General features: G+C 37.9%; 2 protein-coding genes across 7 annotated transcripts; both read right to left on the bottom strand.

Annotated features, from left to right (window-relative positions):
• Positions 1 to 6,341: 6,341 nt before the first annotated feature.
• Positions 6,342 to 78,534, bottom strand: LOC108714330 (zinc finger protein GLIS1-like). 3 transcript variants are annotated; one of them, XM_041590473.1, is made up of 10 exons: positions 77,833 to 78,534; positions 39,468 to 39,636; positions 34,668 to 35,613; positions 25,816 to 25,977; positions 19,226 to 19,336; positions 18,470 to 18,611; positions 16,890 to 17,016; positions 13,443 to 13,621; positions 8,352 to 8,431; positions 6,342 to 6,781 (listed from the first exon to the last, which is right to left on the bottom strand). In XM_041590473.1, exons 1-10 carry the CDS (start codon positions 77,837 to 77,839, stop codon positions 6,677 to 6,679), a joined length of 2,028 nt encoding a protein of 675 aa, XP_041446407.1. In that variant the 5' UTR covers positions 77,840 to 78,534; the 3' UTR covers positions 6,342 to 6,676. The 3 variants fall into 3 exon arrangements, with proteins under 3 accessions (XP_041446407.1, XP_018113939.1, XP_018113938.1); XM_018258450.2 differs by having other exon boundaries at positions 8,333 to 8,428; positions 77,833 to 78,533; XM_018258449.2 differs by having other exon boundaries at positions 8,333 to 8,431; positions 77,833 to 78,533.
• Positions 78,535 to 85,609: 7,075 nt separating this feature from the next.
• Positions 85,610 to 100,700, bottom strand: ndc1.L (NDC1 transmembrane nucleoporin L homeolog). 4 transcript variants are annotated; one of them, XM_018258452.2, is made up of 18 exons: positions 100,550 to 100,700; positions 100,129 to 100,249; positions 97,899 to 98,000; positions 94,779 to 94,953; positions 94,364 to 94,505; positions 93,899 to 94,007; positions 92,031 to 92,082; positions 91,764 to 91,896; positions 91,049 to 91,141; positions 90,866 to 90,947; positions 90,595 to 90,756; positions 89,954 to 90,196; positions 89,691 to 89,806; positions 89,463 to 89,513; positions 88,415 to 88,478; positions 88,179 to 88,279; positions 86,731 to 86,891; positions 85,610 to 86,603 (listed from the first exon to the last, which is right to left on the bottom strand). In XM_018258452.2, the coding sequence occupies exons 1-18, from the start codon at positions 100,571 to 100,573 to the stop codon at positions 86,540 to 86,542; spliced, it is 1,995 nt and encodes a 664-aa protein (XP_018113941.1). In that variant the 5' UTR covers positions 100,574 to 100,700; the 3' UTR covers positions 85,610 to 86,539. The 4 variants fall into 4 exon arrangements, 3 of the variants coding, with proteins under 3 accessions (XP_018113941.1, XP_041446408.1, XP_041446409.1); XM_041590474.1 differs by lacking the exon at positions 100,550 to 100,700 and adding an exon at positions 100,336 to 100,468; XM_041590475.1 differs by lacking the exons at positions 97,899 to 98,000; positions 100,129 to 100,249; positions 100,550 to 100,700 and adding an exon at positions 97,037 to 97,708.
• Between the last annotated feature and the right edge of the window lie 33,358 nt (positions 100,701 to 134,058).

The raw sequence follows: 134,058 nt of genomic DNA on the forward strand, positions 1-134,058 counted from the left end.
TGGGTTTTCTGGATAAGGGGTCTTTCTGTAATTTGGATATCCATACATTAAAGGGGATATATCGCGAAAATTAAACTGTAATTGTTACGCTAATCTGGGCTAACCAGACCACAGATTGTTAAGTGTCCAGCTAAAATAGAAACATGGGTTACATTGGACTCACACGTCAGGATCAGGGCCTTCGCTAAGTAGAAGCATTCCCAGACAGACGTTGTATAACTACAACTCCCAGACTACTGTGCATGCAAAATATACAAAAATGATTGGGCGCCAGGAGGTTCTTTTGATGCAAAGAAAGAAAAGGTTTATTAGTCCAAGACAATGTCCCCAGGTTTACTCACATTTGAATAGGTGTTAGCAGATGATATATAATTTAGAACAGGTAACACAGGAATCAGAACTCCATTAGGCAATGTAGTCAAGTAGTACAACAATCCCCAGCAACAACCCTTACAGTGATCCAAATTCACCTAGCGAAATGGTCAGGGAGAAAGAGTCTAGCCTGACACCCTATTCACTGTGATCCCTACATGTAAGGCAACATCAATAAGCCTTGGGAAGCTACTCCCTACTACAAATCCTCGTTGGAGCTTCAGCTGCTCTTTCTACATACACTCTCTACATACACTCTTTCTCTCCTAGAGAGACTATTACAGAGCTACCCTGTTCTAGCTAACCCTCATTCACGGGGTTCCCTGGTCCCCAACTCAATCAGTAAAGGTGCTGGTCCATTTAGGGCATGTGGCTTTACATGAATGGATGTGTGATGTGTACCCCAGCGGTTTCAGAACACTTCACACATCCATTCATGCGACTCTCACAAGTAACACCTCCTTCTAAGAGTTGCATGACACATTTGATAATCCTATCGCAGTAACTACACAGAATCTACACCGAGAATTTCACACACCAGTCAGTTGAATTGAAGAAGCTGCTCGGATGAGTAGTGAAACGTCTTCATTGATTACTCAGCAAGATTGATATAAAAAGCCTAATTTATCATGTTGCCTCTGTGAATTACTCCAGCATTTGGCCTCTATGTATTGTCTGCTGTAAAGGCCCGTAAACTGCTGACAGATGAAGTAGAGCTTATTGGGCAGTGTATGGGGCTCTCCGACGGACTTGCTTGCTCCAACTGCACATGCGCAGAAATACGATCTCTCAGTCAGCTTACAGATGAGCTGGAAGATGGACGCGTGGAACTTCGCTGGAAGTATCTGTGGCGAGGGGTAATTATGGAGTATGGGGCATCTCCCCGAGCGGGGTAGTTAGCCTGGGGGGAGGGGGGAGGGGGGAGGGCTACCTGAGGTGCGGGGTAGTGTTTTTTTCCCCACAGTTTGATTTCTCCTTTAAAAATTCCGTCACATTGAGGACCTCATAGGTTCATTGATGCGGCCCTTAATCAGACCACCCATATTCTCTTCATTGTGATCCGATCGTTGGGCCCTAGGGCCCATGTCAAATCAGCCACCTCAAGTTGGACATATCAGCAAGAGATCTGCTCTTATAACGAGGTTGCCAAACGAGCTGATCTAACTATGCATGGCCAGCTTAAGAAATGGAGGCTCAATGAATCTCACCTTCATTGTTGCTGGAAAATATAGGTTTGTTATAGTCTTACAATTATGAGGGACATTACCAAAGCAATTAAGACCTAACTAACATTATATTTTGACAGTTTAAATGATGCTGAAAGGAATTACAAACAGAAACTTTTCTTTTTAAGTGTTTCCTTAAAATATAGGTGCAATGTATGATAATTAAATATGGCTATAATTTAGACTTCAAAGCACTAATGACATTTTGGCAGCATCTAAATGTAACAGAGAGAAATACATAAACTTATATGTAACAGCTGGCGCACAGCCTAGTTAAAGTGGTACTGATACTATCCAGGTTTTAATATCAACACAGTTAATTTAAAAAGTTCCATGATACTAATGCGGTAAAACCTGTGCACCCTCTTTTATTTCTGTCAGCCAGTATTGGCCAACAACATCTCTTCTCCCAAGGCAGCAGATATGTTAAGCTGAGGATGGGGAAAAGATCCTGATAAAAAACAGGTCACAGTCAGGTCTTTTCCTCACCCTCAGGCAGGATTCCACTGCTGCAGCAGCCATAGGAGGTGTCACAGTCCAACAAATGTAATAATGCTTTATTGGTTTATTAAATGAAACTAAAAGACCTGTTAAACTAACCTTGGAAAAGAACAAACTCCCCCTGGGATAAACAAACTTAAACACAACTTCACCCCCATAATTAGTTTCCAAGGATCTAAGGACCATGAATAGTTGTCTTTTAACAACTGTGATAAATGGGGTGAAAATGTCACAATTTACCAGGATTTTTGAGCGGTAAGCTAGTGTCAAACTGCCTAGTTGTTGGTATATTAACTAGGGATGCACCGAATCTGGTTCAGGATTCGACCTTTTTCAGCAGTATTCGGCTGAATCCTTGTGCCTGGCTGAACCAAATCCTAATTTGCATATTAGGGGTCTGTAAGGGAAATCACATGACTTTTCGTCACAAAACAAGTAAAAAATTGTTTCCCTACCTTTCCTTTCCCTCCCTTAATTTGCATATGCAAATAAAGCTGGATCCCTTGGTGTTGTTGAACTGTTGCACATGCAGATGCATACAGCAGCCTTATGAAATAGGAATATAAGATAGAGAACAAATCTATTTGGCTTTTAGTTTTCCTGTAACATGGACTAGAGTCCTGCGGCGGGTACATTTTTTGGAACCCGTACCCGACCTGTACCCGCAACCCAGACCCTCAACCTGAATTCTTACACAATTGGACCCGACCCACAAGTACCTTATCCAAAAACCCGGACCCGCAACCCTCTGACCATCAAGAATCAGGAAGTGCTGTCATTGTAAACCGGAAGTAGGCATGATCAGAAAAAAGGAGTAAAAGTCGCTACTGGGAAGACCTGCGCTCGACTAGCGACCCGCAAAACCGCTGACCCGTGTCTGTACCCGCACCCGGAACTTCTACCGGCAACCTGCAGGGTACCGCAAGTTTGTGCAGGTAACCCGCAGGTACCTGACCTGCTGCAGGACTCTTAACATGTACTTCTTCAAAGAACTTCTCACTAAAATGTAAATATCCATAAACCGATCATAATTCCATTTTTTTGTCAAGATATATTTTGAAACAAAACCAAATACCATAGATATTATAGGAAATTGTAGACTAAATAAAGACAATAAAAATCATTCTAGGAAATCTATGAATATCTTGCACGTAGCAAATCTTTGCATGTGAAAAAGAAGCTTTACTTAGTCTTTCTGTAATGAGATCCATGTGTATAGCTAGCATGCTTTTATTTCATTTTAACGTTACTTTTAATTATTGACTCAATTATTCTCATTTGAATGCTATTGCTGCGTTAACAATAAGATTTATTGTTTGGCCCAAAGCAGTTTGGTTTGAAATCGCTTCACCATGTTATAGACTCCATAATTAAATACAGATTTAGTCAGATCAAAATGGATGAATGTTTGAATGTCTTTCAAGATGTTCGAGAGGAGATGAAAACTTGGTGAATGGTCGGGACTGTTGGAATAAAAAATGATGGTCTCTTAGCTGTGTGTGTTAGTGATAGAGGCATATTAGTTCCTTTCAGTGATGCTGATTTTGTCATCATAACAGTATTTCAAGAACAACAATGTGATTGTATGAAATTTGTGCATCCCCTCAAGTGTATTACTGTATCCCTTCTTATGTATGACATCCTCTCTTTTTCCATGCAGTAGGCAAAATGCCCTAAATCTCATGGATGTAGAAGGTGGTATTCTTAGACAATTTGCAATTGGTTTTCTTTTCTAATGATTTGTGGGTTTTATTCAGCAGCTCTCCAGTTTGCAGTTTCAGTAATCTGGTTGCTAGGGTCCAAATTACCATAGCATCCATGCACTGATTTGAATAAGAGACTGGAATATGAATAGAGGAGGACCTACATAGAAAGATGAATATAAAGTAGCAATAACAATACATTTGCAGCCTTACAGAGCATTTGTTTTTAGTTGGGGTCCGTGACCACCAATTGAAAGCTGGAAAGAGTCAGAAAAAGAAGGCAAATAATTCAAAAACTATAAAAATTAAGTGCAATTCAAAAGCTGCTTTGGCCATTCTGTAACATGCTAAACGTTAACTTAAAGGGAACAACCCCTTTAAATTCTGTGCCATTTTATTATTATCCTTTATGTATATAGCTTCGACATATACCACAGCACTGTGCGAAAATATACATCATTCGAATCATTGTGATATTCGACAAATCTTCTGATGTTGAGCGGCTAGAACTTCTTTGCTGGTGATATTTTTACAGTGATATAGTGCATCAGATTCAGCTCTGTTTAAGCTGGATATTTTTATATATGACATTTACTGGGTTGTACAAGGAGATAAAATAAGTTCCGGATATTCAATCAAATAGTATTAAGTCCATATGGCACAATTCACTGTATGGCAGAGGTTTCCAGAGTTAATGGTGCACTGTGGGTAAAAAAACATGGACATTTGCATGTGAATGTTGCTCTCTATGCACAATGGACTGAGTTGGTTAAATAAGCCCATGGAGTTTTGGTATAACCCAAAACATTTGTAAAAAAATGTTTCATGAAACCTTAAAGGGGTGGTTCACCTTTAAGTTAACTTTTAGTATCTTATAGAATGGAGAATTCTAAGCAACTTTTCAATCAGTCTTAATATTTGCTTTTTAATAGTTTTTGAATCATTTGCCTTCTTGTTTTGACTTTCAATTAGGGGTCACAAACCCCATCTAAAAAACAAATGCTCTGTAAGGCTACAAATTTATTGTTATTAATGCTTTTTATTACTCATCTTTCTATTCAGGCCCTCTAAGTTATTCAGTTATTCTAATCAATGCATGGTTGCTAGGGTAATTTGGACCCTAGCAACCTGATTGCTGATATTGCAAACTGGAGAGCTTCTGAATAATAAGCTAAATAACTCGAAAAACGCAAATAATAGAAAACGAAAACCATGCCATCTATAATTTTGCCATAAAGGTATTTACAGATGCTTTTACATTACCCATCTGATCCCCCATGTTCCTCTATGAGGGGGCTGCCATATTTGTGCAGCAGCAGTCCGTTAGCATTAGAAACTCTAACTGACATGTTGAGAATGGACAGTCAGGTTGGAAAAACAGTCAGGTTTAGGAGCAATTACTTACAAAACCAGAACTATCAATGCAAACTGATTGACATGAGCTATAGGTAACTTTTGATGTACATTAAAGGGATACTGTCATGGGAAAAAATGTTGTTTTCAAAATGAATCAGTTAATAGTGCTACTCCAGCAGAATTCTGCACTGAAATCAATTTCTCAAAAGAGCAAACAGATTTTTTTATATTTGAAATCTGACATGGGGCTAGACATTTTGTCAATTTCCCAGCTGCCCCTGGTCATGTGACTTGTGCCTGCACTTTAGAAGAGAAATGCTTTCTGGCAGGCTGCTGTTTTTCCTTCTCAATGTAACTGAATGTGTCTCAGTGGATAATGGGTTTTTACTATTGAGTGCTGTTCTTAGATCTACCAGGCAGCTGTTATCTTGTATTAGGGAGCTGTTATCTGGTTACCTTCCCATTGTTCTTTTGTTTGGCTGCTGGGGGGAAAAGGGAAGGGGTGATATCACTCCAACTTGCAGTACAGCAGTAAAGAGTGATTGAAGTTTATCAGAGCACAAGTCACATGACTTGGGGCAGCTGGGAAATTGACAATATGTCTAGCCCCATGTCAGATTTCAAAATGGAATATAAAAAAATCTGTTTGATCTTTTGAGAAATGGATTTCAGCGCAGAATTCTGCTGGAGCAGCACTATTAACGGAATCATTTTGAAAAAAATTTTTTTTCCCCATGACAGTATCCCTTTAATATTTTGAATAATCATTTTTTAGTCTCAGTATCATTTAATGTATTCCCCAAACCTATTTCCCCCTACTATAGAATAGGAAGTGGTCTGTGCTTAACATGTATGCAAATATCTGTATAACATGCAAACCTAAGTTTTTATGCGATTTATTCCTGCTGTTAATAAGCAGACAGTGACACAGTCTAGTTAATGCCAAAATATGTTGTGTCTCCAGAGTATTAGTGATCCAAAGTTATGACTATTCATGGTTTTTGTGCTTGTCAAAGGAAAATATGTTATTCATTTGTTTAAAAGGCAGATCCAAATTATACAAGAATAATAATATATCTTTAACCACTTCCATGTATTAAGATGTAGGTGGCATTAGGATTCACAAAGCTATGGTGAAATGTGATTATTTATTAATTGAGAGAAAAAGAAAAAGAATGCAGAGTGAACAACCAGAAAATATTTTATTATTGGCTTTTTCGTGGACTTTTGTATTTTTTTAAAAAAATGTGTTGAAACATAGATTACACAAGGTTCTTTATAAAAGTGACCGAATGCTGTAGAAGTATGGTGTATAGTTTATAAAACCCTCAACAATTACAGTCTTTATATTTTCATAATTTATATTAAACTTTTATGCTATATTTTAACAAGTGAAAGCAGCAGCTTATTGCAAAATAATGAAGTTATAAAAAGCATCTTTAATTGCATTCAGTTTGCAGGAAAACTCAGTTGTAACAACAAGAATCTATGCATCCGCATAAATGGAAGAAATCTGGCTTAAACAGTGATCAAAGGTGGCATTTGGGAAAAATCCTCTTTCTTCTGAACAGTTTTGTCTGGCTTCAGACAGAGAGTGAGCACTTGGAACTTGCATGTCGTAGGCTGTAGGAATAAACGCTGCATTAGAGAAATACATGGTTACAGAAACAGAGCTTTAGCTTCACAGTTTAAGTAATGTTTAAATACATTATTATATTTGTATACAACAAATCTACATTTAAATTCTGAATACATATATAGATCATATTTTGTAATCTGGACTATTCATATTAGATTTCTGTCAGTAACAGATAAATTCTCTTTGCTCGCATTTCCAGTACATATTCATTTGAACAAACATGTAAAAAGCCATATAGGTGCTTTTAGATTCTGCTGGATCAAATGGTTTCTTTATGGATGTTTTTTCATGCCGAAAAAACGATTTATTCAAAACTAGGTGCAATTTAAATTTACTTTTAAAAAAAAAAAACAGACCATATTCTTGCTATGACTGCTTCAGACTTAGGGGCAAATTTACTAAAGGGCGAAGTGACTAACGCGGGCGAAAATTTGCCAGCGTGACGTCATTTCGGTACTTTGTCAATTTACTAACGGTCGCTGGAGTAACTTAGCTAGCGAAGGAGCAGGGTCGGACTGGGCCCCTCTTGTGGGTCCCGCCAGTCCAGACCCGATCCCTGCAGAAACGATGTTCCTGTCCCCGAAAAAAACAAGTATGTGTGCGCACATGTGCAATTGCGGCGCTGAGCACGTCATCGCAGGGGTGGGTGGAGCAAGTGGCAGGGGGCTGGGAGGGGGGCCCTGAGAAGGCAGCCCCGGTGGGCCTCAGGCCCCCCAGTCCGACCCTGGAAGAAGATAGACTCTAGCGGTACTTCGCTCCCTAACGCCTGGCGAATTTGCCTTGTACCTCCTGGGCCCCCCTGCAGCCGCAGGGTCTGCTTCCTCTGTAGTTACGCCCTGAAAATAGTGTAAACTTTTTTTGAGGTAACCGGCTTCCCCCCTACATTTCCTAACATATGGCACATAAACTATACAGTGGGCTCATGTGTAGGGCAATATAACAGATTTATGTTATTTTATTAAAGGAACAGTTCAGTGTGAAAATAAAAACTGTGTAAATAGATAGGCTGTGCAAAATAAAAAATGTTTCTATTTACACAGTTTTTATTTTTACACTGAACAATTCCTTTAAGGTTTCCTGGGCTTGTGTAATGTAATGTACTTGCTGCAACATATACGTCCATTCAACTTTAACTTCCCACCGTATGCAAATTAGCCAACGCTACCGCAACTTTGCTTTGCCTGGCGCAGTAACGCTAGCGCAACTTCACCAGTGTTCGGCACCCTGGGCGCAACTTTGGATTTTAGTGAATTAGCGTTGTTCTGGCGAATCTACGCCTGGCGAAGTATTGCACTGTGAGCGATGCCGTCGCTGGCGAAATTTCAGAGGTTAGTGAATTTGCCCCATAATAAGCATTCATTCTTGATATGTCTGTCCTTTTGCCACATTTACATATGCTGCATTGGTTTGAAATGTCCATGGAAATGGCTAAGCACTTGGTTCTCAAGACAAGAGTAGGTTGCACTATGATAAGTGCCATAAGAACAACCATAATTAACTAGGCAGAAAGCTAATTTTTCAGAAAATGTCTTTACCTGCTGACTGCGTGCTCACCATGTTATATTGGTTCGGATTCTGACAATGTACTTCCCTAAAGTATTGTGGATACTGCACCATACTGTTCTGGAAACCTGCTTGAAAGAGCAGTAAGTTAGATGATACACACATGAAATATGTCCTAAACATATTTAGGACAAAAACATACTCAGGAACCTGAGCTAGGGGATCTAAAGGGGCAGCTTGCATTTATATGGGTACAAAGGAAATAAAAGTGTAGTTTTTTTAATGTTTTAATGCTAATAACCTTCTCTGTGTTTCTACTGTGATGTATAAGACAACGGCTGTGTGCTCAGGTGTGTTATTCTTTATGAGTGCATTGACCATTGTTTTCTGCACACAAGAGACAATATCAGAATCATTTATTGCAGTGTTATAGCTAACTGCACTAGTGCAAAATACCCAGACCATAAATGAGTCCTATACCTGTACTGGGACACTAAGGTGACACTCAGGTTACACCTACACATCACATTCAACCAGTAGGAAAGTGACGCCTGCATAATTTCTTCAAATGATGATACATGCAAGTGTGCTGTGAGTAAAGGGCATCCCTTCTTTTGTTTGCACAGATTGTCTGTTCTGTCAGTAGAAGTGCTAAACATTGGTTATAAAAGCTGAGTGGGAATGCAGTGATAGGTAGTGGACAATGCAAATATACCTGTTTGCATATATCTTAAAACAATTCAGTCAAAAGTCATGCACATAAATGCATAAAGAGCCTGTGCTTTGAATTACAGGAATGCCATCTCCCATACAGTCAATTTAAAAATGTTTTTCCAAAACCTCAGATCCAAGGCATTCCAGATAATAGATACTATAGTATCATCATCATGTGTTTATATAGCACCAGCAAGTTACACAAGGCTTGCATTATTATTTGAGGTATTGTGGCATTAAGGAAAAACTTTCTCACTGGTCAAAAAAACACCCTCAATCCTCAAGGACATATTGAGGGTAATGCAAAGTCAAACAAATAAATTGTATTTTAAGACCATTGTATTCAAAAAAGTATATAATTTATTTATCAAACAGAATTCTTAAAAGCTGGAAAACTATTTGTCCATTAACAAAAAGAATTGGGGAACATATGAGTAGTTATAGTTACATAGTTATATAGTTAAATTGGGTTGAAAAAAAGACAAAGTCCATCAAGTTCAACCCCTCAAAATGAAAACCCAGCATCCATACATACACCCCTCCCTACTTTCACATAAATTATATATACCCAGATATATATTAACTATAGAGTTTAGTATCACAACAGCCTTTGATATTATGTTTGTCTAAGAAATCATCCAAGCCATTCTTAAAGGCATTAACTGAATCAGCCATCACAACATCACCCGGCAGTGCATTCCACAACCTCACTGTCCTGACTGTGAAGAACCCCCTACGTTGCTTCAAATGAAAGTTCTTTTCTTCTAGTCTAAAGGGGTGGCCTCTGGTACGGTGATCCACTTTATGGGTAAAAAGGTCCCCTGTTATTTGTTCTATAATGTCCTCTAATGTACTTGTAAAGTGTAATCATGTCCCCTCGCAATAGCTTTTTTTCCAGAGAAAACAACCCCAACCTTGACAGTCTACCCTCATATATCAGGAGAAAGAAGGTTGGGGAAAAAGGAGAATCCGCCTATTTCTATGAACACTGTATGAATATGAATACTGTCCATGGGGGGAACCTAAAAGATCTTAAGTTTATGGCTATAGATGGAGTCCTCCACTTTGAGAGGAGGAGGAGGAGATAGATTAAGTTTTGAGATGTAAATAACAAAAATGTATATTTAACTTGAATACCATTTATCCAAAGGGGTTGAATAGTAGGTTTGCATTAGCACCTTTTCTATAGGGTAATGTGTTTGTTCTAAGCTGAATGTGACATTTTTCTGATGTAATATACTTTTTTAGTTTATGATGGATGTGATCTTTTTAAGATTAAGTGAGGTAAGACACCACTTCCGGTTTCTAACTGCTTGATAAAGTCCTATAGAGGCGAAACGCGTTGCAGCACCCAGGTGGGGTTACTCCTTAGGTTGGATCATTATTATTATTTTTATTATTTTTTAACCCAACGTCGAAAAAATTTTGAAAATCTGCAGTTTACAGCCACTTCGTGAACTGTTAAATCGTGAAGACCGTGACAGGGTAAAACAGTGAAAATCGTGAGGAGATTCGGAGAATTGCACTCTGCAGTGGAACGCACATGTTGAAGTGAACCAGGCGCAGTTTTGTATCTTCAGGAAAAAGGTACATGCAAAGTGGAGAAATTGTGAACAAGCTGGTTATCACGAAAAGTCTATGCCCAGCTGTGTCTTCGAGGAAAGACCGTAACGAAGGATCTGGTGAGATCAATCAAATTATTTTGGGGGGCATTTACAGCTGGAAAAAAAGAGGGAGTGGGGGGTTACCCCAACAAATTCCTTTGGAAACCCCTTTTTCATCTACAGCCTTATACAAATTAGCTTGATAATACACTGAGAGAAGTACTTTGTACCCTATACCGAATATACAGGCTCACTTAATAACTGCACGAATGGTTCAGCTCAATCTAGTCAGTGGCTGACTCAGGATATGATTCAAAAAGCTTTAATACAAATTAATGTAAACAAGGCTCCAGGGCCTGATGGCATACACCCCCGGGTCCTACGAGACCTTAGTTCAGCTTTAGACCAGCCCTTATTTCTGATTTTCTCAGATTCACTGTCATCTGGTATGGTGCCTATGGATTGGAGAAAAGCTGATGTTATTCCAATATTTAAAAAGGGATTACGATCTCAGCCTGGCAATTATAGGCCAGTAAGCTTGACATCTGTGGTGGGCAAATTATTTGAAGGCTTGTTAAGGGATCACATTCAAAATTTTGTCCTAATGAATGGCATTATGAGCAACAATCAGCATGGCTTTATGAAGGATAGGTCATGTCAGACGAATTTGATTGCATTTTATGATGTGGTAAGTAAGATTCTGGATAGTTGGGGGGCAGTAGATGTGATCTATTTGGATTTTGCTAAAGCATTTGATACTGTGCCCCACAAACGACTGCTTTCTAAACTAAGGTCTGTTGGGCTTAATGAAGTCGTTTGCACGTGGATAGGAAACTGGCTACAGGATCGGGTACAGAGGGTGGTTGTTAATGGGACATTCTCTACTTGGAGTAAGGTTCTTAGTGGGGTCCTCCAGGGCTCAGTATTGGGTCCACTTTTATTTAACTTGTTCATTAATGACTTAGGGGAGGGTGTTGTAAGTAATGTATCAGTGTTTGCAGATGACACAAAATTATCCAGCCCAATTAATTCCATCCAGGATGTGGCATCCTTGCAACATGATCTTGACAAACTGGCAATCTGGGCAGCTAAGAGGCAAATGAGATTCAATGTTGATAAATGTAAAGTCATGCACCTGGGATGTAAAAATATCCAAGCCACTTATACCCTTAATGGGACTGCACTAGGCAAATCCATTATGGAAAAGGACCTTGGAGTCCTTGTAGATGATAAACTTGGCTGTAGCAAGCAATGCCAGTCAGCAGCATCAAGGGCAAATAAGGTCTTGAGCTGTATTAAAAGGGGCATAGAGTCAAGGGAGGAGGGGGTCATTCTTCCACTGTATAGAGCACTTGTAAGGCCCCATCTAGAATATGCCGTACAGTTTTGGTCTCCATCACTCAAACAGGACATTATTGTATTAGAGAGGGTACAGAGAAGGGCAACTAAGCTGGTAAAAGGTATGGAAAATCTTAGCTATGAGGAAAGACTGGCCAAATTGGAGATGTTCACGATGGAGAAGAGGCGCTTAAGGGGTGATATGATGACTATGTATAAATATATAAGGGGATCATATAATAATCTCTCTAATGCTTTATTTACCAGTAGGTCTTTCCAGCTGACACAAGGTCACCCATTCCGATTAGAAGAAAAGAGGTTCCGCCTAAATATTCGGAAGGTGTTTTTTACAGTGAGAGCTGTGAAGATGTGGAATTCTCTCCCTGAATCAGTTGTACAGGCTGATACATTAGATAGCTTTAAGAAGGGGTTGGATGGGTTTTTAGCAAGTAAGGGAATACAGGGTTATGGGAAATAGCTCATAGTCCAAGTTGATCCAGGGACTAGTCCGATTGCCATTTTGGAGTCAGGAAGGAATTTTTCCCCCTCTGAGGCAAATTGGAGAGGCTTCAGATGGTTTTTTTTGCCTTCCTCTGGATCAACTGGCAGATAGGTAGTTAATTAAAAAAAAAAAAAAGGTTGAACTCGATGGACATGTGTCTTTTTTCAACCTTACTTACTATGTTACTATGTATGTTACTATGAATTGGAGAACTATAACTCACACCCTAAACACAAAATAACTTTTCTAAGTTGGAGAACTTTAACTCACAGCCTCCCTTGCTATTTCATAATTGGGGCAAGCACCTATCATAACCATGGAGTATATATTGTATTATTCAAATTTAAATGAGCGACTACCCACCTGGAGTAACTTGATAATTGTTTTTATGTAATTTTACTGATTATCTATTTATTGTGTTTCCTGGCCGGCCAGCTTTTAAAAAATTCTGTTTGATAAATAAATTATATACTTTTTTTGAATACATTGGTCTTAAAATACACCTTTCATTTATTTCTTTGACAAAGCTTGCATTACTTTATATTATAACAAACAAGGGTCTTACAGACAAGGATTACAGAATAGATATAGGTTCAGAGGGCCCTACTCGCAATTTGAAAACATAAGTAAGATGAAAACAAATGGTAATTGATGATAACTTGATTACTGATCAGATAGATGCATTCAAATTGCTTCTTGAAACAGGTGGGTGTTTGACAGTTTTGGAAAGAATGTAAGAATGAGATATAGGGAGGGGTTTTTATTAATGGCACCTGCAAGTAGCACAATGCAATAGTCAAGGCTGAAAAAATAAGAGAATGGCTAAGTGTTTTAGTTGTATGTAAGGTCATATGCCAGCAGTGTTGCAGATGATTGTCAGGATTTGGCAAGGGTTAGGATGTACAGTGTTAAAGACATATGGGATTTCCCTATTGTTTATTTTAACCATTCCCAGGGCTCAAAGGCGTGTTACAGAGTCAATACCTTGTGCATGTGTACCAGGTGGGCTGTGGAATGGAGGAAAAACTTTTCCTGTTGAACACTGCTCCTCAGAAGATGATTTGCTGTGGGAGTTGGGGGAGGATCCTCTGTGCAACATTATGAAGGGGGCTGGAGATCTCATGTGGCGACCATGATGTGAAATGATAAGTGATGACATTTTACTGTATAAATAGATAGACATGAATTAATAATAATAATTATAATAATGATATAATATAAGCGCTCACAATATGCAGATCTCCCATGCACAGTATGATTTTAAATGAGTATAGTTTGACTTCACAAGTAGATTTCTGAGGAATGTTGAGTAGATCCCATAATATCGGCCTGGCAAAAAGGGGGCAAAATCTTGAGTGGAAGCCTGAGATTTGGAAGGAAGGATTATTTATATACACTTGATATTTCTATAACTATAGTAAATCCTTATTGAAGGCACTGATGGTCCAATGCAAAGATCCTATTGGAGCAACCTCACATTTCTCATCTGTTTCTCACCCCCAAGAAATCTGGGGCAGTACTGGCCACTCTGTATTAACAAATGAGTGATGTGTGGGTTGACCCAAAGCCCATAGTGACCTACGAGCTGAACAGCAATAAAAATGTTATGAGGCGCCAGGGCCCCCCGTAAGTTAAAAAAAATGTTGGCGCCTAGGCCCCCCATAAAAGTTTTTTAAAAAAAAAAACATTGGCACCAGGGCGCCTCATAAAAGTTTTAAAAAAATCATTGGTGGTCAGGTTCCCCCATAAAATAAAAACGTTGGCGCCAGGCCCCCCATAAATTTTTTAAAAAATCATTGGTGGTCAGGGCTCCCCATAAGATAAAAAAACGGCACCAGGGCCCCCCATAAAAGTTTTTAAAAAATCATTGGTGGTAAGGGCCCCCATAAGTTAGAAAAACCGTTGGCGTCAGGGCCCCCCATAAAAGTTTTTTTTTTAAAAAAAAAAACATTGGCACCAGGGTCCCCCCTTACAAGTTAAAAAGAAACATTGGGGCCACAGAGAATATTTTTTAAAAAACTTTGGTGGCAGGGGCCTAAAGAGTATTAAAATAATACATTGGTGGCTAGGGGTTTGATAAAATTTTTTAAAAAAACACATTTGAATTCAGGAGAACTGATCTCATGACTTCAGCTTCGACTCTTTTTGCGGCTTCAGGACTTTAACTTCGGCTCCTTTCGAAGCTTCGGTCTTTTTGCAGCTTCAGGACTTCAGCTTCGGCTCCTTTTGTGGCTTCGGCTCTTTTCGAGTCTTTGGGACTTTGGCACTATCAAGGTGGGCCTGGCTATTTTGAAAAGTGCAGCACAGCCTATAGGGGGCCCGGTACAATAGTACCCCCCCCGATGGCGGCCCTGGAGACAGGTGTCTAGGGTGCAACGTTTGGGGGTGTGCTGGGCAGCTACCTCTTCTGCCTACCCCTAGATCGGACTCATCTGCCACTCAACTTGCCAGCACCAGTAACTGACCATGAAGTTGTCAAGGAGAAAAAAAAGGGCTGGTCTGATGTTCTTCTGGTTAGGAAAGATGTGAGGCTTCTAATGATTTTCCTAATCATTGTGAGGAATATCAGATCAACCCTCTTTCTTTATCCTGCATGCAAATTGTAGGGTTTCACGTTCTCCAAGTTATATTTTATTCTTATTTGCATTTCGAAGGGTTTTGTAAAGAACTGTTTCAATGTATGCAACCCAACCCTGCCTGCTTAGCAAGTAATGGCATTTATTAGGTGTCTCCATTCAAACACTTGGAACAGTCATGGTGAATAGCAGCACTATAGCATTGCAAAGCATTTTCTTCCTTGTATACTTTAAACATCTTAATATATCCGTAATGTATGAAAAAATGACCACTTTGCAAGAGTCAGGCCCCCCACTCTTCACCCATAAAAGTAAACACCATCTTAATGTAGTCATATCCTGTCGGAATATTTGCAAGTAAATTAGATAATTTGGGTAAAATATTTAAAGTGCTTTCAAATCACTAAGGGATGGGAAACATGTTCATTCTCATTTTGATTGCAGATACTATATATATATATATATATATTTTTTTTTTTTTTTTCCTGAAGACGGCTCCAGCGGTCGAGCCGAAACGTTGAATAAAAGGTTTTCTATTTTTGTATATATATATATATATATATATATACATATATATCTGAAATTCTAATCAAATATAGTGATCTGTGAATAGAGAGCGAGCAGATCAACCACCAGATGGTATTACACAGTTGTTGTCGTGCGCAAGGCATGACAGGAAATAATGCTTAATGATTATTATTATTATTATTATTAGAAGTATATTATAAGAACATGACCTACTGATCCATTACTTATTTGCAAGTTGTGATTAGATTTAATGGGTTCAAGTGCACATAAGAAGGAAATTCATACAAAAAATATCAGTTTAATAGCAATAACACTTGGCAGATTCCATTTAACCCATGCAAATCACAGTTACCTGGAACAATGCACATGAACACCACTTCTATAAGAGTTTAAACCTCACTTCTGCATTATAATACAGGTGAGTTCTGCAATGTGGAAACTCTTAAACAAAATAGGAAAAAGTAGGTTTCTGATGGCAGCCCTGTGAGCAACTGGGCTGTTTATTAACTGGGTGCAGCTCCATTCCACGTACTGTACATATTTGCTACTTCTTCAGACATTAAAGCTATATGACCACACTGTCAATAATCTTGCACTGAACGGTAAACTTAACCAAATAAATCATGCACATAGGGGCAAATTCACTAAAGGGCATATTTTCTCTGCTTCACTGCACTTCGCCAGGTGCAATTTCCTTACCACTACGCTTATTCACTAAAATGTGAAGTTGCGTCTCAGCAACCAAACACTGGCGATTTTTCCCTAGCGTTACTTCAGCAGTGCATGTCCTACACGAGCCCACCCTAAAACAAATGTGTCATGCCCCTCAAATGTATGGAAAAAAAACCACAGAAATCTTTAATAGTTCAGACTTTTGAAGGAAATCCCGCTTTAAAAAAGTAAAAGTCGCTTTTTATATATTTAATGAATTTCCGGCATACAGGATATGATGTCACTGACATTAGATTGAGAAAGATGTAGCTTTGTTTTCTCAGTTCGCCTGGTCTGAGGTGGCAAAGTAAACTCTGGTGAAAGAGGTAACGTTCAGTAAAATTAGAATCTTAGTGAATTTGCAGAGTAACGACCGTTCGTCAAATGATCAAAAAGTCGACTGGCGTTAGGGTGTGAACGACTGCTAGTTATGGTCTTGTTTGCTAGCGAATTGTCTCTACACCTGTTAATGAATTGACGATGTCCCTGCGGATGAGATTTCTGGCGAATTTTCGCTAGCGTCGGCCACTACGCCCTTTAGTGAATCTGCCCCTTAAATTACATTTTAAACAATTTTACATATGCTGTAGGAAAAAAATTGAACACTGATATTTACCCTTCTTGGGGCCCTTCCTTGTTTGACAACAAGCATGTGTTATGGTGTTCCAGTGGAGCACACTGTTTGGGAACTGCAGAAGCTTCGGTCATTAATCCAGTCCTCAGTATGCTATGACTCTGTAAATCTAAGGAATATATATATCGAGAGAAAGAGAGAGAAAAGTAAGTGGTTAAAACATTGGGTACATATACCAGAGAAAAACAGAATAGATGGATATATAGTTGATAGATAGATAAATCCCACCCTGTTCTGTGACTAACAAACCTATGAATAAGCATGCAAGAAAATTGCATTGTATTTTATTGCATTGTAGAAAAGACGGACTCCCTTCCGATCTGCATATACTCTCTTTCAAATGTTACTTTCATTTAGTAGATGTTTGAACACTGAATGTTGAGAGTAAAGCATTACACATTGGGTACATGTAGACTAGTTCATAGCATATTTACATTTATTAATACCTTGTCTTCAACTGCATTTTTTCACTTAGATGACACACTTTGACTGCTCTTCACACCTATTTATAAAGAACTCTTTAACTAAAATATCACTGACATTTTTATTTTACAAGCTTAAACCTGTAGGACTTCCATTATTTTCTCTGAAAGGATAAAAAACTTCTGTGTAAAATAATAGGTGGCGGATATTTTACTGTTTACAATTTTCTCAAGGTAATTCAAATGACTGCATATTGAAATAATGGGGTTTCTGTAATATTTTACTACTTCAGCTACATTCACATTAGCAACTGCTTTGACTTTCTCCCTTGCTGAAGCTTTGCTGCAACATCAACAGAAACCAGCAAAATGTGTAGAAGCAATAAAATATAATTATAGGACTGGTATTTTCAGAGTAATGTAATGTAAACTTAAAATAAATCAAAGAAACTAAAGATTGCAGTGATCTGGACCAATAAGAGATCTTGATCCTAATCAAGCTGGGGATTACCAGGTGTACATAACATTATATTAAAACTATGATACAGGTATGAGATCTATTAGCCAGAAAGCTTGGGACCTGGGGCTTGCTGGATAAGGAGTAGTGATGGGGGAATTTCCCGCAAAATGGAAAAAATTTGCGAAACGGCGCCGGTGTCTCGTTTTTGACGCCGGTGTCCGGCATCAAAAACGAGACGCCAGCGAATTGACATTTTTTTTTGCCGCAAATTTGCGACTGCGAATAAATTCGACCATCACTAATAAGGAGTATTTGGATCTCTAAACCTTGTCTACTAAAAATATGAATTAAACCAAATAGGAATATTTTGCCTAAAATAAGGATGAATTACATCTTAGTTGGGATCAAGTACAAGGTACTGCTTTATTATTACAGAGAGAAAGGAAATCCCTTTTAAGATTTTGAACATGAAGTCTATGGGAGAAGACTGTCCTGTAATTCGGATCTTTCTCTATAATGAGTTTCCAGATAATGGACCCCATACCTGCTTATCTCCTTTATGGAGACTATGGTCAGCTGCAGAGACAATAAAATACTTTGGGTGGCCACAAGCAACCAATTGGACAGCCCTAATATAGCAATAAAGACACTTGAAATATTTGTAATATACCGGTGCATACCTGTGATCAGTTCCTGTGATCTAGTGCAATTCAGAAGCTTGTGCCTGATGCTTCTACCCAATGTCCCATCAAACACCTGTGGCACCCTCAGGCACACATTATCACTGGTTGCATCCCTCCCTGGATCAGAGGCGGAAAGCAGCTGAGACACAGGACAAACATAGAGCAACAGAAATCACACCATATAAAACATTCTCCTATAAACAGTGTAAAAATAGCATCAGAAAACTTAATTTTAAGCCTCCTATAATATACATTACAGGTACATGGCATGAGAATTCAATAGGGCTGATCTATCAGTTTTTAAAATATAAATCTGTTTTCTTGGTATTTTTTTGTTTAATTCCATGAAATCGAGGGAATGTGCCCTGAGCCAGTTTGAAAGCTGCAGATTAACAAATGCACTGTGAATGTTTGAATACCAAGTCCCAACCATTTTTTAAATGGTAAGATTAGCTGATACATATCCATGATTATTGGTGCCTGTGTGTGCTCTCTTTAATGGTGTGCATTTATTTTGCTAGAGTCAAGTGTCAATACCCAGCAAACTTATTGTCTTTTAAAATTCATCAGAAATTTGCTGGCATGCACAAACCACGACACCAATTGCTGTATCAATAATGACTTTGCTTTGATCAACTAGCATCTTCTGGCCAGCTGGCATCAGGGTTTTCAACCCTACAGAGAGTAGAGGCTATAGGTAATAGTCTAGTGGCTACTAGATTTTCAATTGGAAATAAACTGTCAGATTCTTACCTTAGCGTGCAATTGCTGCTCCCGAGCTGTATGTGCTTTTACATGTTTTCGAAGTGAGCTTGGATCTGTATATCGTTTGCAGCAGCCCTGTATCTGACAGGCATATGGTTTCTGTGCAATTAAGAACCAAACACACAAATATCATTCTAGAGCTATAAATAAGACTGATAATAAACGTTTATAATATATGATTCTGCTCCAAAAAATATACATTAAACTGTAAAATGCTGTAGGCTTGTAAGTCTCTATTTATTATTTGGATATTGTTGTTAACATGATTGTCCCTTTAACAGGACACAGCCAAGCTATATACTATACTAAACTATAAAGTTATTAAAAGCTAAACATATCCTAGTAAATTCTACAATAATTTAGCTTGGGCACATAGCATTTCTTTTTTGTTTTTCTACAAAATGTAAATTTTAACAATCTATATAATTTGAGTTAGTCTTATTAACTTACACCTTTAGATTTTAAGCAGAACTCTCTTGAATTATATACAGACAGGCATTTAAAGGAACAGTTCAGTATAAAAATAAAACTTTATAGCTAGGCTGTGCAAAATAAAACATGTTTTCAAAACTACTGTCTCTTTTGCAGTTCTCTGACCTTAGTTAGTCAGTGATTGATTGAAGGGGGGCACATGGGGCACACCTGTTCCGTTTGCTTTTGATCCTCAGCACACAGGGCAGATTTAAAAGCAAACTAACTAAACTGAAGAAAAGTTTGAACACATTTGTGTGTTTTATTACAGTTTTGATAATGAAGGTGAATTTCTCTTTAAACTTCAAGTCACAGTTTCCCCAAGACCCCTGTTACAATTGCTTTTTTGCTTATCTAAATTGTTACAAAAGTATCTAAGTGCACTGCCACATATTCTGGGCTCTCAGCTGTCAAAATTGTAACTAACCTGCGCAGTCTATCTATTTACCAATAACTCTTCCTTTAAGAAGAGTTGGGAGCATGTGGGTGTATTGCACACAGAGCTGAGTGCAAGTGTGAACATTCCAAGATAGGTTTTCAATTTTTCAGCATTTCATTCAATCAAATTTGTTATATTTGTGTTTTTCAATAAAAAAGCAATCACTAATTGTCGCATCTCTAATTTTTTCCTTACTTCTGTAATACAAGTAATAAAAGATATGTACTTGGATGACCAGTACACAATATTTTCTTTAGTACTGTATCTACCTGGAAAGTTCATATAGCTGGTGCTAGGATTTGAAGGTGGCGGGCAGGGAGAGCAGTAGAAGAGCTCAACCCGCACCCGCCCACGAGGAGCAGTGCTAGGTCAACCCGAACCGCTGGTATCGGGTCGGCCCGCTCATCACTAGTGTACTTAATACAATGGGAGTGATTTATCAACATTTGAACTCCATTTTTTACACTGATTCGAATTTAAATCATGCTTTCAAAAAAATTTGAATGTACAACAGTTATTAAGAGCAAAAAAAAATTATAATGTAAAACTTTGGAATCTAAACGCTATAGAGTTCATGTAAAAGTCAATGGGAACTGTCCCATTGTAAGGCAATTTAAAGCATTTGTTCAATGCAAGCTTTTAAAATTTTTCAAAACATTGAAAAATTCAAGGTATTCAATTTTTCAGCATTTCATTCAATCAAATTTGTTATATTTGTGTTTTTCAATGAATAAGCAATCACTAATTGTCGCATCTCTAATTTTTTCCTTACTTCTGTAATACAAGTAATAAAAGACATGTACTTGGATGACCAGTACACAATATTTTCTTTAGTACTGTATCTACCTGGAAAGTTCATATAGCTGGTGCTAGGAGTTTCTGTACCTTAAAGGAATTGTTCAGTGTAAAAATAAAAACTGGGTAAATAGATAGGCTGTGCAAAATAAAAAATGTATCTAATATGGTTAGTTAGCCAAAAATGTAATGTATAAAGGCTGGAGTGATTTGATGTATAACATGTCTGTCAGAACTCTACTTCCTGCTTTTCAGCTCTCTTGGTTTACACTGACTGGTTACCCTGGCTACCAGACAGTAACCAATCAGAGACTTGAGGGGGGGGGCAGATGGGTCATATCTGTTGCTTTTGAATCTGAGCTGAATGCTGAGGATCAATTACAAACTCACTGAACAGAAATGTACCATGTGGCCCCCCTTCAAGTCGCTGACTAACTCAGAGTTATAGAGCTGAAAAGCAGGAAGTTGGATTCTGGCTGTTTTATTAGACATCTGTTCACTCCAGGCTTTACATATATTACATTTTTGCTAACTATATTAGAAACATTTTTTATTTTGCACAGTCTATCTATTTACCCAGTTTTTATTTTCACACTGAACTATTCCTTTATATCCTTTCAAATCAAAACCAGGACAGACTGCACAGTGGTATCACAACTCATCAAAAACGCTTCCTTTGCAACAAATTCTTTTAATGCACCATGGGCACTTTTGTCCTGTGTCTTTATTAAGGGGGTTATATACTAAACCTCAAGTTTTTTTGGGCAAAAACTTACATTTTAAGAGGAAAAAAAACTTTTTCGAGATTTATTATACCCCGAAGCTGCAAAAAGTCAAACCAGTCTCAAACCAGTCGAGGCCATGTATAAGTCAATGGGAGATGTCCCTTTTACAATTTGAAGATATCGTGATCTGCGCTGGGTTTCATCTGATAATCCAAAAAATTCTGGGTTTTTTGGCGATAACCTGAAAAAATTGAGTGATTCTGGCATCAAATACAAATTTTTTTTAGCGACTCGGGGTATACACTTGTTTTTATTGAGTTTTTTCCCAACCAAACTTTTTCGAATTATTTTATGGATAAATAAGATAAAATTGTGGATGGGCATTTGGTCGAGCTTGGATTTATAAAAATACGAGATAAATGAGATAAAGTTTTAGTAAATAACCCCATAAATGTTCCAAATTCAATTGATTCGGTTTGTAACTTGATTGCCTTGAAGTCTTGTTTGTCCAGGTTTTCATAACCCACTTCTCCAAGATGATTTTTTTTCAGAAAAGATGCCGTCGTTATTTAATCTCTGAATATTTTTGATGATTTATTTGTTGGTGTGCGAACAGCCTATTTTTGTTTTTTGAATATATATATGGTGTCTAATAAAAGGGCAGCCAAGTATGGGGGTTTACTTTGAAAGCAGCAAGTAAGTTGCAGGTAAAACCTAGTCCCTTTGTAAAATGTATAATGAAGCAACAGAATTCTTAATGAATCAGATAAAATTGAGCATAGGACTGGCCAGATATGGGATGACTTTGACGTAGTTGGCCAGCTTAAATATATTGCAATATATGGACAAACAATCCCTGTTTTGTTTAAAGGGTAAGGCATTTTTTAGTAGCAGTATGCACAAAATGTCGCTGTCTTAAATATATTGATAATGGGTTGAGTGCAGAGGACTCTTGTATTTGACTATATGTATTTTGTGGTCACAGCCTCATTGCACCCCCGCCTAATGGTTTTAAAAAATAGTGGTGAGCACAACTTTCCCTTATTTGTTTTATATATATATATATATATATATATATATATATATATATATATATATATATATATATATATATATATATATCTCTAGCGTTTAGATACTGAAGTTTTACATTCAAGCTATACAGATTTCTTGTGCTTCATAAATATCGTACATACAAGCTTTTGTGTTTGACTCTGGTTCTATGGTGGGTCCCTTCGTAATCTGTGTGCAGAATGCCTCACCATTCTCTGAATCATGGTTATAATATATACTGTAGTCCCAAGAAAGAGATATGTGAATTGGAACCTCCCCATGTGTCATCACTGCTTTTGGCAACGCATTTATATTCACTTTTTTTGTTTGTTTTTCTTTTGCTGTTTTTTGATCTGTTAGTTGTATAGATTGTGCATTGACACAACATTTCTTTTTAAATCTAAACATGTACACCAATATTTTGAAAACTTATATTTTGTAACTTTGCCTTTATGTTTGCATAAACCAAAAAACTCAATCATAACCAAATAAAAAAAATAGAAAAAATATACCGTATGCAAAATTTACAGTATTTAATCATGTTAGGTTGTAAAGTAAAGAAAGCAGGAGAAAGAAGATAATATATGCACATACTACCATAGACCAGTAATTAGGTGGGTCCAAAGGTTGTCAGTGGGTGATATCAAAGTGAGTGGGTAAAAATTATAAAGTGTAAATCACATTCAATATATTGCTGGGTGCAAATATATGGTGAAGCTTGGGGAGTTATTTATCAAACGTCAAGTTTGTGAGGTTTTTTATACCTCAAATAAATTTACAACTCGAATGTTTTCAAATTTATGAAAAAACTGGAATGTAAATAACTCAAATCAGTGTGATCGGGGTGCAAAACTCAAATACTCGAATTGATCGGGTTTTGGAGCGAAAACCACTGAAAAAAATTTGAACATCATGAAGGCTACATACATCTTCAAATGGTTCAAAGGACTTCTGCCATTGACTTCTACATGACCATGACAGGTTTTCGCTGCAGTACTTTGGGATTCGAGCTATTTCCAGCTTCGGGGTATTATAAATCTAGAAAAATTCATGTTTTTTTTGGAAAAAACTGAAAAATTCAAGTTTTTGTTAACCCAAAAAATTACAATTCACAAAGATTTACTGAAAACTACCCTTGAAAACTAAATTTTTTTGGCAAAAAAACACTCGACTTTTAATAAATAACCCCCAAATTGTCATATGTACATAAAAAGGAGTTTTTATTGTGCATTTTCCATTTTTAAGGCCGGCAGAAAGGTGGTTTATTTTTGTGATTCAAAAACAATGACTTATTCAGTGTATGTAGTCTTTATTTCACTGCCACCAGGGTTTGCTAAATATTTTTTGGATTCAAAAAAGGTAAAAGTTTGCACGAAGATAAAATTGTTTGCAGAATGCAATAATTTCTCACATTCATATTTTTTGATTAACAATTTTTACTGCTTAGTGCTATCCTGATATTCAAGCACTGTATTTATTAATGTATGGTAGAACTGTGTATTCAATAAAATAATTTAGGTGAGAAGTATTTTACATTACCTTACTGAAGTACAGTATACATATGTCAGAGGAAGAAAAAAAGAGAGGAAAACACAGGTACAAATTAGTATATAGTCAGAAAAAGTATACAAATGCACTGCATAGACAGGCATACTGTATAATACCTTTTAATTTTGTCAATTTCACCACAGAATGTCATAATACATGTCAGACTATAACAAGTGTTACAAGCCATGTTTACAAGTAGCAAGTTTTGAACCCAAATGAACCCTGCATGCTTTAATATCTCAGCCAGGATCACAACTCTGTGGAAGGATTATTTGCATATATAGGTATGGGACGCGTTATCCAGAATGTTTGGGACATGGGGCTTTCCAGGGGGTTATTTATCAAAGGTCGAATTTTAGAGCAATGTGAGCTTTTTTAGACCTTGAATGAACTCACAACTAGAATGATTTCTAATTTAAGAAGAAACTCGAAAAAAACTTGAATCAGTAAGTTTGGGGTTAACCACCTCTGCCATTGACTTCTACATGACCTTGACAGGTTTTAGATGGTGTATTTTCGGATTCAAGCTATTTCCAAGATTGGGGTTTAATAAATTTTCGAAAAATGTGAGGTTATTTTTTAACCTGAAAAATAGATTTTTGACTCAAAAATAACCCGATAAATAACTCGAACCATACTAAATCTCCCCCTAAGTGTTGAATAAACCTAGTAGGATTGTTTCCCCACCAATAAGGATTAATTATATCTTAGTTGGAGTCCAGTACAAGGTACTCTTTTGTTATTACAGAGAAAAAGGAATTATTTTGAATTATGTGATTATAATGTAGTGTTTGGTAGATGACCTTGCTGTAATTCAGAGTTTCTGGATAAAGGGTTTCTGGTAATACATCCTGTACCTGTATATCCAACAATAGATCATCTAGCTAGCATGTCATCAGTGACATCACTGTGCTTGGCTACATCAAGCTGATTTGCCCGCCTGTGGTGACAATACATTGAATTATGCTTATTTCTCACCAGGAGACAGAAAATAGTATTGCCTTGCAAGTTGATCACGGTGTTACAATGTGAGTTTCTTATTGCTGGAGCAATAGTGACTATACAGCAGCTGAGTAGCTGAGCCTAATAAAAACTACCTAGTTATTTATTGTGTCCTCTAGCAAAAACTAAATGAAGATTGAGTAAGCTCACTGAATTTTGCATATAAATTATATTGCAGTAAATCATACAGTTATCGTTTTTGGATTGACATTTTTTAAACAATATTTTATAACTTGCATAACATGAGGAATCTGCAATGTCTGTCTTTTTTTAACTGCAGCAGATTGTACATTTTATTTTCGCATCAGTAAGTTTAAAAGAATGCTGCTGTTTTAGCCCTAGCTGGTGTCCCTCCTATTGCAAATCACTGTAGCACTTGTTATTTTCAAGTACACTTATCCAACAGAATCCAATATAAATTTATCTTATTATTAAGGCTATGGAAAATATATTGGCCACTGACATTTTTTTGCTTCACTTGCTACATACTGTATAAGTTCATCTTTTATCCTCTATTTTAATTCCTCTCCAAATATTTCTCTTACTGTGTCCTGGTGGGTTCTTTGGTGCTTGGCTCTGTCACTGGAGTTACTGAAGGATTTCAGGCACCCTGGGTATTGACATAGATATGGCCTCTCCCCTGTGTGGCTCCGCAGATGAATCTTCAGGTTTTCAAGCCTAGAAAATGCCTTGTTGCAGCCTTCAAACTGGAATTAAATGAAAAATTAAATAATTTAAGCTTGTAACTTCCATATATTTGAGCAAAGCACTTAGAGACTCCCATGTCTAAGAAGTGCAGCATTAAAGGTGCAGTTCACCTTTCAGTATGACGTAGACATTTATTTATAGACTATTTGCAAATAATTTTCAAAAAAATGGGCACAATCTATTGTATTTCACAACCTAGGTGCAGGTCTTCTAGAACTGAAAGGCTTCTCCCTGAATCCAACATTACACTTGCTTTGAATGCCTAGGACCATACACTGTGCAACCAATCATGGTTCTTTAACAGATAATTGCTAAATTATTTGTAAAATGTGTCATCGTATTAATGTAATAGGAGACAGGCTGTCTCATTTTAAACTTTTGCTTACAGCCTTTCTTTAGTGATCACGAACAAACCAGTGTAGCTTGTTCATTTGCTCTGTACCACAGTATCACAGCATTTTTACATAAATCAGCTAAAGATGTTTCTATCCAACATATGTCTGGGATGTATTAGTCTTCTAGTTTTTCTTCCCAAAGGCTGCTACTCATTTTCCATTTCTGGCAAATCTTTTCGGTATTTCTTACTCTATTTTTGTGCCCTCTGGAAAAGAAACTATATCATTATTGTTCATGTAAATGGCTTTAGCAACATCCATTAGTAATGTTTCCACCTGCAATTCATACTGTTTTATAACAGGTGGCAGCATGACATGTAGGCTGGGAAGTAACAGTTAAACATAAGATATATATATATACTGTACAGCACAGTGCATGGCTCCATAGAGAAATTTTACAGGTGGATAAGGGCATCCAATGCCTTAATACCATTTGACCACAGGTTCTGAGTAATTTCAGTTGCAAAATATTTTGTCTCTATCCTGTGTTGTTTCAAGAAAATCTCACTCTTGCATATTGATATATCTAAGTTTGGTAAAAGTCAAAAGTCCTGGGCGCCGCCATCTTGGATTCTTCGCCGCCGGGAGCGGACGCGACTCCTCGCGCTCCCGGCGGTCTTGACACTTTGACAGTGTACCCTCATAGTTTAAATCATCCATCCCCTTTACTAGTTTAGTTGCACATCTCTGCACTCTCTCCAGCTCATTTATATCCCTCTTAAGGACTGGAGCCCAAAACTGCACTGCATACTCAAGGTGAGACCTTATCAGACCTATAAAGATGCAAAATTATGTTTTCATCCCTCTAGTTTATGCTGTTTTTTTTAGTGTCACATAATGAAACTGCCTGGAATTAGAAAAACAAAACTTGTATCTACAAAAATCCCTACATCCATCTCAGTTAACAAAACCCCCAACACCCTGCCATTAAAGGGCATATTTATTAAGGGTCAACTTGAAAATTCGAATTCGAATTTTCAGGGTTTTTTTTTACCTTTTTATCTTGTATCTTTTGAATTTCCTCCTGGGTGACCCATCTATCAAGTTACAAAAATCACATTTCAGACATACCTTTTTATGACTCCTGTTTTAAACTAAATATAACAATATTTAGATTGTAAACATATATCTTATAACAAATTATCATAGATTACCATTAATCAGAAATGCGGCTGATATAGTATTCATGCAAAACTGAAACAGGCCTAGCACACATTAAACACAAAAACATTAACAACAGACTGATGCAGGCAGCTTTATGTATTATTAGAATTTTAATTTGTGAATTTGAGAATTTGCCAATGAAGAAAAAATAATCCAAAAAAGGAAACATCTAAAGTAATTAGTATTACATTCTCTCAATACACTAGCAATGCACATGCTTTCTATATTAGGAACAATTCAGGGATTCAGCTATTCTGTGACTATAATCAACAAAATACCCTTCGCATATGATTGCACCCAAGTATATTTTGTTGTGTGTAGTTCAGATTTGTGTATATGTGGCACTGCTTTTCCCCTCCATAATTACAAAAGTGACAGACTGGCTGCAAGTTTGGTTATACGTCTTTGAATTATTAAACTGGATTCATAATTTGACACACAGACATTAAGGAGTCATTTGCATGTCTTTGCCCAGCATTTATCAAAGGTATTCTGTCATGATTTTTTTTTTTTGTGTTGTTTTTATTTCTAAATAACTATGTTTACATTACAAATTATTTACTCTACCATATAAAATGTTTTCCTTAACTAACAAATATATTTTTTAGCTGGAATATTGGTGTGTAGGCAGCCATCTCATCTCATTGTACCTGATCCTGTGATTACATAAAGAGCTAGCCCTTGACTTGGGTTAGCCGGACTTGGATTTTTACTGTTAAGTTCTGTTCTAATATCTCACACTAGGTTTGGCATGGGAGCATTTTTAGCAATGCGGGTGTCAGGGAGCTGTTATCTTCCTATTTTTCTGCTGATGGTCTAATGGGGGAAAGGTAGGGGTGATATAACTACAACTTGCAGTGCAGCAATAAAGAGAGACTGAAATTTATCAGAGCACAAGTCACATGGCCGAGGGCACCTGGGAAACTAACAACATGTCTAGCCCCATGTCAGATTTCATAATTAAACTTGTTTGCTCTTTTGAAAAAAGGATTTCATTGTAGGATTCTATTGGAGCAAACTATTACAGGGGTGGTTCACCTTTAAGGTAACTTTTATTATGTTATAGAACGGCCAATTCTAAGTAACTTTTCATTATTTATTTTTTATAGTTTTATAGTTATTTGTCTTTTTCTTCTGACTCTTTGCAGCTTTCAAATAGGCGTCGCAGACTCCCTTCTAAAAACCAAATGCCCTGTAAGGCTACAAATGTATTGTTATTTTTACTTTTTATTACTGACCCTTCTATTCAGGGCTCTCCTATTCTTATTCAAATCAATGGATGGCTGCTAGGGTCATTTGGACCCTAGTTACCAGATTGGTTAAGATGCAAATTGAAGAGCTGCTGAATAAAAAGCTAAATAAGTCAAAAACCTTAAATAATAAAAAATTGCAAATTGTCTCAGAATATCACTCTCTACATCATACTAAAAGTTAATTTAAAGGTGAACAACCCCTTTAACTGATGCATTTTGAAAGAAATGACAGAATGCCTTTAAGGTAAAGTAAAAGCCTTTTAATCTTTGGTTTTAAGGCAGTGCTATTTGTGTAGTATGTGGTATTTGAATACCTTCTGTATTAAAGGGGTTGTTCACCCTCCAAACATTTATTTTAGTACAGTTGTTTTCAGATTGTTCTCCAAAAATGCAGTAAATGTGTTTTTCAATTGATTTAGATTCTTTTTATTTTTTTACCGGTTTCCCAAAACTGGAGTTTAAAGTTTATGTTTCTGTTTTAGTCTGTTCCTGTTTCAGTCTGGAAGCCCCATAATCCAGGTACAGATTCTGAACGGTTACAATTTGCTACATTAGTTGATACATTTCTCACCAGCATCTGTGGGATTTGAGCAACTATTGTATTAATTATATTGGCTGTCTTTAATTAAACTCAGGAATTTCTGCTCAGCAAAGCCAAAAATAATAAATGTATTAAAGTTTATTTAGAACAATTTATAGTCAGTGACCCCCTTCCTAGAGCTGCTTTAGAAAGACATAAACTTTTTTAGATTTAAACGTCAATATTAGAAAAACGGCCACATATAAAAAAACAGAATGTAATTGAAAAAGGTATTTATTTCTGGTGAACTATCTGAAAATGACTGAACTGAAAAAGTGTTGGAAGGTGAACAATGCTTTCACTGTATGTGTTATATTGAGAAGAGCTCATCTGCATCTTTTATAGGATGATTTACTAAAACTCTAATTACTCTCAGTTTTTTATGAAAACAAAGTCGACCAAATTCCCTTCCACGAATTTAACTAATTTATCAATAATTCTTCTCTAAAAAATCAGAGCAGCAAAATCGAGTGTCAATTCATATTGTAGGATTGACACTCTGAAATCTCGATTTTATCGGATTCTCACTGTGAAAACTTGACTTTTTCCCCCTAAAAACATGGACCAGAAAAGATTGAGGTTTAATAATTGGGACCCTAAATGTGATGAATCCTTTGCTTTGTTGTCTGTAAATCCTACTAACAAAGAAGCCATGTTCCAATACCTTGCATGGATGAGATACTGGGAAATGTAAACAGAATTATTAGGCTGTATCTGTGCTATAGTTGACTACAGGGGTCACTTACCGGTACATGTCTCCACCCAGGGCCAGATTCTTGGATAACAAGAAAAAAAAAATCACCTACAAGAATGTTCTGGGTTCCGGACCCCCCTAACGTCGCAGGCCAGTCATGTCGCAACGCGCTGATATCACAGAGCAACATGCTGCATCGCGGCGCATGCGGTGCCATTGCATCACATGATGGAGGATCGCCAAAGCCAGCAACAAAAGCCTGGGTGTGCGCAGGGCGAGCTGCAGCTGACTGGCTTGTGAGGGGGGAGGAGGGGCAGTCAGGCCAGGTTGGCAGGCTATGCTGCAGTCATTTGAAAGTGATCTTGGGGACTGTTGAACTGTTGCAGGGAGTGAGGGGAGGGTGGACAGAACTGAGAAAAAAAACTACAAAAAAACTCACAAAAAACTACAAAAGAAACTACAAAAAAACTGTAATAACTGGAAAAAAAACACAGAATTATGTTCAAACTTTCATAACCTACCAAATTTTGTGGGGTGTGGCTATAACATGGGTGTGGTCAAAAATTTTTTTCTTTCTTTCTCTTAGAAAGAGGTGCAGGCAAATGTTTCTCCTGTTTTAACCAAACAGAATATTTGGCACTTAGGGACATTATTCAAGGCTTAGAATCAAAGAGGCAAAGAACATGGGCCACAAATATAAAACAGAGGATGGATACCAACACATAGTATATATGACTTTGTTGCTGATATTATGGGGAGCTTTGCCTTCACTGATTTCATTATGCATTCACAGATATCCTCTATACATATGATACAATCATGCAAGATAATTGGGATCTAGAGTGGGCCCTCTAAGGGCAATGGCACACCAGGAAATTAATTGCCAGCAATAAATCTCTGTTTCGGCGGGCAACTAATCTCCTATAAAAGCTTTCCCACAGGCAATAATGTCAATTACTGATGGTAAAACACGTGTCGCTTCGGGCTTCCAAAATCCCTTGAAGTTTCCACTTGAGGCAACTGCCTTAGAGCAGGTGATAAAGAAAGGGCCCCAATGTGGGCTGCACCTTCTCTGAATGATGTGCAAGGTATGGGGGCAGGTAAGGGGTGGGATGGAGGATGCCTACCTGTCTCCCTCCTCTTGCTATTTGCACAATGCCCCAAAGTGCCAAAGTGCAAAAAAAAAGTCAGAATGCTGCCATTTTTTGCACTTGTCAAGAAACATCTTCAAATTGTAAAAGGGACATCTGCTATTGACTTCTACATAACATTGACAGGTTTTAGATTGAGTATTTTTAGCATTTATTTTAGCAGCTTTTTGGTACAATAAATCTCTAAAAATTCTATTTTTTTGTCTAAAAATTCAAGTTTTCCCCCTAAAAAAAATTGAAGCTTCATAAATAGGCCACTATGTCTCTCTGGCTTTAGAACCCAAGGGATATGCTTTAGGGAAAGTTATCCAGCATATACTTTAATGAATATAGGCATAATATTTAACTAACACAACTCCTAATCAAGAAGCTAATTATGTCTCCTGCCATAAGTCTGTGCTTTGATTAAGTAGTGTGGCTTTGGATATTACAAATCCAAGATATAGAGCTAGAGTGTGTATATTACATCATTGGCAAACAAAGATCCTATTCAGTGCAACATCATTCCGAATTTGTTCAGTTTTATTTCTGTTCTTGACGTTTTAAGATTATTTTCCCTGTACTGTTCGCAGCCGGTCAACTCAGCTTTGGTGACATCTGGATCTGGAATTGAACAACATGGGCTTGCCACTATTGCCCTCAATAACTGACATCGAGTTTCCAAGAATGAGATCTTTATAGAATGACTGATTACACAATAGTTTCCAAAAAATTTGAGCTAACGAACCATCAGTCCAGTAATTGATTTATGAGTAGTTCAGATATAAATATTTATAAGATGGATGCCCTATTCATGCACTGCTATGATTTTTAACCCTCGCCTGAATATAACTTCTAAACATCCCAGTATATATTTGCTAGACTTGTCTGTCTATCTATCTATCTATCTATCTATCTATCTATCTATCTATCTATCATCTATCTATCTATCTATCTATCTATCTATCTATCTACCTATCTATCTACCTACCTACCTATCTATCTATCTATCTATCTATCATCTGTCTGTCTGTCTGTCTGTCTGTCTGTCTGTCTGTCTATCTATCTATCTATCTATCTATCTATCTATCTGCATGGAGGACTACATAAATTAAATCCTGCTTCTCTCAAGGTAGAGCATGGCTAAAAAGTGGCACTCTCTTTTAGCGGGGCCTTTACATATTAGGCTAAGATCTAAACTTTCAGAAAAATAATCTTGCCCACCAGCGGCTTTTAAACAGGAATACTAAAGAAGAACTAAACCCTAAAAATTAATGTGGAAAGAAATGCTGTATTTTATATACTGAACTTATTGCCCCATTATAATGTTTTAGTAGCACGATACAGTAATTATCCAGGCCTTCAAAGTTGTCACAGAAACTCCCCATTTTGTATTCTGTTCAGAGTGTCAGTGTCAATGCACATGCTCAGTGTGGACTGGGCAACTGTTGGGAAGCTAAGCTTACGGGTCATTATAAATCATAAAGCAGAAAATGATGTTCACATGTCATAGAAGCTGATACTACAGGGATGATTATTGAATTCAGATGTTCATTACACTGGTGAGCTGCCATGCAATGTGAATCTGAATGAATTACTAATTAGCCTTGTATTGTGAATATTATTTATATTTTATATACAGTATATTTTAAGTCAGTCCCTAAGCTTAGGTAACTGACGGCAGCCTAGAGGATCAGCAGAAAAGAATACAGGGAACTACTAGGAACATCTTCTAAGACACAGAAGTTGCCTTGGGCTGTTACAGAAGACCTTAACATAATGTGCAGCATTTCTGCCCAAGTACATTATAAAGCTTTAGTTCTCCTTTAAGGTAAAGACATATTTTACAGAGATATTTTTCAGCTGCAGAAATTCACAAAAAAAAGGTATTTTTCCTTTCAGAATCATGAGTTATTTTTCTGAAATACTTGACAAAACTAGGTTATGATGGCCAATTCCCTCAACACCTTCAGACAAAATATCCAATGTTGCAATATCTTAATTGTAAAGGACACAACAGCTTTATCCAGGGTAACCAAATCTGATTGCTGTTTTGGAGTCAGGATGAAACACCTGGCAAGAGTTACAGGGATGTTTTGCTTTGGTATCACCAGCGCCCAGAAGTTTTCTGAAGGGCTAAAATTAATGAACAAATGTATTTTATTTATATCCTCAATAACTATATAACAATGTAACTATGTATCTTTTTGGTAAATCAAAGACATTATACTGGAGTTTCTCTTTCCCTGGGTAGCAGTTTACATGTATCGATAATACACAGCTTATAGCTTCCATGCATTGGGAAACAGTTTGTTTTTCAACACAATTATGTATTGTTATTGCTATTTTCTCAAACTGACTCGTATCCCATAGTTCCTTGCTGATACACAAGTTCGCTGTGCTCTCCTATGGTTACTTGACTATTTGAAAGCTTAGTGAAACAGATGGCAGGCTAAACTTGTTTCTTCCCCATATCACAATATATTAAGTTTACTAATTTTTGTTGTCTCAGACAATCAAAATGCTAAATGTCTGGAACACTGAATCTCAGAATACTGGAAAAGTAATCTTCAAACATTAAAGGTCTTATAAGCATTGCATCACTACTTTGGCTGGATGTATTTCTGATTATAATGTAGATAAATCTCAAATGTAATAAAACTAAAATAACACAAACTAAGTATGAAACATAACAGGATATTGCAGTGAGATTAGGTGGTTTCCTCTTACTACTGGACAGTCCAAGTGAAAGGGGGTGAAAATGTAGACAGATGCTTTTTAATGATAATATTTAATAAATGAGTGAATTATGTTGTCAGCCCAAGACAAATAATGACAGTGATTGGAAGCAAATGGAAAAAATATCTATCATTATAGCTAGATTTTACTTCAAGATAACTAGATATAATTATCATAAAATGGTATTTTAAAAGGCTAATTTTAACCAATATGCCTTATCTATGACTGATTTTCTGAATTGGGTCCACGTTAATTTTATCTGTTCATTAATGCATCATTTGTATCATTGCAGGGAATCTTGACTGGTGAACTGGGTGGCAACGATGCAGATAATTTTCAGCTTTGATTTATGAATACATACACTTTAGATTCAAAAATATAGAGAGGCTAGTTTTACCCCCTCATAAAGGACTAGTAAGGCTCCATCCAGAACATGCAGTGTAGTTTTGGATTCCAGTAGTCAAGGGGACATTTGGAAACAGAGAAAGTCCAGAGAAAAACAGCTAAGCTGATAAAGTATTTAGAAGATTTCAGTTATGAAGAAAGTCATGGCAAGCTGAGGTTACACTGGAGGAGAGGAACTTAATACAGGATACAATCACTATGTATAAATATATGAAGACCAAATAATATGAAATGTTATGCACTGTTATGACACTTCTCAACAGAGGGTACAGTCAACTGTAGACCAGGGTACAGTGCTTGATATTAAACTTTCATGACTACTCACTTACCATACATTTGTTTGGCTTTTCTCCAGAGTGAACCCTCATGTGAATAAGCAATTTGTAACGAGCATTGAAAGGTTTATATCTTCGTGCACAACCAGCCCAGAAACAAGTAAAATCATCTCCGGTACGCTGGTCAATGTGTGTCTTCTCAATGTGCCTTACTAGCTCTTCTTGTTTATCATACAGAGCACTGCAGTCTATCCAGCGGCATATTTGCCTCCCATCTTTTGATACAATTTGAATCTGTTTGTCAGATTGTACTGTCTTTGGGGACATGGGTTGTTGAAGTGAATATGGTGAGTGCAGTTCCTGATAGTCATCCTTCGGTTCTTGTTTAAGAATGTTGAACTCCTTGCTTTCTATGGAAGCTGTGTTCAGGAAAAGAATGGTGTTTCTCTTTGCACAAGGAGTATCAAGCTGTTCTGGAAGTTCATTTTCTTGCTCATCATGATCAGGTGGGAGACATGAGATAGGAGAAGGCAAACCATAGATCCCTTCTGATTCGGATGGATTTGGGAGACTAGTGGTATGGCCTTTTTTTGTGTAAGTAGAAATTCCAGTGAGAGACAAGTGCTGGATTTTCGCACATGGTGATAGGGAAGTATGAGGGGAATTACCATTTCCAACAATTTCAGTTGCTTCTAAGGAAGATGAGCATCTCCTCAAGCTTTCAGCCTGGAGACAGACAGAGGTGTAAGTGCCAGATACAAGTGACCCCTGCATTGGGCTATCAGCTGACTCTAAAAAGTAAGCTGACAGAGAGCTAAGTCTTTTGTGTAATGAAGCTGCATCTGGAAGAAACGGTGTCCTTAACTCTTCTCTGCCTGAGCAGCTCAAGTGGAATGGTTCTGACTGGCCAGACAGTTCACAGGAATTCTCTTCTTTGATGAGATCTGGAGGGTGTGTTTTGTTCACATATAGAGAAAAACAGGGGTAAGACTGAGCAGACCTGTCGAATGAAAGAAATTGTGAAACAGTGTATAAATTAGAAGGCAAAAGGAGACATTTGTTTAAGAACAATAAATAATGTTGCTTTCTTGGTAACTTATTTTGTTCAGTGGATGGTACATTGCTTTTAATTGTACCAATTATGTACCAGTCAATGTTATGGTAATATAACACTTACAGTACTAAGTATCTTACAACTCTACTTCACATTGGCATTACTACATCTCGTTGGACTGCCTCTCAAAGAAAATCTTCTGAGGGGCCTGGTGTGCACAACAACCCCTACTCAGCCGGCCATACAGCAGACCCCATGGGCCCCCCCGAGATCATAGGGTTACTACCTCTATAGTTTCTTCACTGCCAGTTCAGTTGAGAGCACCTTACAAAGGTCATATCTTATCTTGTAGCCTTGGTGAATATTTAAATGGCCACTATACAGTAACTTTTTATATTCCCTGTGTATTTACCTAACAAATACATTATTAGCTGAATGCCTTCTGTCTTTTGGGCTTTATTTCCACAAGCAACTATGAAGGTACTTTGGATTAGCCTACATTCCATCCAAGCCCCTTCCAGACCATGGAAAAAGGTAGAATAATTTATTCTTCTGCATTAGCCCTTGCTTTATAACTGAGCATTTAGAACTGAGTATCTCCCACATACACAGGACACTCATCAATATTACTGTATCAGAGGGAACTTGATTCATTATGACTGACTTTCATGCAAGAATGGAATTACATTAGTGCTAATTGTTTTTAAAAATACATTTTACACATAATACACATACAACATTCCTATTTGTCAGTAATCCACTGAACCAATGCCAGCATGTCTGAATTGTTGGTTTAAAAAATTCACAGGCACCAATCTCTGTATAGTTTCACTCCAGTGCTGAATACTGAGTGGGACTGGCACCCACCTGGAATGAATAGAACCAACACCCGTGTTTTGTTGGTAACAGCATGCTGAGCTACAAATACAGTTCTAGTTGTGCCACTAGAGTTTAGTTGTAGTTTGTTTACAGTTCCTTGGGATAATTTTCAATTGTATTAAGACTTGGAAACAAGCAAAGAATGCAAATTGAGCATGTCGATAAGAGGTGGTATTTCTACCCAGGAAGAACAATAGAAACTAAGCATTGCAAGACATTGTGTCATTGCCTAACTAAGGACGAACTGGTGAATGTGTATATCTGGCCTTGCACAGTATTATGCTTGGTGTACATAATACAACAGCAGACAGTATCCAGTCCCGTGGTTGCATAAACGACAGTACTGCATCCTCTAGTGTCACATTCCATGGTATTGTGCCTGCCCGTGCCAAAGCCAAAAGCATGACATCCTCGCTATCCTTGTCCAATGTATCATGTAGCACAGTATCACAGATCAGATTATTGCACATCTTATTATAATAATCCTGTTTCACCCCTTACATGTAAAGTTTAAAGTACCCGAGTTTCAGTAAGGAGGATGGCAGAACCTTTGGAATAGGAAACCTGATAAGTCTTAACAGTATAATGTTATTAAGGAGCACTTGATTCTGTGCAATATTTGTCCATTGCCTGGGAAAAACATTTGGGATGAGGTAGAAAGAGGTCAAATTTCTGATGTAGGAAAATCTCTCATCCCCTCATTATGGGACTCATAATATGGTAACAGGTATCCAGGCTGACCCCTGCCCTCTACTTTGTTCATGTTTCCTAATTACCTTTGTTTTCTAATTGCTCTCACTGACACTGAGATAAAGCTCCATAATTACACTCATCACTTCTTACATCAGACAATTGTTTGATAAAACATCTCCAGTCCAGAAAAGTTCTAAAGTATCTGCATGTATTTGCAACCCCCATAACCCAGTCTTCTCCCTACATTCTTCATATGTCAGCTCCAAAAATGAGAGTTTGTATCCTACCTTTTATTGTTTTCCCCTGGAGATTTATTCATGGAAACAATTGCATACACACACATGCACATATGGTTTCTGAAAACCTTGTGGTCATTATAGCATATTTCTAGCTACAATAGTGCAAAAGCTTTAAAAAATAACATTTAAAAATCTGGATTACTAGTCAACCCTTGGGTTAAAAATATTAAGGGATACGTAAGTGCTAGAACTGTGCTAGAGTGTGCTCCACAGTGCTCATCTACGGAGAATTTGTGCTTCACTGTCTGCTGCTGTATGCAGCGAGCATCAAAATGGAGTGCAGAGACCAGCAATGTGCAGAGTGCAACATTGGTGCTCATTTATAAAGAATGGGCAAATCTACATCTAGGCAGTAACCCATAGCAACCAATCACTGGTTACTTTTTTTCAGCCATCTGAAAGTTGAACTCTGAAAGCAATAAACTGGTTGCTATGGGTAACTGCCGAGGTGCAAATTTGCTTTGTTCATAAATGACCCCCATTGTGGCAGATTGTGGCCCTGCATTGTAGATGAGCCCCCCTTCCTTTGTCTGTATTTTTCTTCACACCCTTATTACACCCCTGCCATATTGTTGGAAATTGTTCAGTGATGAGCACAACAATCCCTTTTGTTATAGTTTATACAGGAGCAGCGACCAGCTCCATGTTGAAGCTCCCATCATTGCCAACTTCCGTCTGGTGACCTGACTAACTGACCATTCCAATGTATGCGGTTCTAAATCTAACTAAGTCAAGAGAGTGCATTAGTAGACGAAATAGTAGAGGTAGAAGGAGACAGATATCAGGGCACAGTGTATGTATGTGTCCAAGTACAAAACACTAGTGCCTATATGTATATATATATATATATATATATATATATATATATATACATACATACATACATACATACATACATATATATATATATATATATATATATATACACCATGTTCTATGTAAGATAGATTGGACAGCAGTGAATACAGGGACAAAGGTAACACAACACAATGGGGCAAATTCACTAAAGGGTCAATTATCGCCAGCAAACGATCCACCACACTTCGTGCCACTTCGCCAGATGAAAATTTGTTACCACTATGCTAATTCACTAAATCATGGCAAATCTTTCGGTAGAGTTAATTTCTGCCTAGAGAAATGTTGTTAGTACTCTTAGGCTTAGGTCAATTTGAATATGGTGGGTACCTATAGGTCGTATGGACGTCTTTATTAGTGATGTTGGTGCAAATGCTTGAAGTGGCTTGGTCGGAAAACACAAAAATCTTTAATAGTTAGGACTTTTGAAGGCAATCTCACTTTAAAAAAATAACTTTTATGACTTTCCGGTATACAGGATATGATGTCACTGACATATAGTAAGATTGAAGAGGCTGTAGCTTAATTTTTTCAGTTTGCCTGGTCTAAGGTGGCAAAGGAAACTCTGGTGAAATAGATAATGGTCTGTAAAATTCGCACTTTAGTGAATTTGTGGAGAAACGATCATTAGCCTGAGCGAAAATTCATCACCCGATGGGGTGCGAAACTGCACTAGCGATGGTCTCTTTTGCTAGCAAATTGATGTCTACACCTGTTAGTAAATTGCAGATGTCCCTGTGGATGAGATTCTGGCAAATTTTTGCTAGCGACGGCCACTTCGCCCTTTAGTAAACCTGCCCCAATATCTATCGACAGATGATTTCAATAATATTACTATTACTGTGTCTTACACAGCTTCAATATGAACACCACTATTTGGGCTGTTTACCTACTTCAGTATGTTAGATCTTTCTCTAGAAATTCACATATGAAAGTGTTGGTTATCAGATGACTTGCAAACTGGGTCTTCAATTTAGACCTTTTTACTACATGTTTCTGTTATTTTGTCCACCCCTGTGGTATTTAGATAAATGTTCATGCATAATTTTGAATTGCACAGGGCATGGACTTTACCTTGTGTCTGTGTGTTCTGTGTTCAGAGACATCTCACATGTTCCACTCTGGTCTATAGGAGGAGAGCAATTTTCACTCTGGCAGGTAAAACTCTCATAGGCATTGCTTGTGAGCTCCTCATTTCCCATGATACTTTTCTTCAGGTTGCAAGGTGGGTACCCAGTGTTAACTAAAAATAAATATATGATTGTTAAAAATGTATTATACTGCAGCATATTGCCACCAGATTTCTACAGAAGAGCTAGAGCTACTTTACTTGTGTTTATATCTCCTTAAAATATTCCAGTTGTTAACAAAAAACTGCCTATATTGCCATCTAAAATAGACATGTGACATGCCAATAGGATCACCACACTGCCACTATTCTGTCCTTGGTAAAGCAGGGAGAATAGAAATATATAGAGAAGGTTGGAAACTTGGGAGGAATAACATGTAGACAGCAGACGAAATCCTTGGTTAGTGTGACTAGGAATTTAGGGATTCTTGAGTCATCAATAAGTGTGCTTTTAATATATTTGTATTCATTTCCTGTTTTTACCTGTATCCTCAACAGATGAGTCAGTTGGTGCAAATATCTAATTAAGATTTGTGATTTTATGATTCATTGAAAGTGCTTCAAATCATTTTAATTATTTTCTCATATATATCACTTTATACTGGGTTTTTAAGTTCCAGACCATGTAGGTCAGGGGTGCCCAAAAGGTAGATCTACCAGTAGACCTTTAGCTGGTGAGCAGTAGATCTCAAGATGCTGTCAACAAACAGTTTGTTTAAATCACCCTACAATGTAATGCTTTTCATTCAGATTTTTATTATGTTATGGTTATATAAGAAAAAGTTGTTTATTAAATATAGCCATATTTTTTTTTTCATAAATCAACATTTAAGTAATATTTTCCATGGAACAGAATGGTAACAATGCTTTTATGGATGTAGATCATAATGGGACAACCTCACTAAAAGTAGACCTTGCATTAGTAAAGTATGGGCACTCCTGATGTAGGTGTTTCTAACAGAATATGAAAATACAGGTAAATGGAGGGCACACCTAATTCAAAACTATAAAGGAGCAAACATGCAGTGAGAGGTGCAACATAACCTATAAGTCGCCCCTACCGAGCAACTAAATACAACATATACAGACAAATCAGGTCTGCACACTCAAACAAGAATCATTAGACTCAGGTGGTAAGATTGAAATATATTTTACTAGTTAAAAAGAACAGCCAAACAGAAACATAATGTTTACAAAAACAAAAAACATTTCACATAATAATGGTATACATACCACCCTTTAGGTACAAAAAAGGCAGACAAGAAACTACAAGTAGCGGATACACCTGCAAAAATGAGAATAACCCCAACGTTTCGGCAAATAGCCTTTTTAACTAGTAAAATATATTTCAATCTTACCACCTGAGTCTAATGATTCTTGTTTGAGTGTGCAGACCTGATTTGTCTGTATAGGTGTTTCTAACACCAGGTCCTTTGTTCTCCCAAGTGCACATAGTTGTGATTGAGCTAATAATTATCTGTAATTAGCATGGATATTATTGTAGGTCTACCCTTACACATCACACTCTAGAAGAATAAGCCAAATGTTGCTTTCACAAAATATATACTTATTTAGTTGTACAGTTTAATGTAAAATATTTTTTTTTTTTACAAAAGTCATTTGGTTATGCTTATTTGGCTTTGCTAATGCATTACACAGCATCACTCACACAGGACCAGTACTGCTGTTTTACTCAGCAAGAGAAACTATAAAAATTATTTAAAGTCCATTAGTGTTCAGAATGTTTTCCTTTCAAAGGATAATAACATGAGGTTTCCCAACTTATAAATATGGAATGCTAGTTGATTAAAGGTTTCTGCAAGAACCCTAGGGAATAAGAAATTTGCAGTATGCAGGGAATTCTCCTAGTTCATTTCAGGAAAACCATTCATGTAATCACTCCATGGTATAAGCACCACTGATGGGTAAACAATGCATTGCATAACACATTCATCCACAACATATAAAAGTGATATAACTAAACCCCATGGCATGAGAACTCATTGGCAGATCTTATTCTCCACTTTTTTAGCACTTAGATAATGTCTAACTTTCCACTAATTATCCAGTTAAGCAATTTAAATGCTTTAATTGCAGTAAAGGTTATTTTATTCCTGTTTAAAGGGTTTGTCATGAGTGCATCACTTCCAGTTGTCAATGATTCCTTTCCTTTTTTCTGGAGGTTTGTCTTCCTTAGGAGTGTGCAGTACATGGCCTCCAGGCGGGAACTCCTGATTGAAAATAAGCGATCTAGTCAAAGTGATTGAACATCTCTTTGTCACCACAGTATATAAGTGGTGTTAAAGCACAGGTAACACGTCATTGATGTGTGGCCCCAAGCACTGGGTTAAGAAATATTGCTTTAATGTATGCCCTTATGTGTTGCTTTTAAGTCAGTTCACGCACTCCTTAGCCCTGAAGAACATACATAATCATTTTGCTCCTGGACCTCTATTTGAGATTAAGATGTCTATGGTTGGATCTATTGGGTCGATCTTTGTCTTTTTACAAACTGTGTTACTATTTTAGTAAAAAAATTATCTGTTACCTTACCTGTGCCAACACCCACAAACAAAAAAGATTTAGTATTTTACTAACACTTCTTGTCTGTCATCATTCTATGCCTGTTCAACTCCAGATACAATCACAAAATTGACCTAAAAATCATGCCATTCTTCTGTTTACAAAACAAAATAGTTTGTTAAGAAACTTATTAAAAAGTCGTTTATCTGTGTAGTGCCTGTAATGTCCCTGTAATGTGTATGTTCATGTTCTTACTTCTCCTTTGCATAATATATTCTAAGACTATATGTTCAGTGCATATACCTCAATGCACCCCTATACAGGCATAAACTTCATTCCACCTGATTCTGGCTGAGAAAAAGCTGGTGCCTGCTGAGGTCTTTCTGAGTTTCATATGACTTGTGTGTGAAAGGAAGAGAGAGAGAGAGAGAGAGAGAGAGAGAGAGAGAGAGAGAGAGACACTCCAATCCCACTAATTACAGGGCTGCTAACCAGATGGCAAATAGTACAGCAGATAAAGACTTCTGCATGTACAAGTGACTGCCTAACAATCTCATCAAACCCTCTGCAGATTGCAATGCCACTTATACCACATTTATGTTTTTTTTGCTGATATTTATAGGCATATACTGTATATATACACAACGTTGGATTTGTGTCTGGAGTGCTGTCAATTACCAATTATATTTTTTATTATTATATCTAGTATTTTTTATTATTATATCTAGTATTGTTTATTATTATATCTAGTATTGTTTATTATTGTATCTAGTATTTTATTATTATATCTAGTATTTTTATTATTATATCTAGTAGTGTAAATACCAAGTGATGAAAAGGCAGTTCAGGAAATTCTCAGGCAAATACGCCTATACAAGTAAATTGTTGTGGGAGTATGTTTTCAGAGAATGTTTGGAAAGAATCTTTGATTCTACCTTGTATTCCCTTCTACCCCCCAAAACATTGTGATGCAATGATGGACCAAGCTTTATATCATTCAGTCTATGTAATTAGATATGTAGCAGCACGAGGCTACTAACTGTTAGGATGAGCCTAGGAGGAGTCATTACACTGACCTTTTACCTATCTATTACTAAAGCAAAGCATTGGTTTTAGTATCACTGGAAAGATTCAGTTCAAAAGTTTTAAATGCAATAGGGCACATAAGGGTAAAATTATTGACGTATATAATTTTAATCTATTATCAAGTATTGCACTGAGCTATTTTCATGCAAGCCACACAAACACGTGCTATGCACGCTGCTTCACAGAACTGTGTCCCCATTTGCTCCTATTTACAAAGTGTTATGTTGTCCCTTATGCATAAGTATTGGCTAGAGTGCAGTTTGGGCATTGTCACTCTTCTTGTGCTTACATATGATATATAGCTGTACATTTTAGAAATACATACGGGGGGGGGGGGGGTATTCACAAAAGAGGCATACTGGAGTTAAAGTTTAGTAAAAAGATCATTTATCCTATTAACGACAAAAAAATATTACAGTGATTCCTTAATAAAAGCAGTATACCCCAACGTATAACCTGGGACCAATGAGTACAGCTTGTGCTGAATATATTTTATTTTAATTGATAGTGACCTTCCTGATCTATTATCCAGAATGCTTAGGAGTTGGGGTTTTAAGAGATCTTTCCATAATTTAGATCCCCATGCCTAAAATGCTAAAAACATTTAAACATTAAATAAATCATATATGTATTAAATCAGGATAGTTAGGAACAATTTATTATTACAGAGGAAAAGGAAATCATTTGTAAAAATTATAATTATTTGCATATAATGGAATATATGGGAGATGGCCTACCTGTAATTCTGAGGTTTCTGTATAACGAGTTTACAGATAAGGGATTCCATACCCGTATAATTATATGTGACAAGTTCTAACCAAAAATCTTTCTTACTCCAATTTCACTTCAATTTCACTACCCTTTCATTGTAACAAGATTAATGTGTTGTCTTTTAGAAAAAGCTTTTTCTGGGCATAAAAACCATAGCAAGGGCTATAAAAAAGAAACCACTGTTGTGCCTCGCCGAGGCAATGATAATTCAATCCATTAGAAATGCTGATGACAGGAAAAATACTAGACATCACGTTGTTACCCTTCAACGCAACTTTTCCAAGCAGCTACACTGAGTACTTAGCTAAATCTACTTCATTATTTCAGCAGAAAATTAGAGTTGTCAATTCGCTCATTTACAGCTTGATACATACACAATCTACTTTCTTAGTGGCTAATTAGCAATTAATTTAGACACATGCTGCATTGCTACATGGAAACTTGTGCAAATTGGCTGTGAATTAAGCGGCAGATTTATCAAGGGTCGAATTTCGAAGTGGAAAAAACATCGAAATTCGACCATCGAATTGCAGACTTCGATATTCGAAGTAGAATTCGAAGGATTTTTAAAATCCTATGATCGTACTACGATAGTACGATGGTACTACGAACGTACTTCGGAACGATCAATTCGAATGATTTAATCGTACGATCGTATGATTATACTTCGACTTCTAAAAACTTGGCCAAATGCTGGCTATATGTTCTAGGAGGTCCCCATAGGCTAACATAGCAATTCGGCAGGTTTGAAGTGTCGAAGTTGAAGTTTTTTAAAGAGACAGTACTTTGATTATCGAATGGTCGAATAGTAGAAGCATTTTCACTTCGAGTCGAAGTCGAATTTGGGCCTATTTGAAGGTCGAGGTACCCAAAAAATAGTTTGAAATTCGAAGTATTTAACTTCGAAAATTCACTTCGACCCTTAGTAAATCTGCCCCTGAATGTCTGTGTCTGATTCTAAAAAGTAAAGTGCTTCACTGGAACGCGCATGATTTAAGGCAGCAATCACGCCCGGATTTGTGGAAAGGCCACCTAGGCCAGGGCCTAGGGCAGCAGGATTTTAGGGGGGCGGCATGCTGCCCAACCACACCCACACCTATGCGCCAATCCCCATTGATGATGAAAATTTGCACGGATAAAAGGGGGACAGGGGCGACGAACGGCAGTGGGCCTAGGGGCACCCACTATGTAAATCCGGTCCTGGCAGCAATTAGTAAAGACCAGAGAGGCAAGGTGACCCTATAATTTTTTATATAATACCCATAACTGGTGTGCCCTTAAATATATGCCGCTTTAAGCATCTGATATACATACATTAATGTGTCATTACTTCTTCATCTTTATGAGCAAAATCAAGACAAATCACAAGTTCAGCATGAAGCCCTCTACATAAACAAACCCCCTCCCTTCCCCGCAGCTGCAGTCTTTGTTACACTTTAAGATAAGGTGCAACTTCTTATACAGAAAATTTCTCAGTGGATATATTTGTATAAGAAACAGTATGTCCAACATGTTTAAATCCCCATGTAAGCCATTAAATAGCACATGAATAAAACCTGACCACCAAAGGAAAACTATTGGCTCACTATGCATTCAAATGTCATCATCTTTGTACAACAGCAAATTTCACACTAGTCACTAATATGCTCAAGTTTATAACCAAACAAAAAATGTTCTAAATATTTAATACATTTAATTACATATATTAAAACCGCAGTGGGATTTTCCTTTGTCTCATTAAGCTAGTGAGCAACATGCAGCTCACAACCCCTGGATTTTGCTTCCAGTGGCCTCAAAGCAGGTGCTTATTTTTTAATTCTTGGCTTGCACCTAGACCTTAGGTGAAGTACCTTGCATAGACCTGCCCTTCTCTGAGAGCTGAAGGAAGCACATAGATGCCTCCTATCTTGGGCATCATTTAGACACACAAGTTAGGAAGTGCTGGTCGGTACAAATATTAAGTGTGTGATGTTTATACAAATAGCCTGTAGATGTCACTGTGCTCAGACTTATGCTGTGCATACTTCCTGGCAGCTTAAAAGTGAAAGTTACTGTTGTAATGTTGTAATGGCTCATGAGTCTCTGCAAATAAAGCATTGTTATACTCTACTCATCCTCGGCTACCCAAAACATAACAAATGACGACGAGATGGCTCTTCTATATCTGCAGCAGCCTGCACCTTTTCTTCCAAACCCTGGTGAGCCTACCATACCTTTTACTGCTTGGATCCGTATGTTTGAAAATTACATTATTGCTGCTGACCAAGGGGAGATTTCTGCTGCTAGAAAGCGTGCTTTACTTATTCACTGCCTGGGAGCAGAGGGACAGCATATATTCTATACATTACCATCACCTGATGATACTTATGTAACTGCTCTTACGGCTATAAAGAACTTTTTCGTGCCAAGGGTAGAAGTGGTTGCTGAAAGATATAAATTCCGCCAACGTGGACAGCGTAATGGCGAAGCCACAGAACAATTTGTAGCAGCTTTGAGAGAGCTGGTTGTTACCTGTGAGTTTGGGAATCTAACAGATGAAATGCTAAGAGACCAAATAGTGGAAAAAACAAACTCAGATTGCATTAGAGAGAGACTGCTCCTAGACCAGGATTTAACTCTTGCAAAGGCTATTACATTTGCTAGCCAAATTGAAACAGCAGTGGCAGAGGCTAAAACTCTCAGTCAGGGAACTGCTGGGAATGTACAGATTGTGAATTCAACACTGTGGCCTAATAATGCATTCACAGGCAAAATACAGTGCTAAGGAAAGAGATTCACCTACACTGCAAAACTGTGCAGCAAATACAAATAGAAAATACTGCTTTCGCTGTGGTTCAACGCAACGCACTGCAAATCATGTTACATGTCCTGCAAAAGCTAAACGGTGCCGCAAATGCACAAAGGTAGGACATTTTGCTAAAATCTGCGATAGTTCTGCTAAAGATGTTCATGAAGTTACTACTTCAAATGTTATAGTATTAAGTGTGGATAAAGCTGGTACATTTATTCCAGACAAGTTTATAAGCACTGTCAGTGTCAGTACTGCTTCTGCTGACAAGGGACACTCCATTAACCTGATGCTTGATACAGGTTCAGCTGTTTCTATACTACCAAAGGATATTTTCTTGAAATACTTTGCAAAAGATCCGCTTGTTGCACCTGCCCTGAAACTGGTCAGTTACTTAAAGGATCCAATCCCTGTGCTTGGTTGCTTGCCAGGGACTGTACTATTTGAATCAAATACTGCAAAATGTGACTTTTACATTGTGAATAAGGGTACTGCTATACTTGGAAGGGATCTCTTTGCTGCATTAAACCTACAATTAGCTGATGGTCTCATTACTACAGCACCAGTGCCTGCCACACAGCCTGTGTCTAAAATTTCACCACAAAGCAACACTTCACTGGGCTGTGCAAAGAAAATTGTACACAAAGGTAAGTTGAGACCAGATGTAAAACCAGTACCATTCCCTGATTCAGCATGGGAAAAACTTGCTATTGATATTGTCGGTCCTTTTGCAGATGCTCCTATAGACTGTAGATTTGCTATAACCTTTATAGACTATTACAGTAAATGGACTGAAATTGCATCTGTTTCTCATATAACATCAGCTACAGTAATAACATTTCTGTCTACAGTTTTCAGCAGACAAGGTAATCCAAAGGCGTTAATATCAGACAATGGACCACAGTTTGTCTCATATGAGTTTGAATCCTTTCTGAGAGAGAGGAATATTGTAATTAGGAAATCTTCAGTGTATTACCCACAAGCAAATGGAGAAATCGAGCGATTCAACAGAAGTCTGAAAGAAGCAATACAGACAGCAAATCTTACTGGGAAATCTTGGAAAGTATTTACAACAGAGTTCCTACATAACTACAGACAGGGCCGCTTCTGCAATGAGGCAAGGTGAAACCCTTGCCTCAGGCGGCAGCGAGCGGCCAGTTACAAGGGGCGGCAAAAAGCTGCCTCTTGTAACTTTAAGAGCCGAACTTCCGGGTTTTAACCGGGAAATTCGGCTCCGCTAGTGCAAAGAGCACTATTGCGCTCAATGCACTAGCGATCCTGCCCCCTGAAACCCGCTCCGACGCTAATTTTTAAGCGCAGAGCGGGAGAGGAGGGGGACGGCATCTGGGCTGCTGCCTCAGGCGGCAGCAGCCCCAGAATCGGTGCTGACTACAGAGAAACGTGCCATGCAACAACTCAATCATCTCCTGCTGAATTATTACATGGCACACAGATGTGCACTAAGTTACATGTTGCAGACATCAAACTTCCACAAAATACTGTGCCTACAAAATCATCTACTGCAGACATTGTGAAACGTCAACAAGCCAAATGTAAGGCTTATAATGACAGAAAACGTGGTGCAAGAGAAGTATACTTTCAGCCTGGATCTTTAGACAGAATTAAGAAACCAGGAATACTGAAACAAGGACAATCTAAATTTACTACACCACTTGAAGTGAGACGCCAGCGAGGACCATACACATATGAACTGTCTGATGGACGCATATGGATTGCAAGTCATCTTGCTCCTGTTAGATATGACTTTGGAGAAGCTCCATTTGATGAAGGACATTTTCTTACTCCTGATGTCAACTGCAATAGGCCTGAAGAAAGTGTACTGAGAGAATCAGAAAACTACCTGCATGGACCCAGGACTATGTGATGTGAATAATGTATATTATTGCTTTAAGATGCATTGTTGTTGTTTATTACATTTGCCCAAATGCTTTCCTACTATAGGGGGAATATGTGGTGTTTATACAAATGGCCTGTAGATGTCACTGTGCCCAGACTTATACTGTGCAAACTTCCTGACAGCTTAAAAGTGAAAGTTACTGTTGTATAATGGCTGCATGAGTCTCTGCTAATAAAGCACTGTTATATTCTACTCATCCTCAGCTACCAAAAACATAACAGAGTCCAAGCATGCCTTGTACCTGACAGTTCTGAGCAGAGCCGGGCCACACTGGGCAGGCGCCCTAGGCAACCTGGGCTAACGAGGCGCCGGCTGAGTGTGCGCATGCGCAAGTTGACGCCAGCGCGCATATGCAAGATGACGCTGGCGCGCATGCGCGTGTTAACGCTGGCGCACATGCGCAGAAGCATCAAATTGCATGCAGGAAGACGGGGAGTGAGAGGACCGGACATGGGGTAGGCGACAGAGCAGGTACGTGCCTGGCGCCCCCCCAGCTTTGCGCCCTAGGCACGTGCCTACTCTGCCTACCCCTAGTTCCGGCCCTGGTGCTGAGATCTGCAAACAGGGTTGGACTGAGCAAGAGGGACACCAGGAAAAAACCCAGTGGGCCCTGCCAACCCAGACACAAAGATTGTGTGCACTCGCCATGCTCCCCATGACCTCCCCCGATCACAGCCACCAAGGACAGAAAATAAAGGTACACGCAGGGGGAGAGGGGGAGAGTTACGGCATTGGGTACTGCCTGGGGGGTCCCTGAGGTGGTGTGGTGGCTCCTGAAGTGGGAGCCCCCGTAGGACCCCCAATCTGACCCGGAATCCAGCAGCAATGTCATGGACACACGTTCTGTGTAAATGAACACTAAAAGCAAGTAGTGATGAGTTTTACTAAAAGTAAGGTTTTTGCCCCCGCTGTAGTAAAATGGACCTCTGCTCAGAAATGCTAATATGTGTGCCATAAGCCTAAACACTGGGTTTCAGGAAGGATCATATACAACTGACATCTTAATGCTCTGTTTAAACATGGCTAGAATTTCAGCAATAAAGCACAACTAAAATACACATCATAGTGTCTATACACAATGTACTGTACATTTACAAATCTGTTATATACATTGCCTCACTACTACTAGCACAGAACAACAGCCAATGAAGGCTCCCACTTGTATGTACAATTGGGTATTACAATGAGCTACAATTTGTGGACAGGGATTTCTTTTGGGCTGTAATAATGCAGTTCAGTAACATTTGAGCAATACCAAATAATTGTATGTAGCATTACTTGTTTGCTATGCTATATCTATTGAGTATTGGATGAAACCCTGGTAGTATAAGGGGGAACTGTAGCTAAGAACTGTCAACAAAATAAAAGATTATAAAGAAAACAACATAGATCCATTGGCTGTGATCTTAGGAATTGAAATATAACTATATTAACAATGTCATTATTTTATAACTTTGGTATAACATATACACAGAACTCACAATTTTTCTCTGTTACCAAAAAATATAGATTTTCTTTTCTTGCAGAGATAATGAATGACATATAATATTATTGGAAGATCCTAGGGCCATTATTTAGGCTGTGTGTGATCTTTCCAAAATCATTCTTTATATAAATCTATGAAAAATGTCCCTTCTCAAAAGAAAGTCTTAAATGAAAAGCAGATGTGTCAAAATGAACCATTTGCTACAAATTTGGTATTCAAAATGTGACATTACTAGATGTCAACCAGATGAACATGCTCTTCTATGGCTGCCAAACCACAAAACCAATGAAGTTTAAAATCTTCTCTGACACATTATCTGAAGACATTTTCAGGGTAAAAATCACACATGCTTTCAGACAGTGCTGGTAACAGTGGAAACAGGATTACAATGTATATTTTTATGATGAGCATAAGAAGTATCCCAAAAAAAGAAAACACAGACTAAGCATTAATACAATTGGAGCAAAGATATAACTCAAGAAAGATTATACCCCAATTTATAGACCATGCACTGATGCACAGCCATTCTACCCCAAAATACCAGCTAAGCTCAGAGATATAATGGTTCATTTAATATTATGAAGTTAGTGTGAAAAATGCAAAAAACAAGTACAATGCACACTCTTTTTGCACTTTACATACTACCTTTCTTATATGAAGAATTGCTGCAGGTCTATGTGCTCTGTTTCAGAGAACAGACACCTGCAGCTACTCCTCTGAATATATACATATACATCTGAACATATACATGAGGGTCAGGTGAAGGAGGTACATTGGCATACCCTTCCCATCCCCTAACATATGCATTAAAGGAGAAGGAAACCCCCTGGGAGCAAAAACCCTCCCCTGTGTTGCTTCCCCTCCCTCCTCCCCCCTGGCCTACTTTCCCGCTGGGCAAATGCCCCTAACTTGTTACTTACACCTCTGCGCAGGTCCAGCCCACGGAGTTCACAGACGCCATCTTCTTCCACGCGATCTTCTTCCTGCTTTGACCGGCGTTTTTGGCGCATGCGAAGTAGGAGCATTTCGCCGGTACGTATCTACTGTGCATGCGGCAAAAGTCCCAAAGTGAAATCGGAAAAGTTCGTGACTTTTGGCGCATGCACAGTAGATCCGTACCGGCGAAATGCTCCTACTGCGCATGCGCCAAAAACGCCGGTCAAAGCAGGAAGAAGATCGCTTGGAAGAAGATGGCGTCTGTGAACTCCGTGGACTGGACCTGCGCAGAGGGGTAAGTAACAAGTTAGGGGCATTTGCCCAGCGGGACAGGTAGGCCAGGGAGGAGGAGGGAGGGGGAGCAACACAGGGGAGGGGGGGGGGTTTGCGCCCAGGGGGTGTGCCTCTGTGCCAGGCCCTTGTTTATAGAAAGACCTGATGATGTACGATGGTTTGAGGTGGGTAGAGTACAATCACTAAAAACTTTAATAATATAATGCTGTTAGCTACTATTCTATAAGTAATACAGGCTTTTCCTCAAGGGTATAAAAAGAAAAAGCATGATTGGGCTATACATTATATTTTGAGCAGTCTATAATTTGTTTGTTTCTTGTTTGTTTCTCAAGCAATGTATTTAAATTCATAATTATACAATTGAAAATATAAAATTCTTGATAGCCAACACAAGCAAATATAGTCCGGTGCAATAACTCATTTAGCAACCAAGCAGACATCTGCTTTCACTAACTGTACAAGACCAGTCCAAGCTAATGTTAGTAAATGAGCTCTAGGATATTTTACACAAGTCTTAAAAAGTGGCTCCATCTGTCAGTAATTTTCCATGATGTATTTGGGAGCTGTACTGAGGTAGAAATGATCAAGTATAAGAGCTTATTTTCTAGCAATCATTTGGTAAGTGGCTGAGACAGACTCAGCTCTCGTTGTTACCCAATGTCCACAAAATCTGCCTTACAAATTCTGGGCTGTTCTTTTTACACATCTGTAGAAAAGGAAATTCAGTCTTATCATAAATAAGTGAAATTGTTACCATCTGGAGAGGCTGGATTCTACTTGCCTGTATTACACTTATAGAGAGAAGGGCATTTCCCTTACATGTACTGCTCATTTTCCTGCATCTGGCACACTGACTATTTCATGATGACCGTACATTTAGTTAATTCAAGAAAACTATGTTTGAGGAGACAAAGTGAGTATATTGTGTTGCCACCTGGTTGGTAAAATGATACTAAGAGGCATATTTATCAAGGAATGAATTTTTGAATTCATGTGTTTTAAAACGCCCTTAAATTCGAATTAATCCACATATGACTTGGGGAAATGTATTAATAAAATCAAATTTTTTAAACTGGGACTAATTTAAATGACCCGAAACCTTGAATCGAATTCTAAACGAATTTCAAACAAACTCGATTCAAGTTTTTTCTTCGAAAGAAAACTTGAATGTCAGGAAGGTTGCAAACATCTCCAAATTGATCCCTGGACCTATCCCTCTGACTTAAACAGTAATTTGGCTTGTTTTAGTTGGTGAATAATTCGAATTCTTAAAGGGTTAGAGTATGATAAATCTCAAAATTCAAATTCTTTAAAAAAAAACTCTAATCTAATTTGGATAATTCCCTAGTCGAATTTGAGAGTTTTGACCATAAAAAAAAAAATCAAAATGGCAGGCACTCTTACATCCCTCAAACAGGCTTGTAAAAAACTGAGAACTTTATTTAGGCCACAAAATAATTACATAGCCTTACGCGTTTCATGCCAGTGGGCACTTAATCATAGGCTGTACAAGAACACATACGGGTATACCAGATAGGGCCTAAACCCACCATTCACCAAAATACATTAATTAACAAATAGAGTAAAAACAAAATGCAAATGAGAGGACAGACATTCAAAGGCATCCAAGGGAACAAAGTAGATGATTCCCAATTAACAGCTTATTGTGAAGAAATAAGAAATGTTAGAGAAGAATGTTGGAGGAAAAAATGTATACATATATGAACACAATAGAGGAAAATACATACATATATAAATAATATTCCAAAAAGTCATTTAAAAAATGACAAAAATATCACTATAAAAAGACCCTCATTATAGTCACATAGATTATTCATAATAGCAAGACACGTTGAAGCCATAATTCAGACCCTGATGTTGTTTTGTTTTTAACATAAAGATCCATTTTACTTCTCTTTTATTCAAAAGCACAGATAGATTGCCTCCACTGGGAATTAAAGTAACTTTTTCAATGTCTATTACAGCTATCTTACTAAATCTGCCCCTTAATGGCAATGTTATTGGTAAAATATAGTAGAATAAAGAAACATAAAGCAGGATAATAGCATGGGATAGCAATAGATGGGATATCTTTCCAGGAAAGGTAGTAACTATATTATGATTCGGTGTATAATGTTGGTAGTATGCTGATTCATTTGTGGAATTATGTGATTAACTGTTGTGTTTACCTTTTGGAAGGGGACAATCGCAATTGTTCTCAAATTTGCACTTTGCTCACTGAAATTGCAGTTGTACCCTATAAGTAACAGAGTGAAATTTCCCTGTGGCAAACTTTGATGAGCTCTATTAGTACTTTTTAATAAATAAAGTCAAAAGAGCTCTGATTCATTTATAAATTACTCTTCTTGTTTTAGCTTTACCTTTAAATGAGACAAAAACCTTACTTTTGTAGTCTTTCAGGACAATGACTAGGTTTGAAATTGTGACCCTCTCCTGTTCATCTTTAATTCAGTCATTAAACCACTGCACGGTTGCTAGAGTAAGTGGGCCATAGCAACCAGATAAGAGATTACATGGCAAACTGGAGATCTGCAGGGCATAAATAATGCCAGTGTCTAAATCATAGAAAGACATCAAATGGGAGCACTCCTCCTCTCTCACCTGCACATTTGATTCAGAAGAGCTTTGTGCTTGCACGCAACAAGCCCCTGGTCCAGGCAAATATCACATGAACGCATAACAGCACTTGCGGAGCATTTCGGAAAACTGAATTCATGAAATCCTCATTTATTGGGTATAGTTAAAAACATGTACATCATAGCTGTGACATATAGCCCATGCTTGTTCGTTTTTAGGGCTTTAATTCAATAATATTGTGCAATGTCGATTATATATCTAAAATCGCACTATCACAGTGGATACATTAAATTTAGTTATAAAACATATTTGCACACTAAAGAAATGCATTAGTTGCAAAAGCAAGCAAGCTCCCACTCTCTGTTAAGTCCACCATCATTTTCAGTGGTTTTCAATTGATAGATCCAAAAAGCCTCAAGTTGACACAACTTTTGATCTACATCACCTTTCCTTACATCTCTCCGAGGTTTGTCTATAATTTGGAAAGTTACACATAATTCACATCAGATGCTTTGCTATGGCTAACTTCACGTCTAACCTTTCCACAGCTGACGTGTTCCAATACCCGGGTACTGGCCGTCCGGGTGGTTTTCCCAACCTATTGGGCTCCGCAGATACAAGTTGCCATATAGATAACCCTTTCGATGCGCAATTAAAATATTGCTTCTTTTTAATATTAACCTCGGTTACAGTGCTGTGGAAAGATTTAGATACTTTCATAAGTGGGCAGGTTTTACACCTGCTACGTCCACATCTATATGTGCCTTTGTACTTAAGCCATGCACTCTCCTCACTCTGTGTTTTGGTAGTATACAAACTTTTAGAAATATGTGCCGCCAAATTTTTTCCTCTCCTAAAAACAAAGGAAGGTATATCTTCCAAAATCCTACCTAAAATTGGGTCCTGAAGAAGAACGCCCCAATATTTTTTTACACTATTTTGGATACGGTAGGCATCCCGATTATGTGTTGTACAAAAACTAACATTGGATTGTCCCTGGCCCTTACTAGCTCTTGATCCTATACATCGTTCAGGTTTGGACTTCTGTTCTAAAAGTGTTCTACGGTCAGCTCTAACTGCCCTCTCATATGTTCTTATATCTTCCAGTCTGTATCCCCTTTCAACAAAGCGATCCCACAACAACATGGCTTGTTCTTTGAAGGCATCCCAGGAAGAACATATGCGACATAGCCGTAAAAATTGTCCCACTGGTGTCTAAATCATATCAAACATGTTTCAGGTCTGTAGCAAAAGTGAATTTCATAGATCAGCACTGGATTCTTGGCATTAGTATAGTACTCAGTTGGGTTTGTGATACAGGTAAGGCTGATGTACATAACATACCAGAGACATTAAGGCAACAATATAAGGATTGCTTGCAACAGTTTGTTAGGAGAACACAGAAACTCCTATACAATTGAATTGGAAGCAGTGTGGATCTCATTTGGTAAAATGCCTTTTCCCTTTTTTTTAATAAATATGCCTTATCATTTAGTGCTTAGGTCAAGTCATTCTTCAACTACAATAGGGAATGTTGGGAGTTGTAAAGAAACCAGAGTCAGAGCTTTGCAGCTATATCATTGATTTAAGTGGGGTCCTGGCCTTCCTGCATTGTGCCCTTTCTTCTCTGCTTCTGATCCTGCCAAGCAAATAAAGCCATGATTATCAAGAATTCCATGGGGTCGTGTTTTAATAACTAAGTACGGCTAGAAAGATTAAATGAAGGAAACATAGCTTGATTTGTTACATATAATTTGAGATGAAACTGATTAAAGCATCCCCAGAGCAGATTGTGCACAACAGTTTGGGTTTAAATGTTTATTAAGAGCATATTTTGCAGTGTAGATTTTTAGTGCAGTGCTGACAGATAGAGCACAGGGCCAGAGTATTCAGCATGGGTACGTCATTCATTGAGAGCACATACAAAATGCCGCTAATGTGGAAAGCTGAATTCTACAAGGAAAATCTGAGCTCATTTGGCAGACATAGAACTACTTTGGGAGATTTGCTCTGTGTTAAAGTGAGAAAAATAACTGGCTTAATTAGTGAGCTGTGAAGGAGCCTTGTGGCTCTGCCTTCTGATTTTAGCAAGATTTATTGTGAGCTTATTCTTGCCCTCAGCAGTGATGCCCTACTTTCTCCGGGAACTATAATTTTCAAGATGTGTCTGTCTGGAATAAAAGTTTAAAATTATATGAAATAAAACCTTTTCTGGGTGGGATGAACAGTTATGTATTCCATGTGCCGCTTGATAGCATTAATGGACAAGTTTAATCCTAAATGCAATGTATTTCTGAAATAGATATGGAAATGAACCATTCTCGGCATGATACATGTCACTACTTTGGTTTTAGCTTAAAAACTGTTTCATACTACAAAATCAACACAGATCTAAAGGGAAAGTAAGAATTATTTGTAAAATGCTGGTGTCTTATCTTAATAGTATGTACCTTCAACAAGTCTTGTGTGCTGATCAGATTTCTCCCCAGAAATAGAGCCTCAACAAGTATGCAATGAAAGTCCTCCTCTCAGGAAACTTCTAGAAGTAAATACATCATGTAAATGTTTTTGTCAGTGACTGAGTTCTGTGGATTGGAAAATAACTGCCCATAGGGCTTATTTACTATTGTCATGTGCAAGAGCACTAAGGGAGGCAAATTTACATGAGAGGAGAAATCATTGAAGGCTGCGCTCTGTACCTGTGCATCAAAAATCCAAACACAAGGCATCCTGGACTTCAGCATTGTATAGGAAACAATAGGTATAGGGCTATAAATCCTAGTTCTTCCTTGACTCTGCCTCTGAATTACAAGCAGTGTTGGACTGGGATGCCAGGGGCCCACCAGAAAACCTTAGACTGTGGGCCCACTCTCCAAACAATTTCTCCTTTTCCTCTACTCGCTCAACCTATTTATTCTGCAAGTCTCTTTTCTATATTTTCTAGAATCTATTGATGTGATCTATTTAGCCTTTTTGTTCCCATACAGAAATAGGGAATGACCATGAAATAGGCCAAATGGTTAGAAGCAAGAGGGCCCACCGGGAGTTTTTCTGGTATCCCAGTTGGCCAGTCCGACACTGATTACAGGCTACAGGGCACACCAAGGAATGCCCATGTCCTCCTCTCTCTCTGCCCACAAGTTAAAAACTGTCTCTGGAAAGTACAAAAGCTATTCATTAAGAGCATGAATTTTAATGAGTGAGCATCTGGGACATGTGACTGAATGGTATTATGGTCAGTGCTGTTGAAATATGGTGTAGAAATGTTTCCTCTGGAATTATAAATGTTATCAGTACAGAGCTTTGTTGCTGCACCCGCTGGTCCTAACTAAATGATGAAGAAATTAGGAGACAGGAGGAGGGAACCTATGTGCCTTACCTTCCCCTCTCTATATGAATACCTGTGTTTATTGGACAAATGCGAAATTGAGCACAGAGTCCTGCAGCAATTTTTCTTCATGCTCGAAAGGAGCAAGAAACATGGTGGCCCTTTGTTTGCAGTTTGCACCCTACCCTGCTAGGGTTTCCACCAATTCAGGCTGACCACACTGGCCAGGTAGGGGATGGTCTGTGGGTAAATGGTCTTGGTTGGCATTTCACTGGCTGAGCTGGTAAAGTACCAACCAGATGGTAACCCTATGCCCTGCACACACTAAGTGGGTTATTTATTAAAGGTCGAGATGTGAAATCTCAAAACTTTTTCACTAGAAAACCCACATTTTGAGAGAAAATAAAACCTTCACTTTTTTTAAATTAATGAAAGAAGCTAATAACTGGGATGGTATTTTGCTGCCACTTGCTTTATAGTTTTGAGTAGAAACTAAGGGGCAAATTCACTAACCTGCGGAGTTGCACTAGCGCAGCCTTCGCCGCACTTCGTCTGGCAAATGCTAGGCTATCCTCTTCGCTTGCGAATTTGCGCCAGGTTCCCTGATAGTAAATTTGTGAAGTGGCAAAATGACGTCACGCTGGCAAATTTTCGGCAGTGTTAGCCACTTCGCATTTTAGTAAATTTGCCCCTAAGAATATTTGAATGCTATGTTTAGCTCTTTGAAGAGAAATGTCTGACATGCACAGCTTAGGCAATGCAAAGTTAACATTTTATCCACTTTGTTCAGTGAGCTGATCTCTTGTTCAAGTACTGGTGAGATTCATCTGTTCATGGCTGTCACACCTGTAATTTGTTGGGCTCCACTAGCTATAAAAACATTGCTTGGTTCATTAGAATGCCAGCATTCCTGCCACATTTAGTCATCTTTCCATATTACAGAGAGCCCTGTAACTGTCACATCTTCTTGCCAACGGTATTATGAATAAAGATCAGTTTTTTGGCAGCTAAGGCACAAAATTCTCTTTTCAGAGGTAGAAATGATCTTTGACTTTGGCAGTAAAGTTTATGAAAAAAAAACATTTTAATTGATAGCTCTCAGCTGTGTATCTTTATGTATGTAGTAAATCTAAATAACTAGTGTGCTTTAGGTTTATGAGCCTATACGTTACATTTGTATAAAATGCAGTGTACTGGAAACTCCAGAAGCTTCTTGTTTGTACTGAAGTATGCTGAACAACCAAACTGGCATGTCAGCAGTTTAGTGATAATTGCTTCTGTAAGTAGGTAACTGCAACCTACCTCTTGCATATTTATAATTTATTGATATACAATTTATATAAAGAAAATATCTTTAATAATCATATCAGTGTCCAGTAAGACTCAGTAGTATTTTGTAGGAATGATAGAAAAAATGGTTTGCCAAACTGTGCAACCATGGTCATACTTTTTCCATTTTTGTAAAAGCTAATGAAACCTAAATTGTTTCATCACAGATTATTTATGTCATATACGTCTCTATAGCATTTTTCTGAGAGCACCTTAAACCCAAAAAATTAATGTGGCTAAAAATTGCATATTTTATATACTGAACTTATTGCACCAGCTTAAAGTTTCAGCTTGTCAATAGCAGCAATGATCTAGGACTTCTAACTTGTCACAGGGGGTCACCATCTTGGAAAGTGTCTGTGACACTCACATGCTCAGTGGGCTCTGAGCAGCTGTTGAGAAGCTAAGCTTAGGGGTCGTCACAAGTTATCCAGCAGAAAATGAGATTTGTCTGAAATATAAGCTGATGCTACAGGGCTGATTATTAAATTCTGATGCTAGTTGCACTGGTTTCTGTGCTGCCATGTAGTAATTATCTGTATTAATTACTAATCGGCCTTATATTGTGACATTTATATCCTATGTGTTCTGTATATTGTCAGTAGGTCCCTAAGCTCAGTAAGTGACAGCAGCACAGAGCAAGTGTAGTGAATCAGCAGAAAAGAAGATGCGGAGCTACTGGAGCATCTTTGGAGACACAGATCTTTACTGCTAAAGGGCTGTGGTTGCCTTGGGCTGGTACAGAAGCACAAAACATAATGTACAACATTTCTAGCTACTTCTTTAGTTAGGCTTTAGTTCTGCTTTAACTTTCTGCTAAAAAGAAAGGCCACTCAATTGTGAATTGTGTTTCTCCGTAAGAGGACCTCCTAAAACATAGGGTTCCTCCATGATAAAGAATGGTACCTCCTTGCTCCAAAAATCTAAAACAGTACACAATGCTGACATTTAAGAGTAATGGGGTGGCACAACAAAGTCACGTTGGGTCCCCCCTGCAAAAAAACTGCACACTGCAGCCTGGCACTCACTCCCAGAAAAGGTAAGAGAGCTGCTGGGGAGGGGGATTTTCTAAACTATAGAGGAACCAGACCCACAGTTTGGGCCCCTTGCAGCTGCGGGATCTGCAAGTTACAGCTAGTTACACCAGTGGTCAAGAGATTCTGTTAAAATATCTTTTTTATCTCTAAAATACTCAACCATGACTTATTTTCTTTTTAGACTCACTCTCTGGATCTTTCTTCTTTATTGTGCAAAAAGCTGTTCAAGCTCTGCCTGTGAATAAAGTAAAGAATCCCCTCTTTCTTGTGTTAACCCCACATAAGAATTACAAATTAAAATTTCAGCGTTGGGAAGGGTCCACAACTTGCCATACTTTTCACCCCAACTAAACCAGATTTATATCTCCAATTTCTTTCTCCCAGCTGAAAGGTGATTTTCAACAGTTTTTCACTATGACAGTTCTGATATATAAATCTATAAAATAGTTTATGTTATTCCAACCCATTCTGTTCCACATGATTATTTAGATGCACAAAATGTTTTTCCCCAATAAAACACTGTTTTTGTTCCCCACCGAACTGAGCAAATCGGCAAACTATGCAAAGAATTTCCATAAATGAAAAAGTCACATAAAAACAAAGTATTTACAGAAGTGAACAGAACAGGAGGTACATTCTAAAAGCAACAGAAATATACAAGGCAGATGAAAGAAAAGAGAGTAGAATTATCACAAGAAGTTAAAAACCACCAATTAAATTATAAACTCTATACAGGTATCTATAAACTGATACATGTAAGAAAATTTGCCTTTTAAGTGTATACAAATAAAAATAATACAATAATCCAAGAAGTGGGATTCTGGGCTTTTTCATCTGCAATATCAATCAAAAGATCAATAAATTATAAAAGTGTTTGACCCTTAACCCTGTTTACTTTTTTATAATAATTTGTATGCTTCATGCATTTACTTTACTGTAATTATTTTATTGTTTATTCATGTTTATTTATCTAGTGCTGACATGCTTACATAGCAATTTATCGAGTACTGTCTTAAAGGGGTTTAGCTTTTGGGTTAACTTTTAGTATGATGTAGAGAGTGATATTCTGAGACAATTTGTAATTGATTTTATTTTTAAATTTGTTATTATTTGTGTTTTTTGAATTATTTCGCTTTTTATTCAGCAGCTCCTTAGTTTGCAATTTCAATAGTCCGGTTGCTACGGTCCAAATTCCCTAGAGTATCCCCTTAATGAAGGGTTTGGTGTCTAAAACGTTGGGGTATTCTCCCCCACACCTTACAAGCCTGAGTGCTGTTGTTTTTTTTTTTTTGGACTGTGTTTGGTATGTACTAAATTATGTTTTAATGACTTTGCAATTATACATTGTTGTAATTATATGCTTTATTAAAACATTTATATGCATAGCTTAAGTGTCTGTACTGATGATTTGATGTGCAGAGTAACTTTTGTAGCTTGCAGTACATTTGGACTCTATTTGGGTGACTCTTGCACCCTTTGCCTAATTTGTATAAAGGGAGTTGCCTCCATTGATTGCAGTTTTCCAAATTCCCTACTAACCATGGCTTGATTTGAATGAGAGACTAGAATATGAATAGGAGAGGCCCTGAATAGAAATTTGAGAAATCCCAGGGTAAAAAACATATGAAATAGACTTGGCACTTGATAGTTATCCTAATGGTGCTAGACAATAAATCTTACATGCCCATGTGTGGCCCAAAGAGACCGAGGATCCCCTTCCCCCACGGAGAAGGGAAAGAGGATTTTCACTTTGACAAAGTTGGCAGAATTGACAGAGTTAAAGGAGAAGCTTAACTAAAGGTATAGGCTAGAAATAATGTACATTATGTTTTGAACCATCCCAAGGCAACCACAGCCCTTTAGCAGGGAAGATCTGTGTCTCCAAAAATGCCCCAGGAGCTCCCCATCTTCTTTTCTCACTGCACATGCTCTGTGCTGCTGTCACTTACTGAGCTTAGGGACCAACTCAAAATATACAGTACACATAGAATATAAATGTCACAAAATACGCGTGATTAGTAATTTATACGATTACACAGCAGCACAGAAACCAGTGCAACTAGCATCAGAAAAATCAGCCCTGTAGCATCATCTTATATTACAGGCCAACCTCATTTTCTGCTGGATGATTTGCAATGACCCCTAAGCTTAGCCTCTCAACAGCTGCTCAGAGCCCACTGAGCATGTGAGAGTCACAGACACTTTCCAAGATGGTGACCCCAGGGGCGCTCCTTGAGCTACTTGCCTCAGGTGGCAGCGCCCCCTGGTTACCTGGGGTAGCAAAAATGCCCTCCTGGTAACTAAGAGCCGGATCTCCAGTTTTCAACCTGGAAATTTGGCTCTCTGCACTAAGCGACATGGACCGCCCCTGCCCTCTCCGGCACTCTAAAGGTGAGTGCCGCGGGGAGGGGCGGGGCCGGCAAAAGAAGGCCGCCTCAGGCGGCATAATGGCTAGAATCACCTCTGGTGACCTCATGTGACAAGTTTGATTTTCTGGATCATTGCTGCTATTGTAAAGCTGAAACTTTACGCTGGTGCAATAAGGTCAGTATAAATGTGGCATTTTTATACATATTCATTTTTATGGTTTTGTTCTCCTTTAAGTGAAAGAATGAGCTTCTGTGTTGTGCCAAGTGGAACGTCAGAACTTTTAGAACTACCTGCCTCAGAATCAAGTATGTTTATACATACAGCCGCAATGAGTGATCCCCTATACTAAGATACCAATGGCACTTCCCAGTGCTGGAGCCTTGTCCAGATTGTGAGGAATATTCAGTCTTGCATATGGTGCAGTGGACACAATTCTGGATTTTGTTTACAGTGAATATAAAGCATTGCCAACGTCAACAATTCAAAATGTAGAACCCTGTGCATACCCATGTATAGGGTTTACAGCATTGTACTAAATAGGAACCCAGGATAATCCTCAATGTGTGTAGTGTGATGCAAGGCTAGTAGGCTTTCTTTTATGAAAACAATGTTAAAGAGTCATTGCCAATGGCACCGCGTTAAATGTGGGATGAATTACATAAAGCTGCTCCCAAAAAGGATGAAAAGCTTATTAGCCAGAATCTTTTTATCAAATAACAGCAGAGAAAAGGGATGGGTAGGACTTGAGGTCACAGTGGTCTTTTAATGGTCCAGGCATAAGAGAAGATAATTTTTCCTGAAACCATGCTACTCCTGAAAGTACCATGGAAAGGACCATGATGCAGTACTTTGTTTCAGTTAATATCAGAAAGATAAGACACAGAAGTTAATGTTTATTCTGCTATATTTGGTTCTAAAAATCAAAACTTAAAAAAAAAAAAACCACTGTGGACAATTTAGCATAAGAACATATTTTTATTTGACTAGACTTTGATTAGGCTTTTAATATTGTCATGGAAGAACCTGATCTGCCTGGAAGGACAGCCAGTCTTTTCCAGTTACTGGAACAAATCCTGACTGTTTATAAATTTGAAGGCCTTTGTGCGACCATTAGAAAATATGTACAGTAGTCGTCACTGCTGTCTAAATTTCTATTTTTGCTACCCCAGGGAAACGATTATATCAGTAGTTGCCTGAACAGCCCTAAAGCCATGCTGTGGCTCAGTACAGGCTTTGTCAGTGAGAATCTGGAGTTAATTTATAACAATGTTTATAAGAAATTTTCCTAGCACTTAATAGAAACATTCCAGCAGTACTTTTCTCTTTGCCACCATGGCTCCAGTGCTGAACCATGGCATGAAGCCTAACAAAAGGTTCAAGCTTAAGGTCCATAAATAATTGTCAGCCATGACCCCTATTAAATTGTTTTTGATATGGAACAGCATTACTCAATTTCTTTGAATTAAAAATTCCTTTATTGCATTATTTTCTGGGCATTACAGCTACATTTCGGGCACTTCCTTGGCAATTTATGAAGCTTGAGCTTGATAAAGGGCCAAGGAAGTGGCCGAAACATAACTGTAATGCCTGGAAAATAATGTAATAAAGGTATTTTTAATTAAAATAAATTGAGTAGTGTTGTTCCATATCGAATGCTGTATACACCAGTGAAAGTGGCTACTGGGAAAGCCTGCACTACGACTGAAGGTGGGAGTTTGTTGTGCTGAGTACTTACTGCTGATTCGTTTTAAATTTTTGTAATTATGAAGCACCACCCCTTTTCCTGATTCACAATAGATACAATGAGAGGGATCAAGTCCTACATTTAGGCATCATCTATTTCTTTCAGCATTGAGATCATTGCCAAATATATAGGATGCCAAATCCATTTCATGCACTTCCACTTTATTTGGATCTGGACCCTTTTATGTTGCATCTGTGGTTCAGAGATTTGTGGATGTCTGAGAGATGTTGCAAGCAGTCTGACTGAAGAAAAAAGCTTTTATAAATAGAAAGTCAACAGGTAATTTATATACACATTTCTGACCTATCAAATAATCTCATCAAATTGACTTAATGGCAATTAGTAAAAATGACAGTTTCACTGTTAATCACTATTTCCCTATTTTATGTGTGCTCTCTTGTTTTTAAAAATAATAGTAGCAACCATATTGCAGGTACAGTTTCCCTTTTTCATGTAGTTTATAAGAGTCATTATAGGATGCCAAGGCTTGCCAATGATGTAAAGACTGAATGTTTTACATGCCTTTTTCTTGAGCACCACATTTTCCAGTCAACGTGTATTATAGGTTTAGGAAGTATCCCAGCTGGCAAGTCTTCATCTGTTCTTTCCCCTGTAATAAGATTGTTGGTAGGTAGGTATGTACTGTACTTGTGCAGATCTCTGCATAACTGAACTCTGTCTGAATTGCCATGATCAAATCCAGATTCTATAAAAGAAAAGTGGCCCACCCTGGAGTTTAATCTGGACTCTGCAGCTCAGCTTTATGTGACATAGTTAACTAAGACTTATAAAGAAAAGTGCAAAACTAATATATTTTATTTGCTTTTCTTTATTGTAGTTTGTACCTTAGGGCAACAAAGGATGCAGTTTATCTGTGCAACAATGATCTATACTGCTATGTTTCTGTTTATGATTTAAATGCGGATTTGCTCTACCATCCCTGTTATTAACTAACTATCCTTTAGTTCAATTTAGTTATAATCTATAACTAAATTGTAATTTTCACCTAAAGATTATTTACGACCATGTATCACATGCCACCTAAATTCTAACTCTCCCATCATGCCATGTATTGACTGACTGTAACCCTTGTGTCTATAACAAATGTAAGTGCCAGGCTCATTTCACAGACTGCTCTTCCCCTGCCATGCCACACGGTTTCCTGCTACCTGATGTTAAAAGCAGATAACAATGTTGCCCCACACTACACCTCTGAACTTATCTCACCAAACCACTTGTTAAACTAGCCATAGAAAGGCTGATAAAATCTGCTGCCTTTCCAGACTCAGAAGCTCATTGGCCTATTTATAGGGCCATTGGGAAGTCCTACCTGATATCTGACTGAAAATAGGCTAGATATTGATTGGGCTGATTTGAAAATCCCATTGGATGATGTGTGCATTGATGATGAGTTGAAGCAGTCTTTTCCTGGCGGGTATCCAAGCCCCCCCAGCCCCATTATTATCCAATCATTAACTTGGGAGCCAAATAATAGGATCATCCCAATTTTGGCTACAGTGTTAGTGACCAAATCAGGTAAAATCCACTTATCTGCCAACCTTGCCAAGGGATTAGATCTTACAATGCATGCCTATCTTAATGCTCTTCTGCTGAGCTACTCCTCAACAACTAACTCATTATATATTAACATGGTCACATTCAAGATTTTGCTAGGGCTCCATGTTTTCTCTGAAATTACCTCCCATGTTCCATCCAAATTTATCCTAGAATGAGTTCAGTATATATGCTACTGCCACCTGTTAAGTGCTTTGCTCAGTGCCACACCTCCTGGCTGGAGATACTACGGAGTGTGGATGATGGGATACTGGTGAGTAACAAAGCGAGGAACTGAATAGGAAAGGATATGAAAAAGCACATCTCAGAAATCTTTAGATTTAGGGGTTTCTTAAAATAATCTCTATCATGCTGAAGAACAAGCTCCGGGACTTAAATGTTTCATGTTAAATGAAACCCGATTAGAAAAATATGTTTTTAATAAAATAAAACTGGCCGAAGCAACTTAGATCAAACATTACGAATCAGTGCCCAGCAAACTGGCTGTGCTTGATTCAATCACTGCATTAATAAGAAACACACAGTTACTGCACGGTATGAACTAATGTACAACAGAGCCAGAGAAATACATGTAATGGATCAGATTGAATCCCTCCAATATTACAACAATTAGCAAACTTATGATTCACGTTCATAGTCTGATTTGCCCACAGAAGTTGAGTCATCCTAATGTTATAACCATCTGACACTTATGGAGCCTAGAGCCCATAGTTTCTATTTTGCATAAGAATGGAGAAACCTAGATAAAGACCATTCCATCCATCAGGTCTGCACAATAATTTCTAATGTTCAAATTAGATTTTAATAAAGCAAAATACTGTGCAAAACAGCAACATCTTTTTAGTACACCCACATATTGGGATGGATGACGTGCAGGGGCCCCTTGCTGGCCGAGACCTGCTCGCCCGATCGGCTGCCCCCTCCACTTGTGCTGTGGCATATCGGCTTTTACACATGCGAGTGGCGCAATGGCGTTCACGCATGCGTGCAGTAGGGGGTGGGAGTTTAGAAGTCGGGATGGGGCCCCTGGTGACTGCCTGGAAGGCCCTTCATGTCGCAGCCCCAGTGGGCCCCAAATGCTCCAGTCCAACCATGATGATCAGTGATGGGCGAATCTGACCTGTTTCACTTCGCCGTAATACACTGAAGTCTATGCGCGACAAAATTTCTTTTGATTCAAACACATTTTTCCACCCATTTTCACGTCAAAACTTGCCAAAAATCTCTCATCACTACTGATAATGTGATTACCTCTATTTGTATACATTAAGATGTCCATACATGTGCCAATTTTATCTGCTGTCTCTGTCCCCCAAGACTGCAGCATATTGGCCCATATATGGGGAGAAAATGACTGTGTGTTCAACCAATATCTGGCTGGAGATCAACCAGATATTTATCAGGCTAGAAAATCCAGTCTGGCAAGGAAGACAGACATGAGCCCTTTAATATGGTCCTTTCCCAAAGTATTTACATGAATAACCCCCCCCCCCCCCATTACAACTCCATATGGGCCAAAAAAACTGATCATTTAATAAAGTATTTGTCCATCTTAAGAACTAGAATTGTTATATTCAATGCAGCTTATCTGTTATCTGCTGTATAAACACTGCCCCTACAGGCCTATTTCAAAGTGAATGGCTGCCCCTATCGCTACACAGGAGCTTATTTATATAGACCAGAGTTATGTTTCTGAAGCAAACAGATTTACCAGGTTAACAGTTCATAATATTTAAATGCATTTGAAGCCCTTTGATATGGGGTGTTACTTGTTCTTTGAGGGACTAGACATTACTGAATGCATAGGTGATTTGATGCAGAAAAATGGGACCCCTATAGAAACATTTTGCACCAGGAGCCACAGACCTATGAGAGGTACTGTGGTGTTTATACAAATGGCCTGTAGATGTCACTGTGCTCAAGACATACTGTGCATACTAACTGGACAGCTTAAAAGTGAAAGTAAAAGTTACTGTTGTATAATGCCTGCACGAGTCTGCTAATAAAGCACTGTTATACTCTACTCATCCTCGGCTACCCAAAACATAACATATTGACGACAGGATGGCTCTTCTACCTCTGCAGAAGTCTGCACCTTTTCTTCCAAAGCCTGGTGAGCCTACCATACATTTTACTGCTTGGATCCGTATGTTTGAAAATTACATTATTGCTGCTGACCAAGAGAGATTTCTGCTGCTAGAAATGTGCTTTACTTATTCACTGCCTGGGAGCAGAGGGACAGCGTATATTCTATACATTACCATTACCTGATGATACTTATGAAACTGCTGTTACTGCTATAAAGAACTTTTTCTTGTCAAGAGTAAATGTGGTTGCTGAAAGATATAAATAATGTGGTGTTTATACAAATGGCCTGTAGATGTCACTGTGCTCAAGACATACTGTACATACTTACTGGACAGCTTAAAAGTGAAAATTACTGTTGTGTAATGCCTGCATGAGTCTGCTAATAAAGCACTGTTATACTCTACTCATCCTAGGCTACCTAAAACATAACATGTGCAAAATCAAGTTTAATCAGCATGTGTATTTAGAAAAGCCAAACTAAATATTTCATTCTAACCGGGTCTTTGTAAACCTGTAGATTCTGTAATCAGACTCATATCATTAAATGAACCATCATGACAAATCTGAAATGTATTTCACGTGATAAGTTTTCTCACTTGATCTTTAAACTTTCTAACTATCTGAGGCTCTCAAACAGAACTTTTGAAACAGAACTTTTGAAACAGAACTTTTGAAACAGAACTTTTGAAACAGAACTTTTGAAACAGAACTTGTCTCATCAAATTTATGAAATAGGACTCCTACTGCCTGTGCTTAGCCCTTGCCCCCAGCACCAGCATATGGATGCCATTTATATCTATTACTGATGTAAGACATTTTTATTGCTTGTGGGCTCACAGAAATTCTTTATATACAGTATGCTATGCTTAAAGCGATGCCCAAAATCTTCTTTTTATAATATTTAAATTTTATTTTTAAGTATTACAAAGTTTTGCTGGTCAATTTTCTGTTACTAAATATATTCAGTGCTCATAAAATTTACATATTAAAAAATGCAGTGTTGCTTCCTTTGCTTAGTTAAGCTATCTCATTGCAATAATTTTACCTATGAATCAAATAGTTTCAAAATCAATAGACTTTCTGGGATCGGAATGCTCTACTATAAAGAAAGCTATAAAGACAGCTAGAATCCAAGCAATAAAGCATGAGAGAACTGTTTGTTTTGTCAGAGAAAGGAAGAAGACATCATCATTCCATTATACTTAATTAGTGAAGTGACTAAGTTTTTTCTCCAAAACAACTCTAACAAATGCTTTCTACTTTAACCCCAATTGCAGACACAAAGCCAAACTCCCAAGCCATAATTATGCTAGCAAATTAAAAATAAATAAAATGAGCTACAACACACACAGAGCTCTATGATAGCACTCAGGGGCAAGAATAACATAGTAAGTAAGGTTGAAAAAAGACACGTCAATCAAGTTCAACCTTTTAGTTTTTTTTTTTTCTAATCTGCCTAACTGCTAGCTGATCCAGAGGAAGGCAAAAAAAAAAAAAAACATCTGAAGCCTCTCCAATTTGCCTCAGAGGGGGAAAATATTCCTTCCTGACTCCAAAATGGCAATCGGACTAGTCCCTGGATCAACTTGTACTATGAGCTATCTCCCATAACCCTTTATTCCCTTACTTGCTAAAAAGCAATCCAACCCCTTCTTAAAGCTATCTAATATATCAGCCTGTACAACTGATTCAGAGAGAGAATTCCACATCTTCACAGCTCTCACTGAAAAAAAACCCTTCCGAATATTTAGGTGGAACCTCTTTTCTTCTAATCGGAATGGGTGACCTCGTGTCAGCTGGAAAGACCTACTGGTAAATAAAGCATTAGAGAGATTATTATATGATCCCCTTATATATTTATACATAGTTATCATACCTTCCCTTAAGCGCCTCTTCTCCAGCGTGAACATCCCCAATTTGGCCAGTCTTTCCTCATAGCTAAGATTTTCCATACCTTTTACCAGCTTAGTTGCCCTTCTCTGTATCCTCTCTAATACAATAATGTCCTGTTTGAGTGATGGAGACCAAAACTGTACGGCATATTCTAGATGGGGCCTTACAAGTGCTCTATACAGTGGAAGAATGACCCCCTCCTCCCATGACTCTATGTCCCTTTTAATACAGCTCAAGACCTTATTTGCCCTTGATGCTGCTGACTGGCATTGCTTGCTACAGCCAAGTTTATCATCTACAAAGACTCCAAGGTCCTTTTCCATAATGGATTTGCCTAGTGCAGTCCCATTAAGGGTATACCGTATATACTCGAGTATAAGCCGATCCGAGTATAAGCCGAGGTACCTAATTTTACCTACGAAAACTGGGAAAACGTATTGACTCTAGTATAAGCCTAGACACAACTACAGCCCTGTCTCCCAGCAGCGCACCTTCCGCCAAAGAGACTCCCCCAGCGATCGACCGGACTTCTTTGCAAAGTTGATGGTGACAGAGAATTGTGCAGAGAGTGCTGTGTGTCATAAAACCATCACTGATCTTTCGTATAACCAACAGATGGCGCTGTGTGATATTGCCATCACTGTTCATCCTTTATTCAACCAACAGATGGCGCTGTGTGATATTGCAGTTACTGTTATTCTTTGATACAACCAACAGATGGTGCTGTGTGATATTGCAGTTACTGTTATTCTTTGATATAACCAACAGATGGTGCTGTGTGATATTGCAGTCACTGTTATTCTTTGATATAACCAACAGATGGCGCTGTGTGATATTGCAGTCACTGTTATTCTTTGATACAACCAACAGATGGTGCTGTGTGATATTGCAGTTACTGTTATTCTTTGATATAACCAACAGATGGCGCTGTGTGATATTGCAGTCACTGTTATTCTTTGATATAACCAACAGATGGCGCTGTGTGATATTGCAGTCACTGTTATTCTTTGATACAACCAACAGATGGCGCTGTGTGATATTGCAGTCACTGTTATTCTTTGATACAACCAACAGATGGCGCTGTGTGATATTGCAGTCACTGTTATTCTTTGATATAACCAACAGATGGCGCTGTGTGATATTGCAGTTACTGTTATTCTTTGATACAACCAACAGATGGCGCTGTGTGATATTGCAGTTACTGTTATTCTTTGATATAACCAACAGATGGCGCTGTGTGATATTGCAGTCACTGTTATTCTTTGATACAACCAACAGATGGCGCTGTGTGATATTGCAGTCACTGTTATTCTTTGATATAACCAACAGAGGGTGCACTGTTATTCTTTCATAAAACCAACAGAGGGCATTGTGGGATATTGCCAAGTGAACTGTTGGTATAGGAATGATTAAAAGTGACTGCAATCTCGGCTACTGCCCGCTGACCCGAGTATAAGCCGAGGTAGACTTTTTCAGCACATTTTGGATGCTGAAAAACTCGGCTTATACTCGAGTATATACGGTAAGTGGCTTGGATATTTTTACATACCAGGTGCATGACTTTACATTTTTTTAACATTGAATCTCATTTGCCACTTAGCTGCCCAGATTGCCAGTCATTAATTGCCCCTAAGTCATTAATGAACAAGTTAAATAAAAGTGGACCCAATACCGAGCCCTGAGGGACCCCACTAAGAACCTTACTCCAAGTAGAGAATGTACCATTAACAACCAACCTCTGTACCTGATCCTGTAGGCAGTTTCCTATCCATGTGCAAACCACTTCATTAAGCCCAACAGACCTTACCTTGTGGGGCGTGGTATAAAACATTTGGCAAAATCCAAATAGATCACATTTACTGCCCCCCCCACTGTCCAGCATCTTACTTACCTTGTCATAAAAAGCAATCAGATTTATCTGACATAACCTACATAAAGCCATGCTGATTGCTGCTCATAATGCCATTCACTAGGACAAAATTTTGAATGTGATCCCTTAACAAGCCTTCAAATAATTTGCCCAACACAGATGTCAAACTTACTGGCCTATAATTGCCAGGCTGAGATCGTAATCCCTTTTTAAATATTGGAATAACATCAGCTTTTCTGCAATCCATAGGCACCATACCAGATGAAAGCGAATCTGAGAAAATCAGAAATAGTGGCTGGTCTAAAACTGAACTAAGCTCTCTTAGAACCCTGGGGTGTATGCCATCAGGCCCTGAAGCCTTGTTTACATAAATTTTTATTAAAGCTTTATTAATCAGCCCCTGACTAGATTGAGCTGAGCCATTAGTGCAGCTATGAAGTGATATGAAAATTGTCATGCAACAAGTTTATAAACTTGCTCCCATTAACTGATCTGGCAGTACTGTTGCTCCAGTCAATATCTGGGTAATTAAAATCCCCCATTATCATTGCTTTACCCAAACTAGCAGCCTTTTCTATTTGCATCAAGAGCTTAGCCTCCTCCTCCTCACTTAAATTGATTAAGTAAATTATTTGGGGATGACAATGTCTGTAATGTTGCAGGCAGTGTTCCTAATTTTATTGCACTTCTGAAGAAAACATGGATTAGGATCAAATGTCCCCACTGCAACATTGCAGCCCGATGGCTAATTATCAAATCACTTGGGTCCTGTGCTGATCTCCTGGATCCAATATACACGCTGATACTTAGTGGTCCTTAAAATAAGTCATCCTTGTTCTGCCTGTGCCCATTCTGATTTCATTCCTGCAGGCAGAGGCACATGCCAGTACTTAGCACAGAGAATTATTTTGCACGGTGTATGTCTCAGGCAGCACGGAGTCTTCCTGGGACAATTTTTCAATGGCCTGGCCATTACAAAATAGTAAATCAAGGTAAAAGATGTAAAATGGAAACATTCACACTAAGACTCAAAATAGGCCCTGGCATTGTCCCACACTGGCTCAATAACTAGTGACTGTATATGGCATTTGCAAAATTCTACAGATATTGCCACATATAAAGATATGTGTTGGTTATATGTTCTTATAAAAACTATAGATCCCCTTTAGCACACAGCTGCAAGAGCATGTTCTGAGCACATTCAAATATATTAAAATAGAGCAGATTATATAAAATGTCAAGTGTGCTATTAGCCCTGATACCCATGAAGTATTTTAATACAGGTATAGGATCCGTTATCCGGAAACCCATTATACAGAAAGCTCCAAATTATGGAAAGTTCATCTCCCATAGATTCCATTTTAATTAAATAATTCAAAATGTTAAAACATATTTCCTTTTTCTCTGTAATAACAAAAGAGTAGCTTGTACTTGAGTCCAGGGAAGATATAATTAATCCTTATTGGTGGGGATACAATTCTATTGGATTTATTTAATGTTTAAATGATTTCTAGAAGACAAAGTATGGAGATCCAAATTACGGAAAGACCACTTATCTCGAAAACCCCAGGTCCTGAGCATTCTGGATAACCGGTCCCATACCTGTACTTTAAAAATTACTTTATACTCTTGGCAAGGCTGCATGAATAAATCTTTTGAGCAGCTAGTGTTTTTCAAGCCACTGTTACCAAGTGGAAACATATATTATTAACATTAAGGGGAATATTTATCAAGTGCCGAATTTCGAATTGAAAAAATTTTGAAATTCGAATTCAAAAAGACCAACTGAAATTAAATTGAATTTTTTTTGGGGTTGAATAGGTCCGTTTTTGATTGAATAGGTCCGAATTCGGCTGAATTAATAGCACATTTGATCAAATTCGATTAGAAATTTTTCCCAAAAAAAAACCAATTGACTCCAAATAGGTTCTAGGAGGTCCCCCATAGGCTAACACCGCAATTCGGCAGATTTTAGATGACGCATGGTCGAAGTCAAATCTTTAAAGAGACAGTACATGATAAATTTCGATAATCGAATTTTCAAATTCGAATCGAATTTGGACTATTCCCTAGTCGAAATACACAAAAAATAGCCTGAAATTCTAAATTTTTTCATTCAAAAATTCACCTCGACCTTTGATAAATCTGCCCCTAAGCTATTCTGATGTGAAGTTTAAAAGAACTGGCATACTACTATTTAATGTCTCATTTAAAAAATTATTTTAACTTCACATGTAATCATCTTAGAAGCAACTTTACAACTGTGTTTGTGTCCCTTTTGTATTACAAATTATCTAGGATTCCTATTTGCCTTGTGTCTGATATTTTATTTAATATACTTTTTAGAATTATGCCCCTTTTATTAGCTTTTAAATTGCTCAATGACTTAATAAATAACATATGAGCCAGGAATATTGTCTGTCATACTGAATTAGCTTCAAATGTAGAATGAGTATCTATGTCAAGGATTTCCCTTGAAAACATTATAGTTTCTATAGGAAAATCAAACCATGTGTGGCCTCTGACCAGCACAGCCACAGAAAGCCAGGTTTTACCTTCTGCATTCTAATATTCTAATAATGTCTCACAATTATCAAAATGTCTCAATGGCTTGTTTTCACGCACCTGTTCTTTGGACGGCCTTCTAGGCTGTATATCAGATATACTAGATATATACCAGATATTCCACTGTACTGCAGGTATACAGGTTAGAAAACTGGATTATTTTATAAATTATTTTATAAATTCTTATTTAGAAGAGCCTCATTTATCTACTTATCTGAATGTTTTAATATGAGGTTGAGCTGTTATGTTCTTTTCAAATATCAGATATGTCTTCCATATACAGGTATGGGATCCATTATCCAGAAAGCTCTGAATTACAGAAAGGCCATCTCCCATAGACTCCATTTTATCCAAATAATCTAAATTCTTAAAAATTATTTCCTTTTTCTCTGTAATAATACACTAATAATAAAACAGTACCTTGTACTTGATCCCAACTGAGAGATAATCAATCGTTTTAGGAAGCAAATTTCAAATGTACATGATTTTATAGTAGACTTAAGGTATGAAGATCCAAATTACAGAAAGATCTGTTATCAGGAAACCCCAGGTCCAGAGCATTATGGATAACAGGTACCATCCCTGTACCACAATATGGCCAGATTATGCCTACAATTGTTAGAACTCTTGTTTGGCATTGGAAAACGATTCCTTGGATAAAGCATCTCCCAGACAGGCCAGTGTCCTTAAATAATAATAATAAATTTAACTGTTTTTGGGTCTTTTCAGATAATAAATCCAGTTTGGATTTTTAGCCCCCCTCAGAAATCCCATTAGGTAAAAGTAAACAGCAAAGAAGACAGCAAACAATTCAAAAACTATCACAAGAGAATGAGGATTCAGTAGCAATTAAGGGCCAGATGTATTAAGGGTTGAAGTGAATTCGAGGGAATTTTTGAAGTAAAAAAATTCAAAATTCTAAGTAATTTTTTGGATACTTCGACCATCGAATAGGATACTACTACTTCGAATTTACTTTGAATTCGGTTCGAAGTAAAAATAGTTCAAATATTCGACCATTCGATAATCGAAGTACTGTCTCTTTAAAAAAAACTTCGACTTCAATACTTCGCCAAATTAAACCTGCCGAAGTGCTATGTTAGCCTATGGGGACCGTCTACAACCATTTTCTAAGTCTTTACTCATCGTAGTAAAATCGTTCGATCGTACACTAAAATCGTTCGAATCGTTCGATCGAGCAATTTTACTTTGATCATTCGATGGCCAAATTCGTGAAAAATACTTCAACTTTGATATTCGAATTCGAAGTATTTTAATTCGATGGTCGAATTTCGAAGTATTTTAATTCGATGGTCGAATTTCGAAGTATTTTACACTTCGAAATTGTGCAATTATCCATTAATATCCTTGATGGCAACAGTGATTGATGAAATACAAGGTATACAGATGTTGTGGCTACAGATTTATTATCTGCAAATAATAACACCAATAGATAAAATTTTTGTTTGAAGGGGATGTAAACCCAAAATTAAAGTGCTGCCTAATGAAATATATATATGTATACATAAAGGGGCACATTTACTTAGCTCAAATTAAGGATAAGAAGGAAAAACACTTCAAATTTCGAAGTATTTTTTTGGCTATTTCGACCATCGAATTGGCTACTTTGACCTTCGACTACGACTTTGAATCGAACTAAAAATCGTTCGACAATTTGACCATTCGATAGTCGAAGTACTATCTCTTTAAAAAAAAACTTTGACCACCTACTTCGCCACCAAAAAACTACTGAGCACCAATGTTAGCCTATGGGGAAGGTCCACATAGGCTTTCTAGGCAATTTGTGATTGAAGGAAAAATCGTTCGATCGATGGATTAAAATCCTTCGAATCCTTTGAATCATTCGATTCGAAGGATTTAATCGCTCGATCGAACGATTTTTCCTTCAATCGTTCGATCAAACAAATTGCGGTAAATCCTTCGACTTCGATATTCGAAGTCGAAGGATTTAACTTCGATGGTCGAATATCGAGGGTTAATTAACCGTCGATATTCGACCCATAGTAAATATGCCCCAAAATATACTTTTTATAAAAATGTTTAATAATGTTGAAGTGGTTTGTGTTAGTTATGAAATCTAATTGTTACTGAAAGCAGTATATGTTTACTCCTGCACTGCAGGATCTGACATTTGGGGGCCCATTTACTTAGCTCGAATGAAGGAATAGAGGAAAAAAAACTTTGAATTTCAAATGGTTTTTTTGGATACTTCGACCATCGAATGGGCTACTTCGACCTTCGACTACGACTTTGAATCGAACGTTTCGACCTAAAAATGGTTCGACTATTCAACCATTCGATAGTCAAAATACTGTCTCGCAGAGTATGATAAATCTCAAAAATCAAATTCGAATTGTTAAAAAAACTCGAATTGAGTTTGGATAATTCGGTGGTTTTGACCATAAAAAAAATTAGAAAATTCGAATTTCCAACTCAAACCTTAATAAATCTGCCCCATAATGTTTAATTGTTGTATATTGGAAAGTTGTTTAGAATTTAATTTGTAATGTTTTTAGTTAACAAATAAGACATTTAGCTGTTTTTTTTTGTTTTTGTTTTTTAATTTTTAGGCGATGTTGGTATGTAATCTGTGTAACGCTGTATTGCCTTGAAGAAGGTGTCAAGGAAGTGACCCCAAAATGTTACAATATATATTTAAACAGTATAAACCCTTGGATTTTTTTGTATTTATTTAATATACAAAACACTTTGTTTATCGTAACTGCAATATACCAGCAGATTGGATGGTTTATATTTGTGTATACCCCGTGAATAATTTACCATCTACCATAAATAACAAAGTGATTGCAAGATCCAATATAAGGTCTTTACTCACATGAGGGCAGGAGTTAGATTTTAGTTTATCGCACAGAGACCCCTAAAATGTTATTCAGGTTATATATTCTTTTAGCACTGGCATCATATTGTACTATAGTGCATGATAAATTATTCACTGAAATGATAGCAACGGTAGTGACAGCAAATGGAGCTTGCTGATGCTTTCTTCACTCAGAATTCTGTTTATGATCCATTAACCTGGATATATGGAAAAGGAATTCAATTCCCATGAAGCCCTTGCAGCAGTACTGTCTGGAAGTTATGACTATATTATATGTTTGCTTTAATAAACAACATTCAACCCATCCATATGTTGAATTGATGCTGTTTATTGTTGATTACATCATGATATAATTATATCTACAATTACTTGGGGGGTTTATTTATCAAAGTCCAGATTTATCTCAATATTTTCTGCTACAAACTCCGACCAAATCTGCTCAGGTTTTTTACGCTTATTTATTATTACATTTTCCTGAAAATTTGCTCAGAGGGAAAAAAAATCAGATTTTCACGGTTTCATCTGATTTTCACGAATTTTCACAATTTTTTTTGAATTTTCACCAGAAAACTTCGAGTATTGGAAACTCAGCGCACATTAAAAAATTATTGGGACTTCTCCCATTGACTTATATGCATCCTCGACAGGTCTGAGATGCTGGATTTTGACTTTTCCATCCTCAGGGTTTAATAAATTCCAAAAAATTTGATTTTTTAAAAGTCTGATTTTATAAAAAAGAAATCACAAATTTTTCGTGATTTTTGCATTCGGAGTTTAGTAAATAACCCCCATGATGTTTCTGTATTATCCTGCAAACTATTGCTATGGGACATTTCAAAAATATAACCTCCGTTTCAAATTCAGAACTAACCATGTATTTGCCACAGCTCAGTAGGATCACCGATTCAGGGTTGGTAAAACATTAACGATTATTAAAACGTCAGAATAAATGGTGACTGAATTTAAATAGAATGTATGATTTCTAAAAGCAAATCCATCCGGCAGATTCATTATTGTTGTCATAGTGCATTGTGAATGTTAGATCAGTACATATCATCTATCTAAACATTTAGAAATGAAACACAATACAATACAGCATTACAAGCACAACGACAAAACACTGTTTGGGCTTTAAAAGGCTGCATAAGTTAATTACACAAACATTGCATTGATAGAAGCTTACATCATCATATATACACTCTAAGATATATACTATGGGACGGCAGGGGGTTCCCAGCTGTATTAACTTACGCTTCATGCTGTTCTGTTACTGGAACTGTATAGATGGACTGATGTTGCTTGCTCTGTCCAGGTTTCCTGGAGATCTGTCTTGTTTTAGGAGCTGATAATCTCCATGCCATTTAAAGGAACTGTTCTTGACTGTTTGTGCCAGTATGTTGGGTACAGCACATGCAGGGAGAAAACTCTGAGAATGTAAAGAAAACACAAATGAAGGAGGTCCCTCATCATCAATGAAAAGTACACACCCCTACAGCAACACACACCCATAAGCATCACACTGCACTGGAAGATTTGCAGAGCTCACGTATGGGGAGCTCACTGATGGAACTATGCAAGAGACAAGTATCACACCTATCACAGAAAGGTCCAGAAAGTACATAACCACTCCTAGCACTGCCAAAGGCTTTGTACTAACAAAACTGTGAGTTCTTCTAGTGTTATGTGCTATATCATTACATTGCAGCACTGTTCAGTTCAGCTTATCCTGTCTGGCATGTAGACCTCTCTTTTGTCACTAAAGCATTCCTCGGTGAGTCCGTCTATTTTATTTGTCATTTGTTTTGAAGAACATGGCTCTGTTGCTGATGTATTTTACTTAAGAACATGGACATAATGGCATCTAGTGGAGAAAGCACAGTACTACATTCTGCAATTATTTAATATGTGGTACCGTGTTAGCCACTGAAAAAATGCATAAAAAGTAAAGTTTGGTGATAAATTATATTGGCTAACTGAATAAGTAACAATTGCAAGCTTTTCGGAGCACACAGACCCCTTCGTCAGATATTTGGCCTGACGAAGGGGCCTGTGTGCTTCGAAAGCTTGCAATTGTTACTTATTGAGTTAGCCAATAAAAGGTATCACCAAACATTATTTAATAGGAAATAGTAGTTATACAGGTATGGGATCAGTTATCCAAAATGCTTTGGACCTGGGGTTTCTGGATAAGGGACCTTTGTGTAGTTTGGATCACCATGCCTTAAGGGCCACTGATCCATTCAAGAGCCCTTCCAGCTGACTGATTCTTATCTGCCCAACAGCCTTCCCGCTCTACGGAGGACTGCAGGCTTGCTCCCTTATCCCCCTGCGCTGGATTCCCGCTCTATGGAGGCTGCACCAGTGGTATACACCAAGTCTCTGGTGCTATACATATGTGTTTATTATCTGTTTGTTTACTCTGTATGTGAAAATATAATATAGACATTCTACTCGATCAATCAGCACATCATGGGCTGTTCGGCATCAAACAACGGCTGAACAGATATGCAGAGAGGCCACTTGGGCATCCCATCATACCTTCATGCGCTTCTACAGGTTACACACAGGCCTCACCGTTAAATCTTTTTCTTTTGCCATATATTGGGGGACACAGGCCTTCCCTCCCTGTTCAACACTGATTCTTATATATTATGTATATAGTTCACTTTTTCTTACTATATGTTAATGAAGGGTGCTCCTTCTTCGGTAGAAACGTGACATAAAAGGAGGAGGCAGGGGATGAAGCCCAGAGCAGCAGGAGGAGGTGTCACAGGTTAACAAGTTAGTGTCCATTCTCCTGCAGGATCTTCATCCCCATGGTGCCTGTGTCCCCCAATATATGACAAAAGAAAAAGATTTAACGGTGAGTACAAAAATCTCTCTATTAGTCTCCAGGACAGTGATTTGGCTCTCCTTACTAGTGTTTTCTTTGTAGCCTGCTACATTGAATTTGCACATGTTGAAGAGAGAGTAAACCCACACCAGCACAGGGAGAACATAGAACTCCATGCAGATAGTATCATGGCTTAGGCTGGACAGAATTAAATCTAGGAACTGTGGGCACCAGTGCTTACTATCTAATGTGATATAAATGAATAATTCATTTGGTGAATAGTTTCTGTAAAATCTGGTTTGACTACTCAGCGTGCTAGGTAAAGTGCATTCTTTCTTTTATTTTGTTCTTCAGGATATCACGTCTCTGTTTAAGAACACTGGTGCCCAGAATTTCTTCTAATGCCGTATATGAGAGTTATCAGGTCATTTTCAGTCGCGGGTGCAGCATTTGCTGCCCATCTGTACTTTTTCTTCCTAATGGAAACATTATAAAGCATTAGAAAATATACATGTACAGTTGTGGGATCCTTTATCCAGAAACCCATTATTCACAAATCTCCAAGGCCTTTTCTCACAGACTCCATTATAACCAAATGATTAGAAAATTAAAAAATAATTTCCTTTTTCTCTGCAAAAATAAAACAGTACCCTGTACTCTTGTGGCATGATCTGACCAGAGTCCTTGATCACCTGCTCCAGCCACTAATATTTCTGTGTCTTCTCCTTCTGAGGACACAAACGAATCTGGAAGTAAAAGGAGGAGGCAGGGGATGAAGCACAGAGCAGCAGGAGTCACAGGTTAACAAGTTAGTGTCCATTCTCCAGCTGTAGGATCTTCATCCCCATGGTGCCTGTATCCCCCAATTAGGCAAGAGAAAAGAGATAAGGAGAGTCATTATGGGGGATGTAGTTTTTGGTCCTGTAATTTGAAAATGTAGTGATGTCAGAAGCAAGTTTAACACACCTACGGTAAACATGCAAGTAGTGGTGTATGCCTCTGTCCTCAAAATGAAAAAAATTATAGAGTAAAAAGAAAATAAATTATAAATGGTTCCTCACTAGGACAACCACCAGTCCAAGGGTTGTCAATCAATTTTTCAGTATGTAGGATTCAAATTAGGGTGAGGTCCATTTGCTAGTAAATCAGTAGCTCAAGTTTTAATAAAATAAAAATTAAGTCATACAAGAAGCCCAATGCGTTTCGTGCCGAATGGGCACTTACTCATAGGCTTAACATGACTACATTGGAAACCTTTTGAAAATAAAATGATTAATGCTGGTAGTTTTCTGCAGCAGAAAAGAGTTAAAATCGTATTCACGGATTAAGCGGTGGGGATTTTTGGTTGCTTAAAGCGCACCTGTTGGGTAAAAATGTTATCCCCAACCAAAGTTGTGGGCTAATAGAGCCTGCATTCCGCTTGGGGATGATAACGGTAATTTTTATTTTTAAAAGAGAAGGAAAGCTACGGAGGCATTTTATTGCCAATAGATTAGCTGCATTAGTGCAAGCTAGAATGCTATATTTATTCTGTAGAATGTTTTACCATACCTGAGTAAAAAGCTCTAGAAACTCTGTGTTTGTTTAGGATAGGAGCTGCAGTATTAACATGGTATGACATCACTTCCTGCCTGAGTCTCTCCCTGCTCTAGGCTCAGATTACAGTAGAGAAGGGAGGGGGGTTGGGAAGAGGAGCAAACTGAGCATGCTCTTGCCCAGGGCAATGAGGTTTAAGCTGAAGGCAGGAAGTCTGATACTGAAGCCCATGTGTACACAATAGAAGGAAAGAAATGCAGTGTTTCTTTTGACAGGGGACTCAGAGCAGCATTACTTTGAGGGTTTACTGGTATATTTAGATGGACCTTTCTGATAAGGCTTACTTAGTTTTAACCTTTCCTTCTCCTTTAAAATGCCCACCGCCAGCGATACTCTGCCCTCACCGGGAGGGAGCTCCTGGTGTGAGCAGCCATGTCCAGTCACTCGCATGCTCATAACGCGCATGCACATAATGAGCAATTCGGGGGCAGCTTTTCATTATGTGCCTGCGAGTGACCAGACATGGCTGCCTGTACCGGGAGGAGTGGGGGGCATTTAAAAAAAAATACTGTTATCCCCAACCGGAATGCGGGCTCTATTAGCCAGCACCTTTGGTTGGGGATAACATCTTTACCTAACAGGTGCCCTTTAATATTATTTTACATATTAAGGCCACTCTATTGAAGATTTTGATCATAAACCAAAAATTCCCCTAGTCTGTCATGTAAGCTATAGGGCTGCTTATTACATTTGGATGCTAATTGTGCTGGTTTCTGAGCTGCCATGTACCAATACTTATTAACTAATCCACCTGATTCTTATAATATGACATTTATATGATATATATTCAGTCTTACGAGTCAGTCCCTAAGCTCAGTAAGTGATAGCAGCACAAAGCATGTGCATCGAATCAGCAGAAAAGAAATGGAAAGCTACAGGGGCATTCACTGTTGAGATTGGTGAATGAAGTTCCTGTATCTCCTACTGTTTGTGTTCTTAGCATTCTTTTGCTGGCATCACAAGGTGCAGAAATTTTAGGGAGAGGACTTTCATTTTCTCCTAAGTAAGAAATCCCCTGCCGGGCAAAAGTTGGACAGGCGCTCTAGGCAACCCAGATGGCAAAACACATCTAGAGGACGGGGACAAGAGTGACATGATTGGGCAGGCAGACAGAAGGGGCACGTGCCAAGCGCCACCGCATGTTCTTAGGCCTACCTCTAGTTCCAGCCATGCAGATCCCACTCTCTATGTGTAGTGCTGCTGTGGTTTACCACAAGGATATTTACCAAAACACAAGGGTGTTGAGTTTTTTATTCATACTACACTACATAACATTTATGTTTGTGTGTTTTATTGCAGTGGGACTTCTACAATTTGTTTTTATTTTATTCAAAGCAAAAGTGCAATTATGGTGTCTTTTTTTATTTTATTTACATGTTTGAGAGATAATCCACTTAAAAATCCAAGACATACTGTAGGGGGCAATTATAACTTCAAAGTGAGTGCGTAAAGTGCAAAAAACAAGCACAAGATCATTTTTTAAATATGCTCTACTTAAATACAGGCTTTTTTGACTGTTTCTACATGCACAATAAGTGATGCATGGTAGAGTTGGCAGACAAAAAAGCAATTGCTCCCGCAAAGTCACAAAACAGCCACTTACAATACACCACCAGCTCATAGAGAAGCCTCAAAACTTCTGAGCTTGAAACAAAATTAGTAGTACCAGTTTGAAACAAAACTGAACTTTTTGGTCAAGACCATAAATGCAACAAGGCCAATGAAGAAAAGCACACCATCATAAAAATGAAGCATGGAGGTGGATCTCTGCTAGGATATGAGCTATAGCGGCACAAATAATTTAGTCAAAATTAATGGCGAGATGAATGCAGGTTATCAGAAAATACTGGAGGAAAGTTTGCATTCATAAGTCCAGAAACTCCACACAGGACGCACCATCTTTCCAACATAATGATGATCCAAAATTTAAATCAAGTCGAGCCATCACTGGCTACAGCAGGAAAAAAAAAAGGTTCTGGAGTGGCCATCAGTCAATTGCCATGAACATCATTGAGCCACTTTGGGGGAGATCTCTTTTATGCAGTTCATGTTAAACAACAAAAGGATTAACAGGACCCTAGAGGCTTTTGCCAAGGACAATGGGCAGTTTTACCACCTGAACAAATGGGCCTATCACAAAAGCATTATTTATGTAAAATACATGATATTAAGTACTAAGAGTATGCAAACTTTTGAAAGGACCTTTTGTTTCCTTTATGGATATAATTTAACACTTGTGCTATTCTGAGAAATGTCAATCGAACAAAAAGTGATCCCTTATTGAATATAATTACCTTGCGGTAGAAGCTGAGGTCTGACCTAAGTCAGTGCCAGTAAATAATTTAAAAAGAAAAAGTACCCCACTAGCTTCAAAACTCGCTCAGCAGTCTCAAGTGATTTAAACCTTCCTAATTTAATTTAGTCACTAGTATGTGCAAGTTAGCTAATAACTTAAATATAGATACTAAAGTGCTTGTGCTATTATTAAATCAATTAAAATTGATTATAAATTAATTAAATATTGGTAATACTATTCATTCAGTTCTATATAAAAGTTACAAAAAACGTTGATATAAATATTCTTAATTGTAACCAGTTCTATTTCACAACAGTGTATCTATTTTTGGGGGTTAGTAATCTCCCCCTTCCCAATCACTTTGAATTAAGGTGCAAGTGCTTAACAGTTAATGGATAATAATAATTTGATCCAGATTTAACCAAAATTCATAATATTGAAGGTGCTCAAAAGTGCTTAAATAGATTAAGGTTAAAAAATTAATTAATTAGAGACCGCAATAAATAGGATAATTATTAAAAAACACACATTTGCTCAGGTTCAGAAATGAGTTAGAAATGGAAAAAGAAGGAGGTGGAGTTGTCCCAAATCTACTACCTAATTTATTTCTATCCCTGGGACACCACAAAGTCAAAGAAGGCGTTCACAAAGTCAAAGAAGGCAGAGTACCCGGGACTGTGGTCTCAAATTTTACTCTAGTCCTAAACTCAAGAAAACTAAATATGCCTAAAAACCACAAATCCACGGGCTCTTGTGAGCTTTAGTAACAGATAGATAAGCAGAGAGCTGAGCACTGGTTGAGGTTTGTAACCTCCCCACCCCCTCCACTACTTTGAAATCCAATCGACTGAGGTATAAAAGTTTTGGTTTTTAAAGTTTAAAGTTAAAAGGACTCGGAACGCCGACGCGCGTTTCGCAATAATGGCTTTGTCAAGGCGTAATCATTACGCCTTGACAAAGCCATTATTGCGAAACGCGCGTCGGCGTTCCGAGTCCTTTTAACTTTAAACTTTAAAAACCAAAACTTTTATACCTCAGTCGATTGGATTTCAAAGTAGTGGAGGGGGTGGGGAGGTTACAAACCTCAACCAGTGCTCAGCTCTCTGCTTATCTATCTGTTACTAAAGCTCACAAGAGCCCGTGGATTTGTGGTTTTTAGGCATATTTAGTTTTCTTGAGTTTAGGACTAGAGTAAAATTTGAGACCACAGTCCCGGGTACTCTGCCTTCTTTGACTTTGTGGTGTCCCAGGGATAGAAATAAATTAGGTAGTAGATTTGGGACAACTCCACCTCCTTCTTTTTCCATTTCTAACTCATTTCTGAACCTGAGCAAATGTGTGTTTTTTAATAATTATCCTATTTATTGCGGTCTCTAATTAATTAATTTTTTAACCTTAATCTATTTAAGCACTTTTGAGCACCTTCAATATTATGAATTTTGGTTAAATCTGGATCAAATTATTATTATCCATTAACTGTTAAGCACTTGCACCTTAATTCAAAGTGATTGGGAAGGGGGAGATTACTAACTCCCAAAAATAGATACACTGTTGTGAAATAGAACTGGTTACAATTAAGAATATTTATATCAACGTTTTTTGTAACTTTTATATAGAACTGAATGAATAGTATTACCAATATTTAATTAATTTATAATCAATTTTAATTGATTTAATAATAGCACAAGCACTTTAGTATCTATATTTAAGTTATTAGCTAACTTGCACATACTAGTGACTAAATTAAATTAGGAAGGTTTAAATCACTTGAGACTGCTGAGCGAGTTTTGAAGCTAGTGGGGTACTTTTTCTTCAATTTTTAAATTCTGAGAAATGTGTTTTGTCTGAATGGTGAAAGTAGCTTATTGCCAACTTAAAATAGGTGACAAAAACATGTTTTTACTTAATATTTGCAATATTTTACTTAAGTAAAAATATCTTAAAGGGGAAGTAAAGCCTTATCAGCAATTTTTGTTTTTGTTTCAGCACATGTGCACAGGCCCGGTTCCCTGCCTGTTCCTAAACTTCAGAGAGGTTTTGGTGGTAACACATGAGTTATACTATAGCCTTTAAAACAGTCAAGGAATCTCTTCTCAGAAAAAAATGTCATACAAAAGACAAAACCTGAAAACTGCCTTTTCAAAAGACAGATATACAAAAAAAGCTAATTGTAATTTATGACTGTGTCTGGAAATCTCTACATAGAATTATTTTTGAATTTAACATGTGTAACTATTGTGAAGTTGTATTCTTATGTATAGGGCTCTTTCCAGCATTAGCAATATTTATTAAGCATAATGCACTCTGGTGATTGCACTTTATTTAAAATTCACATATACAAAACATAGAACAAAGCTGAAAAAGAAAAGATCACAAAATGCTAAAGAAGAAAAAACGAGAAAAGGAAAAATAGAGTTGCAAAAGAACATATAAAGATTCCACTAAAAATATCCATACAAAGTGGGTTTTGTAAATAGCACATTACTTACACAGCTTAGTATGCCTTGGTCATTACACTACTACTCAGGTAAGTGCACTGTCCTGAGGTGAGGCCAGTTGCAAAAAATATTAAAAATATTTTAGTTAAACAACAGGTTAACCAAATTTCTCAAAACCATATCCATTTCTAGGCATGATGGCTTAGTGCAACCAATCTAACTCTGACCATAGTTTATAGAGGGATTTGTAAATTAGTAGTATAAGGCTAGTTACTAGGCTGTGTGAAAAATATACAGACTGTGCAACTTTAACAACCCCATAATATATGCCTGTTCTTAGTGGTAATCAACAATACAGTGAACCAATGACCTGTTTTTGATAGCAATTTTGTTTCTATTTATTTATATGAAGCGCTTGTGCTATTTATTTTTAGGAAACTTTGTTCATGACATAATTCGACTGATCCATTATAAATTCAGTTAAATATGAACAAAAGAGCCGACATCTCTTCTAACCTTAACAACTCCATAAAAGTAAATAGCAGCAGAGGAGAGATTGTGGCCTTTTACATACAACATTGCAAATGTTTTTTTTTTTTTTTTCAAATTAGAGCAATGGTGTGTGTATGTAACCTTCTTATTGTATTGTCACCAAATAGACCAGAACCATCTTCACATATACTGCTGCTTACATATTTCTGTTTTGCCTTCTCCCAACATCTCTGGTTGGATTTATTTATGTCCTGCTTGGTCACAGAAGCAGGAAAAGTGCTGAACAAAACTTGGGCTCTGAATTTATTCTTTGAAGTCAAGGAATTGCTGAAGTTTCTTCTGATGCTCGGATGACACAGGAACAGCACTGTTGGAAAATGTAAAATATACTTAATCCCCTTTAATGCAGACAGAAAAAGCTATGCCATAACTCAACTCATCTTGAGTTAGTGCTTTACAGACACCATGTAGAGATACAAGCGGCAGTTACTTACTGTAAGTGTTCTCCAAAGGTTGTGGTCATCCTGTAGATTGCGGTTTTCAGAGCAGCTCGGAGTGAAAACCTCAGTGTCTTGTAGGAACAATCCAGTAAACTACCAGGGTTTCTGGCTGGCTTGCTGGATGCATGGGGTAATTTAAAATGCTTTTCCACAGCCTGGAAGCATAATTTATAGACTGATTTTACAGTGTGTGTGGAAAATTCTATTAGGCAGTGACCTACTGGAGATCCCAGAGTGATCACATACCAGATTAACTATATGTACACATGCTGAGAACAGAATAAAGGGTGACAAGACCATTTTCCAATAATTATTATCCCACATTTGAATGATTTTTTTTGTATCAGAATCAAATGTGCAGAAGCCTTATGTAGTCTCTCTCCCTACTGTTATTTTTTGACACTGGAGAAATGCATACTTTTGATTTCCCTTGCCTATATATGTATTATCCCTTAAATGACCATGCAGACACTGCCTTATGCATGCCACTGTAAAGTCTAATTTAAACTTAAGTTAAAGGACAAGGAAAGTCTAAAATAGAATAAGGCTAGAAATGCTGTATTTTGTATACTTAATATAAACATGAACTTACTGCACCACATGCCTAATCAAATGATTTATGCTTTCAAAGTTGGCCACAGGGGGTCACCATCTTGTAACTTTGTTAAACATCTTTGCCTGACCCTGACCGTGTGGTCTGGGCTGCTTAGGGATCGTCATAAACAAAGCTGCTTGATTTCTGCATGGCTGGTAAGTAAGGCGAGGGCTCCCCCTGCTGTTCATAAGTATGATTGTTTCCCGGCTCTGCAGTTAGGAACCATCTGACAATTCCTATCCACAGCAGTAAATGAAGGGAGAATTTCACAGTCAGGTTTCTTATAAAAACGGTACACATTTTTTAATTAAATTATATTGGAGATAGGTTTCTTTTTCATTAAAGAAAGTGAAAATGGGATTTTATTTGTTTGCCTTTCCTTGTCCTTTAAGCAGAATTTTGCTTCTGTAGCTACTGCCATACATGTCCCATAATTCAGGCCTCTTGAATATTGTAATGTAATTTAGTGTAATTTAGTGGCAACTAAATTGGCAACCCATAACATTTTTAAACAGCTGACCAGTAACTACCCGTTGATTGACTGCTATGGGTTACTAAAGTATTTGCAGACTTTGCATATTTTATTACATTACACCCTAAAAGTACTAAAATATTTTCATAACAATGATCAAATGGCCTTGACAAACTTTTATTCTAAAGATGATAGGATGTAAACTTTTGAATTAATTTAAGATCCAAGCCTGCTCTAGTTACTAGACTCTAGACTTTATTCTTTATGTTGGCGGCTACCTGTAAGTCACCTGTGACCTTATACCTAGAAAAGTGAAGACCTGTTTAGACAATAAAATAGTAATCTATTTGCATTCTTTGCCTCTGATCTTCTCACCTCTTGCAAGGTAAAGAAAGTTGCAAGTATATTGGAAAGGGAAGTCTGTACTACTCCCATTCTATCTTCTGAGAAAGATGCAGCCACAAGGTGAGATAATGCTGAAATAGAAAAGCAACATGATTAACTACTAATGACAACAACAATACAGCAAGTACAAAGCATACTCGGAAAGTCCATTGGAAAGCTTATAGCACCTACAGAGCCATGAACAAATGTTATTACTTGCAACTCACCTTCCAGTGCCCAAATATGGATCTGTGCATCAGCAAATACATCCTGACTAGAAGCCTCTGGATGCTATTAAGTAAACCAATAAACTTGGTTATACATGTATAGCTTAAATTGCAAAGAATAATTTCCCTACAACATCTGAACTCAGTTATGCATTTCTACTTAATGTCAAATAAAGTTATATTTCAACATGCACATAGGTTTGCGGGTAAAAATATTACATTAAAATGGGTAGATCTTCATTAAATTAACTAGTATAATGTGTACCTTGATATTCTGAGACAAATTACAACTGGTCTTCGTTTTTTAAATTGTTTGTATTTTTTTATAATTATTTACCGGTAGTTATTTGTTCAGCAACTCTCTAGTTTGGGATTTCAGCAACTATTTGGTTGCTCGTTTTCAGTTTACCCTAACAATCAGCAGTGGTGTGAATGAAAAACTTGAAGCTGAATAGTAGAGGGCTTGAATAGAGAGATACACTATATAGTGAATTGTGTGTCTTCTCCTTCTGAGGACACTCAGAAGGAAATAGGAGGAGGCAGGGTGTGAAGCCCAGAGCAGGAGTATATTTAACAAGTTAGTGTCCATTCTCCAGCTGCAGGATCTTCATCTCCATGGTGCCTGTGTCCCCCAATTAGGCAAGAGAAACATGGATTTTATAAGTTACCGAGGAGTTCCACGACCATATAAAAATGTTTTTATACAGGCCCTTTACAACAGGGGGTACTTTGTTTATGGTAATACACAAGTTTCAGTGAGTCATGTGAAAGAAATGGCAACACTAAGCTCTGATTATAACCGAAAAATATAACCGCAAATCCCATGTTGTTTATTGTTATACTGTAACACTATAAATAGTTCAGAGCACTAACAATGTACAGTCAACATTTAATACTTCATGCGCCAACAGTAAACATTAAAAATGACCCATGTACATAGTGGTGCCTACAGTATTGATTCCTCCATGAGACCCATCTAGGTACATTTGTAACTACTACTATAAATTCCTCCTAAACACAAACCACTATTAATGTTCAATATGCTTACCTTACTAAACAGGTAAATAAGGAGACCTCTCTTTGACAAGAAGTTTTTGATCTAGGTGAAAAACAGTGGATGTAAAAATGCTTTTGAATATGGAAAGTTACCACCTAAGTAAAAGCTGCTGCTGATGAGATTTTATAATTACAACAGTTCTCTTTATAAAAGGTTTATACTAGACCCAAAACACAAATAAATAAACATGATATATAATAAATCCCCAAATGCACTTACTTGATCAAGCTTGTGCTGAAAACACATATAGAGAATTCCCTGCTTTGCACCATTACATGCAGGGCTAAGTGTTACCGGGGAAAGAGAGGAAACCTCAGAGCCATTTCTCTGAACACCTGAAAAGATACAGTACAAATATATGCCATACTTCTCTAAATACGCAGAAGAGAAAATATAAAATGTCAGTTTATAGTAATATATATAGATTTCTTAGTAAAAGTAGAATGATGCTGCTTACAGCTGTTTTAATAAACAAATCTCACCAGAATCTGAAGTCCACAGCTTTGCACCCCTTCTCATGACGTGGGGACTTTGGACAGAGCCATGCCATGGAGAATTTGGGTCCAGGGATTCAGACACTCGTTTGACTCCAGGGGTTGTAAATGGGCTTCCAGTGTCCAATGAGGATTTTAGAGAGGTAGTCTTTAGTAGAGAGGGGATACCTGCTCTAGGAATTATATTTAAGTTCTGAGTTTGCTCAGCAGAGTCTTCAATAAGAGATGCACCTAAAACCACAACAAATTACTGACAACTACCTAAAGGAAGAAGTTATATTAGCATTTTAATACATAAGGTTATATGGTAGTACAGCATACAAAAGGCCAAAAGCCAATCCACACTCATTATATACAGTGAAAACTTAGTTGGGCAAAAAGGTATGTTTGATAGAATGCAATGTTGTATATCAAATCATCATATTTATACAAAAATACCATAATATAGCTGTTAACTAACACGTTTTGAAGCAGACATTTTGGTAATAGTGAAAATAGTTCTTGGATTGATTTTTCCATTATAATATAGATGTGAATTGGCTTTTGGACTTTTAGATGAAGGGACTACCTGGGGTTCCAGACTTCAACAATCACAATTACTGTACTAAGAGTTTTGTAGCCTAAAGTACCTGAGCTGCTCGAGGACTTCCTAGTCTGCTTAGGGGAGGATGGAACTCTGATCCGTCCATTACTTGCAGCAGCTTCCTGATGAGCAACTAATCTGGATGTCAAGCTGCTCAGTAAATTCAAACATTCTTTGGAGATTGCGATCCAGTTGTGGGGATGCCCACCTATTTAGGGATGATGAAAAGAAAGAGAAGATAGCAAAAACAATCACATGTAGAAAAATGTGCATACCCCACTGCCACATTATCTTAAGTCTGTATATCAGTATTATACCTGGCTGGCTCAGGCTAAACACTTCCTGTCTTCTAGATGGTGAATACTGAGACAGCAACACAAGATCTTGCATGGCCAAATACTAAAGACAATAAAAAAAATAAATCTACACATATATATTTTACTGCACAAGAGTATTACAAATGTAAAAAAAATATACATTTTTTTTTTTTTGCTTCGTACCTTTACGAGAGGAAGTGTGTTACTATTCAAAATGAAAGGAAGGCATTTTTCTGCTTCCTCTGTAAAGGAGGTCTGTACAGGGAAGATACGAGCCTGAAAGAAGATAGTTAAGTGTTATGATCACTGGTCACCAATACCTTCTAATGATACAAAATCAGGTACTACAAGTGCCCTGTGTCCATAACAGAGATTATATGTCTAGTGATACTACAGATGCCTTATTAAAGGGTTTATTTATATATTTTACTCATTATATCGTAACAGATGCAATTTAGAGATATATTTTATTTACGTGTCAAATTTGCCCCTGTTGCAAAATATAACAATATTATTACTCATTGAGGAGTTTCATGACCATATAAAATGTTTTCATACAGGATATAGAACTCATAGGCAAATTCTAAAACCCTCATTTTTCAGCAGAGCATACTTTTTTTTTTATAATATTTAATTGTCAGAGAGTCATACGACTAAATTTCAGGGATAATGACATCACTAAGCACCATTTATATAAATAAAATTCACATGTAATTCATGCCCCCAAAGTTATGGTGAGATTGTGCATCCCCAGAAAGCACTCATTGTCACTGTTCATTTCTGGGGAAGGAGTGGGAAATAGTTCCAACTTTTGATTAGGCATTCAGTGCCTAGAAATGTACATGTGCTTCAGTAATTTCCCGGCAGTCTTGAAAACATTTGATGATGCATTACTGACCTCTGTTGTATAAATTCTGAAGAGAATCCAGATCATGTACCAAGTGGCAAGCAGAAAAGTGGCAGACAACCATGTCTGGTAAAATAATGAAACATTCAGAAGTCCCCTTAGTGTGTCAAGTGAGGGTTGCTGCCTGCATAGAAGTGAAACAATTCTCAAGTGAATCTTACTGTAACATTCTGAAAAGTTTAGAACAGATACAGCAAAAACAATACAGGCATGGGACCTGTTATCTAGAATACTTGGGACCTATGGAAAAATATTTACCTGTCCATGTGAAGGTTTAGTGACGTTTGTATCCATGTTCGTGGAATGTTGCCTAAAAACAAAAATCTGAATCATTAAGGTCTTCATAGTATATACTTGAAAGTGCGAAAGAATAACTTTTTAATTGAGTATTTTACCTTTAAATAACTTCCTAGCAATTTTTCACTTATTCTTCATAGTTTGTAATTATTTACCTTCCTCTTCTCCCTATTTCCAGCAATTAAACGGGGGTCTCTGTGCCCAATTAGCATAAAAACACTATTGCTCTGAAAATTGCGTTATTGCTTTATTACTTTTCTTTTTATTCTTCTTTCAGTCTCGCATTCAAACAACTGATCGCTTGTTAGGGTCGAACAGAATACACTGTCGCAATGAAGCAGGTAGGGAGGAGACACCTGCAACAATGTATAGGTTTACTGCTACTACAAACATTTATTGCTACTACTGGCTTGAGTTAATAGTGTACTATTGGAGTAGGCCCCTAGAGGGCAGTACAGCTTTAAGATGTTTTTAAACTTGTAACATGTGTCGGCCATACTTTGGAACGGAGATGCTTGTTGGTGGGTTTTTTTTTGTGATAAATTGGAGTATTGGGTTATGTACACTGTGAACACTAGCACCTGGGGAAGGATCATCCTGATCCGAAACATGTAGTGCAATTCAATAAAGGATCACGTGATTGAAAAGCATTGGTTCTACAGAGTGATATATTGTGACTTAGAGCAGACCCCTGCAACCTGATTAATAATGACCAATTGCAAATGGTCTCTTACTTGTACATGTAATTGCTAATAGAAGCAGAGACATTAAGGAGTGATTTTCGGATGTCCACCCATAATTCCTTATGTGAGCTTAAGAACTTTCATTTCTGATTTTAAGGCAGTGCTGTGTGTAGCATGAGGCATATGAATACCTTCTGTTTTCAGATGGAGTTATAATGCATTATACTGCATTGTGATGTGCTCTTTGGCTCCTATTAGCCCTTCTCACCCTAACCAGGTTGGTTTCTCTGCTAAGCAGCATGTATTCTCTACACAACTGATTCCTGAAACAATACAGCTGAAACCAGATGATTAAAAGGCAGAGAACAGCAAGGGATTAAAAAAAAAAAAACCATTTCATTCCAATTATATTTACCACAATAATTAATAAAAAACACTGAAAATGTTAAAGGAGGAGGAACGGTCTTTTTACTTGGGGGTGCAAAAAGTTAGGCAGCCCCAAGTGATCACATTTACTTACATGAAACCCCTGGGCTGGTGCCCCTACTAGGAGAAAACTGCACCGGCCTGGGATTCTTCCAGCGAGCAACACGGATCTTCTTCTGGCTTCATCTATCTTCAAATTTCCCGAGGCAGACACATGCGCAGTAGAACGAAAGAGACAACTTTTCACACTATTGCGCAGCCACTATAAAAAAGAAGCCAAAAGACAATCGTTCTGTGGTGCTCGCTGGAAGAATCCTGGGCCGGAGCAGTTCTCTCCTAATAAGTGCACCGGGGTTTAAGGTAAGTACATGCCTAACTTTTTGGCAGGCCCAAGTAAAAAGACCTTTCCTTCTCCTTTAAGTTACCGTAAACTGGAACGTTGCATAGGATTACACAATCTTTCATAATACAAAAAATAAAATGTTTTTGGTGGAGAACCCCTTCCATAGTCTTTCCCTATGCAAACAGAAACAACTTTTATATTTTCAACTTTTTGCTTTTTAAATTAGGGAAATCATTATCTAAACCTAACATTACTACACATTATAAGTTGCTTTTGGGCACAATTTCAAACTTTATTTGCCAATTACAATGTCCCCTTAATTGCTAAAATATATATATATATATTTTAACTGCTGTTACAAAAAACACAAGACGTACCAAGGAAATAGTAGAGAACGGCGTAGTTGCGAATGAAATACAGAGCCTGTAAACCGCTCTGTTTAATAATAAGTGGTAGACATCTTCTAAATTGCAGGTACTTGTATTGCTTAAAAAAACAAAATTAAAAAGCTTATATTAATATTCAGTAAACATATACAATTTCAATAACTCTGTATAGCCACAACGTACTCTGAATCTAAAAATATCTAATCTATTAATTATACATTTTACAGGATTGTCACAGTTAAGTTATTGTCAGATTTCCCTGTACTTAGAACATTACACTGACTCTAAAAAGGAGAAAGCCAGATTGAATAAAAACACGTGACACAGAAAAACTAAAATAGCGATCAACTGCACATTAAAAACAAATTGCATAATACACTTGAACAATCTTGAGAAAATTACAATGTTCTGACTTTTTTTTCCATAAACTTTGGAAAGCAAAATGGATTTGCTTACCTGTATAGATGGGAAGGACAAGAAGTTCATGTTGTGAACAAAATACTGGAGGCTGTAACTATAGCCAAAGAAAGCACCACACAACAATTGAAAGAGGTGGCTCTCATTGAGGCAAAGAAAAGTTCTGTCTGCTTCATCTTCACTAAAGCAACATAAAAAACAGAATAGGAAGAAAAAGACAAAATATTGTTAATGTTAATTTAAATATTACAAAGCACAAGATGTTTTCTTATTTTTTACAGAGTAAAAAGTGAATCAGTCAAAAATAAAGAATTGTAACTGTAAAAGTGCAACAAACAGCATATTTTCAGATAGTACGCATACCGAAACTACAAAAACACAGAATTAAATGAAAACTATTATATTATTATAACCTATTAACAAATTTTTGTCTAGTTTTAGAATATCAGCTCACCTTTGTAGTGAAGTGCAGGAAACAACTAGAAGTTGATATTTCCCTTTACTCATGACAGCACAGCACCAGGAGGCCAGCACCCCCATGACAACATGAGCTAAAGAGTGCAGGATACGATGTGGAAGAAGAATGTTTCCAATGAGGGCCAGCCGAGAACAAGGAATAGAAGGCACCACTGAAAAACAGTAAGCGTGGTCATATTGTGATATTGGTCATATTTAATGGGGCTGCATAGGTTTGTACACAAAATACATACAACTGAAAATGTATTCTGTATTATTATTATTTAAAAAGCATCCTTGGTTTTACATGGTCTATTCCTTTCCTCACAGTTTCCAGCTGAGTTAAACGATACCCTCTCCATTCCCCATTTTAAGACCTTTATACGCAATTTTTTTTCTGTGCACTGGTAATTCATTTAACCAACTCTTCATATTCTCAGAACTGCTTACAAGATCCAGGACACTAGAAGTTAAACTAGTATAAATCCATCTTTTGCCCTATTTAGCTCAACTAAAAATTTTTTTTTTATTAAATTAAAACAGTCAAAAAGTATGTTCAGCACAAATTACTAAACATATGTTGAACAATGGGATATCATGCCCCTTTAAAATACTGTACCAATCCAAATACTTTCCTTTCACCTTTCAAGTTGAACTATTTACACATCTTATAGTTCTCTGATGTAAATTATCACTAGTGAAGGTGCTTTGCTGAGTAACAAAGCCAACTGCCCCTCATGCTCTAAAAAAAACACACTATCCTGCTCCCTCTAGTAGTAAATATGTTGACTTTTAGCAAAAATTTTTAAACTTTCTAAAGTAAATGGCATACTACATACAGGGCATACATAGCAATTTGATTCTAATACCATTAATTCATAACTACAGCACAACAGAATTTGCCTTTTTACCCATATGAAAAATACATGTTGTGGTTCTTTGTCAGTACACGACTATACTAGAACGGTTTGTCCTATACTAACCTTGAAATTTATATTGTTAAATATCTGCAAGCTTTTTCCGATTTATTACTACGCAAGGCATGTATACCAGTATCTTATAGGGGTGGTTCACCTATCAGTTAAGTTTTAGTATGTTAGAAAATATCCTATTCCTATGAACCTTTCAATTGGTCTTCACTGTTTATTTTTAATAGTTTTTAAATTATTTGCCTCTCTCTTCTGACTTTTTCCAGCCAAAAAACTATTGCTCTGTGATATAGATCCAAATGTTTAAAATTGATTTAATTTTCTCTGTAATAATAAAACAGTAGTTTTAGCCAAACTAAGATATAATTAGTCTTTATTGGGAGCAAATTTTTTTTTAATCCGTTCCTTGGAGACAATTATACAGGGGAATATTAGATAAAAACCTGTCAACAGATGCCCAAAGCCTGCCATATCCTGCATAGAAAACTGGCCAGATATGGGATGAGTGTGACGTAGTTGTTCATCTTAAATATATTACAATAAATGGACAAACAATCCCTGTTTTGTTTAAAGGGTAAGGCATTTTTAGTAGCTTAAGGCACAAAATGTTTCAATGTCCTTAATATATTGATAATGGGCTGAGTGCAGAGGACTCTTTCATAGAAAACTGCACATAGATAGCTAGAATCTCAGCTGCCATAAAGCAGGGCAAGACTGCTGTGAATAATTAAACTGTGCAGTGATAGTATCAGTATGATGACATAACACAGTTATGACAAGTGTCCCAAATGGGATAAATAAATCTGCATTAAAATGTATCCAAACAGGATTTTCATAAAGATCTATACCACACCATAATATTACTATTATTAATCTGCTGAACTATAACTATTTACAGCAGCATGAGCTTGGGCTATTCCATGTGGGATCGTGCTGTGAAGCTAGATTTATGCTGGCAGATTAGAACAGATTGCAAAATTGAACTCCAAACTTTTTTAACAGCAAAGGAGTCTGTGATGTTTAGGAGCAGTGTGTTGACACATATCATTCTGGGCTGTATGTGGCATCACAGAGTGGGGAGTGCTTTGAAACAGAGATCTGTAGGACACAAGACTGCTTGTAATTTGTTATTACACAGGCGCAAATGAAGAATTATTTCACAAAAGTAATCTAAAAACACTTTTTCTAACATATAAGGCAACATTCACATGATTAATAGACAGCAAACTCACACAGTGCAGATTTCAAAATGTACATTATTTATTTATATATATGTATTTTTTTCATGTCAGTATAACTTTAAGTAGCAGGAAGTAGTTGTTCTTACCTGCCCTTTCTCTGTACAGTTGGGGGGGCAAGGGGGGAAATGCAGAACAGCAGCAGAAAATTCCATCCCTCCCTTCATCAGCAGAATTAATGGGGCGTTTCAAAAGCACTGCAAACTTGCTAATGTTTTCCCCTTCAGTTTCCGGCTCACTTCTGCTGCACGCCCTCTAGTGGTAGAAAATTTTAGTGCGGGTCCTGCTAAATTAAATTTCTGCACGCGCTGCACACATGCGGGGGACTCTCTTTATCTGAGCGCAATGGCCCTGTGCACCAGAGCACACTGTCCGTGCGGCCCAATTACCATACAGAGGCAGCAGCCCAACGGGCATTTGCCCGTATTCACAAATGGCCAGTCTGGGCCTGACCTGCACCCTGACTAACCCACAAAATGCTGCCATTGTAGGACCTGCATTGTACTGGCATTGTCTTGCTTTGTATGCTACTTCTGTGCTAAATTCTGGTTCAAAGACAGGGAATCTTTGGGAGCAGTGGAGAAGTGTATTTCGCCAGTCTGACCCGCAACCAACCCTAACTTGCAATGGTTGGCCAAATATCATCAAGAACCCTCCCAACTGGTGTTCAACCCACGGGTCACTGGTCAACCTGCACATCACTAATTCCAGTCTCTCACTCAAGCCATGTCCTGGCTGCTAGGATAAATAAGACAATAGCAACAAGACAGTTGTTGAAATACCAAACTGGAAAGCTGCTGAACAAAAAGCCAAATAACTGAAAAAAACATACAAAATAAAAAATAAAGACCAAATGCAAAGAATACCAATGTCTACATCATACTAAAAGTTATTTTAAAGTTGAAAAAATTGAGTTGAAGTTCTAATGCAAAACACTATTGTCCAGCTCACCTGTGTAATACTCCATAAGGAAAGTACATTGCAGTCCCAAGATGGTAGATATCAGTAAGAGACAGAAGATTGTGTAACTGCTGGTAAGATCACTGATGGAATCTGCATAACACAGAAAGAAGTCACAGGTCAATGAGTAAAAAAAACAAAAAAACATACAAAACAGAAAAAGTACACAAATTCCATCACAGATGCAAATCTAATGGCTTCACAGAATACCTAAAAACAATACAGTCAGAAAAAACTAGGGATGCACCGAATCCAGGATTCGGCCAAGATTCTATCTTTATCTGCAGGATTCGGATGTAGCCGTGTCCAAGTACCTAATTAAACCGAATCCAAAAAATCAAGTGACTTTTCATCAGCAAGTGAAAAATGTTACTTTTTTTGTGCAATGTACATAATTCTAAGCAACTTTGCGATATACACTTGCTACAATTTTTTAAGTTATTTGTGTATGTTATGCTATTGAAAGTAGTGTTTGTCTGTACATTTCCATTCTCTGCCATTGATGGCTCAGACTGTTGATACAATGTAAGACAAGACAGCTGATTAACAGACCTCTCTTTACTGGGGAACGAAGACTTTTGCAACATTGTTTATAAAGTAACAATAATTTACACAAATGCTGCTTTCAGTAGCATTTAAGAGTACTTTAAAAGCACTGAATTTTAGTAATCAATGTATAATGGAACGTTGCTTAGAACTATGATTTCTTTTATAAGGCAATTTTTTATTTTGGGGTTGACATGCCCTTTACACATTAATAGCTATGAAGGAAGATACAGCCAGTCAGTTTTAGACAGATCAAGAGGTTATTACCATACTAAAACAGGATAAACTGTTGCCAAAATGTCAGAAGCATGGAATTGTCAAGAATGTCAACGTATTATGTATCTACTATACATTTCAGCGCATATTACACCTTTAGGCTGGTGGCACACGTTGCGATTCGGGGGACATTAGACACCTCGTGAGGCAACGTCTGAAAAAAAGCACTACGTATGCCATGCCGCCAGCAATTCAAACTCGTCAGCGGAAAGGCATTTGGGGAGATTAGTAGCTCGAAAAAGAGGAGATTTGTCGCTGGGCAACTAATCTCCCCCGAATCTTACTAACAGCCTTAGAGTGTTTTGTTCCACTAACATATGTTAAAACCAGACAAATCCTTCCAGAGCAAAGCACAACTCGTCACTCCTGTGAACATGTTTCAGAGGCCGATAGAGACACACCTTTTCAGACAAAACCTGGCATTGCACATGATGATGTTAGACAACTACTCACCCCTTAAAATAATATCACATACAAATAGATGTCACGCTGACTTTGCTTCCAATGGCGATTCCGAACATGGCCATGTCAGAAAATTACATTTTAGAAGGGGTGTCTGGATACTTTTGGCCTTATAGTGTATGCCAGTATCAGGAGCCTCTGAGGAAGTGAGAATTCTCACGAAACATGTTAGGCCGGAAGTTTTAATATTTAATGTCAGTCTGGATACTCATTTGATGTAATAAAGTATAATGGAATTTTCTGAGCCCGTTTTGTTACTCGAAAAAGTTTTCCAGCACACAGAGCTCCGTGAACTGATCCTCCAGGGGATCGTAGTTTGCATGCAGCAACCACGAAGAGAAAGCGAGATTGTGTGTAAGTGGAACAAGAAGCAGCAGACTGTATTGTGAGCAGGAGCGCCCGACGTATGGGAGCCTGTTCGCTTATATGATCGGAAGGATCCTGTAAGTACAATCTTTAGCAGGGATCTGATCATTATTACCACAGTACTACACATAGTGTCTCTATTTGTATATTTGAGGAAGCGGAGGAGGGGTGGATGTGAGCAAGTTATTGATGTACTGAGACACAACGTAACTGATCCGATAAACTTTGGTGATATTATTCTTAGGAGGAGCACACTCATTCTATTACTTATATATGCCAGCATCAAAGCTTCAGTGAAAATAGAGATACTCTGGACCGTATGGGAGGTGATATTGAAAAATAAAGGGATTTGGTACCGCATGAGAGGGAACATGCAATAGATCAAAAGTTTCTTCCGTGGGGGAAGCACATAGGAAAATACAATGCAATAGAGCCTAGAACTCCCACATGAACATATACTCGATAGAAAAATCTAAATAAAATGCTAGAAATTTTTGGTGTTTCTGTTGCTATAAAATAAGTCTGTAAACGCAATATTTTTATGTGTGCGATACTTATTTTGGATACTTACCAGTAAGCCACTGTATGGGATGTAAAATGTGTATGTGACTAAGGACAAGAAAGACGGCACAAGCCACAGGTAGAAGTATCACTGACCAAGCAAGGCTGGAGGCCACTCTCCATCTGAGAACCTGCATAAGAAAGAGTGCAGAACATTTCATTAACAACTGATTCTCACTCCAGTTTTTGAGTCGATTTAGTGATATAAGTTACAAACTTGTGCTCAGAAATGCCCTATAATCATTAACAGGAAATGACACTATTTAACTTGTTGACGAACTTGACGTGGAGGCGCTGTCATACAATAGCTTAGCAGTGAGACTGAGTCTGAACTATTGGCATTTCCTAAAGTTTGTATAACACTCCGCACACGCAGGAGAATAGAAAGTGCTCGTGCTGTGATTCAAGGTAATCTAATTTATTCAGGGTACCTGTCTCTCTCCGAGCATGGTCATGTCGCTGCCGCTTCTCCCATTCAAAATCCCTGCGCGACAAAAGAGAGCAAGGACCCAGCTAAAGGCTGTCCTTTCATTGCCTGACAGAAACGCGCACGGAAGAGTTTCATGAGGCTGTCTTTGGCTTGCCTGTTTGAAATTACTGCGGCTCTTGGGATACGTTTCCCAGCCAGTGCTGTTAGTGTGAGAAGTGTTGAACATAGTCAGCGGGAAATGCTTAATGTAATCGAATGTATAAACTATTAAATGACCGGACTGAAATAATTAACAATAAGTTAAAAAATTTTCAGTTTAATTTACGGAGGTATATGACGGATGCGTGTCCGTTTGGCAAAAGCTCTCCAATTCCATCACACGTGGCCTTAGCTACGCTTTTACGCGATGCATTATGGGCACTCTTGCTCCTAAGATGTAACTTGGCTTCCCTAACGTATAGTTAGTAATTGTGAAGACCACTAGTATTTCTCATGAGTAGGTCCTCGGCAGTTCCTAAATGTGACCTCTAGGTATGCGCTAGAACAGGGGTGTCCAAACTTTTGGCTCACCGGGCCACATTGGAAAAAGAAAAATTGTCTGGGGCCACACATGAAATACACAAACACGTTTGATTTGTAAAAGTAACGGAAATACACAGAAAAGAACTACGTCAGTTGGATAACCAGATGGAGCTATACACTGGAATATGGGACACCTGGATATTAAATAGACTTATTATTATAATATTATTACTAACTGGGCAATGGGCAGAGTCCCTCCTCCTCCTATATCCTTTGCGACATGACGTTTCCTCTGAAATCAAGCAGGGCCGCATTCATATGCATCCTGGGCCGCATGTGGCCCTCGGCCGCAGTTTGGACACCCCTGCGCTAGAATTTGGGGAACCTGTTTGTTTATGCATGGAGCTGTTTTTATTTTTGTTTCTGGCCAATAATACAGGACAAACTTAAATACTAATATACTCATCTCAACATGGCTTAGTTACTATCAAGGGCAGTTAATCTCTTATGATTACAGATAGAAAAAAAAAGCTAATTAATCAAAAATATTTTTTTTTTCTAAATTAGCATTGCTGTATTTCAGAGCTTTCTGGATAACTGATTTCTGTATAATAGATCTAGGGTTGCCACCCGGCCGGTATTTTACAGCCCTAGCCAGTAAAACACCTGCCAAGGCCGGGGCCGGTTGCAGTTGCCGGTAATTTGTAATACCCTTTAAAAAAAAGCCCTTGGCCTGCCCCCATTTGCGCACAATTTACCTTTTTTTGCAGTGTTCTTGACATCGCCGCGATGTTGCACTGGCCCATTTTGCGTCACGCTGCGTAGCCCCGCCCCTTTTTGCATCATGGACCACCTTTATTTTTTTCAGTAAAGGTGGCACCCCTAAATAGATCTCATACCCGTAATTAAAGGATTGGGTTTACTCATCAAGCAGAATATAGCTAGAGATAGGGTTGCCACCTGTAGGGTTTTGTACTGGGCATCAACACTTTAAAACATTGCAAAAACTGTATAGAAATCCAGCCAGTTGGCTACCTCTGATGTCATCATGCCTGCATCACTGCCCAACCCCCCAATGCTATCTGCCCTGCCCCAGTGTTCGGGTTTAGCCATCAGCAAAGGTGGCAACCCTAGTTGATCCCAATGTTATTAATAGGGAAAAAATATAAATATATAGGAAGGCTGGTATTTTTTTCCAGAAAAGGTGGCAACTAGGGTTGCCACCTTTTCTGAAAAATAAATACCAGCCTTCCTATATATTTATCTTTTCTCCCTATTAATAACATTGGGATCAACCATAATTTTTACCGGCCAGGCTGGTAAAATACAGCCCTAGTGGCAACCCTACTTGCGCCTCTAGGCCGGACTCCATACACCCCCCACTCCTGTATGCATGAATGGATGCACTTTACTTGCTTGCATGTGCTCCTCTCAATAGATACCCCTGATCATGCATGCTCAATAGGGATGTCGCGGACTGTTCGCCCGCGAACTAATTCGCGCGAACATCGGCCGTTCGCGTCCGCCGAATGTTCGCGAACGTCGCGCGACGTTCGCCAATTTGGGTTCGCCTTAGCTGGCGCTTATTTTTGCCCTCTCACCCCAGACCAGCAGATACATGGCAGCCAATCAGGAAGCTCTCCCTCCTGGACCACCCCCACACCCCCTGGACCACTCCCCTTCCATATATAAACTGAAGCCCTGCAGTGTTTTTTCATTCTGCCTGTGTGTGCTTGGAAGAGCTAGTGTAGGGAGAGAGCTGTTGAGTGATTTGAGGGACAGTTGATAGTAACTTTGCTGGCTAGTAATCTACTTGATACTGCTCTGTATTGTAGGGACAGAACTCTGCAGGGATTTGAGGGACAGTGAGTTTAGGTTAGTTAGCTTTGCTGACTAGTAATCTACCTTCTACTGCAGTGCTCTGTATGTAGCTGCTGTGGGCACTGCTTCTGATCTCATCTGCTGACTGCTGTAATAACCCAATAGTCCTTGTAAGGACTGCTTTTATTTTCTTTTTTGTTTTTTTACTTTGCTACTATAAGAGCCCAGTGCTATTAGTCTAGCTGTGTTGGGGAGTGGGACTGGTGTGCTGCTCCTCCTAGTAGTTCACCACTACCAGCACCAACCAGAGTCAAAATTGTTACAAAGTATCTTATTTGCACCTGTTAGCTGTTCTGAGCTCTCTGCCAAAAGCTAATTAAGTTAGAAACTGTTTTTTTTCTGGCTGTTCAGTGCAGAGAAAAGAGGGACTGGTGTGCTGCTCCTCCTAGTAGTTCACCACCACCAGCACCAACCAGAGTCAAAATTGTTACAAAGTATCTTATTTGCACCTGTTAGCTGTTCTGAGCTCTCTGCCAAAAGCTAATTAAGTTAGAAACTGTTTTTTTTCTGGCTGTTCAGTTCAGAGAAAAGAGGGACTGGTGTGCTGCTCCTCCTAGTAGTTCACCACCACCAGCACCAACCAGAGTCAAAATTGTTACAAAGTATCTTATTTGCACCTGTTAGCTGTTCTGAGCTCTCTGCCAAAAGCTAATTAAGTTAGAAACTGTTTTTTTTCTGGCTGTTCAGTTCAGAGAAAAGAGGGACTGGTGTGCTGCTCCTCCTAGTAGTTCACCACTACCAGCACCAACCAGAGTCAAAATTGTTACAAAGTATCTTATTTGCACCTGTTAGCTGTTCTGAGCTCTTTGCCAAAAGCCAATTAAGTTAGAAACTGTTTTTTTCTGGCTGTTCAGTGCAGAGAAAAGAGGGACTTTCCAGTACAAAAGAGGGACAGGGGGTTGAGTGGTCAAAAGAGGGACAGTTGGGAGGTATGCAAGTGCCACCTAGCTGTGTGAGCTTTTTCACATTCTGTCTAAATAACAATAATAATTCCATGAGTGATGTTTTTACAGCAGCAATAATATATTCCGTATCCACTACTGTATACGTTGCCCTTGCAGGCATTGTTTGCCCAGTCTTTAACCAAGTGCCACCTAGCTGTGTGAGCTTTTTTACATTCCGTGTCCAGAAACATCACCTGAGTGACGTAGTGTGATTTCTGCCCTTTACAGCACAAAACGCAGCGCTGTGTCAACAATGTATTTTTCAGATACATTTTTGCCCTTGATCCCCCTCTGGCATGCCACTGTCCAGGTCGTTGCACCCATTAAACAACTTTAAAATCATTTTTCTGGCCAGAAATGTCTTTTCTAGCTTTTAAAATTCGCCTTCCCATTGAAGTCTATGGGGTTCGCGACGTTCGCGAACCGTTCGCATTTTTGGACGCAAGTTCGCGAATATGTTCGCGAACATTTTTTCCGCTGTTCGCTACATCCCTAATGCTCAATCCTTTTCTCCTTAGTCCTGGGGCACTGGAGAATAAGCGAGCCAGAAAGTTATAGAACTTCAGAGAAAAAAATCCAAAATGCTGCTGGGAGGCATGCCGCCCCTAAAATTGTGCCGCCCTAGGCCTGTGCCTTTGTGGCCTTCCCACAAATCCAGGCCTGGTTATAACTAAAGATGGACCCCAAATTTTGATGTCTAAGTAGGTCAGAGTAGCCCAAAGCACTGATCATATGCAATGCTTGCAGGCTGTGCACTTCTCTCTTGATCTTGTGATAGGCTGCTCACGACTTGATATGAAAACCTAAATACAAGTGAGGCACATCTTTACTGACAGGACACTTCTCCATAGATTTGAACCTCTAGTCTCTGGTGTGTCCTGGTGTTGTCATGTTTTTGACATGTAAGCGTTGCATGTAATGTCATATCTGGGCAGAAATGGACATTAAGTCTCAGAAAGGTGCACAGTATGCTTTGTCAAATATATAGCCAGTAGTGAAGACCTGGGCTCCTGTAAATATGTCATAGGTCTCACTCCCCATCCATGTCACCTGACTGATTCACAACCTACAGCCTATATGATCACATTTAGATATATATTGGGGGAGGTGTTAATGAAGAATTGTAATATTATGGTGTGCAGCTGAAAAATTAAAACTTGTGCCCAGCTGTAATGTACATAGTGATTTCAGCTTGCATGAATCTACAGCATGTCTGCCTAGAACAGTGGTTCCCAAATTATATGGCTGAAATTGCAGAGATACTCTGGAAAGCAAAGGGACTTCAAGCTAGTCCCTGCAACACATGCAGACTATTATGGTTTCATTTTAATCTGTGAAATCAGGTATGTCTGTGCCCAAGTCTGCAGTCCCGGATTGTTACTGAAATGTCCCGACTTTCTTTTTGATCTCCTGAACTGAAGAGCCAGAAAAAGATATAAAGTTTCTGAAACTTAATTGGCAGAGAGCCCAGAAGAGAGGCAAGATGCACTTAGATCCATTTGTAACAATTTAAGATAAGCAAAGAAACAATTGTAACTATTTAAGATAAGCAGGTCTCTTGGGGAAACTGAGATTTGCACCTTAAAGGGCAATTCACCTTTATTAGCAAAACTGTAATAACACCAGAGAAATTTGTTCAAACTTTCCGTAACCTGCCAAATGGACATGGCCATAAAATGGGCATGGCCAGGAAATTTTGCCATGCTGCACGCAGCAAATCTTTTTGTCCCTCTTTCTATTTCCAAAATGTTGGGAGGTATGCAAATATTATATATCATTTTGGAAGTTCTGCCCCATTATGCCCCATTGTCTTTAAAGTATGCCTATGGCAGGTAACAGTCATGCATGCTACAAGACAATTTAGGCAATGTTACCTCTAAGCTCTGCGCTAGTGCGCAAACAAAATTTGAGGCCAGCGCACACAACAAATCGTGACTCGCACAAAGAATATTGTGTGAGAAAACAACGTTTTGCATTTATTTTGACTGGAGCACATATGGGAACACAAGTTTACAATGTGCACACAAAAGATTTTTTTTTGTTCACATAGCTGAGTAGAAATTAGAGTGAACACTGACTCCATGGTTTGTAAACATGCTGCCCACATATCTCCCTTCAGAGCTGTGCCTTAGGGTGCCACCGTATGGGCAACGTGCAAAAAACAGGTCAAGTTTTTTTTTTTTTTACACTTTACCCCAACACTGATAAATGAGGCTGTTCTCAAACTCTAAGGGCTCTTACAGACGAGGGTTTTTACCTGCGCTCCCCTGCGTTCCGTTTTTCTGCGTTCAGCCGCAGGGGAGCGCAGGAATAGACGCATTACATTTTTTCCAATGGGGCTGTACTTACACAGGCGTGTATAGGAAATGCCGAATGCAGGAAAAATGCAGCATGTTGCGTCTCAACCTGCGTTCGGCGCCTACACGCGCCTGTGTGAGTACAGCCCCATTGGAAAAAATATAATGCGTCTATTCCTGCGTTTCCCTGCGGCTGAACGCAGAAAAATGGAACGCAGGGGAGCGCAGGCAAAAACGCTCGTCTTTAAGGGCTCTTACACACGGCCGTTCCGACCTGCGCTCCCCTGTGTTCCGTTTTTTGGCGTTCAGCCGCAGGGGAGCGCAGGAATAGACGCAAGTCATTATTTGAAATGGGGCTGTACTCACTCAGGCGCGTGTAGGCGCCGAACGCAGGTTCAGACGCAACATGCTGCATTTTTCCTGCGTTCGGCGCCTACACGCGCCTGAGTGAGTACAGCCCCATTTCAAATAATGACTTGCGTCTATTCCTGCGCTCCCCTGCGGCTGAACGCCAAAAAACGGAACGCAGGGGAGCGCAGGTCAGAACGGCCGTGTGTAAGAGCCCTTAATGACTTGGCAAAACACACACCTGCTGCAAATAATGCAGATTGCCACAGATATGTGGAAAAGGTAATCTGATATTGTGCACTCACAAATGAACACTGTCTAATGAAATCTGTAAATGAATGAGTACATTTTTTTTCTTTACTGCAAGTCCGGGACTGGTTTCGCTTTATTTTTTCTTTTAGTCTTAGCACACCTACATTATGGCACCAAACAGGGACAGTGCTACTAAGGGCTGTTTAAAGAAGACCCAACAACCGTTTTGATCTTTACAATCAAGAGCACAAAAACATGTTGAATGTTCCTAGCTTTTAGTAGCTTTTTGAGCCACACTTGTCTTAATTTTATTGATACTCTGATATGGGAGAGTGCAGGTGATTTGTTTTTGCTTGTTTTAATGTTAGATTTGAAGATAAAAATGCATATCATATATTATCTTAAAATGCAATTTTTTTTGCTTCTGGCAGGTTTATTTTGTTTCCTAGCCTTGGTTATACACAGGCACCAAAGGAATATCCATCAAATATACTTACTTTGTAGTGAATGACATTTAAAATTGCTTTCTGTTCCTTGGAGCAATTCTTCTTGGATATCAAAAGAATAAGCAGCTGATATAGCTTTTCATTTTAGTTTTGTTTCTATTCTATATCCATTGTTATGAACTGCCCCAAATTTCCAGCAACAGTTGGTAGTTTTAATTCTGTCCCTGATTATAAATATCACTAGCTGCACGTATTTCAGTTATCCTATGGCCCTGCCCTTGCATATACCCAAAATGTATTCAAAATAGTTCCTTAGCATTCAATTGCAATATTATAATCATGAAAGTTAGCAGTATTATATATGATAATTGTGTCATATTATGCAAACTTTGCATGAAGTTAATGTGTATAATGTCCCATCATCAAGGTGTGCCTGGAATTACTGCACCTAATCAGCCAGTTTCATTTAAACCTAAATTGCATTCAAACCTAAGTTGACCTACGTTGGTCTGAATCTGTTCTAGAAAACATGATATCTTTATCTACATTTATTTTTACTTTATATTGCACAGGTCAGAATTTGTATTATTCACAGCACTATTGATGTCTTTGAAACCAAGGGCTACTACCATACATTACTCAAATTAACAGCTCGATTGTGTCCGGTCTCTTGAAAATGTAATATAAGCTTCAGCATACTGAAATAAGAAACTTTCTAAATACAATAAATTAAAAATTCTGCACCGCTTCTGAAATAATCAAGTTAATCTTCATTATTAATCTATCAGCATCTGTTTCTTTTAATTTTGTCTTCTTGCAGAAGTTGGGTGTCAGATAGGCATTGACAGTTAGATCCAATATATCTTATGGGGGGGGGCTTCCTTTCCTAGCAGATGTATTAAAGCTCACTGTGATTCCAGTACAAACACAATCTAACAAAATAACTTCCTTTAGCACAAATCCTGCATGTAGAGATGTAAACAGGATTCCTGGTGATTTTAAAAGAGTGAGCTCTAATACATCTTCTAGCTAAAAGAACCCCATCTCCTATATGATATATTGGATCTAACTGTCAAGGAATATCTGACATCCAGCTCCTGCTTGAAGAGAAAATGAAGAGAAACAGATGCTGAGAGAGGAAAAGTGAAGATAAACTTGATTATTTCAGAAACGTTACAGAATTTTTAATTGATTGTATTTAGAAAGTTTCTTATTTCACTATGCTGAAGCTCATATTACATTTTCATTTTCACGATAGTTCCCATTTAAAATGAGCTGGTGTGAAATGAGTGAGTTACGTGATTACTTTTAATTCCATATTTGCTGATGAGCCTCCAATCAATAAAAGGCATTGGCTGGATTATGTTTTACATTCAGACAGGTTAAAGGAGAACTAAATCTTAACTAAAGAAGTAGGCTAGAAATGGTGGACATTATGTTTTAGGCTTTTGTACAAGCCCAAGGCAACCACAACCCATTAGCAGTAAAGATCTGTATCTCCAAATATGCCCCAGTAGCTACTCATTTTCTTTTCTGCTGATTCACTGCACATGCTCTGTGCTGCTGTCACTTACTGAGCGTAGGGACCTACTCACAATATACAGTATTCATAGACTATAAATGTCACACTATAAGGCTGATTAGTAATTGATACAGATAATTACTACATGGCAGCACATAAACCAGTGCAGCTAGCATCAGAATTTTTTTTTTTTTTTTTTTTTAAACTTGTTTTTTATTGTAAATGACAAAGTATAATCACAACAAATATTAATACATGTTTCCATAAAGCGGAGAGTATAGCAATTGTGATTACGATTATATAGTAGTTCAATAACATTTTAATAACATTTTAAACATTCAGCTCAATTATGTTTTATAGCAGTGGGGGGGTAGGACCTGTGAGGATTAATTCAGATAGGAGGTCAATAGTCTGTTAGTTTAATGACTTCTGGGAGGCGCGGTATCAGGTCTTGATGGTTCTTGTTGTAAAGTTGCTAGATATTGGGATGATTCCATGATCAAAGGATGATCCTTGAGAATTTCCATTTCATACCATGACGTATGTCTAAAAGTGTAGATTGTGAGGCATTTGATGTGTTGTGGGAGGTGTGCTATGTAGGTAGACCAGGTGTTGAAGAATTTTGATGTGTTGTGTTCTTTCCTGGTTATGGTTTCCAGCCAGTCCATTTGGAAAATATGGTGTAGTTTTTGTTTCACCAACGTCATTGATGGAGGGTCAGTGTGTAGCCATTGTTGCAGTATCGTTTTCCTGGCAGCTGCTGCCAATCTGCCCATGAGGTGTTTTTCAGTTTTCGTGATTTGTGGAAATGAATTAAGTGTACTGAACAGAGCCCATGCTATGTGTATTTGGAGGGGTTTCCCTATCATCTGTGCACCATATGAAATGACTTCTTTCCAAAAAGATTGCATTAAAGGACAAGACCACATGGTATGTATCAGATTTGCTTCAGGGGCGCAGCATTTTAAACACATAGCTGAGGAGAGGTTACCCATTTTAAATCTTCTGAGTGGAGTAAGATATAAATTGTGGAGAATTTGCAATGACATTTCCTGATACCTGCTTGCCGGAAGTAATGTCATAATTTTACTGTGCTGTTTTAAAATGTCTGATTCTGTGGTATTAGGTATCTCCTTAATCCATTTGAAAGTAGGTTTATCATCTTTATCTATGTCTAGAAGTGGTTTTAGCATCAGAATTTAATAATCAGCCCTGTAGCATCATATTATATTACAGGCCAAACTCATTTTCTGTTTGATAATTTGCAACAACCCCTAAGCTTTGCTTCTCAACAGCTGCTGAGACCCCACTGAGCATGTGAGTGTCAGAGACACTTTCCAGGATGGTGACCCCCTGTGACAAGTTTGAAGTCCTGGATTATTGCTGCTATTGACAAGCTAAAACTTTAGACTGGTGCAATAACTTCAGTACTGTTTATAAAATATGGCATTTTTAGCCAAATTGGGTTTTAGGGTTTAGTTCTCCTTTAACTGTGATCTGATGGCAACACAAAAACTGTCCCTCCAGTGTGTTGTACATACCTATGCAGTCAGGCGGTTGAAACTGGCCAAACCTCCTGTCCAAATGTGTGCATGCATAGTCACCTATGGCTTTGGCTTGTGTCTACAAAGAACAACATATTGGCAAATATCAGATAAAGAAACAGTTTGTCTAGTTAGAATAACTGTAAGTAATGCAAGTTAATACTTTTCAGTTTTTTGGTTCTATAAATAAGACACTTTCGTTATCCAGAAGGCTTCCAATTAGAGAAAAATTCATCTCCAAAAGGCTCCATTTTATTCAAATTCAAATTTTTAAAAAGTATTTCCTTTTTCTCTGTAATAATAAAAGAGTACCTTGTACTTGCTCCAAATTCAGATATACAGTAATTAATCCTTGTTTGAAGCAAAACTATTTTGGGGCCCATTTACTTAGTTTGAGTGAAGGAATAGAATAAAAAATACTTCGAATTTCAAATGTTTTTTTTTGGCTACTTTGACCATCGAATGGGCTACTTCGTCCTTCGACTACGACTTTGAATCAAACGATTCAAACTAAAAATTGTTCGACTATTCTACCATTCGATAGTCGAAGTACTGTCTCTTTAAAAAAAAACTTTGACCCCCTAGTTCGCCACCTAAAACCTACCGAAGTCAATGTTAGCCTATGGGGAAGGTCCCCATAGGCTTTGCTATCTTTTTTAGGTCGAAGAAAAATCGTTCGATTGAAGGATTAAAATCCTTTTTCGTTCGAACTTCCATCGAACGAATTGCGGTAAATCCTTTGACTTCGAAGTCGAAGGATTTCAATTCGGCAGTCGGATATCGAGGGTTAATTAACCCTCGATATTCGACCATAAGTAAATTTGCCCCCAAATGTTTACATGATTTTATAGTATGAAGATCCAAATTATGGAAAGATCCCTTCTCTGGAAAAAAAAACCTGGTCCTGAGCATTCTGGATAACAGGTCCCATACCCATAGATGAATTAAGATTTAGAATCTATTGAAAGGTCATCTCCCATAGACTCCATTTTATCCAAATTCAATTTTTTAAAAATTATTTCCTTTTTCTCTGTAATAATAAAAGGGTATCTTGTACTTGATCCAAATTGAGATATACAGTAATTAGTCCTTGTTTGAAGCAAAACCAGCCTTTTGGGTTTATTTAATATTTACATGATTTTATAGTATGAAGATCCAAATTATGGAAAGATCAGTTATCTGGAAAAAAAAACCCTGGTCCCGAACATTCTGGATAACAGGTCCCATATCCGTCCTATGAATTATATATATATATTTTTAAATTCCAAGATATAAAGGGATACATTTACTGTTAGTATGAATGAATTTTGTTACAACAATCAGGGACGCGCCACCAATGAGGTGAGCTGAGACGCTTGCCTCAGACGGCGACGCCGGAGATGTTTCCAGGGGTGGCAAGAAGCCGCTCCTGGTACTTTTAAGAGCCGAATTTCTTTTTAAACCTGGAAATTCGGCTTTACTAATGCGAGAGAGCGCAATTGCTCTCTCCACATTAGTGTTCCTGCCTCCCCTCCCGACAGGTAAGTCCGCGAGGGGGGTAGGCATTGCAGGAGCCACCACAGGCGGTCCTTAGGTAAGAATCGGCGCTGACAACAATGCTGCTTGCTGTTCAGTTTCAACCATGAACTTCCTGAGAAAGTTGTCAGGAGAAAGAAATAGGGCTGGCCTGACATTTTTCTGCTTAGGAAGGATGGAAGAAAAGTTATCTAAGCTTTCTAATGCTTTACCTAACCAGAAGAACATCAGACCAGCCCCTTTTCAACTTCCTCAACTACTTCATGGTTGGAAACTAACCAGGGCAGGTGGCGCTGTTGTAACAAAATTTAATCACATTGACAGTACATTAATTAAATCTTGAAATTAAAAGTAAATAATAATGCATGTTAACTTAAAAAGCACTGTCATGAGTTTACATTCACTTATTTTAAAAGTTTATTATTGAAAACCCAACATTTTTTTGTTATCAACATGGATTTTTGCTAGGTTTGTTAACACCAAATCATGCCAAACACTGTTGCTGAGGGATATCAATTACTAGTATCAATAAGGTTCCAAATTTTAAGATTAATTCTGCACGCCAAATTTATACAGTGCCATGCATGAACGCATAAGGCAATAGACTGTGGCATTGGTATAGTTTATATTATACTTTTATAAATATCTATGTGATTTTTTGATTTTGAGTGCAGAATGAGTCTTTATATTTATTTTATTAACATAAAGTACAAGGTACTGTGTCATTAATAGAGAGAAAAAGCAAAGGAGTCAAAATGTATGTGTTTGTTTATTTAGTTTATAAGTATATTGGAAATGGCATTGCAGATGTTTCAGAAGTTTCTGTATAAGCTATATGGAAACATTTTCTAATGTTTTTGTTATTAAACAGGACATTTTTTGATGTGTTATTCTAACACTTTATTCTCTTGCGCATACCTCAGTGTCTGGGGATTGATATGAATGATTAAATGCATGTCACAGTTTAATCCTTGTGTACTCGCTTGCGGGCCGTGGGACAAAGAGAGAAGCATGATTCACATCTACAATTTCTGCTGACAAAGAATTGTAAATTTGGAAAAATGAAGATATGTCTTTACGAGTGAACATGGTAAGGGAACAGCTGGTTGCCTCCAAGGCTTCCACTTATCTTTTCATATACTGATAACGAGGTGGGCTGCAGTAAGTGTAATTCTTATATCCGGAACAGTTGTAATATCAAGGAACAATTACAGTGCTATTGTCATCAAAATCAAAAGGTTTTGTTTGCTCAATAATAACTGCATAATGTTCAAGGGTCAATATTCATTATGGTACCATTCATCTAGCTACTCCCAGGTTTTGTGCATTTCTAAGGAGTCCAAAACAAAGATTTTAAAGGCATGGCCATAAGGAACAGTGCAAAAACAAAAAGTTCCATCCCTCTGCAGTATAGTTTTGGTTATATTCTCAATTTAACTAGGGGACAGCACTCCAGAAGATGTAACTACTACACCACAACAGACTTACCAGGGCTCATTAACTAATATAAGGCGTGGTGTAAATTTCAAAATAATAGGTACAAACCACCATGCACATAGAACTCCAGGTACAGCTAAAAAAAGAAGGCCTCCCAGAACCCCCATTCAGTCACCTTGTCGAAGAATAGGAGGCAGCCTTTAAATTGCCTTTTGAATTTTTTGGGGGGGGTTGCATTGGTTGCAGCTGGCAGCTATGTAGGAAGTTAGAAGAATAGCCATGCATGGGGCTCATTATCATACACTGGACAGACTTGCACCGGGCAGTAACCCTTAACAACCCATTAGCAATGAAATGAAAGCAAACATTTGATTGGTTGTCATGGGTTACTGCCCTGGTGAAGCTTTACCCAGTGGTGCTAAAGGAGACCTCTACGACATGACCATGCATGAGTTTTCAATGCTCTTTGCCTTTTGTTAGTTATATCTTGCGATTGCGAGCTCTTTTAAGCATCTTTTAGGATCTCCCCTCAGGGAGAACCTGCACCCCTGTTTCAAGACTAGAAATAGAAAGGAGACAGCTGGGAACGAAATAATAAAGACAGCATACCTTCTGTAATACAGTAGGCATTTATTTATTTTCTTTACCCATTTCTTGTGTTTACAAACACAGGCACAACTAATAATAAAGCCAACCTCCAACAGATAATATCTGGGTGCTTTTTATCCCATATTAAAAGGAATGAACCATATATTTATGTCTAAGTGTATTGATTATGAAATACTATGTAATGTAATCTTACATGACTGAGATTGAGATACATGGTTGACACATGGTTGTGTTAAGTACCAATTGAGAACCTCAGAAAAAAAACTGCACTCACAGGCCTTTTTTCATTTTAAATATAAGAAGTGCTTTATTCAATGTTTCAGCTCTTGAACTGAAAGACGGCCCGAGTTCAAGGGCTAAAACGTTAAATAAACCACTTCTTATATTTAAAGTGAAAAAATTCCTGTGAGTGCAGTTTATTTTTGGATGTAGTATGATTTTTAACAAGCACCCAGGCAATCGTCACAATGTTTTTCATTGTATATCAGACGTGAATGTATTTATCTTGTGTGTGTGTGTGTATATATATATATATATATATATATATATATTTATATATATATATTATGATGATGCTAAACCTTTCTCAGTGTGACAAAATTTATAATTAGAGAGTTAGCTTTTGCATACATTAGCAAGTAATATGGGAACATTCATAAGATTATCCATATAACAAATCAAGTTTTAATAACTTTACTAGTGTCTCAGTACATATTCAGTGGTACCCATAAGTCAATCCACTAAGTATGCAGTAACTTTAGACTATCAAAGGGTGGGCAAAAAATCCACAATTTTATTCTGTAGTCAATAACTGATAATTTTCTTTCCTTTGTAAGCGTACAAGACCTAAACAGAAAATGTATTTACAGAGTAAAGCCAAAAACCTGTATCAGTGCATTTTGGAATGGCAACACTTTTTTAAAGAATTGGTGAGCAGTGCTGCAGTGATGTACAGTACATGAAACATATCTGTTCAGCAAATTATTTGAAGGGCTCTTACAGACGAGCGTTTTTAGCTGTGCTCCCCTGCATTCTGGTTTCATGCGTTCAGCCGCAGGGGAGCGCAGGAGTAGAGGCACTGAATTCTTTCCAATGGGGCTGTACTCACACAGACGCATGTAAGCGCCGAATGCAGGTTAGGTCGCAGCATGTTGCGTTTTTCCTGCGTTCGGTGCTTACACGCACCTGTGTGAGTACAGCCCCATTGAAAAGGATTCAATGCGTCTACTCCTGTTCTCCCCTGCAGCTGAACGCATGAAACCGGAATGCAGAAAGCTAAAACGCTCGTCTGTAAGAGCCCTAAAATGGAATTTTGCACTGTACTTGTATGAATCATACCATTTTTTCAGATTTGACTTTCAAAACGCTCGATTTTTTCAAGTTATCGGCTGAAAACCCAAATTTTTTATATTATATTACAAAACCCAGCACAGACCACGATAGGGTTGGCGCCTCACCCCTTTAAAACCAAACACAAATGGAATCCACAGCCTGCATAGCTTATTAGCAATTCATTTATATGCATGATGCATGGCTGCACATAAATCAGTTCAGTCTGCAGCATGTATCTAAATGAATTGCTAACTGCCCATGCAGGTTGTGGATTAAAAATGTGTTCAGTTTTAAAGGGGTGAGGTGGCAACCCTAGACCATGATATCTTTAAATTGGAAAAGGGACATCTGCCATTGACTTGTACAGGAACTCAACAGGTTTGAGATGGAGTTTTTTCTGATTCGCTGCAGAAAAAAACTCGACAAACTCGACCTTTAATAAATTTTAGTGATGATGTCCAATTATGATCTACATCCATAAAAACATTGTTAGCATTCTGTTCCATGGAAAATATTACTTAAATGTTATATTGATTTATGAGAAAATTTATATTGCTATATTTAACACTAACTATTTAACTATTTCTTATGTAACCTTAACATAATAAATATCTGAATGGAAGTATGAAACTGGAGGGTGATTTATAGACAAGCTGTTTGTTGACAGTGTCTTGAGATCTACTGATGACCAGCTAACAGTCTACCGGTAGATCCCAATCTACCTTTTGAGCACCCCTGCCCTAAATGTATGAAAAAAATATTTAACTGTGTGCAGTATTTACTAGACATTTAAAAAATCACGAATTTTTACAGAATTTATTAAACCCCAAGGATAGAAAAGTCCAAATCAGAAAATCTGGCATCTCAGACCAATCGAGGTTGCATATAAGTCAATTGAGAAGTCCCAATGATTTTTTTTTCGGCAAAAGGCATGAGAAATTTGAGTTTTCAGGTGAAAAATCCGAAAACATTGTGAAAATCTGATTTTTTCCCATAAAGTAAATTGTTGGGAAAATGTAATAATGAATAAGCATAAAAATGGTAAACACTTTACATGAAATATGTGTTTTATCCTAGCTACAGTGCCCTTACAAAGTGTTTGCTTGTTAAAAAATGTACCCATTTTTTTTGCATTTCACATACATTTTTGGTAATACATTTATAAGCAATCAAATATACATTTATAGCTCTATAGAAACACTATGGAAAAACACAATAGTGCCAGTGCAGTATGCAAAGTGAAATTTCGGATGCAGTTCACCATGGTTTTTACTTATAATACAGTTAGGCTCATTTATAAACACTGGGCAAATCTGCACCTGGCCAGTTACCCACAGCAACCAATCAAATGATTGCTTTCATTGTTCAACCTGCAGCTGCCTGTAAAAAGCCAGTCACTGATTGGTTGTTATGGGTTGTCATGGGTTACTGCCTAGGTGCAAATTTGCCCATTGTTTACAAATGAGCCCCAGTGTCTCTTTCCAGAGAGAACTGTGTAAGGCAAAATTGCCCCCGATTAATCAAAATGACTGCAACTGAGCATGTAGTTTTGACAAATTAAAAGCAATTACATTAAAAACGTATTGAAGTCCAGTTTGCTCCATTTTTTTGATTGTTAAATGCTTGATAAAGGGGCATGGCCCCTAAACTTTGCCGCATTATTATTAGGGAATGGCTTGCCCTGCAAAAAGAAGTCTTGTGTGCCAGTGAATTTCTATTTCTGATTTTTTCTGATTGCCATCAAAATTAACTCTGCACTTGTACTGCTTGTTGTGAGAATCCTGGAATTGCCACCAGTAAGTAACTATAATGAATGAAAGCCAGGCGTAAATATATTGCAATATATGGACAGACAATCCCTGTTTTGTTTAAAGGGTAAGGCATTTTTTAGTAGCTGTATGCACAAAATGTCTCAATGTCTTAAATATATTGATAATTGGTTGAGTGCAGAGGACTCTTGTATTTGTTTATATGAGTCTTTATACTTACAGTGAGTTGTAATATGGTTCCATAGACCACAATATTAATTTGAATGTGCATCACATAATTTAAAACACAAAACAAATGTACAAATGTTTGTAAATATTACTCACTATACTTATTCCACAATGTTATTATTGCATCACCCATGCTTGGGCCTAACTGTGTGCTGTGCCTAAGTATGTCTTATGTGTGCTTCCCTCTGTATTAGCTGAATGGGTCGGAGGGTCCAGGGAGATCTTCCTTTTCTCTAGGACTGCTTGAAATGATTGTGAACTGGGTGTGTCTCGGGGAATCCGCTTGTAATTGCTTTGCATGTTCACAGGGATGGAAGTTGTGGTCTGTACTGAGCGATTAATATGCTGCTTAGCCTCCTCAATAGATTTTTTCAGCGTAATATATGCCTTTTCAAACTCATCCCTCTCTCTTTGACTGTCTTGCAGAAGCTGTGAGGTATGATGGTTTTCATTTTGCAGCTCTTGCATTTTTCTCTCTAAGTTTTGTAATTGTTTCTGTACCTCCGCTTTCTGCTTTTGGGTCTGAGTTATAACAGGGATCATTTCTTTGAGTTGCACGGAAAGTGAATGATTGTCATCTTTCAGTCGAGAGCACTGTTCCTCCTTTTCCTGAAACTCTTTGATGATATCTTTGGTCATTTTACCTTTGAACTTTGGATTCTCTTCCAGACCTAAATCTAAACGCAGCTTTTTCACAGTTCTGTGTAGTGCCTTGCTTTCATTAGTTACCTCTTTTAGCTTGGTTTTTAATTCTTGTATCTGGGAACGAGTGGAGATTTCAAGTCTCTTTAGCTTGTCCCGAGCTGACTCCTCTCTGCGAAATGCTTCATCTCTTTCCTTTTGGCATTTCTGTATAAACCTGCTTACTTCATATGATGTCATGTATGGCTTTGCCACAGTGTGTCTTGGTAGGTCTGGAAGACTAGCTTCAGAAGAGGTTCTGAAAAACATACATACTTGTTTATCTGCTGTTCTTTTCAGGACATAGGTACACTTTTACATTCAGCTTTTGAGGTGGTGCATCTAAATATATATATATATATATATATATATATAAATATTATATGCATTTTACGTCACACATCAGGGGGGAAAAGTTAATAGGGACACGTCACGGAGTGGCGGTTCTAGAGATTTGTGCCAACTTATTTGTATTTAACAATGATTTTAGTGCTGTTTTGTAACTTTGAAAAAGGCTGACACACAGCTGAAACGTTCGTGTATATTAGTTAAATATGCATTAGGGTGTGAAGGAGAAAACATTTTTATTTCCTTGTTTTGTGACAAAAAGTCACACGATTTCCCTCCCTGTCCCTCATTTGCATATGCAAATTACGATTTGGATTCGGTTTGGCCGGGAAGAAGGATTCGGCCAAATCTGAATCCTGCTGAAAAAGGGCGAATCCTGGCCGAATCCCGAACCGAATCCTGGATTCGGTGCAACCCTAATATATATATAGTACTCGCGATTATGTTTTCCTGCACCAAGTGCTAATAAGCCCATTTTACCTTTTATTGTAACTCAGACCTAAGGTGCAGTGCAAAAAGGCACACAGGAACCTTGTCCTTTACACTTGCCTTGTCCTTTACACTTGACCAAGCAGTAAGTATAAAACTGTGACCAAATGGCACAGTGTCCATACGCCAGAGTTCTATCCAGGAAAGCAATAGATAGTCTGTGATAAAAGGGGAAATCTGTGTCTTTTCCACAAATTCCTACTGACAAGATAAGTATTTTGGCTATTTGTGCATGATTAAAAAATTACTCTGATTGTTTTAAATATTTATTTGAGGTATGTGCTGGCTTAATTTCAAGATCCTCTGCAGACGCACAGGAAGAGATGGTTGCCAACCTATTGAAACTTGTGCTGCCCTGACTGCATTGCATGGGACAATGCTGAACTTGACTGCAAGTGATTCAAAGAAGTATATATTTACATAATGTGCATTTTGAATGCAAATAAATCCTGGAATTACCTCCAGTGTTCCCTAAGCAAGTTCAGTCCATAGCCACAACTGACTTGCGCCAAGCCAGTCGGACACTAATAGTATTATTATTTCCCCTTGACTGAAGTGACTGAAGTGATGGCATTCACACTTACCTGCAGACAGAAAACATGCCACAGCTTGCACCGGTATTGGTGCATCACATATAAGTTGTGGGTACCACCTAGCCACTGTGCAGGCTATGCTGTTTTGGTTAACTGATTTCTGAAATTTTTGGTCCATAGAATACATTTTTTGACCTGGAAAAACGTATGTAACCTGTGGGAAATGGTGAAAAACTTACAATAACTGAGACAGGTCCCTGCACCCCATGCCAAAAGCATATAGACAATTTCATTGCTATTGACCCAATTGTGTTCTCTTCAGTGGTTCCCAAACATTTTGCATCCAGATAATGCTGAATGTCAGCCAGCAGATTGATTGATTACAAGGTAAATGAATCTCTCTGTGTCCAATTGTTTCTAGGAATGGATATAGTTGTTCTTTTAATTCTAATCTGTCTGTTGATCACCAGTATTTGCATTAATTTCACATTAAATGCAAGTGTTTGCAGGCATATTTTAGTATTGGCACACCTATATTACACAAAGAAGAATATGCCCATACATTATAATTATGCATTACCTTTTATTTACATAGTTCTAGCACAGTTTTATGGGGCATTTTACAGAAAGATCACACATCATTGACATCAGTTTGCCTCAGTGGACCTTACAGTCTACAGTGATGTGAAATATGTTGGCTATTTATAAATATGTGTTAATAATAATAATAATAACTAATAATATTATGTACATTTCAGTTAAGAAAAACAAGCTGAAAGAGAAACACTATACTGAGAAATATATGCAACTGGCTAAGTGCAATGCAGGGTATACCAGCCTCAATCCTACATAGAGTAAATAACACTAATCTCTTAAAAAGCTCTTCCTTAAGCTCATGTAACCAAACACTGAGGTGAGCAGAGGTAGGCAATAGGCAGAGAACCTACAGCCATGTCAGTAATTACAGCTGATCATTTTCCACTGGCATCAAGTGCACTTACAAATATACAGAGAGACTCTCTCAAGGTCAGGATCCAAAAAGGTCACAGTGTGTCAGGGTAATGGGTTTACTGACAGGACTAAATTTACGGAAGGACAGGAATGACTTTTTACATGGGAAAATGCATGAACTCATGAGTGCCTATGAAGAAAGCTGTAAAGGAAAACTTTACCCCTAAAAATTACAGGTGATAAAATTATACCACATAACACAGTCCATATGTAAAACACTTTCATATGAATAATAATAGTGTGTGCCATTATACAATACGAAATGGAAAAACTGCCATGACTAAACTCCACCTTCTGACTCATATGAAGCACTGTGCTCACACACAAGCCAAAGGCACACATACCTACTAAGTTACATCAGCCAATGGATGGACAGAGTTCTGTCTTTTACTTGCACACTTCTTCCTGTTACACTGTTACAGTTAAATCTGCATTATTTCCTGTCAGGTGACCTCTGAGGGAGCACGTCGAATACCACAAAATGGTTGCTCCAGGCATTATACATTAAATTTTTGGCTAATTATATTGACATTTTTTTAATTGAGCACAGCGTATCTATTTACCCAGTTTTTATTTTCACACTGAGCTGTTTCGTTAAAGTGAAGAAATCATCAGACATGATGATATACAAACTTATAACATTATACATGTCACGTTCCATCCCTCAAGCTATGTTCACTCTAGGCTGTGATTTTGTGAGCTCACACATTATATGACACAAATAGTGATATTCACAGTTTTCTGGAAAAAAAAAAGTGAAAGTATAACAGAAAGCTAGGAGAGAAGAAGTAAATCTGAGTGTCATCAGCCTAAAGTTGTTATTGGAACCAAAAGCAATTGCTGGGTTTGCCAAGAGATAGACTGAGAAACTCATGATAAAACATCTGGTAGATGATATTGGACTGTGAAGGGTTTGTACCAAGAGAGAAGGTGGTTGGACATGAAACACAACCTTCTTTTCAATAAACAAGTAAAATAAAAGCAAAACTTGAAGGAAATGCAGCCTTTCATTTATTCTGGGCCATGTGTACTTTAGTTCTTGACTAAAACTGTGCACACATGGATGAAATTGGCAAACACAGCGAATTGTGTAAAGCACATATATTCATAATTCACCACTTGTTTGAACTTCTGTGCACAGTTTTTAGTCAAGAATAATAACTTGAATTTTCCATAAACATTCAAGACAAGCATAGATATGTCAACACTCAAGGTCAAAGTAGAAAATGTGATTATATTTAGCAGTATATCCTAATCCAATATGTTTGATGTGCTGTTGCATACTTAGGAGTTTTTTATATTACAGAATCACCTGTTAGGGCCCTTACACATGGGTGTGCAGCAGCACACAACATGTCAGGTTGGCGATTCTGTAATATAAAAAACACGTTGTACTATTTTCTATGTTGATCTGGAGTTCTGGCTTCTCTATGCAGCATTATATGGTCTAGTCACAGATTTGGGGCCATGCACTCAGACCCCATGACTCTGTGAGCATAAATGCAAACTTTGAAATGTTTGGCAAACCACACGGTACAGAAACTGTTCCAGTTCAAAATCTTCGAGATCAATAATAGTCAGCTGCAAGTCATATATGTGTCAGGGCCCTTATAAGGTCTTCTGGTCATCCTGCTGCAAAAACATGGCTGCACAACTCATTGGTTTATAAGCAACTGTGCAGTGTTCATTGCACTTACTCGCTATGCAGTAAATGTGTTGTAGAGCTGTACAGTTTTAAATGTATTACTTTACAAACCTAAACACACACCCTTACAATCAATATTTTAGATATTCATTGATATGCATAGTGGCAGAGCGACCAGACAGCAGTATGCATCAGAAGCTTATGCCTCAGAGGGTTCACGAGATCAACTTTGTGCCAAAAACTACATTCAGTAAGAACAGTTAATAATTTGTAAATTCATTTTTAATGAAGCATTATCGGTCTCTTATGTCACAGGTAGTGTGGACCCTCAACAGAAAAGTGTTGCATCAGCTTGAACCCTTGGGTCCCACAGCCAGTCTATACTAGAGACACCTGGGAAAAGGTAACCAACATGACGTTGTTGTACTGCACTATATCTTTTTCCCTGGGCTGGTAAATTTTTTCCTAAAAAGAGCACTACGTGGAACCTAACGTATTGGAATTCAGCTTTCCTTGTCATTTATCACTTTATGTATTAGGTACAGAAAAAATATTACATTGCCATTATAAAAAATTTGTTAAGTGTTCTACTGTGTCAAAATGTACATAAAGGTGCATTCTGCTGTACTGCAGATTGTCTCTGCGTGCCAAATTAATTCTCTTGGGCAAATACTTCAGATCATAATCTCCTAGGATGGTTTTAGGCCAATAGCACACACCATTTTATACTGCTGTGATCCTCTCAGGTCCATTGCTGCCCTAGGAACTATACCTCTGTCCTTGCATAGGACAGTTTCCACATGTGTCTATTTAGGAAGTGAGGGTTCTCTCTCTCAGCTCCAGTGTTGGATTTAGTCTCAAGTGTCAGGCTGAGGGCATTTTTTTTACACAATTTTTAATATAGGTCCCAAGTACCACCCATACTGCCCTGTGAACATGCCCACTGACAGCCACATACTCTTTACGTAAGTGGAAAATGCTTTATCTATGACAGACACTACTGAAAATAGGCAGAGATTCTTCAGATAAACTGACCTACTCATTTCTAAGCCATCCACAGATACAGTACCAGCATACAGTACCAGCAGAAGTGTTTGCTATAGACAGTGCATATCAATTTACATGAAATGACAAAAGGCTTTTGAGGGGAATGTGTATCTTAATAGGAATGGCTCTCTAAAAAAAAGCCCTTTGTGCCACTCCCCTAACTGTTCTACAATTGCCAGCTTTGTCCAGATTCCATAATAACTCAAAGATTACATTGTAGAAATATTATGTTCTTTTTCCCCTTTTCCCACAGGGGCACATTTTAAATCAGCTTTTATTATGAGGCAGACAGGTGATATTCTATGACAAATTACAACAGTTTTTAGGTATCTTTTTTTTTTAACATGTCTTTTAAATAATTTAAGGTTTGGTTGTACATCTCCCCATGCAGTGGTTTAATAAGCGGATGGAAGAGAACATGACTATCACAGGTTCGAACAAACAAAAAGTGATACAAAATATTATTAAATCATATAATTAATCTGCTTTCATATATATTTATATGAATGTGCCCCTTAATATTAGGATATGAGGTTCAGCACAGGTTCGACAGTATTGATGGGGGTTTTTGTGTGATCTAATAACTTGTGACTTAGGTATAGTGTAAAAAGTATACTCTTAGCAAACATTTGCACCTCTATACTGCCCTGCCTTCCAAAATGTAAACGACACTATAAACTTTTATTTTATATTATTACTTAAGTGGGTTTGAGGGCTTGCACCTCCAGTTTCAAACAGCTGATTTGTTTGCTTGATAAAGGCACCAGGTGGCTACTAATGTGCAGTGAAACAAACAACTTTAGAGCTAGTAGTTGAGGCGTAAAGACTTTTGGCATGAAGGCTAAAACAAAATACATCAACTATACTATATCGTTTATATTTTTATAAAAGGTACAATTTATTTTCCCATAAGGCTATGTGATAAACACTGGGATAATCTTAAGAAATAATTTTTATACTCACAATATGCAAGTGAGACTACTCCACCACCCTGGTATATATTACAGTCCAACGCAGTAACAGGTGTGTTGGGGAAAAGCCCAAATTATGTTTTACAGGCAGCTCAAGCCTATAACACTAGCCTCCTTATTCACTTATATGCCCACAAAAAGGGTATTGTTCCTCCCAAGTGCATGTTTTGTTTGCTTACCTGCCAGACGCTGTACTCATTTCACGAGACATTGCAGTAAATTTTCTCGTCTGTCACACAGGTAGTGGAGCGTGCTGTCTGAATAATTACATCTGGAGCATAGAGCCGGTGAAACTCCATCCATCCTGATAGCATCACTTACAGAACTTGGATACAGTTACTGTCATTAACTAAGGACAACATTGCCTCAATGCTGCAGAAACTATTCCCATTTCATGCTAATGTTTTCCCCTTACTAATTGATGCTGATTCACCTCCTGTGGGACATAGCCTGTTACCAGCTATGCTTGTCTCTTGCATGCATATCGCTTGTCTCACCATGCACTCCGTTCTGATTATCTGCTCAGGCCTAACCTTACTCATGGTGTAATATTCACATTGCCTGTAAGGTATATTTGTGGGACTAATTTTAGCACTGTAAGCATCACACATAAAACTGAATAATTTGCATAGTAAATGATCCCTTCTGGTATACTATTACACAGCTAGCTACAATTCTTTTTTAAGTAAACAGTTGTAAAACATGTTGCTGTATGTGAAAGGTCACTGTTTACACAATAGTATTGCCTGAAAATTAATTGTGTTTCAGGGCACCCAAGAACTCTATTTGCAGAAAACCATCTGCCACAGGAGGTAACAGGTTTTCTTGCAAACTTTTACACACTCTGTCCTTCTGATGACAATAGATGCTGATTCCCTAGCAGCAAGGTGACTTTAAACTTCTTTATATGGACATGGACACATTTAGCAGCTCACTCAGTTCTGGCATGATGCTCATGTAACAGCAGCAGATCAGATTTACTGTAGAAAAGAAAATGACTTACAACACCAACAAATAAAAGGGCTGCTTTAGTCCAAAAAGGGGTTGCAACATGCAAAACCTCTGTTCAGGTGTGCGCAAATCACCGCAGGCCTCTGTGCTCCCTTTTGGAGCACAGATATCAGAAAAGCACTCAGTAGTAAAAATCCAAGTACCACCGCGACTCCTCCAGTTACATTGAGTAAAAGCTTACTGTATCTGAAAGCAATTCTGTTGTGAAGTGCTGGCTCTTTCTGAAAGCACATGACCAGGCACAATGATTTAAGATGGCTGCCTACACACCAATATTAAAGCTAAATAAAATTGTTGGTTCAAGAATAAAATTGTATTTGGTAGCGTGAATTATTTGTAATGTAAACAGTTTAATTTAGAAATAAGAACTACACCATAAAAATTATGACAGAATTCCTTTAAGAAATTAAGTAACCCGTGTCCCTCCAGAATTCTAATGTTGGTGGAAGTCATAGATTAGTGTGCTGGTTAAAAGAGGTAAAAAGACACTTGAAAGAACATGGCCTTAAAATGTAATTGTAATGTGATGTAGTTTTGTATAAAAAAATACTCGGATAAGAAAAGGCATCTTGATATTCTTCTTCAGTGGGTATTGAAATTATAAGACCTTTACTGGTTAGATTTACTAGAGCATGGATTCTTAACCTATGGGTCAAGAAGAAACAAGAAATGGATTTCTGTTCTGTTTATGGTGGTTCTCCCATACTCTTTAGCATTAGTTTGGTAGTAGTACAGTTATTTTAAAAAGTTGCTCTGGGTGGTGTGTTAAAGTCTCTGTGGCCATAAATCAGGTATATCCAAAGGGATAGGAGTCGACCAGGAACATATGGAGAAACAAGAAAAGAGATGTAGTGAAGTGCCGAGGAATGAAGGGGTTTGAAGGTTATTAGGAGGATTCTTTGTTTTATGGGAAGCCATGATAAGGACTTTGACAGTAGTGTTAATATGATCAGAGAAGGAGAGAGGAGTCAAACATTACCCCCCAGATAGTGTGCTGAGCTGATATGGTTAATGAGCATGCCATCAATCGATATAGTAAATAGGGAGTAGGACCAGGCTTAGGTGGAAAGATGATTAGTTCAGTTTTTGTTAGGTTGAGTTTGAGGTGGTGTTGGTTCATCCAGTTGGAGATTGCTAGAAGGCAGAGATTTGAGCCTCAGTTTCAGCTGTTAATGAAGGGGTAAATAAATATATTTGGGTATCATCAGTGCACAGATGATAATTATAGCCAAATGAGTGGATGAAATACCTTTGTATGGCACTTCTGCTTGAAAATTTTATATGGAGCTGTCAGCATCGCTTTAATTTGTCTCACTCTAATTAAAGCGATTAGTCTCACTCCTAATAATGGGCTGCAAATATCCCAGCACATGGTTTCCATGATCTGCCTTAATATGATTTACAACATCATTTTGCAATAGGCAATAGTATAAAGAAAAGTGGTGCATTAATTATTCTAAACCAGTGCTTGGACTAGAAAGCTAATTATGGTTGCTTAGGTAAAAAGGTTAGAAACTGCCAAGCCGCACCTACAGCTTTTAGGTGACTCTCCCTCTATCAGTACTGTAGCAGGATACTGGCAAAGAGGCATGTAAGCAAAACTCTGCCCATCCTTGTTTACTCATCTTGATTATCTTCTCTACACTCAGTGATATCATTCTGTGCTCGCTGCACAGTGTATTAATGTGAATGGCTAGTTCCCATGCATACCTGCACACCACAGACTTAATGGAACCATCCGCTGGTAGCATGAAAAACTTGAAAGACATGAAGGATAGCTTTATATAATTTACGGAGGAACACATTACATCCAGTGAAATCCTTCTACAGCCAGGACGTCTACTCTATTCTTGATTTTTTTTATAAAATATATTTTGATCTAGTTTTTTTAAAAATAGAAAATGCCACAAAGCAAGGAGGTAAAGGAGTTAAATACTATTTGTAGAGAACATATTCATTTCCCATTGGCTGCAACTCTGTTTGATCGGTAGGATGACAATCGACCCTCACCTAGGGTTGCCACCTGGCCGGTATTTCACCTTACTTGTATAGAAGTATGAGTTTAGTAGTTCAGCATTCCTCCCAACTGTCCTGTTTTTTCGCGGGACAGTTCCAATGTCCAGACTTTCACTTTGATCTCCAGCACTGAACAGCCATAAAAAGATACAAAGCTTCTAAAACTTAATTGGCTTTTGGCAGAGAGCCCAGAATAAGTGGCAGGTGCACTTGGATACTTTTGTAACAATTTAAGATAACCAAGTCTCTTGGGGAAAGTGTGAATTGCAGCTTAAAGGGCAATTCACCTTCATTAGCAAAACTGTAATAGCATGAAAAACACAGAAATGTGTTCAAACTTTCATAACCTGCCAAATTTATAAAACTAACATGGTAATTAGGGGGTGTGGCCATAAAACAGGCATGGTGAAAAATGTATGCCATACAGCAAATCTTTTTGCCCAAATGTTGGGAGGTATGGTTTAGGAACTTTCACCTGATGCACCAGTTCTCATGTGTAGGATTAAGTGAATGCTCCTGTTGTCTTTCAGCTCCCAGTAATAAATGGAATTACTTCTCTCTTACCCAACCCTCGCATTCTCAATTTATTTTCATATGTGCAACATGTGGAATGTTGTACTTTGCACATTGCTCTGTGCAGTGGGTACATGGTAACAGATTACAGTTAAAGGAAAACCAAACCCTTGCTAATAAAAATTCCTACCCCCTACCCTACATAGACCCCCCTCTTTGCTCCCCACAGTGTAGGTGGTACCTTTGGTAAATGCCCCTAACTCTTTACTTACCCCTGAGTGCAGATTCAGGGCATCGGAGTTCACAGGCGCCATCTTCTTCATTTCAGTAATCTTTGGGAAAAGAGTGGCGTCTCGGCACATGCGCAGTTGGAACAATCTTCTGTTTCGCGACAACTGCAAGTCACGGAAATTGCCGAAGCACCAGAAGAAGGCCCGAAGATTACCGAAGAGAAGAAGATGGTGCTGGTGAACTCCGATGCCCTGAATCTGCACCCAGGGGTAAGTAAAGAGTTAGGGGCATTTACCAAAGGTACCATCAATGCTGGGGGGAGCAGGGAGGGGGTCTATGTAGTGTAGGGGGTTAGGTTTTTTATTAGCAAGGGTTTGGTTCTCCTTTAAAGGTTACAGATTGATGAGCACGTTGCAGTAATCACCACAGGGAAGGCAGTATCTCTTCAGATTCACTGGGAATATACCAGAAGGAAACAGTAATCGAGGTACTGAAAGAAAATTTGCTCAGTGGTTTTAATGCTAGTACCTTTTGAACCAAATAGAGGGTTAGGGTGAAAGGGTTTTACTTCTTGTTCTCAGGTAGCTGAACCAAGAAAGACATACTGTGGCTCTATAAGTGTCATGGTCTGTGGGTCTGAAAAAAGGCATCTAGTAGCTGCTCATGTTTCTTTATTGTCAGTCAGTTGAGCTCATGCAGCGACACACAATATGCTCTCCAGAAAGTGAGGATACGTCGTTCAAACTTGTCAACTTTAACATTAGTAAATGGTGTCTGATCTATAATAGATCATTTAAGACAAATTAGTTTTCCAATAATGTATATAAGAATTTGTATACATCAGCTTTCATACCCACCTCAAGCTAAGTTGCATTTGATGCACACACAAAAAAAAAAAAAAAAAAATATATATATATATATATATATATATATATATATATAGTTACAAAGATTAGGTGCCATAGGAAGGACAAGGACCCTGTCCTGTATAGTATACATTCTAATAGTGTGATAGGAAGTTTGGGGCTCTATGTTACAGATGATCAACCATTTTAATCACAATACCTTTACTTAACCCCTGCTTTCCCCATAACCACCAGCACTCCCCTGGATCCTGACAATCTTTATAAGAAAAAAAAGGTACGGCCATTCAGAGCCTTGCCTTGGGTAATTTACTAGACATCCCTTCAAACTACACCTCTCCCATGTCTATCATCAGATTTTTGTCCATCTGTCAAAAGATTATTGGTGGAATTTTATCCGGAGAATTATAAGCAGAGGATCTGTTTTTAGTAGAAACTCAAGATGTTTCAACATGCCTTTTTAATATGACTATGTTCCAGTTGCAAAACTATGCCTTCCTTATTTTTAACACCTTTAACGAGAACGGTCATTAAAATAAATATACTCCAAGACTGTAAGGGATGCCTAATATTTCTTCCTCTAATATAGTTTTTTTATTTATTTCCTTCAGTTTTTGGTATATAGGCAAATTATTAGTGTGTTTCCTCAACCCATTATTGTTTTCTACTGCAAAAAACTCAACCATGGTGTTGTCTGTGGAACATAGCTAATTTTTGACTCATGGTGGAATCAACTCACAAATAAATTATGAAAAATACTTTTACATTGTATTTTATTATGTTTCTGTCAGACAATACAACTTAAAATACTATTCCACGCTAGTACTAGTGCCTCATGCTTCATTCACTTCTTGGGACTTTTATTATGGCTCCACCTGCCAACTCAGTCCGTTCTTCCACTACTGTCACATGCTTATTTGCATTTAAGGAAGAAGTAATCACACCCATACCAGTTTCACAATACTGCACATTGTTTATAGCTCATTGACCCAGTTTCTTTAATCTAATGACCTATCTCAACCATCCACCCATATAAATTGCAAGAAACTTATAGAAATTGCCATTTTTTCCAAGAGACATGTCTTGCTACTAAATATGACAGTTGGCAAAATATTTTAGCATTTTATAATTCTTTCTACTCCTGAAACTTTGCCATCTTGTGGTGCTTAGGTTACATCTGTTGATTATCTACTTCCTTACTGAATTCCATATTTTACAACTTACAACTGTTTTTCTTTTCCAGACTCCTGGGTTTCCCTGTAAGTGTATTCCATTCCCTAAAATTGTTTTCTTTCACTGGCCTTTTCTTATTCACCAAGCTGTTACACCAGCTTCTACAGTTTACATGCAGGGTCCAATATACTGTGTAGGGTACCATTTATTATAGTAGAACAGCTAATCTCCCATAGTTCTGCATCTCGTCTGACATGCCGTGTTTTAGCACATCCAAGCAGGCACCACCAATACATAAAACTTGTTGGTACTTTTGCACTTAAACCTTCAGCACAGCCTATATACTGTAGATCATAGCGTATTAAAGGGGTTGTTCACCTTTGAGATAACTTTTGTGATATTCTGAGACAGTTTAAATTTTTATTATTTAAGGTTTTTGAGTTATTTAGCTTTTTATACAGCAGCTCTTCAATTTGCATTCTAAGCAATCTGGTAGTTAGGGTCCAAATTACCCTAGCAACCATGCATTGATTTGAATAAGGGACTGGCATATGTATAGGAGAGGGTCTGAACAGAAAGATGAGTAATAAAAAGTAGCAATAACAATACATTTGTAGCCTTATAGAGCATTTGTTTTTTTTACAAGGGATCAGCGATACCCATTGAAAGCTTCAAAAAGCCCAAAGAAAAAGGCAAATAACTATAAAACTATAAAAAAATAAATAATGAATAGTGATGGGCGAATTTATTCGCCAGGCGCGAATTCGCGGCGAATTTGCGCGATTCGCCGCCAGCGAATAAATTCGCAAAACGCCCGCGAAAATTCGCGGCAAAAATTCGCCAGCATCAAAGAAAAAATTTAGAAAAAACGGGCACCGGCGTCGAAAAAAATGAGCGCCGGCGTCAAAAACGGGCGCCGGCGTCAAAAACAAGACGCCGGCGCGATTTTGCGAAATTTTCGCCGTTTTGCGAATTTCGCGCAAAATTCGCTAATTTTTGGGCGAAGCGAAACGGCGCAAATTCGGCCATCACTAATAATGAAAACCAATTGAACAGTTGCTTATAATTGGCCATTCTATAACGTACTAAAAGTTACCTTAAAGGTGAACCACCTCTTTAAACGAAAAATATGCAAAATTCCAAAGACATGACTGCAGCTTTTGTAGTAGATTAATTCATGTTGTGTGTCTTTAGAATCTTCTAGTTTTTGTTGGGCTTCATTAGCCACCCACTGATAGCATGCCATTAGTTTTAGTTCAGTGGGTGACTTGACAATGGCACATTTAAGGTAAGGTATTTTCTTCATTTCTGGACTGAGGCTTGATTAAATGTAGGTGGAAGATAAGCATAGTAACTGAACCAGGTGGAGAAAAGATGAGAAAGGGTGACTTTGTCCATCTGGCTGCACACATACCGTTACTCTTTTAGCCAAAGTAGAAAAACATATACTCCTGATACCAGCAGGTCACATGTTTAACTTTAAAATAATTGCATTCAGAGCAAAGGGTGACTGACATTGGCATACAATACACATTTAGCAGAGCCCTGATAAAAGGACAAGGAAAGTTAAACTAAAGAAGTAGGCTAGAAATGTTGTACATTATGTTTTGGGCTTCTGTACCAGCCCCAGACAACCAAAGACCATTAACAGGGAAGATGTGTCTCCAAAGATGCCCCAGTAGCTCCCCATCCTCTTTTCTGTTGATTCACTGCACATGCTCTGTGCTGCTGTCACCTACTGAGCTTAGGGGCCGACTCACAACATACAGTACACATAGAATAGAAATGTCACAGTATAAGGCTGATTAGTAATTAATACAGATAATTACTATATAGCAGCACAGAAACCAGTGCAACTAGCATCAGAATTTAATAATCAGCCCAGTAGCATCAGCTTATATTACAGGCCAACCTCATTTTCTGCTTGATAATATGCAACAACCCCTAAGCTTAGCTTCATAACAGCTGCCCACTGAGCATTTGAGTGTCTCAGACACTTTCCAAGATGGTGACCCCTTGTAACAAGTTTGTAGTCCTGGATTATTGTTGCTACTGAGAAGCTGAAACTTTAGGCTGGTGCAATAAATTCAGTATATAAAACATTGCATTTTTATCCCTATTCATTTTTGGGTTTAGTTCGCCTTTAAGTCCTACCTAATCCTTCCACAGGCTCACACTAGTTCCTGGTTTAGTAAGAAATCATTTTAAAAAAATTCCTTGAGTTTCTGATTCATTTATTCATAACAAACTTTAGAAAAGAATAGCATAAGTAGTCATTTTGGAGTCAGGAATGAATTTTTTTTGCATTCCTCTGGATCAACTAGTAGTTATATACAGACAGGCAGGTTATATAAAGATTTACGGTTTAACTTGATGGATGTGTGCCTTTTTTCAACCTAACTTATTATGTTACTATATTACTTCCTGAGCAATTCAGTTGCACTTGCACATACCCAGTCTGCCTCCAGGATCTCAAAATCAGCAGTACAGATTAAGCACTGAGTGGAGTGAATTGGCAGAACTAATCAAGATGGCGGCATTGGGTGCTGGAACTCGCTGAACACAGTAAATACAGTGAGGCTTTATAAATACATTTTGGAAAGAAAATTAGCTTCATGTTATCTCATTGAGCACTATGGTAAGGGAAAAGGTAATTTATGCGACTTTTGTTCTCCTTTAAGTAGCCTAAATACAGAATCCTAGCTGTAAAAAAGACCAGGGCAGCCCTGGAAGATTGGAGCTCCCAACTTGAACAAAACAAAACAAAACACACACACACCACTAGCATTCTGAGACAGCTCTATATTTGCATTAAAGGAGAAGGAAAGACGTTAACCACTTTGGCCGGTGCCGGTGAAAACTGCACTGGCCCGGGGTTATTCCAGCGAGCACCAAAAATCGCTTCTCTTCCGGCTTCTTCTGTCTTCAAATTTCCCGGGGCAGACACATACGCAGTAGAATGAAAAAGCCGAATTTTTAAAGTTCGCTTTTCACTCTAATGCGCATGTGCAGCCGCGAGAAGCCAGAAGAGAATCGCTCTGTGGTGCTCGCTGGAATAACCCCAGGCCAGTGCAGTTTTCTGCTGATAGGAGCACCAGCCCAACATTTGGCACCCCCAAGTGGTTAACGACTTTCCTTCTCCTTTAAGGGCAGTCTTGATCTAAACGGTTAAAAATGTAAATTATTTGTTAAACATAGTGATATTTAATTTGTACTTTTACTAGGGGAGATTGTGGATGCACACCTAAGTGCCTTGGTTTGTGCAATCGCTCTCTCTTAAAAGCCATAAATGCTAGCGGCATGGGAGGAGCTAGCCATGAAAAAACCAACGTCCCATTAGACACTTTTCTATGTACACACACACACACTTATTGTGTCATTCATTTAGTTCTCCTTTACACTCTTTCATTCTATGTTTACTTACATACATACTCCCAAATACACATACACTTTCCCTTATCACTACCATACACACCTTCACATTTCACTTACACATGTATACACACTATTGTGCAACTGCACATATCACTCTACTTTGTTTTTAATTACAACACCTGACTTCTACTTTTCTAAAATGGGCGTTGGTTAAGGCAGTCTCTCCCTCTTAAAAGCCGCTCAGCAGTTGGCGGGGGAGGATTTAGCACAGAGTTTGAAACCAAAGCACAGGAGATGTTTACATAAAGAATTGTTACTACAGAGAGGTAATATTCCTTTTTTACTATGACTAAATATAAAACAAGTTAGGGACCACCATGTGGGGTTTTACCTTGACGTGGTATGGTGGCTTATCAATATTATGATCATAACTTTGTAACAAAAAAAACCCTGTTTCAAAATTACATGCACTGGCATATTTACTTGAATTACTTAGACAGGGCTTTATACTTCTTGAAATTGGCCTCAGGTGTGCATCCACAACCCCCCCATAATTTGTACTTTTACCAAGGATTTTTTCTGTAGGGCAGGTAACGGCAATATTTTTTTCTGTTCTGTGCCCTAGACAACAATTAGTGAAAAGTTTTCCGTAACTAGAATTATTCCATTAAAATTCCTTTTATTCAAAGTTCAATATTAAAAATATAATATACATACAGACCCCATGGTATTTTGCCTTACGCATTTCATACCCTCTGCCTCTCAGTTCCCTCTCAGAACTGCCTATGACCAGAAGGTATGAAACGCATAAATACAATATGAAAGTCCGAATACAATACCATGGGGTATGTATGTATATTACATTTTTAACATTGAACTTTGAATAAAAGGAATTAAAATGGAATAATTCTAGTTACGAAATACTTTTCACTCATTTTAGTAGAATCATTTTGGATA

This window comes from Xenopus laevis, chromosome 4L (assembly GCF_017654675.1).
Source record: "Xenopus laevis strain J_2021 chromosome 4L, Xenopus_laevis_v10.1, whole genome shotgun sequence".
In the NCBI taxonomy this organism is placed as follows: Eukaryota; Metazoa; Chordata; class Amphibia; order Anura; family Pipidae; genus Xenopus; species Xenopus laevis.

Excerpts from the sequence above, each read along its gene's own strand:
- LOC108714330 (XM_018258449.2), bottom strand. Across the intron at positions 19,337-25,815 it reads AAAGAACCCACCAGGACACA|AAACCATATGCCTGTCAGAT; the intron begins GTAAGAGAAATA and ends TTAATTGCACAG. Across the intron at positions 8,432-13,442 it reads ACCTGGTACACATGCACAAG|CAGGTTTCCAGAACAGTATG; the intron begins GTATTGACTCTG and ends TGCTCTTTCAAG.
- ndc1.L (XM_018258452.2), bottom strand. The coding sequence starts at position 100,573 with ATGACCATGCTCGGAGAGAGACAG. Across the intron at positions 98,001-100,128 it reads TCCCATACAGTGGCTTACTG|ATTCCATCAGTGATCTTACC; the intron begins GTAAGTATCCAA and ends TGTGTTATGCAG. Across the intron at positions 88,479-89,462 it reads TTATTTACCTGTTTAGTAAG|CATCCAGAGGCTTCTAGTCA; the intron begins GTAAGCATATTG and ends TTTACTTAATAG.